The sequence below is a fragment of the Chionomys nivalis genome, chromosome 15 (assembly GCF_950005125.1).
Source record: "Chionomys nivalis chromosome 15, mChiNiv1.1, whole genome shotgun sequence".
Lineage (NCBI taxonomy): Eukaryota > Metazoa > Chordata > Mammalia > Rodentia > Cricetidae > Chionomys > Chionomys nivalis.
In genome coordinates, this window is record NC_080100.1 from 10,954,627 (window position 1) to 11,098,805 (window position 144,179).

General features: G+C 40.8%; 1 protein-coding gene and 1 pseudogene across 1 annotated transcript; both read right to left on the reverse strand.

Moving 5' to 3' along the window:
• Positions 1-8,732: 8,732 nt before the first annotated feature.
• Marchf11 (membrane associated ring-CH-type finger 11) lies at positions 8,733-102,220 on the reverse strand. Its single transcript, XM_057790003.1, has 4 exons — positions 101,598-102,220; positions 100,338-100,493; positions 27,865-28,057; positions 8,733-9,139 (listed from the first exon to the last, which is right to left on the reverse strand). Exons 1-4 carry the CDS (start codon positions 102,126-102,128, stop codon positions 8,817-8,819), a joined length of 1,203 nt encoding a protein of 400 aa, XP_057645986.1. The 5' UTR covers positions 102,129-102,220; the 3' UTR covers positions 8,733-8,816.
• A 10,995-nt stretch (positions 102,221-113,215) lies between these two features.
• LOC130887381 (dnaJ homolog subfamily B member 6-like) lies at positions 113,216-114,290 on the reverse strand (annotated as a pseudogene).
• Positions 114,291-144,179: the final 29,889 nt, after the last annotated feature.

A 144,179-nucleotide genomic window follows, 5' to 3' on the forward strand; every position in this document is an offset into this window, starting at 1 on the left:
CCCTATTTTAAACCCCTTTTACATCCAAGATACTCTCAAATTGATACCCTCTTTTTATTTGATAATTAATGTTACATACATGTATATAGGTGTATATGTGCATCTGTTGTATATGTTATGTAATATACACATATATGTGTTCATAGTACATAACAGCACACACAAACACATTAAAAGTACTTGGCCCCATAAGCTCATAGGCAGTGACTTTGTTGCAATGTTGCAATATGTATAACCGTGTTGGAGGAAGTGTGTCACTGTGTGGGTGAGATTTGAGGTCTTATATATGAGCTACATACAGTGTCCCAGACAACTTCCTATTGCCTTTGAGTCAAGATGTAAGACTTTGGCTCCTGTTCCAGCACCATGTATACCTGTACACCACAATGTCACACCATTATATTAATGGACTAAACTTCTGAAAATATAAGCCACCCCAATTAAATGTTTTGCTTTATAAGAGTTGCTGTGGTCACGGTGTCTCCTCACAGCAATAGAAACCCTAACTAAGATCTATTCTGCTGAGTTCATTTTTGGTGATGGTTTTAAGAATGAATACTCTTAATTGGAGAGCCAATAAGGGGACTCACCCCTGGGAGACAAGAAGCTAATTTTTTCCCAGAAATTATTAGTTGCCTATACTTCTTTGTCTAGGAGTGGGGCCACTTAAAGTTCCCTGATTCATGTTAACATGGCCATTGATAAGCCATTGTTCCAGTCTTGCTTATGCAGCCATTTCTAGGAGAGTCTAGCATATATGTGGAGAAAAGGGAAAATTTATTTGTTGTTTCTGGGATTGTAAATTGGTATGGACACTATGGAAATCAGTGTAAAGTTTCCTCAAAAAGCCAAAAATACGCCTACCATATAATCCAGATGTTTCACTCTTGGACATATACCTGAAGGACTCTAAATCTTACTACAGAGATTCCTGTTTATTAATTCCACTACCGATCTAATTAACAATAGCAAGGAAATTAAAACAGCCTAGATATCCAACTGATGAACAGGTAGTAAATTGTGGTGTATTAGTGAAATAGTAATCAGCTGTTAAGAAAAATGAAATTAACAGTTAAATAGATAGAGCTAGGAATAAGGGGATTCTGAATAAGGGGATCTAGATTGGGGAAGACAAATATCACATGTTTTCTCTCATTTGAGGGTACTAGCTTTGAATCTGCAGATACACAGTTCATTGAAGAGAATCATAGATGTCCAAGAAATTGCTAACGGATCTTGGGGTTGCCTTTAAAGGATGGTAAGGTTAAAAAAAAAAACCACAGGAATGAAAGGGGATTAATAGGACAGGTGGGGTAAAACTTGGGAGCAGAGAGGAAGGTATGCAGGGAGAAATAGATTACTCTTAAAGCCCTTCAAAAAGTCATATGGAAAGTTACCTTCTACTGCAGCAACTTCCAAAAACATGTGTGTATCAATAAGCAATCTCAACAATATGGCTGCCCAAATAAGACCCGAACAATGACAATTCCACTTGATATGCCAGTATGAATGAGAAACATATCACAGGATCCCACTCCAAGATAAAGGAATACAGGTAATTAGTGACTACTGAGAGAGGAATGGAGACTCTTCCTCTTGGGTGAAATTCCTGATTTGTTATCCAATACCAAATGGTAAGCCCTGAAACTATATGAGCAGCACTGAACTAGCTTAGTAGCCTTTGTGTGTAATATATTTATGCACACATGTATTGTATGTATAAATGTATACATATGAATGTATATCAATGTGTGTGAGTATATGTATATATGTGCAACAATAATTAAGAAAAAATCAAATTTATATGAGTTGGGGGGCATGAGATGGGTTGGAAGGAAGAGAGACACAGGAAAATTATGTAATTGCATTTACAATTAAAATAAAATCAATTTTGAAAAAGAAAAACAAAGTGCTGCTATTTGTGGCTACTGATAGCACTGGACGATATTGTGTTTAAGAATAATGAGCCACAGAATGAAAAACAACACTTTTCCTCTTCATTTTTATGAGAATGTTAGGTTAGATTTCATAGAAGTATAGAGTAGAAGATTGGTCATAGTCCTCATAGGGTAGAAGAGTAGAGGAATAGAGAGGGGAATTGGGTAAAGAGGCTCAAAGTACAGTTAGATGGAAAGAGTAAGTCTAGTGTTCTACAACATAAGAGGCTGACAATGTCTGTTAATTATTTATTATGCCATCCATAAAATACTGGAAGAGACAAGTTTCCCCACATCTATGACCAATATTTAAGGAACCATAAGTACTCAAATTCATCAGTACACACTGCAAGCATTCATCAAACTGTCACCCTACTTTTTACAAACATGTTCAATTATTATGTCAATTATCAAATTCATAAAGATAGTTGTAAAGTTTTCTATTTTCATTCTTGAGTGCTGATGGATTTTAAGGCTGTCAATTGACTTCATAAAGCTGGGATAGAAGCCAGACTTTCTGCACACCTCTGAACACAGCTAGAATTGAGTTAAGTGGCTCTAAACAGTAAACAGGGTGGAAGAGAATTAGATTTGACTCAATGACTTGAGGGCACAAAGACACCAGACATTGGAAGATGAACCACTGAGCATCATCCCAATCTTCTACTCTCATGGTGGCATTTCCATGGGCGGTGACAAAGAGCTACCGTCTTTCCTTTTTCCCCACCCCACGTCCCTAACTAAGTGCCTATTTTCTTCTGGCAGAGAGCGTGTGAAAAAGAGAACATGGCTGGAGCAGATGACTGCATTTCTGTCCTGTGGAATGTTGTAATCTCACACTTAGGATGTTTATTCTAGAAGAGCTAGTCCTTGATTATATCTGAATAGAAGCCTCTGAGGACCCATAGAACCGTCAAGTACAGCCCCAGTGACATTCACTATTACTCATAGGTCTTCCAAGCTTGTATATGTTACAGAAACAAACCCATATACTGAATTTTAGTGCTATGTTATCAAGCACATACACATGTATGCCCAGAAAATTATTGCATACAAAATAAGTGCCTCTAGCTATAACTGGAAATGTTTTAATGCTATTTTTCCCAAGCATAAAAGACTTGTATCATAAGGTCCTATAGAAGATTTTAACCTTCTTTATTGAATTCAGTTCTGACCAAGACAGAAAGAGAGCTCTAAATGATATTCTGGAATGTTTCTGGTAAAATAATAGACTGGGAGAACATTTTCATCTTGCACTTTTGTCTGTAAATTTAATTTGCTTTTATTTGGAAGGACATTGATGCAAAGTGTTCATAAACATGATTACCTGGAACAGATGTTATTGAAGTATGATTCTCCTGGGTGCAAAACAAAACCTGCAGTTAAAATTCCATTTGCTTTAATTATCTCAAATCAAAGTAAACAAGAAAGTTTAAACCTGTGAACAATGGAGGCTGCATTTTCTCCCAGGTCACTGGGAGAGTCATGTGTGTGTGTGTGCATATGTGTATCTCTCTGTGTGTATTTATTTGTGTATATGGATATGTATATATATACATAGATAATTTTGTGTATATATATGTATATAGATATTTATACATACATAGATACAGATAATAGATAGATAAATAGATAATAGATAAATAGTAGATAGATAGATAGATAGATAGATAGATAGATAGATAGATAGATAGATAGATAGTAGATAGTGTGTGCATGCATGTGTGTGTCTGTGTGCACAATTTTCTACAGGATATTGTGACACAAGTCCTTTATCTTTGGGGAAAATAGTCTTAATTATTTCCAATTACAGCTAGATATTTTATTAATTCTTTGAGAATTTCATGTGTACACATAGTATATTTTGGTCATATTCACTGGGAGTTTGTGGACAGACTTACACTAATGTATTTCTAAGTACTATGATTTTATTTCAGGTCTGAATCCCTGGAGAGTGTTTGTAAGTCTTCTCCAAGGGGAGTCTTGAATGGTTTCTTCCATGAAAAGAGCAAAACTTTTTAGCTTCTGGTAAACTTTATTTCTTGCTTCTGAAAGGATGGTTGTCATCGAGAGTTTTGTTGAGGTCATGAAGGAATGGTGATTTGTGGTGCTGATAATGGTGGTGCTAGGGGAAAAGTGGAAGGGGAGTGACAAAGAAGATGAAGATAGCCAACAAGCTCTTACAGCTGAAAGGAGTGTGCAGTAAAGATCTCTCGGTCTGGCCAGCAGATGCCTGCCCTTCAAGTCTCCCAATCAAGACATTGTGGTGATTTTACTTGGATTTAAAATCAGCACATTATTATTTCAAAGCTGTGTGTTTAAAGTCATAACCAGGTTTATCAGGGATACTTCGTTACACAGTTTAACCTACTTTGTGCAAAAGTTTATGTTTAATCAAATGTGTAGAAATACACACTTTGATGCCCTGAGGAATTCTTAGTTTGGGATATCACCTCTCACCTTGATGTTCTAGGCAATACTTTTAGTTCAATAACATCCTTTTATTTTTTTCTGCACTTCCTTTTCTTCATCAATTTATTTTTAAACTTCCAATAATCTCCTCTGAACCCTACATGCCATGTTTTATTTTTCTTGCAGATTCATTTATTAATTGCCCTCACAATGTAATCAGAACCCAGTCTGTACCTTTCCTTCTTCTAAGTGTTTTGGGAGCAACAGCAAATGAAATACAGCCCAGAGCTCATGGATGTTGTGCACTAACAATAGAACATAGTAAGGAATGGATAGACAGAGCTTGTACTCCGTGACTAATGTTCTCCAAGAAAAACAGAAAGCAGAGAGTAAGAGAATAGTGCCAGTTTTACAGAAATCTGAAAGGACCTTAGGACACAAAGCAGCAACATGGTTCCACGAGGACATATGGGAAAGAGTGCACTGGGCTTCATCTACCCAGTAATTTATAACAGGGATGTTCTTGACAGTTGAGATTCAGAACAAGCCAGAATGAGCAAGTAGAGAGCTGACAGGCTAAGGGAGAAGGTATCATCAGGAGCAGGTCCTTGAGGGACTTTGCAAGGAACAGTGAAATGGGCCCTCAGCAGAGAACATTTGAGTAGAGAGTAGTGTGCTTGGTTTACATTCTGACATGATAGGTCTGCCGCTCAGTGTACTAAGAGACTGGAAGGAAGAAGCATGCGTTGCCTCTTCCTGGTATGGGCTGTCAAGGATGCAGCTACTCTTTGGTTTGGAGGAGCATCATTCTAGTTGCTGTCTCCATAATTACACAGCAGCCTTCTGCATGCTTCCATGTGACTGACAAAGACACCGGGTGCCACTGCAGGCTGTCTTCAACTTCACTAATAAGCTGTATTGAGCCTATTTCCCACTCCAGTCGCTCTCTGATCTCCTAAAGGGTCATTGTTGGAGGAAGCAAGTCAACTTAGAATAATTGGCCTTTTTGAGCTCTTGTAACAGGTTTATTAGAGAAGATGGAGGCTTAGACCAGCAAAGGAGGTGATCTTCTGTGATTAGATCTGAGAAAAATGCTGGAAGAATGAGCTGACTGGGGGCTGGAGAGATGGCTCAGTAGTTAGGAGCATTGCCTGCTCTTTCAAAGGTCCTGAGTTCAATTCCCAGCAACCACATGGTGGCTTACAACTATCTGTAATGAGGTCTGGTGCCCTCTTCTAGACTGCAGGCATACATGCAGACAGACTATTGTATACATAATAAAAAATAAATATTTTTTTTAAAAAAAAGAGTTTTAAAAGAAGAATGAGCTGACTGAATGTAGATACAAAGAAGTGGAGTAAGGAGATCAAATTTTGGGGGTCTGAAAAACAGCAGGAGGGGTGGGAGGGAGAACTGTGATTCGAATGCAAAATGAAATTAAAAACTAAATAAATAAATTTAAAATAACATAATTCCTATTACAGAGGCAGCAGGGGCTCAGGATTTTAAAGAGAGTTTTGGTTTGGCTAGAGGGAGTATAAGGTGCCTTGTCTCTTACTGCATGTAAGAAATTTGTGCAAAGTTAAGCCAATCAAAATCCAGTATGGATGGCACAAGAAGTCATGAAGTCACACCCTAGCTGAGGAGTCACTGGTGATTGACAGCTGCTGGGAGAGGGAGTCGTTCTCTTCAGGAATGCAGCCCCTAGAGGCTGCCCATGCTCCAGTAGATGGCTCTGACATATGCACATGCAGGCAGCACTAAGTTGACTCAGTGGAATTTTTAAAAAGAACATTTGAAGGTGGGAGGTAATAGTGGTATGGGGGATGGGAAGGGACTAAAAGGGAGGGAACGGGTGAATTTGATCAAAATATTATATGCATGTATAAAATTCTCAACACTATTTAGTAACAGACTAAGAAAAGAAAAGAAAAACAGGAGATGTCACGCAGAGGATACCTAATTGACTTTCACAAAGCTCCATTATGTAGTGGTCTCTAGCTTTCCCTCCTATTGGAATTGAGGCTTTGGTGTGCACAGAAAGACCCTTGCTCTGAGCTCTCTGTCGGAAGCCTGTATAAAGAGCATCTCCCTGAAATTCTGCAGTCTTGGTTTGTCAGTCACACCATAGGCAGTCCAACTCTTTACTACTTACCCAAGAACACGGAGATCACGTCTGGAGAGAAGAGAAGCAAAAGGGACTAGGACGGGAGAAGACCGGGAGCAGAAGGAAGCTCTGCTTGGAAAGAACAGCTGCCTTCTGCTCTGCACTGTGTTTTCTGATTAGTCCACGGACTTTTCCTTTACCTGAAATTTCACTGGAATCTTTCTGTCCAAAGAACCAAAGCTTTGTTTACTCCTAACCTTTTGGGACACTTTCTTGGCCTTGATTTTACTTTTCAGCCACATCTGGTACCTCTTGAGGTCTTCTATTTAGAAGCAGTCCTCTTGGCCTTGGCATTTGTATTTTTTAGTATTTCTGCTGAGTTTGTGAAATTCTCATTCATATTCTTCCCCCATCTCTCCTCCCCCCTCCTCTCTCTCACACACACAAAGAGACAGAGAGAGACAGAGATCATCTCAGGGCACAACTTTCTGTTTTCTCTTGTGGTGTCAGAAAGGGAAAGTCACTTTGCAAACAGAAAACGTTTGCAAATAAGAGAAGTTGAAAACATGCAGAGACTGCTGGCTTGTTTTGAAAAGTGTATATAAAATGTTTTAGATTAAGGTTTACACTTTTAGAAAAGTCATATTATGAAGACTTGAGAGGGAATTACTTATTACTCTCAATCTCCCACTTGCTCCAAGTGATCCGTAGTTTTTAGGACAGTGTTGTTTAAAACAACCTTGTTAGCCTTGACTAATTAACAAGATCAATAGCAACTGTGTAGGTGTGGATTTAATGTCCAAACACCCCTGGGATCAGAACTCTCAGGGCTACTGCAAACTACAGCACTTGCTTACATGATGGTGTCTTTTTTCTTGAACTGATAAGAATTAAGCTGTGTAAAGTATCATGGTAAGATCCTAGAACTTGGCCTACTGTGACATGTCATGTGGGGGATGTGAAATAAACCAAGATCTTCTGAAAGAGCAGCAAGTGTTCTTTATTTCTGAGTCATTTTTCCATCCCCTAATGTGTGTTTTATAAATGACACATTAATTGCTACAGCACAAATAATTGTTACATTTTGGGCCAAAATCAAATTTGTTTTGTTTAACTCCTCAGGAGAGGGAAGAATATTTAGGCATCATAACAACAACAAAATGGTGTCACTAATTCTGAGATATGATGGCAGGGATTGGAAAGAACAATTGGGCTCTAATGGAGCAAAAGCAAGGGGTTGGAGAACACAGGTGGTAATGCAAAAGCAGGCACTTGATTTACTATGGTGATTCTCTCTCTCTCTCTCTCTCTCTCTCTCTCTCTCTCTCTCTCTCTCTCTCTGTGTGTGTGTGTGTGTGTGTGTTAGGACCAGTGTGAGATGAAAACTCTACCAGTGAGTTAAAAATCTAACTATTCTGCCATATATTTAGTTAGTGCAACATATAAAAATTAAATTTTATATTAAAGAAATATCAGATGACAAGCTGTAATTACTCTGAAGTGTTTGAGGAGCTTTTGTTAATGAAAAAGTCGTCTTCTATTTCATGAGACTGTGATCATCTTTCCTTTCTGGAATCATGGTTTTGATGTCTCCTGAGAAGAGGGAAAGGATACCTGGCTGTCTGGGGGATGCTCTGGTGTCTCTGTTGTTGTACATTACCTGCTCCAGTGGAAGCAGAAGACACACTCATGCCCCAGACTTGGGCTTGCAAGTCTTAGTGCTTGCTCATGCATCTTTGTGGCTTTCAGTCCCATACTCTGATGTCACCCTTGTGAGGAGCGAACCTGTCTTGCCCTGCACGCCCCATTCCCCTACACACAGTGCCCTCCCTTCTGCAACATGTCCCCTTCTTCCTAAAGTGTTCTCTGCACCTCCTCTTCTGATTTTCAAGTGACTGCTCAGGCTTGAGGAGTCAGGTTGCATGGTATACCAGGGACAACCTCTCCTGATGTCCCAAGGACAACTCTTCCACATCCCCACCCCTGCAGACTGCTGCATCTCTTAGCTCACCTAGAACTGCCATGTGTGGTGCAGGACTATAGTTGCTCATATTTTACCTCCAGGGCCTCAGTCCATCCTGCTAACAGTGTGTAGGTACTACACCAGTACCTACAAACGGGTCTTAAGAAAGCCATACATTCAAAATTGAGAGCTAACTTTAAAAAGATGTGTTAAGTCGCAAAGCAAACAGGGAGCCTCTTTTTTTCAGAAAAATGTATTTGCAATTCAAATGTTCATATAAAAAGCATAGATTTTAAAAAGTCCATGGATGTACGATTAGAAGTGCTATGGTTTTGCCATTCATTGCAATTACATTCCGAAATGTGCAGGTTCCTCTCTCTGCTGCTGCGTGTATCTGTCACACCGATGTCACTCTCATTACCACCTCCCCGGAGCCATTGTCTTCTGACCCATCTTCATGGGCCCGCATCCGATTGAATAGATGTAATAGCACATAGCCACACTGAAACCGTGGTGAGGTTAGCTGCGTTGGGTGGACCAAGTTCCTGTTCCTCAGAGCTGACAATGGTAACCACAAAGTCCTACTTGTGGAAGAGTCTCCTCGGCTGCTCTCTTCAATGTCTGTGGCTTTGTCATAATTTAATACATCCCAGTGCAAGTTGACAGCTCGCCATCGCTTGAATACTCTGTAAACTGCAGCTCCTTCATGGACAATGAGGCCTAAAATTCAAAGAAAGAAAATAACTATTGACAAAATGTTGGAAGCATTATCTTGTGTAAAGGAATTAAAAAAATAGACATATCTGTTCCCCATCATATCAGAGAACACAGCATTCTTAGGAATGGGGTAGCTACAAGCAAACTACTCCATGATAGGTAGAGGTGCTCATTATTTAGAGATAACTCAGTAACATGTGGTGAGTTTAACTGTCATTAATATAAATGTTTTTCAACATCCTAGCTCAGAGTACACAGAGAAGGATCACATTGCTTTTGATCATTGGGTTCATTTTTTAAACTTGACATTGTGCCAACCATGTATCATGCAGCACGTTATTAACTGGGATTGAATGGACCATCTAAGAGGTAGATATTAGGGTAACTACCATTTCCCTGCTCTTAAAGATGACACAACCATGGATGTCTTGAAACCATAATAAAAATGTCAAAATCACAGTGGGAGGAAATGGACGCTTCTTCCAGCAGGATTGAAGTGAAGAGCACTGAACTTTTTTCTTAGTACATATATGTGATCAACGTATAAAAATATGAAAAAGTGAGGCTGGAAGGGACAAATGAGACCAGGGGAGCTTATAAAAGTCCTTTGAATTATACTTCAAATAAAGAAATAAGGACATAGATAATCAACTGTCATTCTGAGTACTTTTGCACCTGAGTAGTTCAAATTTCCCAGATAATAGATAATTTATAAGTATTCGAACATTTATTGAAACCGTTAGGGAAACAAAGATTTGCTACCTTAACCTTGAAGAACAGAGAAGTCAAAGTCATAAATAGACTACAGAAGGCAAAGGAAGAAAAGGAGTCTTCACAGAAGGAAATGGTTGGAGTTGAAGTGACAGAAAGGGCACAAATCAGCCCAGGGACTTTAAGTTTGAAAGAATGAGGGATTGAAAGAGCTCTGATTTACCAGACACTCAGCAAGTGGGGGTTGAGAGTATGCTTGTCTCGAGAAAATTGCCGGCCCCTTTCTCTCTTTCCCCCTCTCCCTTCCTTCCTTCTTTTCTTCCTTTTGACCTTCTCTTTTCTCTTCCTTCCTCTCTCCCTCCCTTCCATACATTTATCAGTGAAAACAATGCCAAGCAGATGATAAACATATCTAGACCTTGAAAAAAGAAGTCAGACTTTTATTTGTTCACACTGTCCCCTTAGCAGAAGAAAAGTTTCTTGTATATGTGACAGCTCGCCGGGACATTTACAGGCCCACTAAAAATGTGTGTGACCTGGTACATATGCATGTCTTCAAGGCCAAGTACTTCATGTCTCAAATAGCAGGGAAAACATTCTCTGTCCATCATGAGGATAAAAGAAAATCAATGATGAAGCTCCTTTTCCTAAAGGAACGACAGAAGTTGACCCAACCAACCAGTTATTTACACGGAACAGCTGGAATTACAAGTCAAGATGACTATGTTTTAATTGGTGCTTCTATTATTAGCTTCCAGAATTAAGCACAGCCAGTGAGTTAGCCTGTCTGACTTTCTCTTTCTTCCTTAAAATGCAATTGAAATGCCAAAGTTTTACATTGAGCCAGAGAGTTTGCAGATAAATTGCAATTCCTCAATACTGAAGAACTTGGGTTTCCTCTCAGACGGTAAGTATATAAATGTAAGATATTACTATCAATTACAAAATCAATAATGAGTCTATGGATGTGAGACCTTGTTCACATTAATCAAAAAGCAATTATAGTCTAAGGTATAACACATTCAGAGTGTGTGCAGTGGTGATGAGGGTTGCAGGATGGCTTTATCACAGAAAAACACTTGTTTTTCTGACATTTTATTCCTTTTTCCACTAGCTCTCTTTGAAGGGTCAGAAGTTGGATCATTTACAAGAACATAGAGTCACTTTCTAGGAATATATTCTAGAATCCCTTCCTTGAATATAAAAACCACCCCAAAGTGCAGGAATAAGTTTTCCTGTCCCCTGGAGTACCTTCTGAGTGATGTTTAAAGAGAACCCCTTCAAAGTTCTCAGAAGACACAGTCCTTATTTCTGTCCACCTCCATAGGTTACTTATCAATTACATCAGTCATGAATCATATGTCTAGATCTTGTTTTAGTCCTCATAAGCATTCGGAGTTGCCCTTTGCCTTCTGAAACTTAAATTCCCCCAAACAGAATGAACCCCATGCTGCCTACAAGGAACCTCCCGTCTCCTCTTCAAAGTCTCTGAAGCTGTGGCAAGTGCTATTTGAGCTGGTGTCTGTGGGAAGACGTGACTACGAGGATCTTAAACTAAGGGTTAGGATTCATGCAAATCTAGCTCATTGTGCTGAAAAATCAACATTGAAGAACTCTATCAATGGTACTTTCCCACTGGTCAAAGGAATTTTTGTTCTGAACATTTCAGGCTACATAATAAAAGGCTTGAATTTATATTTCACTTTAGTCCTTAACCTTGCAGAGAAAAACAATGATAATTCCTATAAAATATAAATATTGACTATTTTAGGATATGTTTTCTATTTCATATCATAGATGCCAACAGAGTATGAGAGTTGAAGAGTGTGGTGAGTATGTAGTCTTTTTTCTTGCCAATACATTTAATTGAAAATATTATTGATATTCAAGGGGAACTTTTGTTAAGCTTAGATAGGTTTTGGTTTCATTGACATAAAAACTTTAAGTAAAATCAATCCCAAATTTCAAAGTAGTGTGTTAGCCTCAATTGTCAAGGATACAGAGCCTTAAAGGTGAAGGAGATAATCAAGGACTATGTATTCACAAGGCCACATGTCTGCCCATGTGCACACATGTTCTCTCTCACACACACACGTCATGTTTGTCTCTATCTACCTTCACACCTGAAGTATTGTAACTAACAGTGAATTGGACTAGGGGTGTGCATCAGTGGTAGAGCACTTGCCTGGGTATGCTGCACTGCCCTGGCTTCAGTGACCAACACCACACCACAGAAAGAGGAAAGGATTGTCGGGGGAGAGACTTCCAAGCTTTCTAATAAAATATAAATTATATCGGACATTAACTACAAACCCTCTGGCAAGCAAGGCAATGTGAAGTTATAACAAGGAGATGTCAGTCCTAATGGCTCTATGAGGTATAAAGTATGCCAGCAGCCTGAATTATCTGACTTCCAGAACCACAACAAATAAATGTTTGCTGTTTCAACCATCCAGTCCCTAATATTTCATTATATCATATGATCTGACTTCAATATTATAGAAAATCTATCGTCGTCTTCATTTAAAACTGAAGTAAATCAAATACTGGAGGTTGCAATTTGAGAGAAGTTACATAACTTGTTGCTATCATCAGCACCCCTGTGCTTTAGTGACATTTAATATTGCTGGGATGCTTTCTATCCTAAGACAAAATCCCTGCGGGAAATGATTTCATTGAGAGGATGGTTATCTGGTTCTCAGTTTCAGGAGTTTCTTCACTTTTAAGTCCAAATAAGTGGAGCTATGCACACATGGTGGTCCAGGGAGGGGCTTGGACTAACACCAGGTAGCGTGGTGCTACTTCTTGGTTTCTCCCACCTTCCACTAGGATCATCGAGTCATGGATTAATAGCAGATTAATTAATTAAGTAGGTAGGAGTCCACAAATCCAATCACATCCTCGGAACGTCACCTCTGAAGAGAGCACTAGGGATTAAAACTTCAGTAGAACCAGGTGGCGGTGGTGCACGCCTTAATCCCAGCACTCAGGAGGCAGAGGCAGGCGGATCTCTGACTTCGAGGCCAGCCTGGTCTGGTCTACAATAGCTAGTTCCAGGACAGGCTTTAAAAAAGCTACAGTGAAACCCTATCTCGAAACAACAACAACAACAAAAGCCTTCAGCAGAACACATGTCTTCATGGGATATTCCATAGCCCTGACAACAGACTTCAAACAGCTATGGCCCTGTCCAACCCCCTCTACTTCATGGGGGAAAAGGTCGTAGAGTCTTTTTGAAAGACAGTGTCACAAACTGTGGAGACTTTGTCTAGTTATTGGGTAAATTATTCTCATCTCAGTTTTCTCAGGATGCGCAGCCCTCTGTAGGTCTTGCTCTCCTCAATCCAAATGCCCTTGGCAAGGCTGATAAGTGTGGCAGAGATCTGGCCAAAGGAGAATTTTTGTTAAGATCCGCTAAAATTTCTAGTTTAAATTTTCCTTCGTCCCTTGCCAAGACGTCACTACCCCAGTACATGCAGGTGTACACATGTACATTTGCATGCAAGTGTATGTGGTCAAATGCTTTATGTGACAAGATCAGGCCCTGCAGAAGTCTGCAACTGTTCTCTGCAGGCACACTGTGACTGTAAGCTTGATGTTTTTGTGGAATTTTTAACTGTGGGCATGGGTGTGTCTTTGCCTGCTCTTGCAACTCACTTCTTTCTGTCCAGCTTCAGTGTGAGGGCTTTTGCCTTGTCTTGTATTTTGGTTTGTTGTGATTGGTTGTTAGAGTTCTTCGAAACATTAAAGTAGTATTTTAAAACACTGGCAGATGAATTCAAACATGTGATTCAAAACTGGATTTGTAAAAAAGCCTAAGGGGTCATTGCCCTATTTTATGACAACAGCTTTGCCTTCAGGGAAAAACAAGGATGAAGAGAAAGATCATTAGTGGCAAAAAATACAGGGAGTTGTATTTAGCCCAGGAAACTGTGTCCTTCTTCTCCACTCTCTTGTCAGCCTGTTCACCAAATACTTGGCTGAATCAAACAATTATGAACCCAGATGCTTACAAAATGACTGGGCCAGGACTAAAGTTTAAGGAACAGTATGGATTCCTCACTGTTGCTACTGAGAAAAAAGAAAGATAATGGAAAGCAAGCCATCTCTTCATCTCAAACTTTCTGCATGTCAATTCATTAATCGGTCATATTTTTATTGTTCTGATTACTTAGTAGTGAGAGACTTCCTTGATCATTCAGTCACTAACCTTGGAGCACAAACCTATCACTGGTATAGTCATAGAACGTTTCTCCAGAGCTATAATAAAATGCTGCAGGTTATAAATCCAGGGCATGGCAAACAAGAGGACATTAAGGTAATCCCTCAGCAGAATAATATTTATGTCTTCTACAATTTTAGCCAGTAATCGTTGGAAAGGATCTGTGGCTAAGGCTGTCCTCAGTGAAGTAAAGAGTCAGGCCTAATGTGTTTGTAGATAACAAAAGTAGCCATGATGTATAATTAGGAGCACAGATCAGAATTAGTTTAACCAGCTGAAAGAAATATCAGTGTTATTTATCAATGATAATGAAATATCTGGTAACAAAGCAGAAATACCCTGTAGCGTGGTTGCTAAGGACTGAAGACAGCCTGGTTGGCACAGTGGTCACTTTACGTCAGAGTGACACAGCACTGTTGTTTTATTTGTTGGGGAGGAGAAAAGGGTTCTGAGATCTAAAGATGGGATGTGACGTGGGTCATTCAAGAGCCTGGAGGTTAAATGTGAGCCTAGACACCTGGGTTAGGATGCTTGTAATGTAGAGCTTCAGACCTCAGAGCCAAAGACCTCAGAAGTCAAAGCCGGGCACTCCTGACCACCGAGTGGTCTGGCAAAAAGGGAGATTATACTACTCAAGATGTAGATGAAATAACACCCAAGGCTGAGATGAGGCCTTTTCCTAGTGAAAGTTCAACAAACACACCGGGTTCCCATTTCTTACCCAACTAACAAACTCCTACTGAAAACTCACAAAACACAATTAAAAAACCTTCAAAACTGGGATGATATATGTACTGCTTGGTTGGTTTTGAGGGGTGAGAATAATATGTTAAAACACCTAAACTGAAGATATAACTGAGTAGTTAAAAGTGTATTTATCTTTATGAATCATAATAGGCTTCTTTGTTTCTGTTGACTTTTTTTTGGTATTTCCCATAAAACATAAAAGAAATGGGAAAAATTTCCAAACATATGGGACCAGCTAAACATTACAATAATGTTTGACTCCTCTTTTATTCTATGAAACAAGCAACATACTTTATTTGAATATAATGAAATTTTTAGTTATAAATAAAAATTCTCAAACTTTGATTTCCGTAATATCCGTTCTGTTACCTAGTTAAATGGGGAACTTCAATCTGAGGGAAGGGTGAGTGTGTGTGTGTGTGTGTGTATGTTTGTGTGTGAGAGACTGGTGTGTGTATATTGATGGCATGGCATATGTATAGAGATCAGATGGCAACTTTATAGAGTTTGTTCTTTCTTTCCATCTTTTATGAGTTCCAGATATGAAACTCAACCCAGCAGGCTGACATTGCAAACAACTTTACCCACTGAGCCTCCTCTGCAAGCCAGATGAGATTCTTCATATGGATAATTTTTATTAAGAAAAACAATGGAAACAAAGGAAGGGTTTATGAGACAGGTTATCATGTTTTATACTCCCTTTACTAATACTTCTATACTTTTTATGTGATTAATTATAAATAAGTGAATAAATAAAGATATATATATATATATATGATTTTAGGAAAAATACTTTCTTATCTAAAATCAGCCCCTCCAATCTTAAAACTTACTCTTTATGCCATATTTTTATATTCTTCCATTATTATATAGACATAGCTCCCATTATTATATAGATGATAAGCTTTATAAATTATTCCAGTTTAGCACTGAAGGAGGGTTTTTTAATCAAATAGGCAATTTAATTCACAGTCACATAACTATTTTTAGACTTTCCACATAATCACTGGAGCAAGAGAATGCCAATCTTAGATCTTGTTTCTGGTCTGTGCAGCCATGGTCATGGGTTATCTGCTGTCTATATTCAGATTTCTCAACCCTAAGATGAAAATGACAACAAGGGCAGCCTCACAGTCTTCTGTGCAGGTCAAACATGAACACTGAGGTGAAGGGCTTGGGCTGGTGCATGGATCCTAGTAACTCTGACTTCAGAAATCTCCTAGGATACATTACAAAGATCTTGTCTATTTACTTGAAAGTAGCTGTAAAAACACACAAAGCTTCCACTTCTGGGCCACTCCCCTTAGCTCCTGATGACTCAAAGCAATGTTTCTCTCCTTTCAGCCTCCAGGGTCCCAGTCATCTTTGGAGGAATGGTCATGGTCCCTTGAGTGAGAAATGTATCTCAAATTAGTTCAAAGCCAGGAAGGTCTAGGCATCTGATGGGAAGGACAGTCGCGGGGTTTGGGGGGTTAGAGAGTCGACTTTTCTGTGTCCTTCTGAATGGGTCTTCTTGCAAGTTTGGCCTCATTGTCATGTGATCTAATTTCTTCTTTCTCTTTCTAAGCTGATTTATCCTTCATGACCTCATCATCTCACAGGGCCATGGAACACACTCGAGTTTCTCTAAGATCGGAACTGCTGCTTCTGAGTCTCACTTGTTTCCCAGGCACACAAAACCTAGTCTAGAAAGTACCCAGGTCACAGAATGCCTCTTTACCCTCACATAGAGCGTATAATTACAAGAGATGTGTGCTTAGATCCACTCCAAAAATGTCTACAATCACAGAACGTCTGCTTCCTATGCCTGCAGGATCTGTGGAAATGCGGGTTCTCTAGACTCAGATGCAAAATCCCCTTTCTGGGCATAGCCTGCCTCCTGAAAGCAACGTCGTCTCCACACTCCGACCTCACTGCCCAGTTCTCTACCCTACCTGCTCTCTTCACCTTGATGACCAATTTTCAGAGGCTTTGCCAATTTCATTGCTTGTTTGCAACATTTTTCTTCCTTATAAGCCAGTAAAGAGCTCAGTCCATCCTGAGGTTATTGTCTCACCTCCTAAGGTCAGATGCATGGCTAGTCTGTCCTAGAAACTCTATCACCCAAATCCCACCTTATCCCAGATACAGCACTTTATCCCTCTGAAGTGCTGCTTCCTGGGTTAAAATGTACTGTCTGGCTGTATCTTGCAGGGCTGGTAATCTCTGGCCTTGGGAGAATGTGGGATCACTCCCAGCGGTTCTTCCTATTCCTGGGATCAGCTAATCCCCCATCACACTCAACAGCCAGCCATCACATTTATTTCTCTCCCGAGATTCTTCTTCCCATATTGTGCCATCTCTGAGAAGATGTCCACTCCACGCATCTTACGGAGGGTAGAGGCTGACTCCATCAGTGGCATTCTCTCCAGCTGTGCTCACTCTCCCGTTTCATTCAGGGGAATGGTCCAGCTGTTACTGGGCATGGCACCCTTACCCCCTGGAAGCTGCTCTCGGGTCTCTGCACTCTTGAGGATTTCAGGCTGTTCCTTCCCATCTCTGGAGCTTCATTCTCTCTTCTGACTTTGAACAAACATCTCTCCTTACCAATTGTCTATAGCTAGCCCTACCATTAAAATGTGTAATCCAGTAAGCAACATCTTTCTCAAGCCCACGTCCCTTTAGGTTTGACCCATTTTTAACTGTGTCCTCTGCCGGGCAAAACTCACGAACTCAATGTTTGGAGCCCTCTTGCACCCAGCTTCATGCTGCTGCCAGCTACTCGTCTCCATGCTCCCCCATACTGCCAAACCGGCTCTGCCCTCCCTACCTGGAATGATTTCTGATTGGGCCACCTTTCCAACTCTGGCCATGCTCCTCTGCCCTTTCTATCTTCCCATATTCCTCAAGCTTCTTCTCATCCTGCCCAGATCATTTACTGTGTAGACACTGGTCTCAGAGACCACATATAAATCTCTAGCTTCAACTTCTATCTTGAGCTGCAGACGCTTAATTCCAGCCGCTTACTGGCTGCATTCCCTAGGATTCCCCAGAAATTCTGACAAAAATAAATGTTCAAGAGGAATCCATTATTTTTCTCTCCTTCAACCCTCTTTCGATGTCCTGGCCTTCAGGAACTGACAGTAGCTTCTGTGGGTCCCAGCAGAGGGGGCTCTCCCTATATCCCCAGCTGCAACGCCTCCCAGTTGGTACCACACCGATCACTGCCATCTGATTTATCTCTCTTCATTCTGGTAGTTCCCTACCAGGGCTAAGAAATCCAGAATCACCCTTTCATGACTGTCTGCCTCTACACCTATGATTACCATCGATATTTCTTCAGTATCAGGATGTTCAACCACACTGCAAAGGATTTCTTAAGGTCTTTTGAACTGCGGTCCAGAAGTCAGCCTGATTTATATATCATGCTTCAGTCCAGCTAGGGCTGTGTAGTGAAACCCAATCCTTAAGAAAAAGAAAAGGAAAGAAGGAAGGAAGGAAGGAAGGAAGGAAGGAAGGAAGGAAGGAAGGAAGGAAGGAAAGGAGCTATGAACTACTTACTATATGTATGTTTTTAGTTATGTTAGTCCCAGTAATTGCCCCATCTCTGGCCCTTTCCAACTTTCTGCTCTTCTGCGAAATTTAACTCAAGACTTTTTCTCCACATGGGTTTTACTGACCCTTTATTAACTATCTCTCCTCTTGCCAGTTCTCAGAAATTTCTCTCCCGGCACTTTCCAGGTTACAGCCAATCTTTTCTTCCTTTGAATGTCTCCCGGTAGCAAGTAGACAAAGTGGTGGGCATGTTAACATCCCTGCTTAGCAAATGCAAAGGGGCCAGATAAGGAATTTTTATTTATTTATTTAATGTACATTGTTGGTTTTGCCTGCATGCATGTCTGTGGAAGGGTGCCAGGTCCCCTGGAAGTGGAATTACAGACAGTTGTGAGCTGTCATGTGGATGCTGAGAATTGAACCCAGGTCCTCTTGAAAGAGCAATTAGTACTCTTAACCATTGATTCAACTCTCCAGCCCCAGATAGTGAATGTTTCAGACTGTGCAAACCCTCTGGTCCCTGTTGCAACTTACTATTGATAGCACACATATACATGGATGAGGCTTTGTCTCAATATAATGTTATGAGCATTAAAAGTTTCAGTTCAATATAATTTTTATGTATTGTAAAATGCAAAAAAATGTCTAATTATTCTCAAAGTCAAAAAACAGGCAATGTGTGCTGACGACTTTCTGATTCTTTGCCCTGCACTTCAGGAGAAGCACACTATAAATACATGATGCAAGCGTCATGCGTCTCAACAGGCAGCTGACGCCCCTTTGGCTCGACAGTGGAGAGACACAGCTAAGAGTGTCTTGATTTCCCATGTATGAGATGGAAGTCAATAAATAATAGCACACTTGGTCTGCTATTTGGTTAATTTGGTTAATATTTCTTCAGAAGAACTAGGTCTTTACAAGGTCATTACAATAACGGCTTTCTTGGGTTTTTCTGTTTTCTTCCTCAGGGGAGACCTATAGGGTTAATTAGTAACGAGACCATTCCAACACAGCCCGGAAAGCGTGGGTCAAAGATGAGTTCCTTTCTGTTTTAATCCCCGAGGTTCAAAACGCAACAGTATCACTAACAGCCAACTCAGATAATAATCCTTTTAGAAATTGGTAAACATCACTATGATTAAGACATAGAAAACCCTATAATTTATACCTCCAGGGAAAGAGATAATGACCTACTTCTCAAACCTTATGAAGTGTAAAAGTCTGTTTTTCTTTAACCATTTCAAACATCCCAGGGCCACTCTGCCTCTTCCCCTATCATGCACTCAAATTGCGGTTGCATTCTGCAGTATTGAAGGCTGGGGCTGGTGATTAGGGTAGACTTGGTTGCCTGATGTATCAGAGACTTTCTGAATGAAACAGTAGAAGCAGATGGGTGAGGTCTCTTAAGTAGCCAATTTGTAGTACTGAAAGAGGTGGGTACCTGATCAAATACGGTTCTAGAAAAATAAAGGAATTTTCTAGAGTCTAAAATTGCAGTGATATAAACATTCAAGAAAGGAAATACAAGCTAATCAACTGCTGTGGTTATTGTGCCTGATGGTGTTTAAGCTCCTCCATCACGTGTCTTTTGAATCATGTGACGAAGGAAGCCCAGCACCACCATCACCCGGTTGATAATTGATTTTTTAACACTTCTGTCTCCTCTGTAGATCCATTTTCCCCACAAAACACTTTAAAATGCTGTCATTTCAAAAGGCACCAGAAAATAAGAATTAAGTCTTTTCTTACTTTTTTTTTACTTTTATTTTTCTTTCTTTTTGTTTCCACATCAGGAGATCTGTTTCTACATTATGTTTTCTTATGCCAATTGCTTCATATTTAGTGAAAGCAGTGGAGATGACCCACAGCCTCATTTTGAGTGGAAAATTTTGGTCATTATGAGGGCACCACTGAGGAGGGAACATATTTATGGTCATATTGAAATTTCTTCTTGCCAGAATTATTCATCTTTATTCACATAATACCAAGAGTTAGAAAAATGTACTTTTAAAATTTCCTATTAATATATTAGACCAAATGATTATTTAGTGCTCTGCCTTCCTTCCTCCCTCCCTCTGTGTGTGTGTACAATGTATGTGAACACATACTTATGTGCCACCACAATGGTGTAAAGTCAGAGGATAATTTTCAGTCCTAGCCTTTACACATTTTTTTACAGATTTACTTTCTATGGGTATGAATGTCTTTGCCTGCATGAAATTCTGTACAGCACACACATGAATGTCTTTGCCTGCATGCCCTTCTGTGTAGCACACACATGAATGTCTTTGCCTGCATGCACGTATGTGTAGCACACACATGAATGTCTTTGCCTGCATGCCCTTCTGTGCAGCACACACATGAATGTCTTTGCCTGCATGCACTATGCGCAGCACACACATGCTGGCAGAGAAGGACTTCAGACTCCTTGGAACTGGTGCTGCAAATGGCAGTGATCTGCTCTGTAGGCGCTAGGAACCAAACCTAGGTTCTCTGCAAGAGTAGGAAGTGTTTGTAGCCACTGAGCCATCTCCACTGTCCCTGTCCACAATGGTTTTGAGGCAGGCAAGCGATGATGAGCTACATACATGGCTGCTTTCCTGTCTTCACTCCCATTGCCCACAGGAACAGTGGCTTTACTGGAACCTACTGCCACAGTACAGTATCTGGCATCTTACTGGCAGTCAGAGTAATCAGGTCATCAGGCTTGCGTCACAAGCACATTTACACACTGAACCGTCTCGCTCTCTCTACTTTTAGCTTTCTACCTGGAAAAAATTCACGAAGTGAAATAAAACCACCTGTACAATGAATGGCAATCTAAATTTAAAAGCCAAATAAAAGTATTATATTGACTCGTTAAAACAACTCTTTTATAATATATAAATTATATCTCTAATCCACCCAACCAAACACTGACTTTCATTTATCATTCTTAAACTCTACAGTGAAATGTGAATGCATTGGTGACTGTGACTCAGAGAAACTTCAGTCAGATAGTCAAGTATAAAAAGTGCATTTCAATAGGGCTACCACCACAATTATAGGAATTGTTAGAATTTAAATAACTGTTTTGATTGAAAATCTAGGTGAATAAAAGTTTATTTGGAGTAAAATGAGCCTCCTGCCTAAGAAGCATATGTTTCAGTGTTGATTGCACTTGGTACAGCAAGAAGAAAATATTTTGATCTGGTTGCCATTCTAGCACATCCCAGTTTACTTTTTAGAATTCATAGACTTGGAAGCATCCAAAAGCAGCACTGATATGACAGTGTGAATAGTCATATCAAACTCATGTCATTATTTTATATGAGATCAGTTGCATTTAGGGTGTAGACAAAGTCATTGTTGCAAAAGAGACCTGAGAGAGTATGTTGGTTCCTGGTGGGTACATCCAAGTGTGTGTTCAAAGGTGCCTGAGTATGTCAATAGCCCTCCATTCTGCGATCCTGTGCTTTAAATTCAGAAATTAATGGGGAAATAAAAGTAACAGATGAGTATTTTAGCCGGTAAACCAAGTGAGAGAGCAAGGCTGTTTTCTCCAGCTATTTTCAGGCAATGGATTGCACACAGAAACGACAGTCGATGCAGCAGAAGCAGCTGCCCCTGGAGCATCTAAGCGTATTGGGGAAATCACAGCATGAGAGAGTCGGTCGGTGCCACTCTCCATCACCCATGCTCAGCTTCACCTTGGAGAGGAAACGTGGAAATGACACACAGAAAACTTTCTCTGCCTTGTGCATTGCTGTAGGAAAAACGAGCTGCCCACTGGTGTGACCCACGGTGGCCTTGCTTATTTTCTTAGATAAAATGGTCATGATGATTTAATTATAGAAGTGATTTAGAGAAATTGAGTCTAATGTTGTTCTGAATAGCTGAAGCCACCAGTGGCAAAGTCAGAGAATGGTGCTATCCATGGCTGTCAAGGCATGGGAACACAAGAACTTTTTCTTGGTGGGTTCGAAATGGTAAAAGCCATATAGTGCGTTATTTAATGGTATCTTCTAAAATCTAATACACAGGCCTACTGCTCTATTCACACTCTACTCTCAGGATTTTGTCTGAAGAAATGGTTAAAAAACAAATGTCTGCTACCACAGTATCCCTCATGGCAAGAGTGACACTCAACAGAGACGCCACCGTCAGCAGATGGAAGGTGAAGCAAATCGTGGACTAACCAGCAGAGAAGGGTCTTGAGGTCACATTGCTGGTGAAAAGGATTATCTGCTGTTTGTATCTGCAGACCATAAAAATGAACTTCCTCGGAATCTGTGTGTGCATAAGAACAAAATGATCTGGACTGACATTTCCACCAAGGGAACATCACACCCAGAAGAGGGGGTGAGCGAGGTGGCCTTGTGATAACTGAAGGTGCCTCTAGTCTTATTATGTGCATAGCTGGAAACAGTTTAAAGGAACAATGTCAATCCATTTTTAAAAGAAGGGAACAATAATCAGTGCTTTCCATAGTATCCCAGGAAAAAAACAAAACCTATCTTTCAGTCATGGATTTGCCATCAAATTATGGGGTTTATTAGAATTTTTAGAAGTAGGCTTTCTAACTCTGAGATATTACATAAGCAAAGATGCAGTAAGTTTAGCAAGAAGATAGTTCAGGATTATTTGCTGTGGCTACCACAAATAAGTTCTCTCATCGGGGATGCTTATGCAATGACACAGGGCTTCCTTTTCACAGGAAGCTGTGGGAATACCCCTAATAGAGCAAGGCTTTAGTCTGTTGCTTCTACCGTGTGCACATTCTCACTCCTCCTGAAACTGGGATGATTGGGAAATACCTTCATTTCAGATGCCAGTTAATAGACTGACTCCATGTTCTGTCATCTCCTAGAATGCCCAAATTAGTTATTGATAAATTCCTTCCTCTCGCAACGCAGCCTCTGAATCACACAATCAATGGGTGTGTGACCTTTCATTCCCCCTCAAGGTACAATGTGAATGAATCCTCTGGCCAGTGTCCTACCCCTTTCCCCACACTGGCTCTTCCATTCCGGGGTTTCTAACTTCTCCTGGTTCAGGGTGCAAATCTTTCTTGGAAAAACCAGCAAAAGTCTATGTTAGTTTATACTTCTTCCCATGTTATGATCTCTGACTATTCATCTCAGAGACTCAGGCTGTCCTGTGAATGATGATGACCTGAATGGCACCCACTAAATGTTTGCAGGAGATCTCCAAATACCTTTTCATATTTCACTTGTTGGAAACAAACGTGGGCTGTACATAAAAGGTAGGCTGAAATTGCAGTTCATGTATAAACTTCAAAATCTCTCTTCAAGGTTCAGAAAAGGGTACCAGAAAAAGGACAGCTGTCAAGCGTGTCTTATGGTTCCTGGTCTCTCTTTTGGCATCGACCCTCTCTCTCTTTCATACTCTTATCTTAGTTTTTCTGAATCCATTGTCACCTTACTCCTCTCTCAGAACTAAGTCCCTTTATTGTTAAGAACTTCAACCCATGTATTTGAGCAGGGTGAAACTTGTTTGCACTACACTTACAAAATTTCAACTTACACAGTGGCCATTTTGTCACCTAATGGTATTCATTAGCCATATTCGTCAACTTCAATTAATTTAAACAAATCTTAACATAGAATCTAATCTTCTCACATTTTACATGTTAAACAGTCAATCATAACTATATTTATAGTACTCAACAGCACAGATATGGGCCACTTTTATATCTATGGAAAATTTCTACCTTGCAGACATGATCTGAACATTTCAACTTTGACCCTTGGGATAATTTAAAACACTAATAAAAGAAAGATGCTAATCTTAAGAGAGAAGAAAAGTGAATGATTAATAATAAAAATGTATGACAAACCAATTCAATGTATCAAGAAATAAGTAATCAAATGCCCTCAATTAAGGATGTCTTCTGGGGTTTGGGAATTTATCACTTTTGTAGAGGACTTCCCTACCAAGCACAATGCTCTGAATTTATTCCTAGACCCAGAAAACAGGCTCGGAAAAAAATCTTTAAATTTGTGTTTAATGATTCAATTTCTTACACATTTCATAAATCTTTAAATTTGTGTTTAATGATTCACTTTAATTTTTTATTCTATAATAATCACCTGTGTATTTTTCTGGGTTATCTTTTTTCTCTTTTTTTCTTTGTTTTACCCTTTACCTCCCCTCGTCTTGATCCCCCCATCTTTCCCCCACCACACCCCCATCCACTCCCCCAGAGAGGGTAAGGCTTCCCGTGGGGAGTCAACAAAGTCTGATATATCACTCTGAGGCAGGGCCAAGGCCCTCCCCACTGTACCTAGGCTGAGCAAGGCATCCCCTGAATTATTCTCTAAAAGAACATTCAAACTGTTTTTCTTGTTTAAAAATGAGCAAAGTTTGAAAACCTCATAGAAGTCCTTCCAGTGGTTGGAAGGGGGGATTTCTGCTTTGACCAGGCATCAACATTAGCTTGCTTATCTATCACTTCCCCTCCATGCAGTCCCAAAGGAGAGATCACTCCCTGTACCACTGAATGACCATTCACCTGCCTATGGTATCACATTCCATTTTTTTTTTTCAATTACATGTTTACACAGCTATGCTCTCTGTCAAACTAAGTAACAAACCAGGAAAGAAAGTCTCCAAAGAATTAGGCTTTGTAACAGTAATGGGAATATTGATACAGCTTAGGTATGTGTTCTGAGAAATGGAGGCTGGCAAAACTTTTTAAAGAAAAATGAAGGGAAGTAGATAAAATAATTTGAAATAGCAGTCTTTGACCACAGGGATTAAAATCAACTATGCTCAAGGATAGTTACCAAGGGAGGCACCAGTTCAAGGTCAAACAGGGAGCCTGTTTGGCTACAATGTCCTACAGAGGTATTGTCTGTGTGAGTTTGTGCTGGCCTCTGTTCAAAGCTGTGGTTCCATCGTCTTTGGAAACAGTTCTTACCAGGCATAGCATGGACTTGTCTTCTAGGAATTAGTTTTAAGGTGTAATCTATGTGATTGTTGTTAGTGTGTACCTTTAATGAAAAAACATTCAAATTAATTTGTAATATTGGTTGGGGCTAATACTGGACATAATCCAGCTGGCTAATGCATCCTTTACTATCTTACTTCCTCAGTTTCTTAGGGCAAAAAAATAACATTTTCATAGTTCTAAAATAAACTAATTAATGAGGTTGCCAAATGAAATAATATTCCATCTGAATTATTTAAAGTTTTCCAATGCTGCAAATAGATCAGCGAATGATGAGAGCTGGGGTCTGATGAGCCAAAAGACAACAGAATGTGTTTTCAATATTTATAACACAGATAAAATTCACTTTCTAAAATGTCCCTAGAAAATATGGCAACTATTTTTGTTTCTCAGGAATTTGACTTTTATAAGACGAAAGAATATTCAATTTTTAAAAGAGGAGCCCAAACATAGCACTTATTTCCCAAAGATCACTAGTTCACATGCCTATGTTCTTGAAGGCAATTCTAATAGTCTTAATTAAAATGTCGACAGTAATACGTAAAAACTTAGCAATGACTGCACACCGTGAAACTCATAGAAATGATTTCCTACTTCAGAGGCAACTGGTCCTTCTTAGTTTATCAAGGAGTTAGGAAAGGCAGCTAGACTGCCCCTACAGGCTAACTTCTGAGCTTAATGATCAAAGTGTGTGTTTGTTGTGATTAACTTTCTTTCTTAAATTTGTTCTAGTTGGTTCACAAAAAAACCAAAACTGAAGCTATTGATGGACAAACAATGTTCATATTAAGGAGTAAATAAATCTGTCCTCTCCTGAATTTATCCATTATTTATGGTGAAAACTTCCAAAATCCCTTCCTTCAGGCTAAGGAAGTGCTTCCCCTGCAATATCAAAAGCATGTCACATTTTATAACAGACATTGAAGGAATTAACACATTCTCTGAGCTGCTGGAGGGATTTGGTGCTGAAGGGTTTCATTACTCCTCTTTATTTAGAACAATGCCCTAGAGATTAAATTCGATGAGATTTGGAATTTTCAAGCACTTGCATGGGCATTAGCACATTCACTGTAGAGTGCACTCCTGTGTGTGATCAGACTAATTAACCAGGAAGCTGTGCTTAGATTAGCGTCCTCACAACATTTGCCTCCTTCATTTCTTCTTTGAGACTTAACTTTCATCATTTCCTTTCTCGTTAGTCTTGTATTAGTGACAAGGGAAGAAAGGAAGGAAGGAAAGTGGGAATGGTTACATTTTAAGTGTGTATAAGCTTCCTTTTATAAAACAACAGAGGGTATAAAAATTCCTTGTTAACTTTAGACTCTCATAAGTACAGACATTAATTCAAGTGGCAGAGAGTAACTTTGGTGTTTCTGACTAGTGTTTTCATATCCCATCTGCCATTGCCTACTAACCATGGGTTCTTCACAGTCACTGCTGCCTTCATTTAAATTTACATGGTGGAAATCGTTGTTCCATTTTGTGGGTAGAAAGACAGAGCCTCGAGTAAAGGCCGGGATTGGAAACCAAGTCATCTGATCACCCAGGCATCATTTACCGAGGACCTTTGACTCCCCAGGATCCTCACCACTGCAGAAAATGTGGACAACTCAGAGGCTAGCTCCACCTGTCCGGTTTCTGGTTCAGTAGGTCTGGGATGGGCCTGGTGATCAGCATTTCCAATCAGTGACAGGATGCTACTCTTGCCAGTGGTCTGGGGACCACATTTGGAGCAAACTGTTGCTTTCAATCATGGCCACCTTTCCATTTGGTTCTTTTCATGACCCAGGAGGCTGTGAACCAACTCAAAGCTGGCAAATTCTCCTGAATGTCCTTCTCCAGACAGCCTCATGGCATCCCCACCAGCTGTCACCATCACAGTGCCTGCAAGGACACCTCGCACACACACACACCACACAATGTTGCCTAAATCAATTTCTGGTGAGTGGTCCGGTGAACCATAGCCTAACCTTCCAGTGAAGTCTGACTGAGCTACACTTAAGGAAAGGAGGAAGCTTTCCCTCTTCTCACACACTGAATTCATTAAGCACAATGAGAAAAAAAAGATAACAAGGAAAATTTCCCCATGCCCTCAACTTTCCGAGGGGCCATTTATGTTCGCAAAGGAATCTGAGCACCAGTTATGAAGCAGGATTTTTAGGGCACAGTCATCTCTACAAACCCACAATATTGCCGTTGGCAATGGCCATTCTTCCTAAGCTTTGGAAAGGGCACCGGTTTGTTCTTGCTTCTTGGAAACAAGTGGCAATCCTAACATTACTCTCTGTCCCCCACCTATTAATTTCCTCAGCCACTCCATCTTCTTTTTAGTTGCAAAATATGCCACATTCAGTGAACACTAACCTGCTTTCTTTTCTTTTCAAACTACCCTGGAAGCAGCCAAGTTGTGGCAACCTCCTCTTCCTGCCCCAAACATTTAACCGGAAGTCAAGATAATTTATATGGCAACATTCTGAATATATTGGACGCGCTGGCAAAAGTGCAGGTGCTGAAAGAGAGGCGTTACGGACAGGTTGTGAACATTGAACACCGTGGTCTTACCTATGCACACTAGATCCATAAAACCATACATTCCATAGCAGATTTGAAAAAGGATGTCCTTCCTCTGCCACACTGCATAGGGGCTGAAGGCTGACCAGAGGAGCCAAGTCACACTCGCTATTAAGAACAGGGATCCTAGGATTACAGCAATCATCTGAACTTTCTCAACCAGTGTTATAGAAATGCTTTGCCACTAGAAGAGAAACAGAGGCATGTGAGAAAGAGGCCGTGCAGACTCAGACAGTTTACAAAATCACATTCTTAGTGTTGCTCAACATAACGCCAGACCCCTTCTAATTTGATCATCCCCCAAATGGATTTCTCCATCATATCCAGGATAGAAAAACAGAAGAGCAGAAATGATTAATGAATTGTCTTTGACTCCATTCTTGTCATTAATTTGCCATTCTCAAAGTTTAATGTGGTTTTAGTCCAGATAATAATACCGAGTGTGAATGGTTTAAGAATACTTGGTACCTGGAAATCATATACCCACATGAAAAATAAATACCTTCTGACAATACACAATGAGGATTCCTCTGTCTCATGCTGTTTGCTCCTTCACAGATTTGGTTTTAAAGAAAGGAAAAAATTCTTTCTTGTTGTTGTAGAAGAATGTAAAAATAGCAAATAAAATATATGTGATCAAATTGAAATTAAGAAAAAGTAATCATACAGGAGTCACAAATCTGCTCTTATCTGTTGATGGGGTAACTCATGTTCTCAGACATAATTGCTCTTACTAGCAGTGGGTAAGCCATGGAGCATTCTTATCAAGATTTAGAATTTGTAAACCAATGGCAGATCTTAGAAACACTTGGAAGCAAAGCAGCTCACAGTATTCAATGAAGAGTGACTTAGTAGAGCCTAGGTATCAGTATTTGAAAGGAATTACAGGGGCTGACAATATCCTTCAGTGATTCTATTAGGTTGAGAAGATCAATTAATCATGTTCTCGCTTTTATATGCTTGAGGAACATACAAGACAAAAAATGGTTGACCCAGAAGCAATAAAACGCATAAGAATCTACTCAGTCTGTGGAGGAAAGGCCTGGCTCTTGTCACTTTGGGCTCATTAAAAAACCTTTCCCAAAGGAGCTCAACCTAATATGTCCATTAAATAAATCTGAGTTTTCATAAAACTCATACTTACCTTAAGTCTGCATATACATGTCTCTAACTGCAAATCGACCTCACTTGTAATTTCCCTCTGCATTCTCTTTTCCTCCTCCCCTTTTCACAGATACCTCATCAGCAGATAACCAAATAATCCACTTGTAATATTTTAAATTGGAACTTAACCTCCAGTATTTACACATATATTATTGAATTCTCTGTTATTATGGGTTAAATATCAACATACATTTAAAATAGTACTCTATAGTCATTTACGTAACAGAAAACAGAATGAACTGACAGTAAACAATTGTTCACTGTGCTAAACATATTCTTCATTTTAGTGTGGGTTTTTCTTTTATAACTAACACATATGAAAATAATAATAAACTATTGTGTATTATTTCCTTTTTATAAGTTAACGGAGTTGCATTTCAAGTGCATTTTTGCTTTTTCCCTTAGCTTCCTGATGTAATTAGAAACACATTAATCCCACCTGCTAGGGATTTAATGGCAAAGCATCTCAAGCTTGTTGTCACGTGGAAAGCGGCACTGTAACTGGTTCTTATTTACCGTGGGTTTATGTTAAAATTTGCCTTAAGTACAGCAACACAGGAAGCAGCACAGAAAGCCACCATGCATCCTAAATGGAGGCAGCCACATCTACATGCAGGATCTTCCCCTGAACCCATCCCTTCGGGTAAACACAAACACAACATAAAACAAAGCATACATTTGGGGGGTTTGCTTGTCAGACAAGTCCTCTATCATAGCACTGAATTCACAGTTCTCTTGCTGCACAGACTCTTGACCACTGTGGAATACACCCACCACAACTGGCTCTAAAGTAACTCATACTTTTAAGTTCACAGAGCAATGGTGGTGGTGGTGGTGGTGGTGGTGGTGGTGGTAGTGGTGGTGGTAGTGGTCATGGGGTGTATGTGTGTCTGGTGATGGTGGTGGTGGGGTGTGTCTGGTGGTGGTGGTGGTGGTGTGTGTGTGTGTGTGTGTCTGGTGGTGGTGATGTGTCTGTTTGTGTGTATGTATGTGTGTCTGTGTATCTGTGTGTGTACTTAATTTTCATCTGGAGGTTCATATACCAAGGAGAAAGGACTGACTCACAGGACTCTTGGATAACCAAAAGTAGGATTCAGCGAGTATGTTCTTTTACACTGGTATATATTGTTCTTTTTCCAATAATCTGTGTAACAAAAGAGTGGAATTTTTAGGTTGAAGAGTTCAGTGTCAGTTAAGTCATCATACTCAGCTTTGGTTAGACCTTGTCTGAAGGACAACCTTCTAACCTAGGAGATATGCCCCTCACTGGCAGAGAAACAAAATGGGTAAAGGGACACTTTCAGGATCAAGAAATACAGATGCTTCATGCTTGTCTGATTGAGGCCAAATTTAAGGTGGCTTATTGTGTGAATGCCTGTAGTTTGAAGGAATGTGTATAGGCTCATGAGAGCAACCACGGGGAAGCAAATTGATCACGCTGCCCTGGGAGGGTCATCTATGTGCTGTTATAACAGAAATTTACTATTCCCTGAGATTTTTCAAATTTAAAGAAGGATAAACCATATATAGTCTATAAGGAATCCTCTGTAAGTTTCTGGTATCACTCTGTGAGTAACTCAACTTTCTCCATTAACAACACAAACTTTCCAGTATGTTCCTCATGTGCTGATGAGCACTAAATGTCACATTGCTTTACTGAACAGCTAGTGAGGACAAACACTGTCAAAGGCAGAGTTCTGGAATGTGGTCATGCGTACAGGGGCTTCTTTTGACATAGGAACATCATCTTGGTAGTTTCTTTGCTCTCCCTTGACAACTCCCTCATATTTCTAGAGTTAACTACAAAAGGAGAGAGAGTTGCCTCATTTCTCCCATAGAAATAATAGATCTAGCTTCTATGGTAGGGAATACAGCCAGCATCATTGCTCTCAGAAGTAGGAGAGTATCCATAGTTTCTGCTCAGAGACCACGAGACAAAAATAAAAAAGTAGATGATGATGACCATCTTGGGACCTGTCTTTCCACCTCATGGTATCTAAACTGACTAAACTTCAGTTTGTGAAACATCTGAAACTTGAGCTAGTTTTCAATGGTGAAACATAATTGTCTCCTCTGGATATACCATCGTAGTGCATGCCTGAAAGCCCAGAATTCAGAGAAGGAAGGAAACTGCCATAAAACTGAGCCAACCTGGTATGCTAAGTAACTTCTGGAATAACTAGAACTCCATAATGAGACCTTGTCTCAAAAGGATGTTTTCCTCATATACTCCCTTTGTCCCTCTCTCCTCTCTCTCTCTTCCTCCCATCCTCTCTCTCTCTCTCTCTCTCTCTCTCTCTCTCTCTTTCTCTCTCTCTCTCTCTCTCTCTCTCTCTCCCATGTTTTTTACTGACTTCATGCCATTAATGTGTAGAAAGATGATGCACCAGTCCCTAAATCAGTTTCCCATACTTAATGTTATTTGATTTTTAGTCCATGAGACTTGATTCACAGTCTTAAAAACTATTTGTATCTATACAACAAACTACTATTTCTTTAAGAATTGGAAGCAAGAAGGTCCTCTGTTGGATGTTTAACCTCACTTAATGTCCTGGAGATAACTTAGTAATAATAACTTCCATTCATTTAGGACAACATGTGGCTGTCATCTTGCATTAACTCACTGAATTACCATAGCAACTCTGTGAGAGCAGCAATCATCACTTTAAAGAGAAGTGAATGTGAGCAGAAATGACAAGATACTTAATATTGATTACTAACTTGACAGGATTGATAATCACTTAGGAGACGCCTCTGGGCCTGACTGTGAAGGATTATATTGATTAGGTTAGTCTTTGGTCATGTCTGTGAGGGATTACATTGATTAGGTTAACTATGGTGGGAGAGTCACCATTCCCTGCTCTTGGTCTTTGACCGCATAGAAAGGGAAAAACTAGCTGAGTACAGTAATTTGTCATTCTCTGATTCCTAACTGCAGAAGCAATGTGATCAGCTACCACACGTGTCTGCATGGTGTGTGTCAGAATAAACCTTTTCACCCTTAAGTTGCTTTTGACAGAATATTTTATTACAGGAGCAGGGAAAATAATTAAGACATAAAATTGATGCCAGCAGTGGCATCGTTATTGTGATAAACCTCACTGAGCATGAGGTCTCTAGGCCTCTACAACTATTCTGTGAATGAAATGTGGATGAGCTTGGAGTTTGTGCTTCAGACCCCCTGCATGCTTCCACCTGAGCATGGTTGGTTATTCCGGTGGGGGCTTGGAAGACAAGGATACTAAAACAAATGTACATAGCAGAGGCCCCCCAGTTCATGAGTTTTGGGGAGGGAACAGGAACTGAACTAGGAGGCTATGTGTGATATTTTGACCAAGAACCTGTCTTCATTCTGCCAGTGTTCTGAGAAGATGATTATAGTTGAATTTAAAGATGATGAACTAATCTGTTTGCTGGAGGACATTTCAAATCAGCAGAACATTTCAAGTTTGAACATAGCTGATGAGGTTTTATGGTTCTTATCCATTCTGTAGTAAAAAAAGAATAAATATTGAACAGATAGATATTAAAAATGTTCAGATTATTGAGGAAGAGAATGACTTAAAGAAGTTAAAGAGGGTTGCAGTTCTTAAAGAAAAACACCCCAATCTTCACAGGAACAGTAGGACACGTGTCTCAAGAGCATCCTTCCTCCCACCAAATGCAGCTCAAGAGGGTCCCTGACTCATGAAAGGGATTTCCTGAGCCAGTGTTTCCCCATGATCAGCACAGAGACATTTACATATCTGTGTCCCAGATAGGCCTGGCTACATCTCAAACTGATGGAATTGGCAGCAGCACCAAGGTGATACCATCTTCAAGGATGTGACATTTGCAAGACTGGAGTATCATAGCAAGCAAGTAAGGCAATGTGATGTGGGAATGTCATCTCTCTATCTGTTGCTTTCATTGATTAATTAATAAAGAAACTGCTTGGCCTTTGATAGGCCAGCCCTTAGGTGGGTGGAGTAGACAGAAACAGAGTGCTGGGAGAAAGAAGCCGAGTCAGGCAGTTGCCATAGCTCTCCTCTCTGAGATGGATGCAGGTTAAGAATATTCCTGGTAAGACACCACCTCATGGTGCTACACTCAATAGAAATGGGTTAATCAAGATGTGAGCGTTAGCCAGTAAGAGGCTAGAGCTAACGGGCCAAGCAGTGTTTAAAAGAATACAATTTGTGTGTTATTATTTCCAGAGCTAAGCTAGCCATGAGGGAGCTGAGCGGGAACACAGCACTGCGCTCCACACAACAGCAATGTGTGAAGGAATGTGTCAGAATCCAAGCGAGGAGCATTTGGAGGACATTATGCAGCATTGTGAAGATGAAGTCTAAATTGCAATGGAGACCCCAGAGAGATGAAGACGACAGAACAAAGAGGTGTCTACGTAGGAAAGTTGCATGCACGGAAGGGAATAAAGTCAAAGGAGAGGCTATGTGTACTGCGGGTGATAGAGCTGTGATAGTGGGCTACCTAAGCTTTGGCTGCTCCGATGGTTCTATCACAGGCTCAGGACGCTAGAACTGGAGCTACAGGACTTAGTGCTTCTCCTACTGGATTTCAATCCTGCTTTTGTCCCATTATTACTTGGTTTACCTCCATACTTCCCTTTCAGAAATGGGCATGTTCATTCATTGCTGTTGTAGGTAGGAAGTATGTACTGACTTATTTTGAATTTCATAATTAAAAGATTGCCTTGAATATCAGATGAGACTTGAACCTTGGATTTGTAAACTGTTAGAATGATTAAAGACAGTAAAGATGTTTAAAGCTAAAGTCAATGTGCTTCTACATTATATGGCATGCCATGAGCCACATAGGTATAAAATTTTGGCTTAAAGGTGTTGTTTGGATGTCAAGTGGGCAAAGTGTAGAGCTGTGTTAATGTTGACTATTGACATGATTTAGAATCACCTAGGAGGCAAGCCTCTGGGCAGGAAGGCAAGTAATTATCTTAACTAGGTTAACTGAGGTCTGAAGTTGCAGCCTAAAAGTAGGCAGTGTCATTCACTTGGCTCAAGTCCTGGGCTGTACAAAGTGGAAACACATGGCTGTTCTTGAACATTCATTGTTCTCTCCCCCTTGATGGTGGAATCTATAACCAGCTTCTCCAAACGACTGCCACCAGGGCTGCACCCTTGAACTGCAAATAAGATAAACCAGGGCTGTACCCTTGAACTGCAAAGAAGATAAGCCTTTTATCCATTAGTTGACCTTCGTCACAGTATTTTTTTTATCAAATAAGGAAGGAAGGAAAAGAATATACACATATATTTACATGTCATATATATGAATATATATGTATGTATACATATATGTGTATATATATATGACAGGAAGCTACAATTTTCCTAAGCTTATCCCATTTAGGACTAGAAAAGAGGCAAAAGCTCAGGCAGTCTGACTCTGGCAATTTTACTGTTAACATGTTACATTTTATAATTCTAGTGAATTTTAAAACAATTTCATATATCCTCTATATACTCTTCTATGCAGCGCTGTGACATGCCTGTGCTAATACTCCAGTGCTGTTGCCTGTGGTTTGCTGGAAGAACAATCCAGCTGGGTTTGTGACTGAACACTGTTCCCTGTTCTTCCAGGCAACCCTAGATCCACATTCCTAAGGGAAGGGGGGCTGAGCCTGTAAATCCCATCAAAGAGACCTCTTCAGGTGAACATGAATTCTCCCTGCTTGGCGCACAGTTGCTACAGAATGTAAGGAGAGGTGATTGGAGAAGAGCAAGAGAGGGAGAATGGGGGATAGGAGGAAGTTCATTTTCCTCCGTTCTCTCAGATGTTATTCATCACTTTAGGGATCGAACATGTTTCTTCTCCTTCTCATTCTCCTTCATTTTTGACTCTGTTTCTCGCCAATTCCCACTGAGCTCTAAAGCCATCTCCACTACCAAAGCCAAATAATGACTCTTCTTTTATGACCCTCACATCCACTATTTATCCATCTGTTTAATGCCCGTTATTTCTTACTTCAATCACAGACAGCACTATGGTCTCTATATCTTGCACAGACCACAGGTTTCGTGATGGTCGAAGCTGAAACTTACACCCTCATGTTCACCACACTGTTGAACCCACCCACCAGTGCCTGGAAATATGGGCTACTGAAAGGGGTTTCTGCCATCCGTGTGACCCGCAAGGGATCATTCTTTTCAAGCCCATCATCCTCAAGTCCTAGATCTTGCCAAACCACCAGTGAATGCAGATTTGTCCCTAAAAACACAAGTTATTTCCAAATTTCCCTTTCTGCTTCCCATGTCTCCTCTCATCCTTTCTCTACTTGTTTGAGCCTGTACCTTAAAAGAAGAAAAACACAGACACAATCACAACAATCACAGTAAAGGCTGAGAGAAGGTAAACCATGGCCAGCAAAGGCAGCTTAGCACAGGGCCAGCTCAGACTGACGCAAACTCTCTCAGGAGCATCCCCAGTGCTTTCCAAGTCTGAGATATTCCCACATAAGAAAGAGAATCTCAGGGAGTCAAACCTCTTTAATTTGAACTAATTTTGAAAAATTGGAAAAAATAAACTCACATTAGAAATTATGTCTCCTCTGAACAGGACCTCTTTAGAGGTGCTTTTATTTGTTCCAAAAAGATACTGACCACACATACAGCCAGAATTAGTAGCACTGTGTGAGGGTCCATATAGGTCACTCTTCTTAGAAAATAATGTTAATGTCTCTAAAACTATAATAACAATGATCTTACACTCAGCTCTATTACTGAGAAGACAAGATACAAAGAAAATTCTAGGAATTTTCTATAAAACATGACAGGAAACCAACTCAAAACAAGGTCTAAAGTTTCCTTCTGTAGAAATGACTTCCAACCAGTAAAACATGTTTGTTGTCTAGGAAACCACTTAAGAGATGTGTCTCCATCCTGTTATCTAAAAGAGTTAAGGCATTTTCTAACTTAAGAGGCCAGTTTGCTCCTGGGAAAAAAAACAAAAACAAAAACAAAAAAAAAAAAACATGTGCTCAGAGAAAAGCAGCCTGGACTTGGAGAGCACAGTCCCGTTCGGTGAGCATTAAATCACTGAATCCCAAGTACTGTGTCATCTTTGTTTCTACAAGGAAGGCCAGATATAAATCATAAGCTCATGAGCCTGTAGTCAATGACAGGTGGGGTTATTCGCAGGGCTGCTAGAGAGAGCATCTGTTCCTAAGGGGTTTAGATGGTATCTATTTTCAATCACCTTGGCATGGTGTTTAGACTGCAGTCCTAGAGTTAGGATTGAAAACACGGGCAGAGAACTTGCTACTGTGGAATCAGAGTGACAGGAAGATGCAATGTCGCCTTGATTACAGGTCCTATTCGTCATAGAGTTTTTTATAGGCTGCAAGATAGAAGTGGCTTCATGGATTGAACCAGGTCTTCTCTGCTAGAAAAGTATCTTCATTAACTTTTCAAAGCTGAAATAAAATCAGACAAAAGAAAGCTGAAACCTGAGAAACTTCTAGAAGATGATCAGAAAACATAACTATACTTTTGGAAAAGTTAACAGCAACTTGCAATCATTGACTTCTTGTCAATCAATTCCATACTATATATGAAATAGACAGGTGCAATGGGGGGGGGGGACAATCACTTTCTCAAAACTGGCAGATGGAGAAGAGGAATGCATGGATAGCTTGATAGGTTATGTAGTCCACGCTACCCCTTGAACCTTTTACGCGTCTCAGACTTGTTTTTCTCCCTAAATCCCCTTGTCTTAGTGTCTTGGGCACTAGTGCACCACATTCAGCTCTGAACCAAAGTGTTTAAACATGACTGCCATGCTATTCCTCAAAGAAATTAAAGACTCAAGTGAATTACAGTTAAAGATTGAGATGTACTGTTTTTAGGTAGTTATTCTTTCCAATTTTAAATTCTAAATAAAAGGGATTTGAAATGTTATCATGAAGACAGTTTCTTTGCTATTTATCATATATTTACTCATTTAAAATGATCATCTGTCAAGAAGTACCAATCATTCCAATTTTTATTCTCTTGAATAACAAGAGAAAATCAAAGCTCCAAATCTCTGATTGGGTTGAAATTTCTCTAAGAACCAGACAGGTGGAAAAATCTCTGAGCCTACTTTCCTATGTGAAAACTGTCTTCATTCTAATCTCTTGGCTACTAGAAAGTCATGCAATTGACAGACACTGTAAACTGTCACTTTATTTAACTAAAATGCCTAGACCCAAGTCATATGATCAGAAAAATAAAGCAAGAGGGGAACAGGTTACTCAAGTGTTCCAGATATGAGAATCTTATCTCATATCTGGATATGAGATAGATATCTCATATCTAATAGAGTGGAATATTATCCACTCTATTAGATAATATTCAGAAAGTCAAAGAGACGTTGTCTTCCAGATACCTGGAAATCTCAGAGCAGAATAGATGAGGACAGGAAGGAATTTGGCTCAAATCATTTGCAGAGGGGATGCACAATATGGGTGAGGACAAAGGAAATCTATAAGCCTGAAAAGTTCCAAATTCAAGCCTAGAAGAAGGCAGAATCAGTGTGAGATGGAGGTTGGGTTATGAAATGAGTCAAGGCAAGCAGAGGATGGGGACTTGGATCAGAGAGGGTGCTACCCAGGGAGCATCTGTGAAGAACCAGAGACCAGAACAACTATTGCAGGAATCAAATGAGCCCATCAGGGTGGTGTCTACCCACAGTTACCCCCAAGGAAATTTGACCTTAATTTACAGGCCAATTATTTGAGAATAGTTGAAGGGTCCTTTAGCCACAATTTGGAAGCTTGTTAAGAAAAAGCATATGTATTCCTCCATTATTTTCTCCTAATTCCCAAAGAACTATCCATAGCTCATATTTCTCACTTGATTGTCCAGATAATTTTTAGATTTTCATACACTGGTCAAGGTCCTATGTATCTAATATATGTATGTATGTATATAGATATAGATATAGATATATTCAGTTCTTGAAATATTGTGCTACATTTTCCCTCCCTGCCTAATTTTTTATATCATGTTACATCTGTCTAACATCAGTAGCCTTGATCTCGCCACACATGATTTAAAGGTGTGTGCCGGTTCATGGTGCATGCTTGTCCTATTACTCCTCTAAATAGTCAATTATGTTTACCTGTTGGGCACCCAGGAGCCCTAAATAACATGTAAGACTATAGATGGGCTGAGTTCTTCTCCCCACAAAGATGCAAGAACTGTCTCTGCTAAAGGAGACTATTACAATTTTCAGTGTTTCCAAATTTGCTTTTCCACAGAATTTCCACTGCTGGCAGCTGCCTTATCATCACAGTTCATGCAGAACGTGCACTGAGTATTCTGTTAGTGGGCAGAGCGGTGCCCTTGGTAATGAGGAGTGACAGCAGAAGGCAGACAGCCACTTCTGTGGGATTTTTACGATGCTTTCGTCTCTTGCCCATGGAAAGGCAACATAATGTGGTAGGATAAAGATTAGAGGCTAAGGAAGTGGCCCCAAAACCAAGTACTTCACCTCGTTGAGACCTCAGTGGCATTCTATGTGAATGACACTTGATAATTGCTATTGTCACAGTTTGGATATGGTTTTCATATGCTGGAAATTTTATAAGAGAAAGACTGTGCAGTGTGTATTAATATACTTAGAAATATGTATGTATATACACATACATGTAGTATATAACAACAATTTAAAAAGAGGCCACAGATTTGAAAGAAAGCAAGGAGAAATGTATGGAAGGGTTCGGAGGGAGGGAGTGGAAGAGAGAAAGCAAGGAGGAATGTATGGAAGGGTTCGGAGGGAGGGAGTGGAAGGGAGAAATGATGTGATTGCATTGTAATGTCAAAAATACATATTAAAGCCTTTTTTTTTTTAAAGGAAGCTATATTCCCAGAGGAGTAATGCATGTCTTACCCAGCCAGTTCTCCTGAGTGAGAGCAGTTATAAGAAGAGGAAGCCTGGCCCTGCAATCTCCTCTGTAAATGCTCCTGATAATATGATGCTATTTACCTGGAGAAACTCTCAAGAGGACGAAAAGATAGGGCCACCTGATCCAGAGCGTCAACCTCCAAAACTGTGAGTTCAATATTTTCTTAATAAAGCACTCAGCCTTAGGCATTTTGTTATATCAAATCAATAAATAAAAGGGAACTAAGAACTAAGACAGTTATCTCAGAAAAGCTCTACGCTTATGTCATCATAATGAGCTCTGCTTCCCTAAACAGAGGGCTGGGGACTGGATCAATGGGAGAAGACCACAGAGAGACTGAGCCCTAAGGAAAGACACAGTCTGTAAGGTGGGGGGTGATTCTGTAGCATCTACTGCATGCAACTGGACTTTGCTTTAGTTCCAGGTTTGAGAAGTCACACTATGGCTTCACACCACCAATGTAAAAGTACACATAGAATTTTCATACACACACACACACAAACACACACCCCCCTCGTACACCTTTTTAAGACCAAAACATAAACATCCATTCAAAGTGCATTTGTCAATTGCCTGGCATATGTAGTTTGTATAGAAATTACTAACTTTGTGAAAACTTCCTATTCTCAGGAGATTATAAGCCTGGGTATGTATACTCATGGAGAAGATAAGTATGATACTTAGTAATGGGACATATTTCCTTTTATGTGGCCATCAGGGAGGGGAAGCTTCCAGAAAAAGTAACCTGAATCACCTTAGGAGGATGAGTAAGAGAGTTTGGTGAAGAAGTCCCTGTAGTCTTGTGGGGAGGGTGACATATTTGGAAGGACACTGGTGGGAAAACAATAAGGTTTCTTGCTAGAAAGCAGGAAGTAAGGAGTAAAGTGCTGGAGGGTTTCCACCATCGATCACAGCTTGGGTCTTTACCACAAAGCACGGAGCATCACAAAAGCACAACAGTGCCATGGCTCTGGATGTGACAGGGTGACACAGAGATGCCTCCTGCCTAGATCAACCTTGCTCCTTCTCTTTCTTCCAAGGAAAAATGGTGCATCCCACCCCAAGTGCTCTTCTGTCTCAGGGCTCTTGCAACCACGGAGTGCCAATCATTTCTCTATCCCTGTCAGTAAGGGAACACGTTTTGATCAACAGTACATGACAAGAATGAGCCTGTGTCTACCCCAAAAAAGACTGTCCCTGTGTAGCCAACCTGAATTTCCTAGGTTTTAGAAACCGCAGCAGTTAACAAATCTGACTTCCTTCAAACTGGCTCAGGTTATGTGGGTGGCCCTGGGCCAGTGGAAGAGACACTGTGAGGAAAAGAGCTTCAAGTTATTAGTCAGGTGATAGAGGCACCACCTGGAAACAGTCTCTAGCTCCAAAGTACAAAAGCTGGCCACAGTTACATAGCCCAGTCAAAACTCTTGAGACCTCAGAATTGAATGCAAGATAAAGACAGTCTCTTAGTTAGCTGGCATGGGTCAGTTTCTTCTTCCAATTGTGGTGAGAACATGTTGAGATTGATAGTGAGAACATTCTGAGACTCATGGTGAGAACATACTGAGACTTATGAAACTGACTCATGGTGAGAACTTGCTGGGATTTATGGTAAGAACTTGCAGAGATTTATGGTAAGAACATGCTAAGACTCATGATGAGAACATGTCGAGATTCATAGAGAGAACATACTGAGACTTATGATGAGAACATGCTGAGATTCATGGTGAGAACATGCTGAGACTCATGATGAGAACATGTTGAAATTCATGGTAAGAACATGCTGAGACTTATGGTAAGAACATGCTGAGATTCCAGCATGAGAACATGCCTAGACATGGTGAGGACATGCTGAGATATGGTGAAAACATATTAAGACTCATTGTGAGAATGTGTTGAGATTCATAGTGAGAACATGTTGAAGCTCATAGTTGAGAACTTGCAGAGACTCATGGTGAGAACATGCTGAGATTAATGGTGAGAACATGTTGAGACTCATGGTGAGAACATGCCTAGACTCATGGTGAGGACACGGTAAGATTCCATGGTGAGAACATACTGAGTTTCCATGATGAGAACATTCTAAGACTCAGGGTAAGAACATGCTGAGATTCCATGGTGAGAACATGCTGAGATTCCATGGTGAGAACATGCTGAGACTCATGGTAAGAACATGCTGAGACTCATGGTGAGAACATGCTGAAATTCCATGGTGAGAACATACTGAGTTTCCATGATGAGAACATTCTAAGACTCAGGGTAAGAACATGCTGAGATTCCATGGTGAGAACATGCTGAGATTCCATGGTGAGAACATGCTGAGACTCATGGTAAGAACATGCTAAGATTCCATGGTGAGAACATACTGAGTTTCCATGATGAGAACATGCTGAGTTTCCGTGGTGAGAACATGCTGAGACTCAGAGCAGTAAGTTCCTAGCATTTCACCAACTGATTTGAGTTGTTTCACGACCCCTCTCTTTGCTGTCTTTGCATAGGATTCCAGTCCATGACTCTTTTGCTTCACCACAAGGAATTTACTAATTTATGACTTAATCTGACCTTTCTTCCTCATCTCTTTTTACCTACACTTTAAGAATTTTGTAACAATTAAAACAAACCAACCAAACAAACAAAATACTTAAAAACTCTAGAGATGCTTCGTGGGTGACAGAAGTTTAAACCCTAAAGACCCCTGTAGTATACACTCAAAATAAATGAATTACATGGTATGTAAGTCATAGCTGATAAAACTAAAATTTAGAGTTCTGAAATAAATTTAGAGCCTTAAAACAGAAAAAGAAGGACCTTATCTTACTCATGCTTAAAGTGGAATAACAGTACAGGCTGGTGTGGCTCAGTGTTAGAGTTCTTATCTAACATACATAACATCTAGAGTTCAATCCCAATGCCCCCCCCCAAAAAAATATAAAACAAAAGAGCAGCACTTGTTTAATATGGTTGCGGTAAAGGTTAAGTAAAATCATACACACTGATCATACACACACACACACACACACATACACATATGCACGCAGAAGGGAGAGGCTACATTTAGCTAATTTTTTTTCAAAGAACAAACAGCCCTCACAGACATCTTCCTTGAGAAAAGAAAATTCCCAAAACTTCTTGTTTTCAAGAGACATCTGGTAGAAAATGCTGCTGCTCTGCCTGTGTATGGCTGCACCATCCAGTTCCCTGGCTCACTGTTCTCATCACCATATGACGTCATATATCACGTTAGCTGAAGTCCAAAGGAATCTCTTTCACCGACACAAGTACTGTAACCTCCAATGTGCAAAATGGTGACTCATTGCACCCTTGTAAGGAGTGCAAGAAGAAGGAAGGCTGATGCCCTAGATTATCCTTTACTTGGGAAACATGCTAGTAAGGTAGATGAACACCTCTCTGGAATCCTTTGACCTTTTCATTGCCCCTCCAGCAAAGTAAAACAGACAGAAGCTATTCCTCAAGGGCATCTTCCCCTCACTTCAATGTTACACCACTCACTCACACGAGAATTGCGAACCCACGAATCTGATGGTCTTGCAAGAGGGCAGGCTGCTGCTGCAGTGAGATGCTCAGCTCCCAGACAGAGCCCTGACCATGCAGTGAGAGTGAAGGCCCCATGGCCAATGACTGCTAGGAGACCCGGTTTTCCCAAGACACAGGGATACAGGGAAGTAAGTGTGATATAGAGGTTTAAAACATTAGAAGGGAGAGATGAGGAAGAAAGAACAATGTCCCTCCGAGGTACAAACACTTCTCGGCTTTTTTTCAAATTCGACCTTCGCTTGCCTTTGTTGAGACCTGTGAGTTCTCTCGCCTGCTTCACTCTGCAAGTCTATAGAAATATTCAAATAGCAACTCCTTTAGTGCAAAAATCTAGTATAACATTTGATTTCTACCATCAGATGTTGTACAGTGCACGTGAGCAACATTCCTACTGGATGAGAAATGGAACTGAGCCATATATCGTGTTTTAGCGTCACGAACTATGAAAAAAGACTGTGTCCTTTCCAGTGGGCATTGAGTAGATGACAATTCCAGCTATGACAAGCCAGAACCGCTTCCTGGTGGAAGTAAGTCTTTCTGTAAATGGCAGGGAGAATCTGAATATACAAGTCTCAGCTGAAACCATCAGCCTAAACAGGCACCACAAAGGATATATGCATGGGTTTCCCATTTTAAACAAGCCTGTGCCTATAGGACTCCAAAGGACCCATCTCAACGGTAAAAAGGTACATTCAGAAATATGACTGTAGAAATTGATCTCCATGGCATCAACACAGGATGAAGTATGTCCCTGTAATTCCCACTGACCCATGATCGTCCATCTATATGTGTGCTCCCCCGACATCATCATGAGCTCTCACAGCAGGGACTATAACTTATCGATGTTGAGACCTTGGAACTGAGTAACCCGACACAAAGTGACATCAGAACTCAGACACACTGGGTCATGGAGCAAAGCTTGGTTTTATCTTAACTGGACAGACAGAATGAAAGTATCTCCAAAGTCACTGTAGCTCCTAGCCCACTCTTTCTTAGATGCACATGATATTTTGCCTCAGCTCCACCCTAAAGCCCAAGTTTATTCAATAATTGGTTGGCATTTTTACAAATGGTTCCACTGCCATCTGTGAATACTGCTAAACACTGTGTGACATACAAAGGCAGATTCCTCAGCAAAACAAACCATCAATAGTAGCAAGTTCAAGAAACCCAACCCTGTCTATTACTACACAATTACTGTGTCTAGACCTTGGATGTGCTGGGGGAGCTTAAAGTGCATTTGTTCTAATTCAGCCATAGTTATTTCTCGTCAACCCAGGGAGCTGGCATCGAAGCGACGGAAACCACCTGTGTCATCAATGCCAAAGGAGACATTGCAGGAGGGCCCTTAAGCTGTGGCTTTGGCTGCAAGTGAGGGAGTAGTGTATTATTTCCTATGAAAGCTTTGATTATCTTGACAAGCTCTCCAAAGAAATGAATTTTACAGAACAAAATAAATCTGAACCCTTTTGCCTGGTAACTCACCTATTACCAGTCTATTAAGCAGGCCATTTATTCATCAACAGATGTGGGGGGCACACTCCCTGGAAGGTCCCTCCGCTTAGATCCTCAGAGGAAAGAGCCCAGAACGAACTAGAGAGAGAGGCTTGAAAAAAGCACTGTTGATCTTTTTCTGAAAATCAAATAACCCTATTATTGGTTTCCAGTAAGTTGTGTCCCCATTAAAGGATAATTTTGTCTCCAACAAACTTCTCTGGGGAAAAGAAAAAATACCTTTGCTTGGAAGAATTGGGGTTACACTGACAATAGTAAAATAAGAGCACTGAAAGCTTAGAAACAATAAACACATTGTTGAATGGAGGCAACGATGCTAAATGTGACCGCCCTTTTCCACACCCTCCGTGGGAAGCAAAAAGCTTCAGAATGTTTTAGAGACAAGAAAGTGGGAAGGGAAGACAGCGCTGGTTTATAGTAGTGAGTGAGCGATCTTGGAAGACTGTGCTGTAGCTTCTGTCTTAAGAGAAAGGGAGCTGAGTGACTGGGACAGAAGTGCTGCCGAGGTAGGGACAGAAGTCAGGTAAAGAGTAGGCTGAGGGGACAGAAGGAATCTTAGCTGTGCTCATCCAAGTAGCTCTGTGTCAAGGCAGGGAGGGGGCAGGAGATGCTACAAAGCAAGATTCACAGAGCTTGAAGGCAACAGCCCATAACGTTCTCTGGAAAGTGCCTTCTCCTCCCATTACAATGCCACAAAATACAACACAAGGTCAGTATTTTTCCAGGGAGCCGAGGCACCTGAAAAAGTTGCACAGTATTTTTCCCTTGCAGCTCTGGAAGCCGAGCTGTGTTTGGAGCACATCATAAAGACAGTATTTGTGAAATGTGTGCAGATGTCTTTGGGCACACACACGTGTGTGACGGGTCCTGTATTCTCCATCTGCTGTTGAAAAGGGGTCAGGCCTTGATGACAGTTCTAATTATTTAGTTATTTAACCTTTTCTATTTAACCTCAGGAATATGCTTGACCTTCAAAACCTTGGTATCCTCAGCTGAAGGACAAAAAGAGATAATAATTCCAACCTCACTGCTCTGCAATGAGCACCTGTGACATAACCAGGAATGTAGGTGCCTCATCTCTGTCCCCATTTCCTGGCATATGTCTCTTAAAGCCATCAGGCTCTCTCAGAGTCACAAGCATCTTTCTGTATATTAATAAGAAGACTGGGATCTGTGGGGATCCTTGGATAGCATCAAGATGATACTGCTTCCACAAGAACCAACTACATAGTTAGAGGACATAAAACTGCATCCCTCCCTTTGATCTTCAGTGAGGAAGAGGAGTTGAAGGCTGACCTGACCACTAAGGACCAATTAAGATAATCACCTCCACACAATGAGGCCTCTATTGAAACCTAGGAGGAAAGAGCTCAGAGAACTCTGGAGTGCCCCTCAGAGGCACCTTTTTTGGTCTTTTACATTGGCTATCCCTACATCATATCTTATAGCCCACCAATTCAAACGCAATTAAGGTATTTCCTGAGTTTATGAGTCATTATTGTAAATTCCTGAGGTGCAATCTCAGAAAAGGGCTTGGAAATCTCTGATCAACAGCTGTCAGATACATGAGAGGGAATTCAACTTGGACTCGCGATTGGCAACTGACAGCCAAGTTTGGGACAGTCTCCTAGGTCTAAACCTTAACCTGAACCGATGTCGACTCACGTAGGTCCACTCGGGTAGTGTCAGAATTGAATTGAGCCAGGAGGCACCAGTCACTGTGTCTGCAGAGAACTGGAAAAGTGCTTGATGTGGGAAAACACCCACACATACGGTGCAGAAGTAAAGCATGTGGATACAGAGAAGAAACAGTGGATTTTTAACAATCTAATATCTGTATTAGTCATCTAAATCATAATATCAAAATACTTGAGGCAATTAACTTACAAAGGAAAAGACTTTTTTGGGGGGGTGAGGGGGGCTGAAGATGCCTGAGCCTATGACTGGAGGGATTTGCTGCTTTTAGGTCTCTGACAAAGGTGCAGGATGACAAGGTGGAACAGGAAGTGAGGCAAGGAATGATGCAGTACACTTTCTGGCCAGAAAGCAGAACAACAAACAATCTCATAACGAGGGTGGGATCGAGGTCCTGCAGTCCCCTACAGCGCATGCTCTCCTGCAGTCCCCTACAGCGCATGCTCTCCAATGGACTGAAGCCCTCCCTCGAGGCTCCACATCTGACCTGGCAGTACTACCCTGGAATCAAACCTTGAAACGAATTTAACATTGAATGATAGTTATTCAACACCAAAACTCAGCATCCTGTCCCTATTCCCCCAAAGCTGCATGCCCATTTCACAGTTTGAAATGCACCAAGCCCATCTTTAAGACTTGCTAAGGTTTTATTTGTTCCAGCCTTGCTCAGCAACCCAAAGTCGCTTTGGGGATTCAAAGCAAACTCAGCTGTGAGCAACTGCAGAAAATATAAAAGAAATATCCGTGCTTATAAGATACAATGGTGGAATACAACATCCCAAGGTGCACTTGGGTGAGGTCTGCTGAGGGCTTGGGTATCCCTACCTTGTCACTCTGCAGGCTGCTGTGCATGTGGCCTCTCTGTCAAGTTCATTTTGCACAATGCCTGTATCTTCTCTCAGCACGTGATCCTTGTTCCTGGAAGCCTAACTTCCAAAGTCTCTACTGAAGCTTTGACGTCACCTTCACACACGATGGTTGATGATAGAACTCTGGTTTATGTACTGCAGAGCTTTTAGGCTGTCTTTTGAAATTTCAGTACCAGATACCAAGATCTGTATACCATGTTGTCAAAACTAGTCTTGCATATACATCATCGAGGTCTATTGTTCATGTATGCCATACAGGGTTCTGCTTCAAAAATAACTGCAATGCCCCCTCAGGGACTTTAAGACTGAACACAAAGAAACAAATCCTGTGGTTTGGAGCCCAGAGGGCACACCATGACTCTTCTCTAAAAAGATTCTTCCTTGGAAGGTCTTTGAAAGAATTCTGCTTTCTAAACATCTGAGCTTGTGAGAACTGCAATCTTGCCAATTTCTGAAATGCCTTTGAAACATTTTCCCTGGGCACAAGCACTGAGGTGGCCCCTCTTTTCTGGTGTTAGCCACACTCTCCTTGGGCATACCTCACATAGGGTTTTTCCCTAGCCGAGGTTGCATTTCCCTTTTCCATTCTCCCCACCGAGCTCCACGACTTCTATTCCAGGGTTGCACTGTGGAATCACAAAAGCTATCTTCTGTGAGGCTCTGGAAGTTTGGATGCGGTATGCCTCCCCTCCCCCAGCACACACAGGAGGCCATGCCATAAAGGACTGGTCTTCCAGGTGGCACTATTTGGAAATTATAGCTCCTTTTTGAGACCCTCATTTGCCAGGAATGATCCTGAAGGGATGGTGCACCCTGTCCTTTCCTCTCTTTTGTTCCCCAGCCACGAAGTGAGCCACTTACTCTGACATGTTCTCTTTGCCATAGCCACCAAGCATGCCCCACTGGAACCCTCTCCTACTGAGAGGATGTGGAGGGGCCTTTGAACTTGCTTTACGGGAAGAGTTCAGTCTCATGGAGGAGCAGACTAGAGAGAGCTCTGTCTTGAAAAAGAAGCACGAAGGAAGAGCGACCAGTAACCAGTTGCTGAGATGACTGAGTTACCAGGAATCCCCCAACTGAGTTCTAATAGCTAGCCCAGCAACAGGGAACCACCGTGCCCATCATGGATTGCCACATGATGCTCCATTTGAGAAATGGAGTTAGCTCTCCAAAACTAGTTTAGTTCTCCAGAACTGACTTATTCATTGTTTTCAGTTAATCCTAAGATGAATCATGCCTACAGTTTTAAAGCGCCATCCCTTAAAAGCGAAAGCGACAGTGCAGAGAAAAGTGACAGCGTAGAGTCCCTTGGTAAGACATGAAGTAAGCTCGCAGAGTTTGCTCCTGCATTCACAACCTGCTCTTCACAAATGAGTGATTGTTCTGTGTCACTGGATGAGAGGAGAGCTGATGGGACACAGACAACTGTCCAGCAGACCTGCCTAGGTAGGTGTCCACCACGGGCTCACAGGTGTCGAGTTGGGGAAGGACTAGCACATCACACAGGAAAGAGCAATAATGCTGCAGTGCAAACATGAGGTGTAAGAGGATGTGTATCTGCGCTGCGGAGGATCAAGTACTAGGATCAGTGCTCAGAATCCTCTAGTCCAAAGTACTGCCAACAAGGTGACTACCAACAAGGTCACAGCTAGTGAGTGCACAGCAGAATAAAAGCTACAGGCACGCTCACTATAGAAAGTGGCCATTGACTTGGGAAGTCTTCCCAGCCTATGACATAATGATTTCTGCATTCCCTGAGGTCTGACAAGAAGATGGGGAGGACCTGAACAGAAGCTACCTGAAGAAAAATGATGTAAATAGAAAACACAATATGCACGCTAACCACACAGCCCAGCACACTAGGAAACAAAAGGGAAATATGTGATATATTTGAAATAAAATCAGCTTCAGCATATATACAGTTTCCTCAAAATCACTAGAGCTTAAGGTGATTGACCAAAGTCCCTTTGGTGAGCTCTCCATGACATCTTCTGACAAACTATCCCAGAAGGAGGCCAACAAGACATAAGGTACAGGTCACTATGGCCCTGAGTCAGTCATCCCCAGCTGACCAGGGGAAGACCTGCCTACACTACAGAATAGCACCGAAAGAACTGCGTCTTATTGCTGGTTGACTTTACAAAGGATGGGGTTTCAACAAGAGAATCTTTTCAGATGGATGCGACCTTCCTGCATTACACAAAATGTATTGATTCCTACATGGAATGGGGGTCCAGAAGGGCTCCATGGAAGAACACCAATTAGAATTTCAGCACCAGGCTGTCTTTGAAGAATCATTAATAATAGAATCTATTTTTCTAATTCTGAAATTTTTAACCAAGAGGGTATTTTTATTTTCAAAGGAACACTATTATTTCACTGCTTTTTTTTTCCTTTTTGGTTTTTTGAGACAGGGTTTCTCTGGGTAGCTTTGTAGCCCATCCTGGAATTCACTCTGTAGACCAGGCTGGCCTCAATCTCAAAAAAGATCTGCCTGCCTCTGCTTCCCAGGTGCTGGTATTAAAGTCATGTGGCACCACCACCTGGCTCATTTTAGTTTTTAACAGAGACAGTTTGTAATGCCAGAATTAAAAGTAGCAGAAATCTTTTTACAAGGATAACTAAAGGCAAAACAGATAATTTGGGAAATCCTGCAACTTCTCTGCTTTCATCCTCATGGGGGCTATGTTTAAGGTCAATCTCCAGCATGCTCGATTTTTCACATCTATCTTTGCTTATCTTCCAGAAATTACCATTATTCTGTGTGGTAGTAATCTCTACTTTTCTCCCAGTAAACCTGAATCCCACTATGTTCCCCAAACTTAGTACCAGGGTCCGTGTCCTTGTAAGGTTTATTTTGCCATTAGGATGAAACGACTTTCATACTTATTAATATAAAAATTGACTACAACATGGTTGTTCATTTTTATGGGTCACATTTTCTTTTGACAAGCTGGATTATTGTTTTGAGGATTAAAATCATAGTCTGAAAAATTTAAAAAAGAAATCATCCAAGAATTTCTGCTTGTAGCATTTAATTGTCCTCTGTGCCTCAGGCTGTTGTGATTGCTTTGTCCATTTGCAGAGAAAACAACAGGGAGGTTCATAAAGGAGACTGTGACTCCTGGCTCTGCAGTGATATTTTTAACAGAAGCTGAGATGGGAATTTGTAAATGGCATTTTGAAGGAAGAATAACTTAAGATGAAATATTTAGCCCATCTCCTTATTAAGACAAAATTTGTGAGTCTAATTTCAGCCATTATTTTGTAATGAGTGCCCTCTAGTTCCTTAATTCGTCAATTTCCTCCATGGCACTTGCATTAGCCGTGCACTTAGCTCCCTTCCTGTGCTGTCTCAGGCTCTGCTCATGTTCTGTGCTGCCAGCTTCCTCCCAGCCAAGGACCACTGTCAAGTGGCTCTTGATTTCACAGCCTCATCCACTTAGGGGAAGAGAATGAGCTCATCAATAAATCTGAGCCCAGAGCCCCACCCCCACTGCAGAAGCCTGAGAGAAGTTGAGCAACTTGCCACAGGGAGGAGAGTCACATTGCATATTCAGAAAGCCCACGTGGTAACAGGCAGGAAGCAAGAATAACATGATTCCCATGAAATCGACATGCCAGTTAAATGGGAACTTGGAGATGTTTACTTTCTTCCATAGTTACCTTTGTCAGTGGAAATGACTCTTGCTTACACTATTTTCAGATGTGCCTTTGGAAGAGCTACATCTTACAGCAATAGAGACATGGCTCCGTGGGAAAGCACTGGCGGGCGTAGGATGTGTAACAGAAGACACACTTCAAATGGTAAAGAAAATGATCTCTTTTGTGTTTATCAACTCAGCTTCAAAGGAAAGAAAGCGCTCCTGTAACTAGTGCCTTCAAATGAGCGACGCAAGGCTTTCTCTGGTTTCTGAGGGACACTGCCACCAAGCTGGATCCACATGGATAAAAGCAAACCGACCATACACTTCCATGCCCGGGACCTGCGGGATCAATTCTCAGCACAGTCCACCACACTAGCCCCTGCTTGCATGCGCATCTCAGCAGGCATGGAGCTGCCCTTGCCTGTGCTTAGAGCTTGACCAAAGTAGATTTCTCGTGGGGCTAAGTACAGTCACTCTACCCACTGAATCACGGACGACCGCTACTGGAAAACTTTCAGCACTTCCTAACTGCAAAACAAACAAACAAACAAATGATACTATTTGCCTATTCTTCATGATGACGTCACATCTTGTAATACCTGGAGTCAAAAGGTATAGCTTCATACTCTATGTAGCAGCTGTGAGAAAATGCTTACACCTAAAGACAAATGCTTAGGAAGTCTGACATGGGCAAATAGAAACTCCTTTCCCCCTGTTCCCAGAGGGTCAGACAAGAGCTCTAAGGTGTTTTACTTCCCGGGCAGGACACTTGAGGAGGACAGAGAGGCAGAGTTAGACTCAATATGAATAGCAATGTCACTCCAGCAACTCGGACTTCAGGGCAATTCCTTAAGTCACAGGATGGAAATACACAGAGAAGGACAGATGTGCTAACACTACTGCGGTGACTGCAGGGATTTTATAAGCTTGATCAGGAAAGCAAAAGACGGAGCAGTGCTGAGCGGTCTCCTCCAGAACACTCACTCCACACATGCTGGACCAAGAAGCTGAGTATGGGACCAACCACTCTGGAAACTCACAGTTGGATTTTCTCCAATACAGAGATAAATAAAATATGACTCCACCGGCTTTCCTATAGCATGATTCATTAGGGATGCTGTGAATTATTTATTCCTGACTATCTGTGCTGCCTATTTACTCAGTAAGCTTTAAAGCTATATGGTAAAATGGTGGAAACTTTCCTTAAACTGATTCATACTGATTCATTTAGGTAGACATTTGAAACGACTATATGATAGTATATATATATATATATATATATATATATATATATATATATATATATATTCAATGCTTTCTGGCCTTCAGGAAGGTGGGAAGTACAAGAAATTGTGGCTGTTTAATTTAAATTCATGTATCTTGCAAAATAAAATTCTTCTTGCATCAGCTTAGTGGTCCCTCTGCCCATATATTAGTGCAGAGACAGGAGATCAGAGGAGGCCCTTTCATGTAGCATGTAGCCTAATAGATACTATATTTAAAAAAATTAAATAAAAAGGTCAGGATGTAAGCCCATGCCAATAAATTTGGAGGAAGAGAAAGGGGGAAACTGAAGTAGATTTGGGATTCCAGGAAACCTCTTTTATAAAAAAAAAAAAAAAAAAAAAAAACCCACACACACACACAAGAAAAGAAAAGAAGTAGGAAAAAAAAGAAGGGTATTTATATCAGTCACATTTTAGTGACTATGACAAAAAAAAACTTCAGGTAACATGGTTAGTTTTAATCGTCTCAAGTAGGAAGAGAATGTCAGTAAGGGCTGTGTCCATTAGGGAGGCCTGTAAGAGTGTGTGTAGCTGACTGTCTTGACTAACTGCAATGGGAGATCTGCTCACTGTGGGTGGCGCCACTCTCTCGGAAGAGGCCTCAAGCTACAGGAGAGTGGAGGCGGTGAGCTGAGCAGGAACACACAAGCATGATTCATTGCTCTCCACCCTTGGCTGTGGGTATCATGTGACCAGCAGCCTCAGGGTCCTGTTACTTTAATATCCTTGAAATAGTGACTTGTGAGCCAGAAAGACTTCTCTCCTCTATGTTGTGCTTGCCATGGGATTTTACCATGGCAACAGGAGTGTGATTAGACAGAGAACTTAAAGGACCAGAGATGGACTTTAGCCCACCCTTTCATTCCCTTTGGTTCTGGGTTACTTAGTGCTGTTTGTATGGGGACTCCGGCAATACAGAGAGACATCAATCACTTGACCAAATGGACAAAAAAAAAATATTTTAACCTCATGATGGTTTGGAGCAGCGAGAGAGAAAAAGGAGGTGAATTCCAATATACCCTTCAAGATCATGCACCCAGGGACCAAACTTCCTTCACTAGACCCCACTGCCTAAAGGTTCTGCCACTCACAAGAATGTCACAAGCTACCCACCATACCACACCATTAGCATGGAAGCAATTTAAAATCCAAACTATAACAGTTTATCCAAAATGCTAGAAACGTATCCATAAGAATCATCCATCAAGAACAGGGACACATGGGCTTAACAGAGGGCAGAGCCCTAGTGGACAGGCAGCATTCTGAGGCCTGTAGAGAATACAGGTAGCAGGAGACAGACCAGAAACAAGGAATGAATTCAAAAGAGCAGGCAGGACCAGCGTCAAAAGTGGCCTTAGTTCTTTTAAGGGAATTGAGATTTCTCCCAAGCTGGCTAGCCAACCAACCACTAAAGAGGCCAACAACTGGCGCTTCCTTGTTTCTCTATGCAACATGAACCTGGGTGGAGAAGCAGCAGAAACGCCATTTAGAAGATGATGCGATTGGTCTGGACCAGGGGAGCTGTGTTTGACATAAGTAAGAAGAAAAATAAAACACTGAAATGTGGAGTTCAGAAAGCAAGGGCATTTCAGGAGGAAACCATGAGTTCTGTTACAGGCCCATTTAAATTCCGTTTCTCATTAGATGTGCAAAAGAAGTTGTCAATAGACAGGCACTTATTTATTCACACAAAAGAGCTTCGATATTCAGGGTTTTCAAAAGCCAAAGCAAAACACAGAACCAAAATAAACCGGAGCATTCTAAGACACAAAGAGAACTCCAGAGGAAAAACAGCAAGAAATGAGTCGCACCGTGAGAGGTCCAGAGCCCCTTCCCGGCCAGGAGGCCAGGGCTGGCTTCAAGAACGCTTCCATAAAAGCAATGAGGGGGCACATCAGCACTGAGTAGAGAGAAAAGCGATTAGAAAGTGAGGAGACGCCGTGTTTAAAGCACCTGGGACAGGGAATTACAGCGGCGACAAGGTAGATGGAAGACTATGGGAGTCTGTGTAACTTGGACCTTGGGAAATAATCCACTGGAAAGGGACACGTGATACTGGGGAAAGCCAGATGCAGAGGAGAGGACAAAAGCCTTGAGGCAGCATCTGGACTGAGCTTAAAGAGTGGAAAGGTAGATCCTGAATAACTTAATGGTCCCTCAGATGGAAAAACGTCACTCAGGGGCCACAACTCAAACACCTGATAAAATTTGAGGGAGGATTCACTCATACTTCCAAGCCTTAGAGTTATAATAATTAGAAGATGTACAGTTGCCAAATGTTAAAAAAAGAGGCTAATAAATACTGTGTTTGAAGCTACTGAAGTCCCAGGAGATACACACACACACACACACACACACACACACACGCACACGCACACGCACAAGTTACATTGCTTGACTTTCTGACAATACCATTTATGGCTCCTCAAGTCCTTGAGTTTATTCCACCAATTATTCCTTTAGAGCAAAAAGCACAAAGTTCTGTTTTATTACTTCTATTTATAGTAATAAAAACTCAATCCACAGATTCAGGGAAAGAACACAGAATGCAATGGAGTAAAATGAAGTAGCTTAAAACACCGCACTAAATAACCCTCCACAAAGGATCTCTGCCTCCCTTGGCTTCGTGTCCACCCATTTTCTGCTAAGTGCTTTAACAGGGGCACTCCTACCCCAGCAGTCAGTCTAAGGACACCAAGCACAGACGTGCAACTGCACAGCACTCAAAGCCAATGGAGAACTCTGACGGAAATTCTGAGAAGGGGATCCTATCCGGTTTCTCAAGTTCACCTTGGCATTTTAAATTCCCTTGATTTTGAACTCGTTTGTTTTCAAGTGTTTTTAATTGAAATACAGTCACGTCATTGTCCTTCCTCCGCCCCTCCCAGTTACCTTCCTTTGAATCCCTCTCAGGCCCTTCAACTCCCAAGCAGATAGTATCTTTACACTCTCTCATTTAACCTATATGTACTGAAAACTCACAGTGTTCCGGGTACACACTGAAAACATTGAGGGAAAGTGAGACAGTTCTTGCCTATATGCCAAATCTCACTCAGTAAAGACAGTAGACTCCTTCCTGGGCATTCGGCATCTGCTCCTGGGTTTCTGTTTGACAGAGTAACCTGGAAATGCTTCTCAATGGTTACAGCATCTCAGGCTTGAGCTCAGCTCCAGACCCTCAGGAAGCTTTACAGCTCATATATGCAAGGGGACAACTAGAGTTAGGAACAAATCTAAAATGAGTCTCGTCCTCTCCTTCTCTTCCAGACCTGCTGCAAGGTCTCCTCTGACCAAGAAGAGACATATTGGGGACAAGCATGGGATAGCTTTTAGGATAATAGACCAACATGGGCCACAGGTAAGCACCCCACAAAAGCACCACAAGATTGACCAGAATCCAGCCTCCTGAGTCTGCTACTGAGCCTTGCAGATGAACTGCCTCGCTGAACCCAGCCAAATTGCTGATAAATAGGTTACTAAGCTAAACAAATAGTGGTTGTTTGAAACCATCAACTTTGTGGTAGTCTACCCAGGTAGACACAGGTATCACTTCCTTCAAATTTCTGCATAGCTGCAATCCATCAGTGAAGTGAAGCCCTCTGCAAAAGTCCAGATAGTTTTAAGCCTAAATGCCACATCCCGGATGAGAACTTCTGGGGTTTGTGCATAGGATTTACCACCATCTGACATAGTGCTTCATCACATATTTACTTATTTGTTTTTAACCCACCTTACTCACGATGGCAAGGAATTTCTTTTATTTCATGCTTTCCTGTTTGCCTTAGCATATACACTGACTGTGACATAGTAACAACATAATACATGTCAGTGACATAAACAAAGTAATGAATGAATGACACAAAGCAGGAAATAAAAAACTGACAATAGCCGTCAGACAGAAACTTAAAATATGGTAAGAAGTGGGGTTAGTGGGTCTAGTGGTAAAATTAGGAGCCACAAATTAAAGTAGCAATTGAGTGGATCCTTAAGTTCAAGAATTTCTCAATGATGAAGGTCCAAGTTGCACTAGCAATGCTGCTGTTGCCAACGCCACTTAACTATGTATGGTGCAATACCTCAGTGAACAACCTCCATTGCTAAATCTAAAGAGCAGGACTGAGGCTTTTATTCCCAATGAAGTAAACTTACCTATCTTGGAGCAACTACCTTTATCCCAACTGCCCCATCAGTGTCCTGCCACCAGTATCACTACAGCTACAGATCTCAGGTGTCTAATAAGAACAATACTAACTTTTTTGAGGACTTGTACTTTCCTGGGCACTGCTGTTGCAGAATCTCTGGGCTTTGAATCGCAGCTACTAAGTTATCTTTACTCTAGTACTCAGTGGTCCTGATAACAATAGAAACTCTGAGACAGAGAGTTGAGGTACTCTGTCTGATGGAATATAACTATGAAGCCATGTCTAAAATAGGAGAATGTAGCTCCCATGCTTCCACCTTCTCTCATCCACATATGACCCCTCACATCGATCCCAATGCCTTATCTAGAATCACAACCAACAGAAACTTTTGGTTCCAGATGTCTCAGCATTATGCCTCCCCAGGAAGCTGTTAAACCAATTGCTTCGTCCTCTTCCCCACTCAGCAGCACCGTCAAAGCAAGGGGAAGGAGACTCCTTCCAGGAGAGAGCTGGACTGAGCTTCTCCACATTTGCAGTGGAAGACTGTCTGGCCCAGCCACCTGCTATCTGACTGTCTCTATTACTGGATATTTTCTTGGTCAGTAATCTGACACGTTAGCTCACAGCATCCATGTAGACATGCTTAATACCTTCCCAATGCCTGGCAGAAATGAGCAACATTTAAGGGAAGCATTTTTCAAACAAGGAGAAGAATGACACAAATAATAATAGTCCAGACATGGGTATTCCGGTTCTGCCCGGTGGTTTTACTGCCCAGTCTGACCCTCATCCCTGCATCCCCGTAGTCTTTTCCTCCTCCTTCAAGCCATCACATAGCCTCATAGCCCTGACTTCCCTCTGCATCAGCCACTACTACATACATTGCATCCTCACCAGATTATACCTCCTTGGCAGCAAGGCCAGGGGCCAGGCGCAGCAGGGGTATATTCCCCCTCCTTCAGAAGAGAAGACTCCATCAAAGGAGAATGGTGCAGAAATGTTTAGAAGAGTTGATCATGTACACATATTCACACCACCTGAAGAGACTGTTCCACAGAAGACACGCTTCATTAATCCCAAAACGTTGGCCTGTGCCATCTTAATGTTACATTTATTTTTTAAAATGAGTGGTCCTTTTACAGTTGATGCTAAGAGACTGTGTAGGCAATGATTTCCTCATGAACTTGACTCATCCCTTCTGACTGAAACATGCCTGACTGCCTCAAACTGTGGTTGACAGCGTGGAATGGGGCACAATAAGAACAGCTGAGTGGGTTGCCTTTGAAACTGAGTGGACTTGTTGAAAGAAGAGTGAATAAGGTTGCAGGCACACAGGGGCAGCCTTGTGAAGAGAAGAAAAGATGGCTCCTGCAGCCAAGGAAGAAAGCTGGAACAGACCCTTCTCTTGCAGCTCCCACAGATCTTGCCAGCACCCTGATCTAGGATGCCTAGTCTCTTCTTGAAACAATAACTCCCTGTTGTCTAAACAAGTAGCTCAAGTGAACCAATACACCACACCCAGCCTTGGGATATATGCCTTGTACTGCCTTGTCTCTGGACTCCTGGGGTCTTATTTTTGATTGGGCTTCATGGTGAAGCCATGGTGTCCTGTATTATTATTTAAGCCCTATGTGGACTCATTTCTACACCAAGGTCAAAAGTCAGAAATTATGTATTCTTATTTAATTGCACAGACATTTGTAGTAACATTACCAATGTCATCAGAATCATCATTTGGAAGAATCTACACACATGAAGATGGATATGTAGAAGACAAGCATATGTAGTATTGCCATATTAATAAATAAGTCACGGGCCTCATTTAGAATATAGGTACAAAAATATGCCTTTTACAAGTCGCCATATGGCATGAAAATGTTCAGATATCCATGAGTCAACAGAATAAAATGCTGAAGCCGGGACTGCTTGGGGAAAACTCAGACCTTTCCTCTTAAGTAAATAGAGTTGTGATATGTTGGTTTTTACAACGCTGTCTGGTGTAAATCAGGCTAGCATCTGAATGCAGGAGATGAGGAGAACACAGTGTGCACCTCGTGGGCTTGTTGCAATTTCTGAGCATGAAATTAACCTTGAATGAGAGCAGGGATGGGCTGAGGACAGAAAAAGCAATTAGTGTGAAGTTGTAAAGAAAAGATGAGGAACTGCTACTAGGCAATGGGAGCTCAGACTGCTGAGGAAGAGTTATGTGGAGTGACTCACAGGAGAGGGGGCAAGAGTGACTGAGGGGGGGAGCTTCGAGAGCCAGCGGGCTAAAACTGCACTGCCTGCCTTCCTAACAGCATTTTCTATGAAATTCACCATGTCCACAGACCTCCAGGAGGTCTTTGTGTTCACTACATGGACTCTCAGTATTCAAGCTCCGGGAATTTATAGGATCATTAATTTATATCTTGAAAAACAAACACATATAGGGACACGATACTACAATGAACTACAGCTGATACGAGTCTATATTTTTCATCTCAATTGATTTAGGAAGGATCCACTATAGGAATGCAAACCAAGAGGGTGGGGTGGAGGATAGCTTGGCTTCTGGGATAGGTACTAGGTGGCACAGCTATAGCTGTCTGCATGCCGAAGAGAATCAAGTTTCCAAGACAGGGAGTGGGGTGCTTTAGCAGTCCCTGGTCTCAGTCCCATCATTGCTGAAAGCACACTAGGCGGTCTCTGTATTGGTGCTATGATGAAAAGAGGGTAGAAACTGAAGTCTGACATCAGAGGTAGCAGCTGCTGTAAACCCACTCAGAACAGAAAGATTTGCAGAGCCCCATGCAGCCTCCCTCACATTTCCCTTCTTTGTCCAATCACTTCGCCCATTTGAGGGTCCCATCCTGAGCATCTGTCAATGCACTTGAGTTGACAGCACAGACCAGCAATCACACCGTCACACCAACCATGTCTAGGTTTCAGCTGATGTCTATCATATCTGATTAGACTGCTGGGGGTGGGGCTTGTGTGTGTGTAGTTTTTTTGTTTTGTTTTGTTTTGCTTTTCGAGAAACGTGGCAGTATTCATTCAAAGCATGCCAGGTTTGTTACGTTCTTACTGTTTTAAGTTTATTATAATTCTCTTCCATCAGCGATTTCTTTGGAGGAGTGTTATTCAGCCTCCTTTTGTCAGCTGTGTGAGGTGACATGGTGTTTGAACCACACAGTGTACTAGACAGTATCAACCACCAGGGCTCCCATGACTCTGACGGACCACATTGTGCAGAGATAACACATGGGTGAAGACAGCGCCGATGACAGCAGATTCATGACCATCCGACTTGAATGTACACCAGGCCCCTGAGCTGACCTCCATACTAAACATGGGTAAAGCTGCTGCTGTATGCATGGGGTCTAGATCCGGAGGAGACATGTTAAATATTAAACCAATCATGTTTGTAGCCTAATCCTAGAATCCTCAGGGACAGAGACAGTCCCCAAATGGCCCCGTGCCGTGTGGCCTTCAAAGCATGGGATTAACTTCTGAGCAAAGCTGGTGCCGCCATGAGGAACATAATCTCCAGGCTTGCTCCAGGAATGGATTTAATGCCTGGAAAAGCTGCCAACACTGTGAGGCTGGCTCCGCTACCAAGGTCACCCAGTCCGTTAACCCCAGCTGTGATAGCTTCATGGCATCCACTGTTTTGATAGAATACCGAAAGGAAACATTTCAGGACACCTAGAGTGCCCAAGCTAGGAGAAAATCCTACTGCACCTGCACCATGAGGTGGGGAAAACGTTAAGTCGATGTTGTGAGAATTTTGTCATTCTGATTTATAAACATAACTTCTTGCTTGAAAGTCTCTAGAATGCAACTGAATTTAGATTAATCACTTGCTACAGTTGCTGGCTTGGATTTCTTAAATACTATCCCTTTAGTCGGGAATCATTGTGCACAATAAGTATCATAAACTACTACAGTAAGAGAGATTAATGGAGGGATAAAGGACTCATGATTGCAGCTCATTGATGAGATTTGAAGCTGAGGTGGTAAATGAAAGGGGCAGGCGTCCTATGGTTTGTATATTGTTTGAGTGTTTTACCCAAAACTTCCCTTTCAGAAGGTCTGATGCCAATGTGGTTATATAGGAGTTGATGAAGGATCCTTAGGGATTAGGTCAAGGTAAATGAAGTTGTTGAGGGACTTCTCCCCTCAGGGAGATCACGGCCACTCTCCTGAGGGGACACTGTTATGTCAACTGAGGGTTGAGCGATGGCTCAGTAGGTTATGTGTGAGCATGAAGAGCTGGGCTTGGATTACCAACAACCAAATGAAAAGCTGGGAGACATGACACATGACTGCAAAGTCAACTCTGGGTGACTGAGACAAGTAGATTCCTGGGGCTTGCAGGCAACCTAATCTAGGCAAAATGATGGATTCTAGGTTCAGTGAGAATCCCTGTCTGAAAAAATACTATGGATAAGTAACAGAAGAGGATGTTAACATGCAGCTTTCCTATAGGCAAGAACACGTCTGTACCACACAGATTAACCTCCCCAGCTCCACACAACACATATAGTAAGACTCGAGTGTCTTTGGTCTCTGGCTTCCTGTTTCATCATGGGATTTTCCCTAACATGCACTCGCTCTCTGATGCCTTTGACCATGTTGTGATGCAGCCAAGGAAGCTCTCACAAGCCCTGGTTCCACATCCCTGAACCTTCAAAGTGGTGAACTAAATAAACATTTTTAGAGCGTTTATCTTTCCACTAGCACATTTCCATTTTATAAAATGATTGACTCTGTTGTGCTTTCAACCTCAGGCACTCCACTCATATTCACCACCAGTACACTGCACTTCCCTGTCCTCAAGTCCCACTTCCCGCTAGTCCCCATCTACCCTTCTGCTCTTATGCAACATCTAGCTTCCATATACAAGCATCATTTGCAATTTTTGGTTTTCTGAGTCTCACTTATTCTACTCAATATGAGGATCTTCAGTGCCATGCATTTTCTTGTAAATGGCATTATTTCATTTTTTTCTGATTGAATAGAATTCCTTCGGGCACACACACAGACATACACAGAGAGAGACACACATAGACACAGACACACACATCACATCACATCACATCACATCTTCTTTATTCATCCATATAAATATAACGGTTATATAATGTGGCTTTATGAATAGGGTTTTAATAAACATGGGTGCATAGGAATTCCGTAGCATATGACACGGAGTCCTAAAGTGGAATAATCAAATCATGTGGCAGTTCCCTTTTTGGGTTTCTGAAAATCCTTCATATTGACTTCTTCCAGCATGGCTACACTGGCTTCTGTCCCACTACCCGGGAAGACAGGCTCATTTCCTTCTCTCAGTCTCACCTTGATGATGCCCTCCTGTCTGGGATGAAATGTGATCTCAATGTAATTTTACTTTTTGTTTCCCTGATGACAATGATTGTTGGGTATTTTCCCATATGCTTATTAGTCATTTGTACTTCTTTGGGGATGTCTATCTTCAATTAATTTTTTTATTATTGATTGGATTGTTAGTTGTTTTGGTAGAGCAACACAAAATTGGTTAATACAGCATATAAAGGAAAGGGAATCAATAATTAAACAGTTTCTGATTTACATAAAGCTCACTGATTCCAAGAAGTCTTATGCCAAGAATGTACTATATAAATGCCACTAATTAGCAATACAGTCATGTATTATGTTGGCAGTTAAATTAATTTATAACACATGCATTATTATGTTCCTTACTCCTAGTTTTAATACTTTGCATATTAAATTAAGCTTAGGTTCTTTTCTTAACTACAAAGTCCCTGTTTGTCATTAGCATTATAATAGATACATTTTTATGCCCTGCATATACATTTTTAAAATAAAAATCAATTGTTTGTAATAATAGAAAATTCAGTACCATATAGTGGTCCTAAATTTCTTAGCGCAAGAAAAGGTAAATGATACTATATTATTTCCTGGGCTTCAATCCTGTGTCATGGATTTTAAATTTCTCATACGATGATGTTTACATAGTTAAGATTGTAATGAGTATGGCATTAAATAAATTCATCCTATACGTTTTTCATTACTAATACAATTTATGTTTTTGGCCTTAAGAAATGGTACCTCCTTTGGTTTGCATCTACTCTTCATAGTACTTCATAGAACTCTACAGAGTCAAGTTAGTAACTTGATTAAAGTATTAAAACTTGAGGGGCATAGCTAAAGAATCCTAAGCCTTTACTAACAACACGTGTCTGCCTACTTGTAATGGCACAGTTCAATCAGGAGAAAAAGCTTTTCTCCATGATTTGTTCAAACAACACATGATGAAGTTAGAGCAATATATGTCGAGTAACTTTAAATATTCAAGTTTTACTGTGTATAATGCAAATTTCTGGGACAGCAGGACTTAATGAATATTATAATATGTGGAATGAATATTCAATTGGCTCCAGCTCACTCCAGTCATGTTTAGAGCTGAGATTCATATATGCTTAGCCCAGACTATCAATCATCTTTAAACCTCCCTTTCTCTGCAGTCAGTTGAGGCAATAAAACCATGTGGTCGATTAGATCTGAGTACCCAGGTGTCCCCACGCAGGGATGGCAAAGATTAAAGATTGTCTTATGTGCTCATCATGTGCTCTCCTTTCTGGTGATTCCTAAGGCTCCAAATTCCAAAAGGTACCTCCACAACACAGAGGGTATTGGACAGGGACATGAGTGTCTAACTCGTGTCCCTTAACTGTCAACTTGACACAGTTTAGAATCACTTGAAAGGTGATTATCTTTACAAGGTTTGTTTGTGGACATGTCTGTGAAGGATTCTCTTCATTGGTAATGGATGCAAGGTGGCCTGGTGGATGGCGGATGGCACTATTCCTACCCAGGTGATTCTGGATGTATGTGAAAATTAACTAAGCACAAATCTGTGAGCCAGCCAGACAGCATGCCAGCATGAAGTGTTAGGCCATAGTTCCTGACTCAGGGTTCCTCCCTTGAGTTCCTGGCCTGACCTCCCTCAATGGTGAACTGTGACCTAACCTATGAGTGTAGGATGAAATAAACGCTTCTTTCTCAAGCTGGTTTTGATCAGAGCATTTTATCACAGCAGCAGAATAAAACAAAAAGAGCAAGCAAGCCACTCTGTTGAGAAAGCCACTGAAACATGATTGGCCACATCAAGCTAATGAATGCATGGCAGAGAAGGTCTGTAACCCACCTGAGTCAGCACAGTAGACATGCATTTGCATGTGTAGCTGGCTTTCTGGACAAGGTCTTGATATTACAGTTACAATCTGGTATTGCTCTACAGAGATCAGAGGCTGTCCAATGTGTAGGGTCACATCTACTTTGCAGGATTTTACTCTGACCCAATTCTTGGGCACTACGTTTGCTATGCTGGGAGATCTACAGGAGAGGCTATGTGCTAAATACTCTTGATTGGAACTTGTCTCGATCCTTCTTACTCTCCTGTCAATCCTATGAGGTCACCTGCCCCCTGGATTCTCAGTAAATAGGATCAACTGAGGGGAGTTTAGGAGGTCAGAGGGTGAAAATAATAACATTGTGGTATTGCTTACACATGGTAGTGAGCTTCAACAAACCTGCCTGCCTGCCCAAGAATGTGGCAGTGGCTATGTTCCCCTATATGCCACTGATCTCCTTTGCCTAGCCACAGCCCCTGATCCTTACACAAGTGGTTTTCATCCTAGGGGTCATGACCTTTTCACGGGGTTCACCTAAGACCATTGAAAACACAGATACTTACATTATAATTTACAATAGCAGTTATTAAGTAACAACAAAATAATGGTTGGGGGTCACCAGAATATGAGGAACTGTATTAAAGGGTCACAGCATTAGGAAGCTTGGAAACCACTGCTTTATACCCTGCTATTGCAGCCCCTTGGTGCCTGTCAACTCTGACTGGTTTTCATAGCCCTACCTACTACATTGACAAAATCTACCAGTCCATACATGACCTACAGGGGGTTGGTGAGCGCTACATGGAGCTCAAAGGGCTAAAACTATTTGTGTGGAATTTTCTAAAGGACACTACAAGTAGAGGTCGCACTGCAGAAGAAGCAAGTGTACTCAGTGAGATGTCCTAACATGGTTCAGTGGGCTTCTTAAGGCCACCAGAAACACACAGTTGTACCATGACTACAGTGGGTGTGGTTAATTAGCATCTCTACCTGTGGGGTTAAAGGACAATGCTTGTCTATAGGCAGTTCACATGTGGATGGAGGCCGTGGCTGAAGACTTTTGCTCAGTTCTACGGAGTTATGAATAGCTATTAGCTTCCAAGCCATGATGCAACCTGCTAGGGGGAAATGAATTTGAAATTGATTGGATCACATTATAATGAAGGAGAAAGAGTAGCCAGAGAAATAATACCAAATATTCTTTATATTACCAGTTGTGGAGGTTAGTGTTGTTAAGATGTAGAATCTAGAAATCACTGGGGAGGTGGGCCTGTTGGCATGCTTGTGGATTATTATCTTGATTATTATCTTGATTACATTGATTGAGGTGGTAATGCCTGACTGCCATGAGTAGTGCAACCCTTGGGAGGATCTAAAGCAGCTGCATTCACTCGTTGCTCTCTGTTTCTCAATTGAGAATGTGATATAAACAGTCACTCCAAGATCCTCATGTGTTGATATCCTACCACAATGGACTACACCTTTGCACTGAGCCACAATCAACCCCTCCTTTTTTAAGTTACTTTTGTCTAAGTACGTTACCACAGAAACATAAAAGTAACTAAGGCACGAACGACGTGATTCCAAACTGGCATTGTCTGGGAAAGACTCCTAGGAGAGGGTAGTGTGGAAAAAGGCACGTAGAATACACCCCACAAAGAGAAGTAACGCTAATGTCATTGGTCATGGATCAAACTGTATGCATGCACATCTCTGCAAGTGCATCTTTCTGTGACCATCAAAATGCATTCAGAGTTCAGAACAGTTCATAAAAACATATGTGAGCCGGGCGGTGGTGGCGCATGCCTTTAATCCCAGCACTTGGGAGGCAGAGGCGAGTGGATCTCTATGAGTTCAAGGCCAGCCTGGTCTAGAAGAGCTAGTTCCAGGACAAGAACCAAAAGCTACAGAAAAACCCTGTCTAGAAAATAAAAAAAAAAAAAAATGTGACCACGCGTTGGCATCTGTTCATGCCAGGAAATTAGAAACCATCTGCGTATCAGATTGGCACTTAAACTTTAGAGACTAAACTTACCCTGGAATATTATGCCTGGTTCCTGTCATTGACAAAACAGACTCTTTCCTTCAGCAAGTATGGCCCTACCATTCTACCACTGACATTTTGATGAAGGGCCATCATCCCTGACAAGCCCAGGTTGAAGGGAAGATGGCTTTGTTTTGGAAGGGACCCTTGGGTTTCGCACCATAGCTCAGCATTGGGTGTGAAAACCAAAATTCCTCAGGTATTCACACAGGCCGTGTGACTGGCAAGAGACTGGCAGAGGCTGGCACTCTGCAGTGTATAAGGGTATTATGTATATAAAGTGTATAAATAAGGGCACAATGCTTTCTTCATCTGAAGTTACCAGTACCTTAAAGTTTAATGTTGGAGCATTCCAAAGGCCTTTTATGGATATTTAAGATCAAAAAGGGCTAAGGATAGTGCCCATCACTTCCTCTCTATTAGTAGTATTCCCTTGGTGATATTTTCCTGACACCTATCAGGCAGACTTCTAGCAGAGAAGTTATGCCTTTGGGTTTTTGGGCTTTTGGATTTTTTTTCCTGTAAAGTAAAATATTTAACAACTTATCAAGTAATAGTTTATAATGAGAAAAATACTTGTTTTTGAATGCTTAATTGAAGTAGCTTTCGTAAATTTAATGATAAGATACTCAAATAAAATATTTATTTTAGAGTTATATTATAGTCCCATTATGCCTTAATTAAGAAAATTAACAACTTGCCGGCTCAGCAATACTTTCTATGCTGAGTTTCAGCGACTCTAGGAAAAGCTGTGTAAATATAACTGTAGAGGGGTAGGATGACCCTAATGTCTTTCTAGAGCTTGCTTTGGGTTTCAATAAATAGTGACCTCCAGTTGGCATTCATTCCAAAGAGTTATATAATTTTTTTGGATTGATACTGTTTTACTATGCCTGTTCTAACTTACTTTAACTTTACATGTACTAAGAAAATCAAGTATCCAAAAAGAAATCAATAAATGTACAGAAAGTAGGCAGTTAAATTTATGATATAAAACCCAAAATAGATATTTCCTTCTCTTCCCCTTTTTCATGTTTTAAGCTCTAATTCCTTTTAAAAATCAACAAAAACACCATATTTCATGAGTTACAGAGAAAAAGAGAGAGCAGAATTTATTGCCCACTAATTGACAAATATAGGTGGAATCTAATTTTAACAAATCTTAATATTATAACCAGATTCAGCTAGAAAATTAGATCAATCTCTCAGATAACAACTCACATTGATTGTTCTACATACTCACATATACATATATTGAGTAACTGTCGATCTCTGCCACAAATCAGTTAAAACTACCAGAGTTTCATCACGACTGGGTGTACACAGATCTGGAATTCTAACAATTGTAGTATGCAAAATATGCTCACAAATTGGGATACTGAGGTGCTGGGTTCCTGACATTTGTGCATTTTGAATATAGTTGTATTATCACGCAGATTCTGCAGGGATTCTCCCCAGGTGGTCATAGAATATAACCAAGGTAGTGCTAATAACCAAAAATGACAAACTGTTCTTTGAAAAAGAAAAGAATCATGTTTGTGATTTAGAAAAAAAAATCAGTTGTTCTGCTGGTGGAACACCTGAAGAAACCAGGTTTAAAGACAACTACTCAATTCTTTTATGAAAATAATTCAAAAGGCATATCTGAAAGCAGTACAAGAATGTTCAGGATATGCTTCAAACTTGAGATGTAAATAAGGTAGAATAGAAGCCTCATTACCACAAATCAACCTCCCTCTACATTATACATGGACTTTGAGACCCCAATTATTCCTACAACAATATTATCAGGTGTGGTGTCTACCCTCACTGAAGCTAGGTCACTAAGTCTTTTACGTTTGATGTAATCATTTCAACACAGGTGTCTGTAAGTTTGGATGGATTTATTAGAAAGATGAAATTGGATAGATCTTTCATTTCAAGTGGACGTATGCCCGTAAATGGCACGTGTAAATCCAGCAACCCTGTGTGTTTTCCATTTATCAAAGGTTAGTCTCATGCAATAAAAAGTGCAGGGAGGAGAAACTGACACTTTGCCCTATGTAAAACCAAAGCAAGTCAACAGTTAAGGCAACCCCTAAATGTTAAAGGTTCTAATCATAGTGGTGACAATACTTCAATCACAGGAAAAGAGTGCACAGTCATCAGGAGGCATAGCAAAAGTTGCTTTTGTTCAGTAAGTGACCTTATTATTCAACCAGAATTGTCTTCTACGGATACATGAAAGTGGACAACAATAAACCGCAGCTTAGGATGACGCAAGAGTTTCTCCACAACAAGATATAGATTCCGGAAATGTTTGTAATCCAGTTTAGAACAGATAAAACACAATGTGGAAGAGCACTGGAACAAAAGCGCAAACATAGACTGTGGAAGTAGCTGGAGGGGCTCTAAAACAAAATTTATCTTTATCAACAAGGAGCTGGATGTGGCGGGAGAGAGCAGGACACAGGAGAGATTCGGGAGGCTCCAGCATACCTGCTGTGGTCAGGAATGAGGCAGTCACACAGTCCAGGCTGTTTTCTCTCGGAAGCCTTTTCAGTTCTAATAGTCTGGACAGCTGAAGCAGGAAGAACACGCCCCACCTGCACCAACTACACACTCGCTCTAGTTTTTTGCTGGTTTGAGGCTTCAGAAACTGAATTCTGGTGAATGCAGGCACAATTTAAACAGCCCAAGTCATTAAGTCATTGAAAAAGGAAAGTTCACCAAGGTAGAAATATAAGAAGTCGGAGAAGAAGCTCCCTATTTGACCCATGAGTGTCATTTGGAGACTGGCTGCAGAGAATTCATTTTAGCATGAGCTTAGCTGCAGAAACAGTCCAGGGGGTGCAGGAGATTGCATCCTGAGTATGAAACACTTAGGGAAGGCTTACCACAGCGTTGAGAACCAAAAACAAAATCAGCTCTGTCTGAGGTGTCTAAATAGCCTAAGAGCAAAAGTGTGGTGAAGAAACTATAGTGGCAAGTTGGGTACCTTCCCTTTGGCGTGGCCTCATGGACCTTTGGCCTAAAATTCGTGATGTGTGTCTGTCAATTAGAAGTTCAATAACTTTGATCTTAATAAGATGCATTGGACTCAGGTAAGAAAAAGCTACTTGGAAATTGAAGAATGAAAACTACAGAAAGTCTAACACTCGCAAGCATGACGTCAATATTTCCGTAGTAAACCGTGATAAACTGCAGCAGTGTGAGAAACACTGAAGAGTTTGGAGGGATCCTGGATCCTTCTGGAAGTTTACAACTTTCAGGGGAATAAGATATAAGAATAAAGCTACAAATAGATAGACACATAAATGGAAGAGCATATCAGAAAAACAAAGATGGGGTTTCTTTACAAATGTCTACGGAATGCCTTTACTATTCACTAGTTTTTTTTTAAGTCCCTTTAAGCTATAAAAATAGAAAGGAACAATACTGTTTGTTCACAGTGCAGTGAAACGGAAAATTTATAAAAGCAGAGGGAGAGAAAGCCTATCTACCATCTGTACAAAGTTGAAATTCTCAAAACTTAGTTGTCAAAAAAGGAATTCGAAAGGAAAAATACACAATATTTGCATAATACTGTAAAACAAAAGAATGATCTCTTGAAATCTCCAGAGTCCTAATATATTCATAGGAAAACCCATTGGTCACACTGCATACACTACTTATGTAAGTAAGTATGGAATAATAAGACTTTTTAAAAAGAATTTTTCTAAGACAAGAAATATGATAGACCCTTAAATAGCTAAAATGGATGCAAAGAAAGGTCAGAAAATGAAACATGTGTGTCCTGACAATTATTTGGATTAAATGGGTTTTTTTTTTGAATTTTTAAATTATATGACTATGTGGAGGGGCGCATGAGGTCAGGTGCTCAAGGGGGCAAGAAGAGATTGTAAAATCCCGCAGAGCTTGAGTTACACGTGATTGTGAGCCACCAGGTGTGGATGCTGGAATTGAACGTGGGTCCCCTCAAAACAGCAAGTGTTCTTAACCTTTGAACCATCCCTTTATGCCCCTTAGAAAATAACTTGATGATACATAAAAACTTCAATGAATGGGTCTTGTAGACCTACAGCCAATTATTAGGAAGGAAGATGCCATGATTTCTCACGGCACAGCCTTCCCCTGAATGCACCAGATGGCATCTACTTCACACAAGTGGACCTGACAAATCCTTCAAGGACGGATGACGCCCATGTCTACTGTGCACACGGAAAAGGTGTGAGTCTCTGAGTCTTCTCACACAATCAGCACAATCTCTAAACCAACACCCAAGCATGCACACAGTCATGTTCTCTCACACGTGTGCACAAACAACCCTATGGCCTCATTGTAAAAAATCTTAAACCTACACCATCTAAATGGCATAGAACTGTTCAGCAGCTTAAACATGTATGTCAATAGAACTTCTTGTGTATTTTCAAAACAGCAGACACCAGGCGGAAACCACAGATCTCCTCTCTATTACAAACATGACAGCCACTGGGGTTTTCTGAGAGGAGCTGAGACCAGGTAGAGGACTTGGGGATGGAGCAGTCACTAAAGAAACTGTCCCAGTGAGAGCTATGCTTCTTCTTCCTATAGACACCATAGAATCTTAGAAGAAGGCTGAAGATGAGTCCACGATGGGAGATGGGAAGCTTGGGATGGAACTTGAACGATAATCCTTCTGGGACCCCTGGCCTGCAACTCCAAGGCAGCTGTGTGGGCACCTGGGCCTTGTTCTCAGCATCGAGGAACCTAGAAGTGTTTAGAGTTAGACACAGGTGCCTGGGAGCAGAGATCTTCATATTAGTATGTCGGAGAGGAGAAACAATATTTTTCCATTCAGACTGAGAAGGAATTTGACAAATTTAACAAAATTTACATGTATATATTTAATTTTTTAATTTTTTTCAATTTTTAAAAACTTTTAGAATTAGAGAGGTGGGAAGAACACTAACACCTTAGGAATAGGAATGATTAAGATTTGTGTGGTGCTTATATTTCTGGCATCTTAATAGATGTGTACAAATGTCATGATTATTATTTTTATTTTTTTTTCTGAAGTCATGGTGAAGTGTGCCACACCACTGGAAAGGAAGGGACTAGGGCAAAGTTCTGAAGCTGAGAGAATCCCTGCACTCTCAACGGAAGATGACTATCTAGTCTCCACCAAAAGAGGAGGAAACCCAAGCGCTCCACCATGCAGGTGTTTCCACACCCTCCACAGTCCACCCCGAGACTTTATGTACAGGCTGAAGAATTACACAGCAGTGAGCAGACATTCATAACTTAGAGTCATTACTATTATCACTGCGGAGGCCAGTATCCTGTGCAGGGAGGTATTCTTTTAATCTTCTTCCCACTTGAATCTTCTCTGGGTTACTGGGATTATGTGATACGATTTAACAGTGGTGGCATTTTCCCATTGATACAACAGCAATGAAACTGTCTCCACTCCACTCAAGGAACAGAGTTAAAAATTTTTCCTCCTGAGACCATGGTGTTTCCAAATAGATGGCTCTGAGGACAACCAGATGACAAAACAGGTCACAAGGAACTCTGACAAAGCCTGCCTATACTCTCAAGGCCACACTCATGTGTTCCGGTTGCCAGCATTTCAAAGGAACACAGTGTGCAATTTAACTCAATGAACCAGGTCAAGTTCCCAGTTACGGCTCGCGTTGTTCTTGTCCCTCTCCTTGGTGGTCTACTTATAGCAAAGCTGTTTACACTCTTTGCATATCATGTTTTAATGGATAAGGATGACTACGTCAGACTGAAAATGGAGCAGAATATTCTATGCCTATGCTGTTTCTCATTCCCTTTCTCTTTTTCCTTACTGGTCCTTGGCATTTCACACTGACTGAAGCACTTCTGATCTTTTGCTCTGTATCTGCTCTTCATTTCTGATACAGCACAGATTCATGAGAAATCAGAAACCACCATCCATGAACATGTAGGCAAGGAGCCATGGAGGAAGGATGGGGTAGGGAAGACTTGACTCCCATTCCCCAGTCCTTTTCTATGTTTGTAACAGTGAGACAAGGCAAACTGGCTGTCCTTGGTCCACTCTGCTTGGTTTCTTCTTCCTCAGTAGCTTGTAAGTGACAGCTAAGCAGGCCACTGAATATCAGTATTCTTTCTCTCCAGGAAGGACTTTCCATACCCTATGTCTGAGGTTCTCTAAGCTGTGTATCGGGAACCAGCATGTAGCCTTGAAAGAAAACTTTCCTAAACAAAGCTAAGCCCTAGCCAACACTATAAATGGAGGTGCTTCTGCCACTCAAACTCAGTCTTTTTGTTTATTCTAGAGACACTAACTGTAAAACGGAGAAAGATTAAAGACCGGAAGGCAAGTAACTCTGAAATTTTTGTTTGGGTCCAAGTGGGAGGGAGGCATTTGTGATAGGGTATGCAGCCAGAATAACAATAAAGAGGTTTGTGTGAGTGCCCCAGGAACAGAATTACCTGGGACAGCCTGCTAGTAAAACCTTCTCAGAATGTGGGTAGGACTTCAGAAGTATTGCCTAAGTATTCCTGGATGAGATGCTGAGAACCATGGGATTTCAGATTTGCAATCTTCTTTTCACAATTTTGATCTTCACATACGCATAAAAGGATCTCTTGGAGATGAGTGCCAAGCCTAAATATGAAATTCATTTGTGTCTTATGTACAGTCCACACCCACAAGCTGGAGGCAAACACTGACAATGCTTTAACAGTTTTGTGCATGAGGCAAAGTTTCAGTTCTTTGAATAGTCACACTTGTCTCATCACATTGGAACTCAAAATGTCTCCGATGCTGGGATGGGTCAGGTGCCGAGATTTTGGGTCAAACATATTCAACTTGAATTTTGAATGGAGTACGGCCTGCTACAATATGGATGGTCCAATCTAGAAACTCCTGAATGTCTTTGTGGGTTAGCTAACCCTGTGTCTTTACTACACAGCACTGGGGGAAGCCGAGTTTATAACAAGAGAATATTTATTTAGCTCACACTAGAGATATAGACCAGATCCGGTGGCCACACAGGCTTGGATTTTGGAGAGAGCAGTCCCTCATGAGAGCTGCGTGTGTAAGAGAAAATGGATTAGCTTGAAGCAGTCTTTAGAGAGCACACCTACAGTTACCTAAGGTCCTCCTCGAGACCACTCTCTTAAAAGTCCATAGCATCTCTCAATAGTGCTGCCCTGTGACCAAGCTGTGGTTTTAATATACCAATGACCAGGGAATGTAGTTAAATAGTCAAACCATACCAGAACCACAGCACCCAGTTGAGTCCAGCATTCTCTAGATGCGGTCATGTCCATTCTTTCTTGTTAACAAAAAGTAACTGAATTTAAGTGAAACCAAGTTCATTTCCTGGTTCAGTGTCATTTGTCAAGTTACCAAGAGTAATTTTATTTTTACTTCCCTAAGGCCAAATGGACCCATCTATAAAATGAAACTAATGATTAAATCAATAGTTTGCATTTTCATAAGGCATTTCATAATGCTAATACATATGAGAACATTTTATACACAAAATACAATTAAGTATTAATGGCTATTGCTCAGAAAATTCAGTCTACTGCTGTGAAATGAGTTCAAGAAACATAAAGGACTAAGATACATATAAATATTTTCAAACATTAAGTTGACCATTTTTTGGTCATTCCCCCTCCCCCCGCCCTGCTCAGTGCTGTTTTGTAAAGACACAAAGTTAACTATCCCACCAAGGTTTTCAGAAGTTCCTGGCTTGTTACATGTCACACTATAACATTCCATAGTCGATTTGAATTTCAAGTTGAGTATGTTTAAACCAAAATTAAGATCATTAATTAAGTTGCTGTCTTAAGGTAAAATTTATCAAATTGATCCATGATACCCAGATCATGTGTGCTTTCCCAGTGTGGAGCCCATCCCAACGCACAGCCTCCCTCCATCTTCCTCCTTCCCAGCACCGACCTCTCCAGCAGCATCCTTAACAGGCTTGTGTTCTCCAGCACTAAACCATTAAACGTCTGTTCGTTGCTATTCTCTCTTTCTCATCCTTTAATCCTCCCTCTTGTTTCCCATCAGCCTGCTTGATTGATTTGAAGGTTTAGCGTTTAGTTAAGCCATGCATTTTGATTCTTTATCAAAGCAACACATTGCAATCTGTGTACTGAGCACACAGAGGAATACACAGGGTGAGTCACGTGGCTCTGAATTCAGAAAATTATGTCAAAATCTAGGAGCCACGTGGGGATCTTCTGGTGCCAAATAAAGTCTATAAATTTGTAATACAAACGCTGTGAATGTTACTAGAATGTAGCGTTCAGTCTCTTACCTAAGTATTCAGTCTGCTAGGCAAACATCCAAATTGAGTAGAAAGCTGGGGGTAGCCAGTGAAGTTTAAGAGTTGATTTGGATTTCAAATGTCATGTGCACAACATGCGAAACCAGCACAGTAAAAGTGAGCACTGATAGTATGGGAAGAGGCCGCCTGTGAAATCCATGGGGAAAGCCTTCCCTTCTGGGTTAGGATAAAGGTTCAAACAGAAATTTGTGGTGTAGGTTAGTTGAAGAAAGCTGAACACATTTTAAACAAAGATCTTCTACTTTGAGCATAGATTGCACATGCTGGCTTGTTTTCAAGGGATCACTCATGGAAACAGGTGAGGGACCTCACAGTGGGGTAATGTGACAAACACTGTGGCAGCTACTCATTTGGGTTCAAAGACTCCTCGATCATTAAAGTTGCAGAAACTTAATCCCCAGTAAAACTAATTGAAAGAAGGTGGCCATGTAAGGCCAAGATGTATCTTGTTACAGTCCTATCAAGGAGTTTAAAGAAATGGGTTTCACTGACAACTGGAAAATGTCACACACGTGAATTACTTACACAACAAGCAGTCTGTAGAGTTAACTGTAGGATAAGTTAAGTTGATGTGGTTTCTGAGTCCTCAAATCATACTAAGTCAGGCCTCTCTTCCATTTGATACTTTGGTGTCAAGTATCCTCTGCAGCCATCAGGGTCCCACAGCCGGTCTCCCAGGTGGGTCTGGGGTGGTCTTCTTGGTTTCACCCCCCACCTCCATCTCATCTTCTTTGCAGGTTCGTCAATTCTATAATTTTGTATGTGTGGGCTTGTGCATCTGTGTGCGGGTGTGTGTGTGTGTGTATTTGTGTGTGTGTGTGTGTGTCTCTGTCTGTCTGTCCATCTGTTTGTCTCTTTGTTGATCTATGTTTGTCTGTGTTTGAGTGCTGGTGTCTTAGTTAGGGTTTTTATTTCCAGGAAGAGATACCATGACCATGGTAACTCCTATAAAGAAGACATTTAATTGGGGTGACTTGCTTATAGTTTCAGAGAGTATGGCAGCATGCAGGCAGACATCGTGCTGGAGCTGAAAGTGTTACATCTTGCAGGAACAGGAAGTCAACTGACTGTCACACTAAGGGCAGCTTGAGCAAAGAGACCTCAAAGCCCACCCCCACAGGAAACACTTCCTTCAACAAGGCCACACCACCTAACAGGACCACTCCTTTTGGGGGGCTGTTTTCTTCCAAACCCCACAGTTGTTGTATATGCACATGTGTGTATAGAGACTTCAGACATTGTTCCTTAGGAGCTGGCCACCTTGCTTTGAGTGAGCTCCCTCACTTGACCTATCAATTATTAAATAAATCAAGCTGGCTGTGTAGTGAGCTCATGGAAGTGCCTGTTCCTCCCTCCCAGCACTGGAATTACAGGAGCATGTAACCAAGCCCAACTTTTCTTATTTTACTACCGAGTATCAAACTCAAGTCTGTGCTTCTGCAAGGCAAACAGTTTACTGATTCTCCCTCTTTTAATTTTTGTTAAGGAGTCAATTTATTCATTACAGCTAACATATAGATAGCTACAGAAATCTTCAGGTAATAGGTGGGCCATTTGGACTAATGTTTAGAGACAAAAATTAAATTCTAGGGGGACAGGAGTAGAGAGGTGGAAGGCTGAGACATAGTGCAATAAGCTTTATATTCAAACAAACATTTCTAGATAATTCATTAGTAACTACACCCAAAGCCCAGTTAGTTCCCATACTACTTCTTTGCCACATCTCACTTTTCAGACTGTTCTAACTTTTTAATATCCTGACAGAATAAAGTTATCACCCTTTTATTTATTTATTTATTTATTTTTATTCTTTTTATTCTTTTTAAATTAAAATTTCCACCTGCTCCCCGTTTCCCATTTCCCTCCCCTCCTCCCAAATATTGCCCCCTCCCCCCAGCCCCCTCCCCCTATCCCCACTTCTCTTCTCCTCCCCCCAGTTATTACCCTTTTGTCTTATATCTTTCATTCAGAAGCATATTGTATCTGTGTGCATACGTGCAATTGTTCACTTATGCACACACATCTGGAGATATTAAAAATGTAATTAAATTCATTTTTTCCTTCCAGATTTCCATTGATAACCACAAGTAAACTGGTTATACATTTTATCCTACCCTGATATTGTTAGTAAACCTATAAAAAGAAAAAGAAACTATTAACCAAGGAAGGGGACAGAAATAAAATAAGTTGCTTTTTCATTTTGTTTTGTTGGAATTTAAGAATGAAGAAAAGGATAACATTCCCATTGACATGAGCATAGTTTTGTGTGTGTGTGTGTGTGTGTGTGTGTGTGTGTGGTCCTTTCCTAATTATCTAGCTCTTCCAGGATAATTTGAAGTAACCTTGGAGAGAGCACTAGTGTTTTGATACCAGCACGGGACTGCTCTTTTTCCAGTATCCCATTCATGAAGTCTGAGGTTTATAGTCGAGCTTTATATTTTTAATTTCTGCTTCCCTGTCCTACTATGAAAAAATATTTTTGCCAAGTACATTCTTTGCATTTATCCATAAGAATGTGCCCTCAGGAGAACACTTCCTACGTATAACCCCAGCAGCACAAACACTAAGGACATCATTGAATAAATGGGACCTCCTGAGACTGAGAAGCTTCTGTAAAGCAAAGGACACTGTCACTAAGACAGAAAGGCAACCCACTGACTGAGAGAAGATCTTCACCAACCCCGCAACTGACAAAGGTCTGATATCCAAAATACACAAAGAACTCAAGAAATTAGACCGTAAAAGGTTAATCAATCCAATTATAAAATGGGGCACTGAGCTGAACAGAGACTTTTCAACAGAAGAAGTTCAAATGGCCAAAAGACACTTAAGATCGTGCTCAACTTCCTTAGCAATCAGGGAAATGCAAATCAAGACAACATTAAGATACCATCTTACACCAGTCAGAATGGCTAAAATCAAAAACACCAATGATAGCCTCTGCTGGAGAGGTTGTGGAGAAAGGGGCACACTCATCCATTGCTGGTGGGAATGCAAACTTGTGCAACCACTTTGGAAAGCAGTGTGGTGGTTTCTCAGGAAAGTCGGGTTCAACCTACCTCTCGACCCAGCAATACCACTATTGGGAATATACCCAAGAGATGCCCAAACATACAACAAAAGTATATGCTCAACTATGTTCATAGCAGCATTGTTCGTAATAGCCAGAACCTGGAAACAACCTAGATGTCCTTCAATGGAAGAATGGATGAAGAAAGTATGGAATATATACATATTAGAGTACTACTCAGCAGTAAAAAACAATGACTTCTTGAATTTTGCATACAAATGGACGGAAATTGAAAAACTATCCTGAGTGAGGTAAGCCAGACCCAAAAAGAGGAACATGGGATGTACTCACTCATATTTGGTTTCTAGCCATAAATAAAGGACATTGAGACTATAATTCGTGATTCTAGAGAAGCTAAATAAGAAGGTGAACCCAAAGAAAAACATATAAGCATCCCCCTGAATATTAACCTTCATCAGGCGATGAAAGAAGACAGAGACAGAGACCAACATTGGAGCACTGGACTGAAGTCTCACGATCCAAAGGAGGAGCAGAAGGAGAGTGAGCACGAGCAAGGAACTCAGGACTGCGAGGGGTGCACCCACACACTGAGGCAATGGGGATGTTCTATCGGGAACTCACCAAGGCCAGCTGGCCGGGGACTGAAAAAGCATGGGACAAAACCGGTCTCGCTGAACATAATGGACAATGAGGACTACTGAGAACTGAAGATCAATGGCAATGGGTTCTTGATTCTATTGCACGTAATGGCTTTGTGGGAGCCCAGGTAGTTTGGATGCTCACCTTAATAGACCTGGATGGAGGTGGGTGGTCCTTGGACCTCCCACAGGGCAGAGAAACCTGCTTGCTCTTTGGGCTGAGGAGGAAGGAAGACTTGATTGGGGGAGGGGGAGGGAATGGGAGGTGGTGGCGGGGAAGAGGCAGAAATCTTTAATAATTAAATAAATTAATTAATAAAAATAAATAAATAAATAAATTCTACCCTAAAAAAAAAAGAATGTGCCCTAACTAGTCTACATACAGTGGTGATGGTACAGACCAGACAGCTCCTGCCTGACCAGCCATATAGCAAATGTCTATTCTTATCAAATAATGAGACTTAAGCCAGGTTTCTAGGCCAAGGAACATAATACTAAACGTGATTTTAGTATTTCTTTGGAATAAGAATAATTTTGTGTCACGTAGCCCATATCACAAATCATTGCAAACTCTGATAATACATCTTTTAAAATACAACCAGCACCAGCCTACCTTTCCTCAGGATTCATTTGGGTTTTACCAGAATCCAGTTTTGTCTTATAAGGATTTGATCACCAATGAGACAAGAACAGCTGTGGATGGCCCCATCAATCACCTCCTAACATCATCTGAGCAGAATCAGACCCTCAACTCCTACTCCAAACAGAGACACAGATGTAGCCAAGATGTCTCACTACCCCTCCCAGAGTCTATGAGAAAACTGCCCTGAACAAATTGCAGAAGCTGGCATCAGTCCTGAATTCTGCTTCCTCTACTTGGCCAAGAAGGAATCAACGAGATATATAGATGTGCTGGGGTTGGACTCTAGTGCTCCCTGCCACTAGCTGCTGGCCGTGCTATCTCTAAACTGAACGTATCTGTCCAGTCACTTCTATGATTAACCACCAATAATGTTATTTGGACCACACAAAGTGTAAATTTCTTGAGTGTATGATTGTTTGGATTGTATAAAATAACTGTTTGGCACTAAGTGCATACATGTACGTACACTAAATCATCTGTCAGCTCTGGTTATCAGTGTGCTGTCCAGTGTTCTGCTCTGCATATAGACCAGAAGAGAAAAACACAAATGCTGTCCTCAGGTGTCTCACAGAGTAGCAAATACACACACAAGCTTACATCCAAATTCCTGAAGCAAAGACAGATACAGTTCAATTCTTAGGGTCAAAAAAATAGTTCAATGGTTAAGAGCATGTGCTACTCTTGCAGAAGGCCTAGGTTTAGTTCCCAGCACCCACTGTGATGGCTCAGAGCTCCAGGGAATCTAGTAGCTTCTGTACTTCCAGGGCATCTGCATTTATGTGTACATATACACAGCCCATGACATGTATAATTTAAAAATGAAAATAGAATATTTTTAAGATAGTGCTTAGGGGTTTCTAAGGAGGAGGTGAGGGAAACAATGGCCCAGAGACTGATGGTGACAAACAGCTTGGAAGACGGTGACTTTGAATATGCCTCAGAAATCTAGAAGGGATTGCTCCATGTGGAGAATAGAGTGAGAAAGAAGCCTCCTCAGGGAAGGGACAGAAGCAGGAATCTGTCTGTGCTGGGAAAGCAGGAATGACTATGGCCCCATAATCAGTCCTAGGAAGTAGGAAAGGAGTGAGCACAGGCCTGGCAGCTCAGCTAGCTTCCTGAAGGCCTTACTGCCATACCAGGAAACATGGCTGCCCCTCTGCATTCAAGTGGGTGTGACTGAGAGGCTCTTAAACAATAGTAAACAGGAGGCGTGGTGTTGTGTGTTAAGATGTAGAAAAGCTGAAAGATAAGCATTGCTGTGAAGTTCACATCCAAAGCTAAGTGCAGTATTCACACCACAAGAGATTGGAATAGATTCAACTATTAATTAATGGACACGCGTATCGATAGCACTGGCTATAGTGGAGAGTGATAATTGCCCAGTATCTACTCACCCAGTTCTTCATAAAGAACTAATGAAGTTTACTTCAGTAGATCTCATGTTAACTGGAACAAATACAGCACATTTGGGCTTATCTTCTTTCTAGACATGATCGTATGAATAAATTGTGGTTCATGAGGTATCATCTTAAGTACTGAAAGCAATTTCTGAGAACTACTCCCTGGATATTGCTAGATGTGTCTGGAGGAAGTGTCTTTCTCCTCTTCATGCCCCACCAAGGAATGCGGATGTGGTATCTAACACTGAAGTGGCCATGGTAGACAAGAAGACAAACTTGAGGATGAACTGCTCTCAGTGATACAAGAGTGGAATCCTCATCCATACAGAATAGTAGTTCAGACAGTAGGAGGGAGGCAGAGAGGCAGCTGTTGTCTCTAGCTGATGGGCCCACCATGCCCCAACAGATAGCTCATGTTCACCAGGACAGACCCTGTTAAAGTCAGTGTTACACAAAACATAACAAAAGGGACTTGTGCAGAGGGGGTGGGATCAGAAGGGTGACACCATGTATGTGTATAAAACTGACAATGAAGAAATTTAACAAAAGATTGTCTTTAAAGAATGGGATTTATACAAATGACACAAAAGGAAGGCATACTAATGGTCAGCAAATCCAGGAAGTAGCATTCAGCCTGTCTGATCAGAGAAATGAGAATTAAAATAGCAGAGTATCACTTTTATGTAGCATTAATAATTTAGTAATAATTAACTATTTATGATTTCCTTGACCGTGAGGATATGAGAGACAAGCACTGTCCCAAATGCTGATGGAAAACGCAGGCTCCTACGGTGCTGATGGTGGGCAAAATCCGACCCTTCCCCATCTGATGTGGTCCCACAGCAAGGATCCCTGTGTGCATACAGAACTCATGATTTTACCTTTATAAGAGTAAAGATTAGGAGCTGCACAGGAAAGCAATGCAACTGCCAAGTTCATTCTAAATAATACAGTACATTCGTTGAACAAAGCAGGAACATACGTACTGAGAAGGCAGCCCGCATGTACGGGTTTCCCATGAGGAGGGACAAACAGCACAAGTAAACACACACAGAGATATACATGCACTCTGAGAACACACAGCACATGAGAGCTCCCTAAGCGGCAGCTGTCAACACTGCCAGCATCTCAGGAGCTAAGGTTTGTTTCGGATTGTGAAGTTTGTAATATAGGAGTTCCTCATCCGGGATCACCAACTTTCACCTAGTTGGCTTGAAAAGTGTTTATGTTTTGGGATATAGAAACATACTCTAGCCCTTCACTACGAATGATTTTAACCATATCTTTAAAATGTTTTCATTCCTAAAAGTAACATACCTCTCTGAAAACAATAAACACCTGCCTAAATTCCATCAGCTTCCATTGCCACTTACTGTGCAAAGAACTAAGCCTTAACTCACGAGTATCCACATGAATGAGCAGTTTCTTGTATGAGTCCTAGATACATTTGCCACAAAAGATATCGACTATAATCTAATCACAGCAGCAGCGTTTTGGGGACTTTGCTTGGTTTTCATCAAACATTGAGAAGGAATTCCATTACCAGGCTCTCTGATAAGATATGAGAAATGAACTCTCTCACTTCTAAAGTACCGGGCAGATTCTGACTCAAAACTGATGAGAAGTTATATACCAATTTTCTATCATAAAACTGCCGCCTGTACACAGTCAGTACCTTATTTGAGGGGCTTTGCGTTTGAACTCTAAATTGAAACTGCCTTTACCAATGCGGAACATCTTCTTGGCTCCTCATGAGGAGACTGTTCTTCAGTCAGTGAGGTTCTGCCCAGAGATGGATAGGTGAGTATAGTGCACAGCACAGAAAGCACCACACACACACACATTAATTTAAGTATTCCTTTCTTTACTCAATGAAACTTTATGCTATGCCATTGAACGTTTTCAGTTTGGAACAGACCTTTTATTAAAACGTGAATTATTTTTAGTATTATAATATTGTCATACAAAATAGTATACTGTGCATGGACATAAAGGCTTAACCATTGAGAACATTTTATTGACCATACAAACCAGCTTTCAATTTACCGTGTGTTTATTTCATTTACTGCCTTCACTTGCTACAGAGAGAAAGAGAATATTTTCATAATAAGTGTCATGTTATTTTTTTATTGAAGTAGGGTAGAAAATATTATTCAAGTTGTCTGAACTAAAACATATGCCCTTGGAAGATATGACTAACAATTAACTGTATCCATTTGTGTTAATGTTATGTTTAACTTTCTAAATAGTCTGTACAAATTAAACAGATCTATAAATATATTCCAATTTTCAGTAGAGCAAAAGCATTATTTGTACATCTTTATATATAATACATTTGATAGTTATTCACTAATCTCTTTTGCAGGTTACATCTACTTTAAATGGGTTTAAATAGACTTTAATGCACAAACTATATAAAAAAAGGAGCTCATTATATATTATGAAGAAGATCAGTTCATCAAGACGTTTTAACAATTGGAAGATATATACGTCATACCAGAGCAAATGCACGCTCACAAGAAGTATTAATAAGTCTGAAGGGAGAGCGAGATTAATGCAACAATCATTTAGGACTTTAGTAACTCACTTTCAGCAAAGCTCAGAACACTGAGACAAAAGTCAATAAGTAAACATCAGACTTCAAATACACTTCAGACAAAATAAGCCCAACCAACAAGTAGAGTTATTTCCATAGAGTGTCTCCACAGCACACATCCAGCATTCTCCAGAATGCACTGCATTTTAGGCTCAGAGCAAGCTTCACAAATGAAAATAGCACCAAGTATGTTTTTCGACCACAATTACAAGAAACCAGAAATCATTAATGGTAGAATTTAAGAAAACTCCAAAATACATGGGCATTGAATAACAAACACATTAAAGGAGAAATCAAAAATGAAACGCAAAAATGTCATAAGACCAAGGACAGTATATGAATCTATATAGGATACAGCAAAAAGAGATCTAAAATGTTTATAGTGATGAATTTCTCTATCAAGAAAAGGCCTCAATAACACCACATTTCAAGGATCTAGAAATATATCAAACTAAGTCCAAATAATACAAATGAATATAGAGTATACTCATAATAGAGATCATATAACTCCAAATTAAATAAGTCCACATAAGACAATGAAATAGAAAACCAATAAAGTAAGAGTTCTTTTGTGAAAAGGTAAACTAAATAAAAAATAATAGATAAACTGGGATAAAAAGAAAATCAGAAACAAAGGTGTTTCAAATGATGCTGCTAAAAGACAAACAGGCTAAAGGGTGACTTTGGGCAATTGTGTGCCAACGGATGGATAACCCAAGAAACAGGGAAGTTCCTGGATTCATATTCCACCAAGAGTGAATTACAAGAAAATAGAAAATATGAATCTAACAATAACTAGTAAAGAGATCGCATCAGTAGCCAAATAAATAATTGAATAAGCCCAAGACTTGATGGCTTGACTGTTGGATCTATCAAATATTTAGCTGTTGCCAATCCTTTTAAACTCTACGACAACGTCTGATGTTGGCAACTCACTGCTCACGGTGCTGAGATTTTAAGGTAATACAAAGACACTATGAGGAAAGAAAGTTACCAATATCCCTGATGAGAATCACCAACAAAATACCAGCAAATGAAATGCAACAGAATATCAAAAGATAAAGTGAGGTTTATTCTCAGAATGTGAGAAAAGTTCAGCTTATGTAGAGCATAAATATGACACACCACATTGATATAATTAATAATAAAAATATTATCTTAGTACATGCGAAAGTACTTGATGAGATGCACTAAAACACTAGATGCTAAGCATAGAGAGAACTACCTTAGTACCACGGAGGATAAGTATGCCTGTCTCACAGGTACTATCAAACTCAGCAGTCAGAAGGGGTTTTTCATTCTTTGACAATTTCAAACTTGCGTATAAAGAATTTCAGTCATTTTCACCCCATCACATTCTCTCATCTCACCCTCCCCCAGTTGATGTGGGACTCCCCTCTGTATGCTGTGAATACCATTGGCTAATAAAGAAACTGCTTTGAGCCTATAGCAGGGCAGAACAGAGCTAGGCAGGGAAAATTAAACTGAATGCTGGGAGAAAGAAGGCCAAGTCAGGAGAAACCTGGCCCACAGAGTTTATGAGTTGCTTACATAAATGTTGGTTTGTTTAGATTAGACACTAAAATCACAGACATCAAAAATGAAATAATAAATAATAATGAAACTTAAATTTAAAAGATTCTATGTAGCAAAAGAAACTATCCATTGGGATAAAGAGACAATCTACACAATGAAAGAAAATATTTGTAATCCATGCATTCATGCAGGTAATAGTAAGAAAATAAAACCTGCATTTAAAAGACCCAAGTCAATATTTCTGAAAATGCCAAAAGCACGTGAAAAAAGTTCAACATTTCTAGTCATCAAGTAAATGTAAGGAAACCACAGTGAGTCATCATTTCATACCTGTTAGAATGACTATTATTGAAAAGATTATAGTGGGAAAGAATATAGAGACAAGGCATCTCCACGCAGTGTTTAAGGATGATAATCTGTGTAAAGGCATGAAGACTGTTCCAGAAGTAGAAAACAGAATTACACATAGCCCAAGAATCTTAACACTGGGTATGCTCCAAAAGAAAGGAACTTGCTTGGTACCTACAAGGGCTACTTGCACCAACACAGTCCATTACAGAATTATTCCTGGCAACCAAATAGGGAATCCACCTGTGAACATCTATTGCACATGAATAGAGAAAATGTGACATCTACACATGACTAGAATGTCATGTTAGAATCCAGCCTCTGTGCACAGTTCATCTCACAGACACTCTCAGGTATCATATTGGACACTACTTGTCAATCCTGAACTTCTAGACTTGCCTCTGTTACGATCACCTGGAAACTCAGTCTACATCAAAGAAAGGATACATTTGTTCCCTTCTGCCTGGGACTTAGAGACTCTAGCTTCAAACCTCGTCCCTCAAAAGGTGTAAAAAGATGTTCCCTCATCTGCCACATGGGCTTGAATATATTTAGAGACCTTGCCATGATGTCTCTCTCTGGTGTTAGGGCCTAAACTATCGTACCATGTTTTTGTCCCTCTGACTATCCATAGCATTAGTAACAGTCTCCACTGTTCCATCCCAGTTTCTACTTGAGTCAATCACCTATTTCCAAAATCTAACAATGTATACAATCAGCTTTGCATAAACAAAGAGAAAGAAAATTCTCTTTATTATGACATAAATGAATCAAGAGATACTACATTAAGTGAAATAAGCCACACACAAGCATAAATGCATACACACACACAAACACACACACACAGCAAATATCATATGATCTCTCCTTTATGTGAAATCTCATGATACAGAACTAAGAAGGAGAAAATAGATCATACTCACCATGTGCCAGGAGTGTTGGCCAAAGGATTTAATTTTCAATTAGGAAGAATCCAGTTCAAGAGCTCTATGGAAACTATAGTCAGTACTATAGTGATGTATTCTTAAAATAACTAAAGGGTAAATTCTAAGGATTCTTGCAACAAATGTTGAGTGTGTGTGTGTCTAGCTTGATTTAGCCTCCTCACTATATATATATATATATATATATATATATATATATATATATATAATGTAAATATATATTACTGTTTTACAAGATAAGCATGTGTAATCTTTATCTGCCCATAAAGTAATTAATTTTAAATGAATTAACAAAAATAAATCAACAAATGTTCTCAGTAGTTGAAATCCAGTGGTCCATCTTGAAAAGGTTATGTAAATGAGTAAAATAGGTTCAATAAATGTTATGAAACACTATCATCAAATAGACATTTGCATGCCTAAACTCAGCCCCACTTCCTTGGCTTCCCCAATACAAGACTGAAATCAGAGTTGAAACGGATTTCCCTGACAGAGACAGCAATGTTCCCACTGTTTGCCACACTTCCATACACTTCTTGGCACATTAGTGAGTCAGTGAGAAAGGTGGGGACAGATGAACAGGTTTTTTAGAACAATGCCCTTAAATGATTGTGGTTTTGGTGTCTCAAACCAAGAGAAATTTTGGCTTCACTAATCTGAAAAGATAAAATTTAGATGTGTTTGCAGACAAATAATTTTTGCCTAAAACAAACTGTTCAAGTTGTTAAAATGCATTGTAACTCTAACGTTAGATTTTATGTCCCACCTAGAAAAGTAAAATGATTCACATCTCTCCTCCTTCTTCCTTCGATATCTTTGTTATCTCCAGGAGACACAACTAGGGACTCACAACTACACAGAAATATCCGTCACACATGTGCTCACCATGAAAGTACCTCAGAGATGCTCGGTGCCTCAGAAGTTACAGTTTAATTAATGTTCGGCTGGTTCTTAACTAAGAATTAAAGCCGCTTGGAAAACAGTCCTCCCTCAAGCATGATGGCTTGCCATTAGTAAAACAATCAGTAGTGATGAAAAAATCTCATTTTCAAATATCATTCATAAGCTTTACATCATTAAAATGGCGTTTCATCTAATTCTCTTTAGACGTGTGGCCCCAAGCAATATAAATTTTTTCTCTGAAAATGAAAAAGCAGAAGCTAAGAAGTGATCAGTTTCTCTTTTAAATAATAAAGTCTTTCCAATTATTGATCAGTAGTCACTTTTATACATGTGAGACAAGATAATTATGTTGTTAAAGAATTTATGCCTTGTTCATCAGTTTGATTTTCAGTATATCACAGATATTCTGATACTATTGGGTGTTAATAATTACCTTATCTTTAAACATACCCCATCCATAAATACAATGAACAATAATAATTAAATGCCCTCCCTAAAATAAATGCAAGTGAATTTACACTCTGCCTAAGTTCACAGGCTTTCTTTTCTTAAATTGCCTTAAAAATTATTCCAAAAATGCCTGAAGAGTTTGACCCCACCAACAAGAAGACTAGTAGATAGATAGATAAAGAGATAGATAGATAGATAGATAGATAGATAGATAGATAGATAGATAGATAGATAGATAGATGATAGATATAAAATGTTTTGATTAAAAACAAATAGAAAATTTTTATTCACATTTATTAGGTAAGCAATGATAGATGATACATCTTTTTAACATTGATTTAAAAAAATATTTTAAATAAATTCTAATTTTAAAATGAAAACTTTCAATGGGGCTGATGAGAGAGGGGGAGTTGATTGGGGGAGGGATATGGGAGGCGGTGGTGGGGAAGAGACAGAAATCTTTAATAAATAAATAAATTAATTAAAAATAAATAAATAAATAAAGTACATGAATAAATAAAAGAGAAAAAAGAAAACCTTCAATAATTTAATCTTGGTTTATTCATTTCCAAGGAACATGAGAAAAATAGAGACCCTAACTCAGAACTCCAGCAGAACCCAAGAACACTATGACCATGGCTCCTCTGAGACACTAGAGGGCAGAGTTGCACAGGGAAGTCTATCTGCCACCAACCTAGAAAGAGATGCAACATGGGGTTTTCTTGCTCTATATAGACTGATTTACTCTATAATTCACCGATTTATTTGGAAATAATTTTAACCTTTTAAAAGGTGGCTTAAACTTTCCCAATATGAAACCAACAAAACACAAGAAACCCGGAGACAGGCTCATGAAGAATAATTTCCTATGAATGACCACTCCTCCTTCTTGCCTGTATCCATAACGAACATCTCATTCCTTAAGACATGACTGTTGCTTTTCTTCTGAATAAAAGGCTTAATAGCCAAGGTACACTTGTACACTCTAAAATCTGAAGATATTTAGTTAAAAATGCTTTGAATCATCAAATTTGGGGAAGCAACTATTCCATCTGTGTTAATCAAATACCATAAGATCAAACACAAAATGTCTCCATGCTATTGAAAATTTTCTGAAGATGGAGGAATTCTCCCACTCCAGAATCTTTTATAACTACATTTTTTTATCAGTGGCAGAAATGTTAAAACAGCATGGGCTGTCCAGAATCCCACTACACTGATAAACGAAATCCATTTATTTTCCAATGGATTCTGGAGGCCCAAATATCAATTTGCACAGCTCCAGGAGCAACAGAAAAAGTCACTTCCCACTCCTTAAGTCAATGCATGTCTTTCATGGTGGCCAAGTCATTCAAGACACTTTAGTATATCTCAATTATATTATGCTGAACATCAGAGCACAGTCTTTCTCCAAATAGTCAAGTTTCTACTATACATTCAAAGAGACAACTGAACTCTCCAAACCCATTCATCCTAGGAACTATGTGCTTCAGTGAGAAAAATTTACAGTTGTCAAAAAAAAAAGAAATCATATATTTTACCTGTTTTCTTATCACTACCTTATAAGACCAGCATTAAAAGTAATTTCAAGGGCTGGAGAGATGGCTCAGAGGTTAAGAGCACTGGCTGCTCTTCAGAAGGTCCTGAGTTCAATTCCCAGCAACCACATGGTGGCTCACAACCATCTGTAATGAGATCTGGTGCCCTCTTCTGGCCTGCAGTCATACATGGAGTCTGAACACTGTGTACATAATAAATAAATCTTAAAAAAAAAAAGTAATTTCAAGGTATAACATAATTAGCCATCTATGAATACTTAATTTGATTTAGTCATTCCAGTAGCATTAAAGAGTTGATAGACACGGTATTTCTGCTCCGCACACAGCTTGGCAAGTGGCTGAGATGACACTGGTCTGCATATCCAAAGTCTATGCTCTTTCAATGATATTACAATAATCCTCATATTATCTCAACCCTTGTAAACGATATGTGACAATTTTTAAGGGGAATGGCATAAATGACAATGGCTAGTTGTGCCAACTTGGCATCCTCCTCTGGAGAGTCTAGATTACAGAGGGTATTAGCTACATTAAAACAGTAGTAATTGTTGTGTTTCTATTTATTTGTAAAAGTTAATCTCTAAATTCTTCATTTCTCATGAAAAATTTCTCTTCCTGGGTGATGGGAAGAGAACAAACTAAAAGGAAAAGACCCAGACAGCTCCCTCACAAACTGTTGAGAGGACAACTACAAGAATGTATAAGTTAACACATGTTCACAGAAAGTTCACTAGAAATTAAAGAAAACATTAAAACATTTAAAGAAAATTAAAGAAAAATTAAACAGCACATAGGAACTCCTGAGTGTAAATCTTGGGCTCTCTAAATTGATAACTTTATAATCAGGGTATAACAAGTATTTGTTGATTTTTAAAAATAGTTATCTCTGTTCCTTTTATTAATGATCTCAGCTCTAGAATCAGAGACCCTACTGGCTTTAACAAACCTGGCAACTCTAGGGCTTACGACAGTGCCTTATAATTGATACATAAATGAAAAACTAGTCAATCACAAAGTATTGATTATATAGCACATAGTACAAAATAACCATGATGGAATATTCTGTGGTTACCTCTGGGACGTGAGTAAAATCACCTTCCAGGCCAAAAATAAACATATGTGTATTAATTGCTTGTCTTGCTATTATGACAAAATAAAATCAATGAAGAAAAAAATGAAAGGTTATCTTAGCTCATAATTTAGGGGTTCAATCCCTTAAGAAGGCCAAGGCAGCCGGAGCTCAAACAACCTGGACATATCATATCCACAATTGAAAAGCAGAGAATAAGTAATAAATGCATTTCCTCTTTCTTAGCTTGCCTTTTTCTCCACTTTATAAAATCCAGAATCCCATGACCAGAGAGTAGTCTTGTCCATGCTTAGGACAGGTCTTCATGTATCAGCTAACTTCAGACTCTCCCCACAGGCATGCCCAGAAGTCTATCTCCCAGGCAAGTCTAGACTTCTTCAAGTTGGCAATTCATACTAACCATAATAGTTGCCTATCCTGGTAGGCAACTCAAGGTGGCAGGAGCCTAACGCAACTGGTCACACAGCATCATGCATCAGGAAGCAGGGAAAGATGAAGTTTACCACTCAGCTCATTTTCTCCATTCTATGCAGTCTAGGACTGCAGCTCACATGTAAGGTGGATCCTTACAGCTTGGTTAACCTAACAGGCATGGCCAGAAACTATCTTAATCACAGTAATTCCTCACAGGCATGGCCAGATGCTTGTCTCTTCTGTACTCTAAATCCTGTTAAATGAACAATTATTAGCTATCACAACTCCACCCTATATCAGCTTGATACTCAAGCACATCGCTTTTAAGCCTATAACTTTCTACCCCTGTCTCCATAGGCTTACAGCACTCTCACAATGCATTTGTACAACATTAGAAGTCTTCAAAGACTTTAAGACTTCCAACACTGTGTAAGAGATAGAAGAGCGATTCTCACATATGAGATTCAAACAATATCTTAGAGATTCAAACAATATCTTAACTATGAGTTCCTACACAGGCAAAAGCAAATTGTATACTTCAAATTACGATGGCACAGAATTAACACCTACATAGGTAAAAAGGAAGTAAAACAAGGATCAGACCAGATCCCAGCAGGGAAAACATCAGATGCTACAGCTGTGAGTCTAGGGCTCTGGATGAAATCACCTGGGTTTGAAGGGAGTTGAGCATCCCCATACCTCCAGGTATTACCTGCATCACATACCCCCAGCTGCTGCCTGTAGCACACCCACGCCTCCAGCTGTTGCCTGCAGCACACCCACATCTCTAGTTATTGCCTGTAGCACACCAACACCTCCAGCTGCTGCCTGTAGCACACACAGCCTCTTTCCCAAGCATCTTTTACTCTGATCCTGTTACTTTCTTTAGAGGAGGTCCCATGGTCCTGACATCGACAAAATCTCCCACCTCAACTTTGCATTTTTACACAGACATTCCCAGAGTGTAACTTAATCTAGATAATACCTCACAGGCATGCCCACAGGAGTCTCTCTTAGTTGAGTCTCAATTTTGTGAAACTGACACTATTAATCGTCACACATCCATTCCCAAGCTATCAGCGTGCTCACGTTAGATATCTGCATCACTTATCGCTCATGGTGACTTGATGGGGAATTTCCTTATAGGCAACGCGAGAAATAGATGGTACTTTTCTTCTTGCAACTTACAAGAATGGAACTTAATCATATTCCAAATGAGGAAGCATGATTCTTTTTTAAGTCTTTTTCTGTAATGGAGATTAGCCTCATCAGTAGAAGGTCAGAGGAGGAGACTTACAGAAGAAAGGGGCAGTCGTCACTCACCTTTAAATCACTCAGAAATGTTTCAGTATCTGTGTCTTCTGTACTCCATAGCCTGAGAACCACAGAGCCCAAAGCTACCCAATGAATTTCAGACAAGTTCCGTAGAATCTCGTTAGCCAGCCTAGCATTTTATATGTTTTTGTTTTCACTTCTTTAACTGCTCAAGTTGTCTCGATCTAGAATGAAACCCACAGAAGCTACTGCACAATTCCTGAACTGGGCTATGAAAGAAAGATGTTACAGCAGGAAGCTTGAAGAAGCTGTGCTATCAAAATTCAATTCAACCTCTAGGTCTGAAGCTGGGCATTCTTGGTCCTGGGGAATGTTACACAGGCAAAGGCCGCTCCCTCTCCTTCTCTCCAAGGGATTAGAAGATTAATTGGAAATTTCTCTTCTCTGCATATAAAAATGATGGAAAGATGATGTTTGGAAATATAAGGAAGAGATGGGCCAATGATAAAACAAATAATGAATAAAAGAGACCCTGTCCTCTTTTCTATTTAATTAACAAGTTTTTCACACACTTTATTAAAAGGAAACTAATAGGCCATTTAAATGCATATTCATCTGAAAATCTGCAACTGTAACACAGAGAAGTTAAGTACAGTAACTTTTGAAACATTCTTCACAAAAACATAAAGTCCTCTGAGATTTGTGAAAGATGCTATCCTTCCTAAGAACCTCTTAAACAAACCGAGCCTGTGTAAGTACCTTGAAATAGTTCTCTACTTATCTGAAGCTCAGTATCATAATGGTAATTGAGGAGGAAGATGCCATTTGGCACAACTGCAAGACCATATATAGCAAAGTTGTACCCAGAGACCTCCTGGAATAAGAGCTATACACTTGAGGAGGTCATCCACTCCCAACCCAAATTAAGCACTCAGCCACTTGTATGTAATCAACAGGCTAAAAAGAGAATCAAGACAAAAGGCACATTAAGGAAAGAACCTCCATTATTTTGATTGAAATACATTGCCCATATGTCACCAATTAAAACAAACTAATGAGATAAAAATATAAATAGAAACAGAGTAGGCTATTAGATGCAAGTTTGCACAGCATGTCAAACCTAAGGGATGATGGAGCAAGAAATGTCCTTTTCCTAAGTCCCTGTATTGTGTTTGCCTGTATTCATTTCTTCTAGGTTTCCTCCTATCCACCCACACAACAGTTTGCAGTCCACCTTTGCTGATACCAAGCTTCATTTGCATAAATCACATGGAACAGATGTTGAATTATGAGTTACGCTCACAGGGGACACGCTGTCAGATATCCAAGGATACAGAAAGTACAAGCCACAATACAGTGGTTCTCAGCAGAGTCCTCTGAATTGGCCATGCATTTACTTGTAATTGTAGTGATTATCTGCTCATCAGGCCACTCTCTGCCACTCTGAATGGTCCGGTGCAGTCCCAGTTTGTCTTCTGCGTCATCCTCTCTATTCTCAGAAGGCCCAAGAATAGAGGGAGCTGAGTTTCCTTTGTTCTGGTCCCTTTAGTCACAGCACAGCGAAGTCATCGTCAAGGTAAAGCAGGAAACAGGCAGGGAGGAAAGAGCCCGCCCATTGCTTTCTTTCCCCCTGCTGCTGTAGTGTGCGCCGCAGTCAGAGATCATCTTTGAACTTAGGTTACAGTGGTACAAACCACGCATCAAAAAATGTAGCCTTGTTTTTAGTCAGGTGGCAGATTTCATAGCAAAAAGTTATATCCAGTAAACTTTCTCGGCAGCTCATCCACAGCTATGAGCACACAGTGAAATTTCCAACAAATTATTCAAATTCTCCCAGCAAATGTTATGTGAAACCCTTCAACCAGTGACAGTCTCAAGAAAGCAAGTGTGTCACACATAGCAATTCCATTTTCACTGAGTCTCTTTTCATGACATTTTAAGTTTTTAAAAGAGTGGATATATCTCTCTGGAAGTTTTTTTTTTTCTTCTAAAACTAGGTTCTAAAAATGGATCTTTTTATTGCTTTTGAGGCTTTTTGTTGTGGTCTAAAAGACTGAAAACATTTGTCCAGACTTCTGAGTCTCACTGCTAGTAGATCTAAGAACACAAATGGAAAACGAACAGCCAGAAAACAGAAAACCAACCAGTACTCGGGGAATAAAAGCAATTTTAATTCCTCAAGACAAAGTCCCCCTGCAGACGTAACACAACTGCCATGCTTCTGGAGCCTTGCTAAAATGGTCACTCATGTAATCACACACTCACTCACGTATTCACACACTCACCTCACTCATGTATTCACACACTCACACACTCACTCATGTAATCACACACTCACTCATGTAATCACACACTCACTCACGTATTCACACACTCACTCATGTAATCACACACTCACTCATGTAATCACACACTCACTCATATAATCACACACTCACTCATGTATTCACACACTCACTCATGTAATCACACACTCACTCATGTATTCACACACTCACTCATGTAATCACACACTCACTCACGTATTCACACACTCATTCATGTATTCACACACTCACTCATGTAATCACACACTCACTCATATAATCACACATTCGCTCATGTATTCACACACTCACTCATGTAATCACACACTCACTCATGTATTCACACACTCACTCATGCATTCACACACTCACTCATCAGTTCCTATCACCAGTACTCACTGAATGCTCACAAAGTGACCAAAAAGATATTTAATTTCCAGCACTGTTGTGTTCTGTTCTAAAACTTGTTCTACTCAAGACTACGCATGCCCCATTAGAAATCCAGGTCTAAGAATCCTAAGCAAACTGGAGGAATTCAGTCTTGGGGCATTCAGAAGGATCTATAGACACCGGGAGTGGCAGACGCTGGAGGGTCGTGTCAGGATGGGTTCACTAGCAGCACTCTGAGCATGTGTGTCTGGACGCACTGAGATGAGAGGATGCCTTCCTCCAAGGCTACTGAGGGCTTGCATGGCTCCGTCTTCCATTTCTGCTGATACGAAAACTACCCCTGTGGTCTGAGACACTAGGAAACTTCTTGGAAGGGACAAGGGGTTGAATATTTAGAGATAGTCAATATGCAGTACTTTTATGAAGCTGAAATGTCCCCATCTTCTAAATAATGTGAGTTCATTAGGATTTTACTTAAAGTTGCAAACACTAAAACTGAAAACACTTTGTCCTTGGGATTCTCTAAGAGACACCCAAGTTCGCCTTCCATTGTTTGAATTACTGCTGACCACCACAGTGAAGACCCAGCTCTGTAACTGTTTTTTGTATATACTGCAATTTTTTACATTTTAAAATGAAAGGAGGGGAAAAGTCAAAGGAATACCATTTCTTGAAACACTATGATTAAGTGGAATAAAAACTCCGGTGTTGCTAAGTGGAACTTCCCTGGAATACCATCACATCCATTCATCTATATGGGGTCTCCAGCTCTTTCCAAGCTAAGGCAGCGGCCATGATGTCCCTCAGAGATTAATTAACTTTCTATTCTGGTCCTCTGATTTAAATAACCAGGCATCAAGTGAAGTTATGTCAGAGACATATTTTAGTCCTCTACTCAAATATTCTCTGATAGGTTCACACATCTGTATTATAGATCTTTTCTCAGAGAGGCAGGTAAGTGAACAGCACAGACAGTGAAGAAGAGAAAAACTATCCAAACAAAGGAAAGATAAACTTTAAAATATGGAAAAGCAGATGCATGTAAAGGAGAAATTTCTGGAAGGTATTATCTATCTGATCTACATTGTCTCTCAGCCTCTCTCTCTGCAGGTTTTTTAAAGCACCAGAACACATGAAGCCCCAAATGCTCCCTCCCTCCTTCCCTCCCATTCCTCCTGTGTCAGAGCCATCTGGCTTTGGGACAAACTGGAGGATCAACAGTGCACAGTGCTGTACAGTAAATATGACAGCTATAGTAGTGTACAAAGCTCATCTACATATTTCATTCAGCAGAGAATCATCTATCTTGTCTAGTGAGTGAAATGAAGATTCACATGTCTTGAGAATTAGCAAATAAATGAAACCAAAGCAATTTCTAAAGAAAAGAAATTGTCCTGTGGTGTGGTCCCTGTTTATCTTGGCATTTTTAGTTGCCTACAAGTTATGCCAGCATATACATCTGAAATACAGGTCTGCACATCGTCTTTATGTTATTTGGCATGATCATGAAAAGTGTTGTCTCTGCCTCTCATCTGCTGTTGAACCCATGAAAATGTCAACAAAAGCAACAACTAGATAAAAAGTCATAGTGAGCCAAGGTTGCACACACATGGACACACTGACATCATGAGCAAGCGCTGGGGGTGTTTCCTAGTGAGAGCATGCCAGGCTGATGGTTCCATGCTCTCACATTTTCTTAATCAATTTCCACAATCTCAGTTAATTATAATGATAATCCATAGACTTCCCTTGGTGCACAAACCCTGCTAATTTGTGCCTATTGTGGTGGACTGCAGTATTTTGGTAATACATTTAAAACTGAAAAATAATCCCATGCCCTTGACCTTTTTGTGGGCAATGTTCAGGTTATTCTTATCACTCTGAGAACTGTGGCCCAGAGTGCAGTCTGAGTGTTTAAAGGAAGCACCAGGGAAGATGAGTAAAATTGGCTAGAGTGCTATTTCTTTGAAAGGTAACTGGCCAGCATGCAAGTCTCTGCCCTTCCCCAGGGAGACAAGCCAGGTAGACAGTACACATCTTTTCCCCTATTCTGGTAATGGCACAGGGGGAAGGGGAGTTTGAGGGAGGAGCATCTATTTCCCTGTTGAGCTGATTCATTGTGGTTCTCTGGCTGGTCACCCTGTGTCATTGCCCTCCAACAACCTGGAAGGCTCCCTAACTTCCCATTGAAGTTGCAATCCAGCCAATGGGGCCAATACACACTACAGATTTACAGTGGCTCTCTGACTTTGAATACAGCTGTTCTGTGAAATAACTACATTTAAAATTCTCCAGGTCTCAGATCTCCAAATACATGAAGACTCAAGATGGTTATAAATCAGACTCATGAGGAGGGACATCTGGGCTATTACTGTGCTTACAACACTGAGGTCAGCATATCTCAGTGCTTCCAAAACGACTTACATAATAATAGTTTACAGGGATGGGTTCCGTTAGAAACTGGGGTATGTTTTACTTTTCAAAGGCAAGAAGTAAAAATGTAGATGAAGTATAGTGTTGAAAAATGGGAAAAAATGAAACAGAAAAGGGAACTTGCAATCACCTGGTTACAGAGATCTGTATACCTACATATTGTGATATCTATATACAAAAAAAAAAAAACCACTATTTAGTCTCAAATAGTAAAAGTAAACAAAAAGAATCTCTATCACTTGTCACATATGGGTGAAGCTTAAGGGTTCCATGTTAAGTGGAATAAGCCTGGAATTGGATGATAAATACCATATGACTTCACTTATACGGGGAATCCACAAAATATTGATGTTTTTGCCAGTAGAATGGCAATTATCAGAAGATGAGGTGGGGTTGGAGTATGGGAAAGAGGAGACGGTGGTCACTGGGTATGAAATTGTAGTTAGATGCAGAGAGTAAATTCTGGCTCTCCATATTGTCAGCAACAATGTTCTCTTGTATTTCAAAAGAGCTAAGATATCATGTTTTAGATAATCTGACCACAAAATTTGTTAAATATTTGGTGTGGTGAATACATCAACTAGCCATATTTAATCATTCCACAATGAAACACCTTTTTGTACTCTGTAAGTTTATACAGTTAGTATCCACTAGTTAGAAATAAAACTTAAAGGGTTAAATGGAAAGATAGCATCAACAGTTTAGTGACAATAGACAGGCAACAAGAAGCACCTCTTGTCAAAGGAGACCAAAACCCCCATCTCTTAGTGGGTTGGACAATCAATAATAATGACAGACAAGGAGAAAGCCCAGCTATTCTTAGCATGTCTCTTTTATTTATGAAACTAATGTACAAAATAACATACGGAATAGGTGTCATCATGTGCTTCCTTTGGAAGATAAGTCATTACTGGAGAAATGGCTCAGAGGGTAAAGGCACCTGCTACCAAGCCCGATGACCCAAGTTTGATCTTCAAAACTCACATAAGAAGAGAACCAACTGCCACAAGGGATCTGTCCTCTAACTGCCACAAGAAGAGCATGGCATACTTGCACACACATGTGCGCGCACACATATACACACACATACACAAATACACATGCACACACAAATGTACACAAACACTAAGCAAATAAAGGTAAAGACTATTAAATATAAGTTAACTCATATGTGCAATAATATTGTTAGGACTTCTCGTGTATGTATGCTCTTCTATTTTTTATGGAGGCACGTCAGTCTGAGTTTTACCCATGGTTACCTCTTAAATGTTATCCCCTCAAAGATTCATATCACTGACAACATTCATAAGCTACAACATGACTTCATCAGTTTGTAATGTCACCAATGTCTGGAAGTAAAGGTGATCTTATATACTCATGCATCTCAATTTTCAGACATAATTATATGATTCAAAACAGAATTAGCCTTTACTTTTAAAATACCATTAATGTATCATCTTGGGTGTATTAATAACTAGATTCTGTAAGTAAGGAGGAGGGTAAAATGCATTTTAATCACCTCAAATGTCTTAATTAACTCCTATTGCTAATGATGCAACAATTAAGGTGTAAATGTGTTTGCTCGATTTCTCCTAGGTTCTACCACTGAGCGTAACTGAAACATAAAGCAAGTGAGTGGGAGAATTTGTATCCTGATGAGAAAAAATAATTAAATAAAACTCAAGTGTCAGGCACTCTGTGGCATGTTTTGCTCACACATGCCTGTTTCCTGGCAATCACTGTCCTTGTCTCTCCGTGAACATCTAGGACATGATGACATGATGGTAACAAACACTCCCGGAAAGGGCTTAACGAAGTCAAAACACCAAGGGCGAATCAAACTTCCATGCACTGATAGCCTCCTTCAGCTCAGAGCTCCCAATGGGGAAGTTTGAACAATACCTGCTGGTCCACATGGACCTGATGAAGATCAAATAGAGAAATCAGGGTGGGAAGGCTGGTCACACTGCACATTTTTTCCTGCGGAGATGGTCTCTCTTTTAAAAATGTCTGACTCCAAGAAGTGGAGTCTGTTTGCCCTTCTCTTGAATCAGAGTCAGACTAGATTGGCTTTAGACCAGAGAATGCAGCAGATGTGAAATCATGTCACTTCCAAGGTTGAGCCTTATAGGTCAGTAATGCTCATGTGCTTCCTCCTCAAAACCAGATGCGACAGTGCTGGAAGCACAAGATGGGGGAGGAGAACTGGGGTGTCAGTGAGTATCTCCAGACTGAACCCCAATCAACACCAAGAACAAGTCAAATGGCAAAGTTATCCAGGATGTTCTTACAAGGCCAAACCTTTGGATTACAATTTTAGGTAATTCTTTGTGTGCAAAAACACTCACTAGCTGACCTCAGTCAATACACAGACTCCTGTGAGATAATAGGTTATAGCTACTGTTTAAATCACTAAGAATTTAGAAAGCAAAAGATTTTCTAATCCTTCCTAGAGATCTATGTTAAAACCAGCTCCTGCTTCAAAAGACTGTGAAAATCAAGACTTGCTAGCAGAAGACTGAGAGAAACTTTCCAACACAGTGGTAAAGACCATGGAACCTGAAGCCAGATTGAGTTAGAATCCTGATATACCCTGAGGAGAAACTAGCTGTGTTTCAGTTTCACATTGAGTAATGTAAAGATAACAGCATTGCTCAAATTACTAATATGTTACGAAGACTAAATATCAGTGCCTCTGTGTGTGTAAGGCATTTAGAAGAGTGGCTGGCACAGACGAACGGCTCAGTAAATGTTCCCACTCACTATTATTGTTTATTCTCTACTCTGTTCTCATCCTGTGAGCTGCCTGCTCAGAGCCATGAGGTGACCCTACTCTTAGGAGACAGAGATGGACAGGCGAGGGAGAGCCTTGCAATGCTTCCTGTTGGATTCTGCCCTGGAGGAGGTGGCTTTCTATCAGGCCACAGGAACATGGGAGTGATGCCTGACAACTCCCAGGATCCTCACATTAGGAGTCAGAATGAAGGCTCAGGTTGTGGGGCATCCACAATAAAAGTAACTGAGAACCAAACTCTACCTCTTCATCTGGGCATTGAAGTCCATTCTTTGAGGCCTTATGACCAATAACTGTTAGGTAAGGGTAGCAAGCTTAGATTTGGAGTACAGCTCAGTGTTTTAGAATATTTGTCTCATATGTGTGAGGGTCAGAGTTCAATCCTTAGCACCTTAAAAAATGAGCACCAAGCTTTTTATGTATGGAGTATAGTCATGTAAAGTTCTTTCATGCAACAACATGCTAGCATATCATTCATATGAACCTCTTTCTAACCACTACTTTCCATCTCAGTGTAATAATCAGGTAATGACACAAACCATATCTATAAGTGTATATATGTGTATATGTATATACAAGCATATATGTATATGTATCACAACAAAACTAATCTTAAATACATTAGTAATGTTGGTTAACTTGGGGGATTTTGATTTTTTAAAAAGAAAGTGGGAAATGGCTTTTGTTAAAATAAATACTTTTTTTTTTGGTCTTTCGAGACAGGGTTTTGTTATAGTTTTAGCACCTGTCCTAGAACGAGCTCTTGTAGACCAGGCTGGCCTCAAACTCACAGAGCTCTGCCTGCCTCTGCCTCCTGAGTGCTGGGACTAAAGACACGCGCCACCACCGCCCGGCAGAATACTGTATTTTTAATGAAGCATAAGGCATGAATTCCTTTCCCTCTCAGATTATAATGACTATAAGAGCATTATTTGCCCTAGACTTTTAACTCTGCTCAGTGGTCATAAAGAGCCTATTTCTATGTACTGCAAAATTAATGCTCAAAGAAATGAATATATAGTATCTCTCAATTAAAGTTTTTGAAATACAGTGTTCCACTGAAGCTCCACACATCGTCTCACTGGGCTCACTACTGAAGATAAGACTCCTATGTCATACCTCTCATGGATTCTACTCATCACAGACACAACAATGTCAACCATGCCATGACTTTTGGGCACAGTTCCAACTGTTTTCCATGGCAGCATAAGTAGGTTCTGAAAGAGGTGCCAGGTCTTTGACTGACTGCAGTGTGGCCATACCTCTCATTAAAATAGCTCCCCTTTTTCAAGTAACTTGTAAGCCTGAAGTGGAGAAATCCCCCTTTTCATTTTGTGATTGCTAATCATGCCTTAAATGCAACTCTCGGAGATGCAAAGTCACTGCATAATAAATAAGGTACCAACTAAATACTAAGAAATCTAAATTAGTAGTGTAGTAACAATTCACATTCTGGGTTCCTTCAGAAATGCTACAGTGCCATGCATATTATTTAGCTCAATGTAAGATGGATTTGGTAAATTAGATACAAACAAGGGGCGCTAGGTTCCATCATGTTCCTTTCTCCATTCACCCACTGCCTCTTTCATGACTGTTGAATCCCTCACTGTTGAATTTACCTGACAGATCTCTGCTACACCTTTCCCCACTATGTTCTAGGATATCATTCTTAATATTCTGCATTTTAGACTTTATCAGCCTAGTCAAAGAACTTGAGTCATTTCTGCCAAGAAAAATAAGGGAGCAGGAGAAAGAAGCCTAATGGTGGCATTTGTATGCCTTTGATATTGTGTCACTGTATGATTTTAAACAAAAGTTTGAAACTATGTACAATTTCAGCAGCGTTATTGAGCTAGCTGCAGGAAACATGTCTGCATTCACTATGTAACTGAAGTCACTAAGAATTAATATGGAAAAATTAACTCATACGAAACAGAAGCTTAAGTATGAAGAATACAAGAGTTGAGCTGACAGGTTCACCTGTAAGTTTCTGCCCTAGTAAGTAGCTACTTTATTCGCATCTGTTTTCCATAAACTGAGCTTGGCAATAAATGTAAAAATGTCTGCTTAATAAGCTGTATAACATCTCTAATTACTAAAACAAACTCAAGTAGATTCTGTGACATTTTACCAACATACTCTTTAAGAAATGGAACTAGCTATAACTTGATTAGTAAATAACAAATTATGAAGAAAATCATTTGGTTAAAATGCCCTCTACATTTCTCAGACAGAATGTCACGGCTTTCTCTAAGCGTGTCCTACAAATTCTAAATCTTGGGCTTACTTCAGTTTGCATTAAATAATCTTAAGTAGCATTAAGGGGATTGCTTAAGCAAAAATAAAAGTCAAGTGCACCCACGTTAACAAGAGCACGCCTGGAAAAGCAAGCACCGTGTCTACCTGGCAAGGTTGCTTCATCTTAATGGCTGTGACGTGGTACCTATAGCAGCACAGCTCACAGGTCCAGGAGCCCCTTTCACTGATCCACTTCAGAAGACAAAGCTGGTGTGTGTACCGCACAGACCCATCACATCGGCAGGGGTTTAGCAACTCACCCTGGAAAAAAAACAGCTCACTGTGAATATTCCTGTTCCTGCCTCCACTTAAAAACCCTAAGCTCTCTTTCTTTCCCTTCTAAATGGTTTGCCCAGATGGATATGAGCATCAAGCTCTATCCCAGAAAACCAAATTAAATTTTTATATGTCTGATGGGAATGATACTAAAGTCTTAAAAAAAACTATTTCCGAGATAGTGCTTAGAGTCATGACATAAATGTTCCACTGACATACAAAATGTCTGCAAGACGTAGCCCCCAATACCCTTGGGGGAAAGCTCTACAATTAAATCTCTTTAATAACTTTTAAGTGGATGGTCAGATGCATTTCCTCTGCAGTTATTCTTAATCATCATTGGAGAAGAAATGCATGGCAGAAAGCAGCTCACAGTAGTATCATGCTTTTACTTTTTCTAAATGCAGCATCATAAATATTGACTCGGGACATTATATTTCTGAAAGCCTGCATATTCTTATGCAACTTCCGTACTTTTAAAGACATCAAACCCGTATTTTCACACACTTTGGAAGGGCAATACATTATCTTTTTCCCTGTTTGATGATTCTCATGAAAGTTCGCGTGTGCCTCTCATGGTGTTTATAATTTTCGAGATGTGTTTCTAGCAATGCATCAAGTACATCAACTGGCTTTTCTTTTAAAGTGCTTCTTTCTGCAGAACTGTAGCGCCTTTAGTATTAATAATTTGCAGTATTTTTTGCAATAATTAATAATTTGGTATTGTAGCATGACTTATTCCCCCCACCCTCCCCTCGTTTGTAATCTGAGACTATGCCCTCTGGATACATTAATAAAAAAAATTAAAAAAATTTTGCGTCCTATAGATTTGATTCTACTTGCAAACTAAAATACTTTGAGTAATTCACAGGAAACGCTTAGTGATGTTACCATTATAGCACCTGAAGCGTAACCGACTGCAAAATAAGGTAGAGGGAAAAAGTGTAGGTTAAATTTGCTTCTCTATTGGCCACCAGGACACTATCTGGTGGAGGAATGGAGTATAAGAAGCTGCTTAGAAGAAGCGTGCGCTGTCCGCGGTGCTGAAAAGTCTGACAGCCGGCAGACCTGGGGTCACTCTGGCTTTACCTGCTCTGTGCCTTGGAAGCAGATCTTGCAAATGGGCTGATGGTGCTGGTGATGATGCCCCGAGCGTTGGTCGCCACCGCCACCGCTGCTGCTGCTGCGGGTGCTGCACATGGAGCGTGTTTCGGGCTGGTCTCCCGTGCCGCGCCGCTCGCCCTCCCCACACGCGCCGGCCTCGGGCTCCCCCGGGCCGCCTTTCTCCGCCGTTTTCTCGGGGACCGCCACCTCAGGAAGGCGCCTCCGACCTTCACAAGAGTCACCGGCCGCTGACACCTCCTGCTCGCGGGGCAACAGAGACGGCGGCGGCAGCGGCTCATCCGCACCCTTGCGCCGCGGGGCCAACTCTAGCGGCGGCTCGCCCGACCCCGCGGTGCGCTCTGGAGGAGCGGGCAGAGGCGGCCGGTAGCGTGGGGAGGTGGGGACCAGGGCCGGCTCTCCCGGTGGCGGGGGCGGAGGCGGCAGAGGCAGAGGCAGGGGCGGCTGGGCTTCCCGATGGTCCACCCGGCTACACCGATTGCTGCCCTCGTCGCTCATGGTGGAGCCGCCTCCGCCCTCCTGCCCGCCCTGTGGCGGGCCGGACAAGGACTGCAGCCAGAGAGCAAGAGCTAGGGGAGACCGGAGAGGGAGGAGGAAGGAAAGCAGGAAGGGGGACCAGGGGACCGGGACTGGGAGGGAGGAACCGGGAGGGAACACGGAGGACCAGCGCGGCGGCGGCGGCAGAAGCGGCTGTTCGGCTGAGCCGCCGGCTCGGCTCTGATGGAGGCGGCGTAGAGTTCGGCTGCGCGTGCCAGGCGCGCGAAGGGTGTGTGGGGGGAGGGAGGGAGCGCGGAGATGCGCAGGGAGGCTGGGAGGGAACAGGCGCGGGACTGGGGAGGAGAATGCGAGTCGTGCGTGAGAGGGAAGTGTGGGGTTCAGAGAGGACCCGGCTGGAACTGGGGGATCCCCGGACTGCTTCCACCAACCCCGCCCCTGGTCTTTCACGTCGATTCCGGGGCGGATTGCCCCTCTTAGAAGCGCGAGGCACTGCGGCTCCCATGAGCTAGTAAAAGGGGGAGGGGTCGGAAGCTGCTGATCCAAAACCGTTGTTGGGTGGGTCTGGGGGGGATTTCCGTGACACTGGCCGGGTGGGGGCGCGATGAGTCAAGCGGAGACGCGCGTGGGAGTGGGGGTGAGGGAGAGGCAGGTAACCCTGTAGTGCAAGGACCCACTGAACAGAGGCACATGGGAAAAGACTCCTGGGGGCTAATCCACTGTTATTTGGGGGATCACAATCCTTTCCCCTTCAGAGGACTCTGCATCCCAAGATTCTTCAAGCAGAAGCCTCTGGAACCTTTATCATCCCACTGTTTCATTTTTCCCCTTAAATCCTTCAGTGCCCATGTCCCCTGCAGTATGCACCCTGGATTTGTAAATTTTCCAGATGTCTCAGAAGTTGGAGGGTCACATCCTGTAGCAATGCCCCATTGGGTCTCCTTCATACTTTAAGTAATGATGCTGCCTCCTTCCCAGGAGAAGGGGCTACAACCTTGAACCTCTATTTGACTCTGTGTGAGTCCAGTTTCTCTAACTCCTCAGGCCTGGTTCCTTTCTGAACACCCCCCCCCCAAACCCCCGCTCCCGCCTTCCGGTAGAGTACTAAACAGAAATCTGTGCTCCTGTACTCTGGCAGAGAGTGTTTCAAATCTGGCAGTCGGAATTCTTAACTCATTGGATTTATACCCCGAAAGGTGTCTGTTTATGCAAATCAATTGTGACTTTTCATGGATGTGGCACCTTAATGACTTTGACACAAGCAACTGGCCCCGGAGACATTCACTTTGGCTAACTTCATAGCTGAAGACCCAGGGTCAGATAGGCAAACCACCACATAGCTCAAGGTCACCAGCCTGTGAAAGGAATTTTGAGATTAACTTCAGCTTTGGGGGGGGTGCAGGAAGTGGGGTGGTGCCTGAATTCACTCCCAATCCTCTCTTCATTCTCTTAAAAATAGTTCTGTAGTATGTGGTTTGTTGGGTGTCTCTAACTCCAGTTAACAGATTTCGAAATGGTTGAGACAAAACACAAGTTTTTCAGTTCCACATTTGGCAGTATGAAGTATATTTGCCTTTTACAAAAGAGAAAGAGAGAAAAGACCAGAGTCTTTTGACATATATCAGTGTGATGTGGATAAAGTTGCAAAAACAGAAAAAAAAAATCAAGAATGCTTTGTCACAAATGGCCTTGGATGAAACAGCTTCCAGGAATGTCCTCTCACCCTTAATTCCCTCAGACCGGTTTATTTTTGGTAGCAGAGTGGCCAGCAACAAACACGGTTTTAAAATAATCCTTGCAGGCCCTGGGAACTTACCACGCTGAGGAAATGTGATTGTAGATCAGTGTTGTTTGAATCTTCACCTGTCAAAATTGCACTGCACACATCTATATATTATCCCACTCTTAGAGTTTTCATAAGAATTAATATAATCAGAAGCCTAGATCATAAATTCTTAAAGGGACACAAAATTTATATACAATGCCAAGTGATGCAATGTATTGCTAATAAATCTCTATGAGATATGGCAAAATATGTTTTTAAAGGACAAAATGAAGCAGAGCTTGTGTGGATAGGGATGCAGTAAAACAGCACCTAGGAGCATCCTTTCGGTTGCTGGTTTCTGTGAAAAAAAATCTAATAACTGAATAACAGAAAAGTCCGTTTCCTTAATATGATGGCTAACCACGTAAAATCTGAAGGAAGCATTGTTTCCCATCTTCATTAAAATCACAGGTAAATTTCCCTCCTCCACCCCTAAAAAGCTTGTTCAGGGTCTCCGCTTCACCTACAGAGTCTTCAAGGGGCAGTAGAAACTGTAAATTCCGACCTCTGCTGTAAAAGTGTGGAGTAATGAGAGACATGGAAAGACGAACCGCCAACACCCAAATGGAATAGAGGAAAGAGACACACAAAGAATGGCTGAGGAAGGACACCACAGCTCCAATGGTCACCAGAAGCTGACGTGCATCAACCTAGTTTTTGTTTAAAAAAAAAAATGTTTTATCCAATGCAAGTGAATGTTGAAAAGTATATGAAACCATTCTTAGCTTGTAGAAATAAGGGTAAGGCTATACATAACATAGCAGATTAAACAAATCCATTATATTGCTCCCCACATTCATCCTTCAACACGTGGGCTGTTTCTCTATATAGTACAAACCCTTCACATACCACTAGCCGAATCTAAGAATGGTGGAGGAAAGGAGAAAAAGCCAGGCAAGTGTCAGGTACTCTTTTGTGGCATTCCTGTGTGTCCCTAAGAGTTTCTTCTGCAGCTTCCCTAGTGTGCACACCCTGGAATTCGATGCTGGGAAAAAAATAACAATAACAGAAAATTCCTTCAAGAATTCCAACAGAAAAATCACTTCAAGAGACGATGGTTAGACAGCAGTTAATGCCGGCCATGGCAGGTGGGAGTGATTTATTCTGAATCTGGGCTAGGCATGATGGCCTTGGTATGCCCTTCAAACAAAGATAGCTGGGAGAGCTTTTTAAAATTGCTCCTTTAACTCTTTTAAGTGTAGCTCTTAGAGACATTGCAAGGCTGTTCCTTTGGCACTTTTAGGATACGCTGATGCCTCCAAGGAGACAGAACATAATACATAGTATTCTCAGTTGTCTCCACATACCCAAGAAAAAGAACTAAGAATCCAGCCTGTACTTCATCCCAGAGAAATCATCTCCCTAGCCTTCTGCTGTACTTGAGGGTGGGGCTCTACGCTCATCCCACCCAGCACTCACCTGTACAGAGTTTAGCTTTGTAAGGCACCAGAAACTAAGCAGTGTCCGTAGCCTCAGGGCAGCATGGTTCCATATAGAGAGAGGCCCACAATTTACAGCTTCCCTCCTCTTCACTTAACCCTAGTGTCACATACTGGCTTTCTCATCCAAAGACACATCTCACGAAGCAGGTCCTGTCCAAAAGTAGACAACACCCCAAACCATTTTTCATCTTCATTATGCCAGAAGCTAGTTTGCTCACTCATTCTGCCATTCAAGCCAGAAAATTTGATGTCATTCTTGCATTTTATTTTCATATTAGTGTATGAAATTAAAAAGTCCTTCAAAGGTACTTTCAAAATATATACCAAATTCTACTACTACTTTTCACTGCTGTGCCCACCGCCCCAGTTCCGACTACCATCCTGGTGCACCTGCACTGTCAGCATGGTTCCTTATTGCTGTTCAGCAGATGTCAGTTCTCCCATAGTTTGAGAACACTCTTTCTTTCCATCACTCTAGTCTTGGTTACCACGTCTCCCCACAGTTTTCTATTCCTGATAATGTTTCCATGCTTCTAAAGGCTTCCAAATCTATGATAACCAGGTCCTCTCTTCTTTTGTTACTCTCACTGGCCCTCCCCAACTTAATAACTCTGGCCACAGTCCTCCAAGTCTCTGGTCTCACCTCAAAAAGCTCTAGGATACTCAAACTCTGCAAACAAACATTGTCAAGACTTCCTGATTGTGACCAAAGCCATCCCTTTTCAGCCCCTTCCTCAAATGTTCTGAGACCTTGAAGAGAAGAAACTGGTCTCTTAAAGAGGGTGCATGATTTGTAAAAGATCACATTGCAATAAAATGTAAGGAATCCTTGTGCTTTCCTCTGTCTTGAACCTTGGAAACACAAAAGAGTTCTTCCCTTCAGAGATGTAAATACCCTAAGTACCTAATTAAAACGCTGTGGACGTCTGCATGCACAGGGCATCAAAAACCAACCTGCCATCTGGAAAACAGTGAAATCGATGTCACTTGACAGGTCAGCCAAGCTCTAATAAAGCCATCTTTGATTCTGCCCAGCTGAAAATTATCTTGTTTGCTACCAAACTCATACATTAAATGTGATTTTATGCTATATATCAAACACTATGCCTTGTGTTATGGCACTAAATATGTTTCTATTTGTGCCTTTCCCGTTGTTCTACATTTTAACCCATTTGAATCGAGTCTATCTATGCATATACAACCTTTTTCTTAAGGGCTATAATTACTATGATGCTCAGTAAGCATGAATTAAACATTAAATTAACATAAATTTTAATTCAAAATCTTATTTTCAATCTATTAATACACTTTTAAACAAGTAACAACTTAAAAAGACGTATGTTCCTGCCATGCTTGAGTAGAGGGCAGAGGAGTCAGCTACAAGACTTGGTAATGCAGACAACCACTTCATAACTAGCTTGATAAAGACTCAGGGTCCCTAGGAACCATTTGAGAGCTACAGCACATACAGGGGAATTGCCAAGTTTCCTTACTCTTTCACCTGTCCTTACCCACTTTTCTCCAAATTGCTGACCGCGCTACCAAGACATCAGACCTTGCTGAGAAGAGTGGAAATCTGAAACAGGAAGCAACAGGAGTTTGCAGGCTTTCATATGGATGTCAGTCTGTCTGCCGCAGTGCCTACCATAGAGGCTCTCTTCAACAAAGAAGGGAACCAGTTCCAGGTTTACACCAGACCACTAACCCCAGCGGCCTCCCACTGCGCCATTTCCCAACCTGACACATCCCAAAGGAGGGTTGTGATGTCCCCACGGTACATCACGCCCTGAGGATGACCCAGTAAAGATCCCACCAAATAAAAATGCAGAATCGCTATGAGTCAATACCAATTCCTCAAAGGGAGGGAAGTTTTCTTCCCAGAGGGACGACTGCTTGGCTAATAAAAATCCTCTTTATGCCTACGTCTTGGATGTAATCTGTAGCTTGTAGCAACTATTCTATTAACCAGCTTCTGCTATCCGCCTGCATTCCCACACCCACACAGCGAGCCCTCTCCTCAGCTAAGGCTATAGCATGGAACTGTGCATCCAGATATATTTGTTATTGTGATACAAAAGCAAGCATTATAGAAAACTTTAGTTATACAATGGGTGCCTACATGATAAATGTAAAAAGGTTTGAGTAAAAAAGCATAAATTAATCATTTATAAACATTTTAGGGGTCAACAAGATATCTCAGAGGGTAAAGGTGTCTTCTGCTAGGCCCAGTGACCAGAATATGATACCCAGATCAACAGAGAGTAAGGGGATCAATACAAATTGTACTCTAACCTACACACACACACACACACACACACACACAAATAAAATAAAATGTAAAATGTAAAACTATTAAATACTCCAGATTGATTGTAAGAAAATGTTCAGTCATCAATTAGCAAGTAAAATCTGCTGGACAGTGCCCTTTGACTGATCTCTTAATACCTGTAGAAAAACTGAGAAGATGGGAACATAGAATTAAACTCATTGCATAGACTAAGAGCTGTAGGATTGAAAGTGTTATGAAAGTCCAGAGATGCAAATAATTTCTGTATGGAAAAGGGCACTCATTGCAATAAAGCTTCTCTGAATCCATTATGCGAGCTGGGTTTATGTGACGGACAAGAATATGTTAGAAGTAATTCAGCTGAAACAAATCAAGGGGCTGGAGAAGCTGCTGGTCATGTATAGTAAGTTTAGAATGAAGGCTAAAACACAAGGCCTGGAGCAGCTGTGATGTAAGCAGGGAAAAGTGAGACAAGGGAGAAGAACAAGGACTTTCTGCTCCAAACCATCCCTGCAAGTTCCAGCATTTACCTACTAAGGAGTCAACTACAACCCAGAGCTGAGAATCGGGAAATGAACAAGTGGCCCTCTGACAGATCACCTCAGCCCATTCCCTGAACACTCTCACAGATTTATATGTTAATATTTTCACTTCTTCGGGTGACATGATATGATCTTCTTGTTTTAACCTTAAATAGAACCCTACTAAATATGCTCCACCAATTTCCCTGCCCGCAGAAGACTGCTAACAACACATTTGGAAATGTAAGCAATACCCCTGGCATTTCAAAATAACTGCTAATGTTAATCCCCTCAAAAAATTAAAGCCAATCTCTTAAAAATATTTCAGCAGCAGGAGTTCATTTCTGAGCAAAAAGCTTTGTGCATGCTTGAGTTAGCTCCTGGAAATATGGCCTGGTAACCTCCACACTCACTGGCATCCATAATGAAGAGTGTGAGTATCCAAGAAAGTATATAGCTTTTTCATATTGCTCTGGAGAGCACAATTACTTAGCAGACACCTTCCTTCGTTCAATCATCAGGACCTTAACATTAAAAAATGAGTGCATTACCCACGCCACGTTTGTTGGGCACTGAAGAGGCTTCTCATGGTGTCTGTTAGCCATTTGGCCAAAAAACTGTTCTTGCCTGGACTTTTTCATGAACTGGACATGCAGGACCAGCAGAAAAATGACTGGTGAACTTGCCTAAAGTTGAGATGATCCTTCAGGTTCCTGCTTCATGAAAGAGTTGACCAATCTACAGGATACAGAAGAAAGTGACTGACAAACTGCCAATACAGGTAGAACTGTCTTTAAAATTTCCTGTTTTAGCCGGGCGGTGGTGGCGCACGCCTTTAATCCCAGCACTTGGGAGGCAGAGGCAGGCGGATCTCTGTGAGTTCGAGACCAGCCTGGTCTACAAGAGCTAGTTCCAGGACAGGCTCCAAAACCACAGAGAAACCCTGTCTCGAAAAACCAAAAAAAAAAAAAAAATTTCCTGTTTCATGGAAAAGTATGCTAGATACTATGGGCCTGTAGGCTGAAGACAGATGCCCCAATGGTGCAGAAGAACTTTGGGTGACTGCCCAGGCAGTGAGATGTCTCTGTCAATTCTAGAGTTTTGGAAGTTGCTTATAATGCACTTCCTGTTTACTTAGGTAATATATCTTTCTGTAGTCTTTGATGGAGTTGAAGAATTGATAGTTTATTTTCCCTAGTTGTGATAAAAGGTAAAGTAGATACATATATTGTAACTGCAATTATTGCTTAGTACCTGTATTGTTATATGTAATTTTACTATGTTAAATAAATGTTTTATTTAAAAAGAAAGGGGGAGGTAGTGTGGAATTCCCTTCTGTGTGCTGTGAATAACATTGGTTAATAAAGGAACTGCTTTGAGCCTATAGCAGAGCTTTAGGGGAACAGACCTCGGAGGGGCAAAACTAAACTGAATGGTGAGAGAAAGGAAGCAGAGATAGGGAGAAGCCACGGAGCTGCCACAGGAGATAGACACTAAAACTTTTAGCTCATAAGCCACAGCCATGTGGCGATACACAGATTACAAGAAATGGGTTAAATTAAGATATGTGTTAGCCAATAAAAAGCTAGAGCTAATGAGCCAAACAGTGATTTAAATAATATAGTTTCTGTGCAGGTCTTTTTGAGGCTGAGCAACCGGGAACCAACAAGCGGCCTCCTTCCAACACATGACTTCTCACTGACTCCGCCTACTTTCTCCCAGCATTCAGCTTAGTTTTCCTGCCTAGCTCTATTTTGCCCTATGACAGGCCAAAGCAGCTTCTTTATTCATTAACAAATAAAAGCAACATGTTTACAGAAGGACTTCCTACAACAGGTTCACATTATGCCTGTCACTGCCTTGACTAGCACTACTTTCCACTTCAAGTTCCCCCTCCTTCTCCACCAACAGATCACACATCATTTGAGGGCAGGTCATTTATATTCATGCAACTTTGATAGTTTTTCCCCAGTGCCTGGTGCAAATGTCTAACCCATAATGGGTTTTCAGGAAAAAGTTACAAAGGGAACATGCAGAATGAAGTAATTGTAACATTTTCAAAAATTCATCTTAGAAATGAATGAGCTTTCAACTATATGAGCAATTCTTTTACACTTATTGATGATAACTGAAATTAATAGCTCATTTACTAGGTCAGGCACTGTTCCAAGTGCTTCATATGTGCTAATTTACTTAATCTTTGTTTCAGGGCCAGCATCCAGGTGCCATTATCTTCATTATAGTGAAGAAAAGAGGGGATCCCAGAGAAAGGGAGCTGCCCACTCAGTACGCTGGTGACAGAAGCTTATGTTTCCACTCTGGCAAATCTGCTCTCAGCCTATTCTATCACCAAACTTTATGTGCTTCTTGTACTAATAAGTCCATAGTAGACCAACTCAAGAGAGCTGTGCACCTCATAGTTGCAAGACTATGGCTGAGAACATCAACCAGGTTTACCAGTTTGAACGGCAACACAATTTCCTAGGGTAGCATAATCTTCTGAAGGCATTTGTGATGGTTAAGCTTGATTGTATGGTTCAATTAAGAAGCAAATGATATTAAGAAAAGCAAATACTGGATGTGTCCAATAGGGTATTTTCAGAGAGGAGGAGCCAAAGTGGAAAATTCTGCTCTTTACCACTATAATTTGTTTAAAGCTTGGAAACTATTTTCATTTCTATAATAGAAAACTATATAGTTTTGTCCAATATAGTTTTGTCCCAGCTTTCTATAAAAGGGACTTGTCTTGAAGCACCCTCAGGATGTAGGTTCTTTGAGCCTTATAAGACTTCCTTGTATTTGCCTTCCATTAGCCTTATTTTTAAGCATCTTTTCGTGTTTCATGCATTTTTTCAATGATAAAATAGGTTTGATCATGCCGTAGTTTCCACGTACATATATAATAACCCATATTCTGAGACATACAGAAAGCTGATTTACTATATTAGTAATATCCAGAATTTAAGAAGGATGTCATTTATATTACATACCAGAACTCAGGAAATCTTTCCCACACCAGAAGTAATATAAGATGAAAAAGTAAGTTTATGTATACATAACTGTTAGTAGAATTTCATCCAACATGAGGTAGGGATTTAGTTCAGGGCTGTGTTCATCCTCAGCTCTGGGAACAGTGAGTATTTAGACACGGTAGATGCTCAATAAATATTTGTAGAGAGAATCATGAATGCGTCTGCTCTACCTAGTGCTTGGGAAGAAGCTGATTTCTTCTCACCCTAGCCTTTCAAGTGGACTTTTTGGATGGGCTCTAACACTCAGAAGACACAAAATGACTAGTGGGTGTTTGACTCATATTCAATGTAAAGAGGATGGTGAGCTTTGGATCCACTCCTGCTCTGGATAGGGAGTGAGCCAAAATAACGCCAGCTGCTCCCATGTTTGGAGCTATGGACAGGCTGTTGTCTTAAATCTACCTACACCAAGGGTTGTGTGTCAAGGAGTGTCTCAGTATGTAAATTCATCAAACTGTCACACATGAGAAAATGTGGTCTGCTGTCTAGCTCCATGACAAAGCCAGTAAGGTTCAGCAGTAAAAGCTGGAATGAACTTCTCAATAGTCACAGACTAAGAAATCCCTGAGTCATAATGAATAATTTCAATGAATTAGGCAGGTCAAGGGAGCTATTGAAAAGCTGAGAACCTCCAAAGAATTGGAAAATGCCAGACCGAGTTAGCATCCATGAGAGCCTGGAGTTAGAGAGCTCAAAGTGCACATCAGTCCCAGCCAGGACAAATGGATCTGACAAGAAAGGGCTACCACACATCCCTACTTCTCTCATCACCCTACTTTTACCCAGAATAGCTTTTAGCTATAGAAAAAGATGAGCCATGGGGGATATGTGAAAGATACAAGAATTAAGATCATCCCCATATGTCCCATGCAAACTCTCTTCACACTGGGGTTGAACACAGAAAGAATTTAGATCATCGTCAGACACTACACATTTGAATGACTGAACTAAGACATTACATAAAAGTGGGGCAATTGGTCAAGAATGGGCAAGAAGCTCTAAGGCCAGTAAACATTACCAAGGGTAGAAAACACTAGCTACCACTACTTCTCAGCACACTTCATCTACAGAATCCAGCATCATTTTTGCCCCCTATCTGAGTTGTATTCATTAAGAATGGATTTTAAAAAGACAGATATGTTATCTGGAGTTTTGTGGGAGGGAGGTTCATTTTTGTCCTTATTTACTCAAGGTTTAGTGGCTGAGATTTCTGTGAACCAAAATAAATAAGAAGAAAAAAGACACAGATTTGTGCAGTACAAATTGTGCAGGACACAGGAGGCTTTCTGAATAAAGACAATAACCACAGAAAATTATATTCTCTTCAATGTTTGCCTCTGATGGAAGAGTAAAGAGGCAGGACAAAATAACTATCTGGCAAAAGGGTAACCTGACATTACTAAATTGGAGGGGTTAATCAAGGTCTGTACATATTGTTCTCTGTGTTCCTGATTCTTAAGAGACAGAAATTTCCTCCCTCAAGGCAAAGGGATGGTATTGGTATCACAAAAGTCATGTGACCTGAGTTACAAGAAGGTGATAGTATTCTTTCACAATTTTTTTTCTCATGAAAGAATGCACCAAACACATTCGCATTTATTTTTTTAAGCAAATGACAAAGACCCAAATTACCAGTTTTTCTTAAACCTAAGCTTAACATTACATACTTAAACAATTTTCAGAACTGACAAATTTGCCAGCATCCATGCACAACTAGAAAACATCCTTAATTTACACTAAACCAGAAATGTATTACCATTGATGCAGTAATAGCGTTCATTACTAAATACTGAAAATAAAGTTGAAATATTTCTGCAGAAGGTTCATCTGGCAACGTTAGCTTCACAGCAGGCTGACACTACTCACTCACAGTTCAACACAATGGGAAGCAAATCCATGCTGGTGTCAGAGAACAATCTCGTCCTAGCACTACTCAAGGGCTCACCTCGGATTACGGTTTGTTTGTTTAAAGCAAAGTGCATACAGAGGTTACAACAATTTTAAAGACAAAAAAAAAATGGTCCTATTTTGTGGTCCCAACAACAAACTCAAAAGTCTATGACAAATAGGGGCTCCGATGAGCTGTTTTATAAATACTTTAGATTAGGTACAGTTATACAGAAAGTCGAGTTCGTTTGAAATCTTCAAAAAAAAAAAGTTCCTGTTATTCCTCAAATGGTGCTTGTTATGTTTAACATTTCTGTTAAATGCGTGCGTTGAGTTACTTGTTATCCAAGCGTAGCAGGTGCTCCTTACCATTTATCGTCAAGGACTTTAACTGCCCGTCGTCTTCAACTTCTACTCTTTCTTGACCATTCTCCACAATTCTCTTTGTAGTGATTTTTTTGCCATTAACTATTTTAGTAGAAGTTGATATTGATTTGAAGTTGCCCATTCCGCTGCCACCAAATGATGCTGAAGAGAATGAAGTGAGACCCCCGTGTCCTAGTGACCCGAACGAACTGAATCCTGTGTCAAAAGCAGGAAATCCACCTCCAAAAGAAGGAAATCCACTGAAGGCGGAGAAAAACGAGCCTGCACCTTGGCTTCTATTTCTTCGGGAAGCCCTTCGGCTTCCAAAAATGTCATCAAATGGGTCTTCAAAGAAGTCAAATGAAAATGGGTCCCTTCCACCAAAAAATTCCCTGAAGACATCATCTGGATTCCGGAATGTGAAACCAAACTCAAACGGACTGTCCAAATGACTTCCACCTCCTCCTCCACCATTTAATCCTTCTTTGCCGTATTTGTCATAGATGTCCCGCTTTTTTGCATCCGATAACACCTCATATGCCTCAGCTACTTGTTTGAATTTCCGCTCTGCTTCTTCTTTATTTTCAGGATTTTTGTCCGGATGCTATTTACGTGCCTGTTTCCGATACGCCTTTTTAATGACCTCAGGTGAGGCATGTCTCTGCACGCCCAGAACTTCATAGTAATCCACCATGCTTTAACAGATTGTTGGAACAAATCCGAGGACGCGGCGGCCGGCGAGGGGGGGGGGGGAGTCGGGCGGCCGGTCTCCTCGCGGCTCTGGCACAGCTGCGCTGGCGGCGGTGGCGGCCTCTTTCACAATTTTTATCAAGAAAAAGAAGACAAAAGACTGTGAGGAAGAGGGGCCAATCAGGCCTTTCTGCTTCTGCTCTTTGATCTAATGCCAAGATGTCATGTTGTAGATTAGGGTGAGCTCACGCCCATTAGTATCTATTGACACCTACACAGATTGTCTTATGCTCACTGAGGAGGGAAGAGAAGCTCCAAGACTTGGGAACAGAATACTATAAGTTAATAGCAGACTCCCAGGGTGGTGCCAGTACTGAAGTGAAGTGTACTGAAGACTTTGAACCAGAATTCCTAGAATATCAAACTCCCAAGTCCTAACAAAGAAGAACTGTTGACGAAAGTCTCTGTTCCGTCACAGGAAGTAAAGGTGGGGTGACAAGAACAGGAGGATTCTGGGATGAGGAAAGACTCAGTCTGCAGTCATCACCCAGACACAGAGGAAGCAAGGTGAGAATGCCCCGCTGACAAAGGTACACGCCACGTGGTTGACACAGACAAGAATAATGGACTAATTTAAGATGTAAGAAAGGATTAATTTATAAGAAGCCTTAGCTACTAGGTCAACCAGTTTATAATTAATGTAGACCTCTGTGTGTTTCATTGGGGCTGAATGGCTGAGGGATCAGGCCGGACAGAAACCTCAGTCAACAAAGAACATTCAACAGCTAGGACATACAGCCTATAAAGATGAAAGTATTTACTTTATAGTCCTTCACAGAGAAGAAGAAATCTCGCCCCCTACTTTCAGCAGCACAAGATCCTGAGAGGAATCTATGGTTCAAGGAGATGAACAAGCCTTAACAAACATTCGCTGACCAACATAGCATGAGAGGATGTGATGGGACCTAAGAAAATTGTATTTAAGAAGGACCAGACTGAAAGAGAGTGGGGGAAGGAATCTTTAGCAGAGCTCAAATTGGTGTGCATGTCTCTAAAAAATAATGGGTGAAGAAAGGATGGGTGGAGCAAGAAGGCTAGGCCTGACCTTCTGAGAGTGATGGCGTGAAGTAACATAGCCACACTTCTTCAAAATTACTTTTTGTTTCTGCTGACAGAAAGAAAATAACAGGAGTGGAGGGTCATTGAGTAAGTATGACATTTCTATCTGTGTTCTATCAGAAAAAGACAGCCCACACTAAAATGTCTGCCTAGTTTCCTGTTTGAAAAGCAATGAGTATACAAATGATAACAAAGGCCTGCACTCATTCTCATCCTGTGGTTCTTAATGTGAAGCATCTTGGCCAACATCTACCCAACTCCTACCAGCTAGGGATATTTAGCAGTTGTTTGTGAGCATTTTTAAAAATTTTTGTTGTTACTACATTTAGTAGGGTAGTTCTTCAGCTATCAGGATGTGGAGATACCAAAATGCCAATGAGCATTGCATGACAAACACTGCCCCCCCCACACATACATATATCATCATAGCAGAGATATCAACATTATCAGTGTAGAAAGACACTGTCTTAAACAATAGTGAATTTCTTTTAAAGATATTAATATAGCAGAAACAAACAAGTTTAAATGCTACTAAGTGACAGGGAAGATGGTTCGGTGTATTAAATGCTTGTTGTACAAGTGTGAGGGCCATCATTAGACTCCCCCTGGACCCATATAAAAGCTAGACAGGCATGGCAACTTCCAGTAATTCCATTGGTTGGGAAGGGATCCCCAGAGCAAGTTGGCTAGCTGGATAAATGGGAATTGTCAAGCTTCAGGCTCAGGGGAGACCCTGCTTAGTAAATGCAATTGGGGAGCAGAAAGGATGATATCAGCATGAACACATTTTCACATGACATTCCCATATGCATTGAATATCTATATATAATGGAATGCACACTGCACATTTATGCAAAGCATGCCACTGAAAACCAAAGCATCTACACAAAGGAGGATACTCTCCAAGTTTCAGAAGTTTAAACAAAGTGACAGTAAGAATTTAAGCACTGGAGGCTGTTGTTGGATTTTTATTTCTTGACTTGAAGGAAATAGAAGGTTTAGGACGAAGGGCAGTGTCTGAAACTAACTGGGTAGGCTATGCACAACACAGAGACTTATGCTTAAAGTAGAAGTTAATTTAAAACGGAGTAAATACAATGCATGTGGACCAAACGATATGGCTTAGCATGTAAAGCCACGTGCCACCTAACCTGTCCAATATCTATGGCACACACGGTGAAAGTTGCCCTTGGACTTCCACAGATGCACTATGGCATGTGTGCGTCCCCTGCAGCAATATATGTATGCATGCATGCATGTATGTATGTAAGTATGTATGTATGTATGTATGTGTGTGTGTGTGTGTGTGTGTGAGAGAGAGAGAGAGAGAGAGAGAGAGAGAGAGAGAGAGAGAGAGAATAAACACGTGTATTGAAAGCAATGTAATTCAGCGTGGTGCAATGGGAGAGGAAAGGCATCTCAGATGAATGGAGTCACGTCCTTTCGCTCATCTCTCATTTTCTCCAGTGCTCCGTGCAAAGGTTTCCCACTGACTTCAAAGGACAGTTTGGGTTTTTGCTGTGGAAGCTGAAAATTGGACTTTGAAAATTATAGCCCTCAGTGAATTAGATTTTAAATCTCCTAGAATATAAAAGGCATGCTTATTCAATTTGTGCCGAAACTCATGTACTAAACGGAAACAAACATTTTGATGATAGTTTGGGGAATGAAGTTTGTACTCCTCAGAGGTGATGCTGGAAACGAATTGACTAGCAAAGCGCAATGCAAATCAAGAACTAAAAAAAGTAAACAGAGAAAGGAGAAACAGTAGCTAATGCCATGTAGAGGACAACTGTTTGGTTTCTTTAATTTCAATAAACATTTTTAATATTTGTATTAATTACTTGAGAATTTCATACTTTGTATTCCATGATTACCCCACCTCTCCCCTTAACATCCCCAGTTAACACCCGCACCTCTCTCTACCCCTGCAACTTTGTTGTCATTGTTGTTACATCTCTTCCGACTAAGGCTTTATACCTGTAGCCTGTAGTGCTGTGGTACACAGACATTTCCTTCCCATGGTGATCCTTCTACTCCAGTTTAGGGAGTCTTAGTTTTGTGTTCAGCATGTGAGATGGTGTCCAAATGCCTGGCTTTGGTATCGCTGTCTCCATAGTAGATAATGCAGAGCCAGGCAGGTAGAAGTGTGGAATGGACAGGGACTAGGCAGTGGCCAAGCCGGGCATTGGCATCTGAGATATTCGTAACCATCCCAAGAGCCCCCGACTCAGCACGATCCTGCTGGAAGCCAGGACCAGAGCCGGCTCTTCTCCCAGGAGCAGGAGGGGCTGCAGTAGTTCTCTGCCAGCATTGGCCTTTTCAGTGTCTGGCAATCCCAGACCTGCTTTCTCCAGTACTGCTCAGTGTGAAATTTCTTGAGGAGAAGCTAAATTTGGGGGTTAATTTACACTATTACGAGGTTCTCAGCTATGAAAGCATTTCTAACAGTTTATGACCACTTCCCTCTTACGCTCCCAAACCGCAGGTTTTGTTATACAAGTGGCATGGGCCACCAGCTTTCTAATACCCATGGATTCACACAGGTGTCCCTATTTTATTATAATGGGGTTTGAGAAGGGAAAGTAACAGTTGTGTTTTTCATTTGCTAAACTGATTTGAAACTTCTTTATCTATTAAGATTAGCAAGGTTCAAAATAAGATTCCACTTACCCTACAATCTGGGTAAAGTACCATGTCTCTGTTCCCTCATTTAAAATATGCATATATGTATGCATATTGTCATGCATAAAACATGTATAGAATATTCTAGATACAATTATTCTAGATATAATTATTTTGTCATGTATATTGTAACATTTTATATCTTATAACAGAAACCTTTTATGTGTGGTCCAATATGTTTATGTGAATGTGAATATCTTTATGCCTTCCAGTAATAAAGCTAGCACAGATACATGGTATTAACCATATACCTTGGAAGCAATTCACATATATTAACCCATAGTTCAGAAGAAGAGAGAACATAGGAAATTGGAAAGTATTTTAAGCAGTGATGAAACACAACACAATAAACTTAGGGTGTGTTTTTTGCCATTAGGCTTCCTAATTAGCTATTGCTCATTTTTAAAAATGTTTTGTTTCTGGTCATTTATTTCGGATTTGGTTCATACAGAACAGTGCCTCAGGCAGAGGTCTTATGAGTTATTTCAGTATTATTACTCTAAGGAGTGGAAACAAGGCAAAGGGCAGGGAGGCAGAGAGGCGGTCTTCTGATGATGTGCTACTCTGAGGGACGCAGTCAAGTCACACACTCAACACTTGAGGTCTCTCTGAGGGGATATAAGCTTCACTTCAGGATGGCCTCAGTGGGGACAAGAAGGAAGAGGAAATTCTTCATTGTCTGTCTTCTTCCTTATCTCTGGGACATCAGACCCTTCATTTCTCTGCTTTGGCAGAGACCCAACTTAATCAGCTTGCTTCTCTCCAGGAAATTCCAATTGCTTCTGTGATTGCTCTAAAAGGCACTGGAGACTGCACTGAGGTCATAAAAGCTCATCTTTATGTTTTGTTTGATACATCAATTTTCATTGGTATTTATGAGATTTTATCATCATATCTATGTATATATACATGCACTTGTATGTATGTCAATATACATTTATGTGCAAATATATGTTTATTCCTGTTTTGTAGCTAATAACTCCTAAAACCACCAGGATCTCCAAAGTGGTAAGTGTTTTTCTATGCTAATAAGTTATCTGATCTATGCTAAATAGTTGTCTGATGGCTGGGGCCTAAAGATGTGAGTGACTGTCATTTCATAACAAAGATCCATTGAAGACCCATGGGCTTTATCAGACTAAAGAGTAACTGGATACATGGAGATTCCTGGAGAGTGGTCCCCTTCCCAAGTGCCTAGGCCTGTGTATCTCTTCCACGTAATTCTTTACCTGTATCTTTTGTACTATCATTGTAAGTGGTTAAATTGTAAATGACCATTACCCTAATTCCTGGGCGATGTGAATCATGAGAACGGCTGTGAACCCCAACTCATTGCTAGGTGGAAGTGCAAATAACAACTTATTATGTGTGAATGGTAACAGACGAGGCACTCAGTCCTGTGGAATCTGTCACCAGATTTGTCAGCTTAAGATTGAATTAGAAGACACCCCGCTTGTGTCTATTGTAGAATCTACTGCTGAAGACCTGGGTATGTATGAAGAGAGGTTGCTCAATACACACACATTTTGGTTCCCAGAGGTGATCCGCTTTGAGAATTATTGTAGGGACACTCACACTCTGATGTCTTCCTATACATTATACTCCTTTTTTGTAATCAATAGTTCTAATTTTGATTACATCTTCTCTAATAAATTTTGACTAAATCATCATCATTTAAGATGCTTGTTGGATTTTTAAGACAGCTTCTGTTGTGTAACAAAGCCTCTAGGATGTGGTAAGTTAGGACAGTCACATGCATCATCTCAGCCTTGCTGTGGATCAGAAGGCTGTGTAGACATCACCTAAGACCCCACTACCGTGAAGTCTCCCAAGACAGACACAATTTAAGTTCATCAAGGACTGTGTCTGTATCCCCACGCCCATTGAAAAGCCCCCAAGCTCACTGGGGCCATTGTTGGATGAACTCTTTTCCCTCAACATGTCTGGATGTTTGTGCCCTTCCTGTCTGTGGGCAAATGTTAAGTTCCTTACCGTGTGGGCATCTTAACATTGCAGTCAGCTTCAGGTAAGATGAACAACTGAGAGAAACTCCAGTAAAAAAAGTCAGTCTTTCCTAGTCTCAAGTTAGTAGCAGCAGGCTATTGCTTTTGATGTATTCAGTTTCCTCAGAAGTGATTTACTGGGCTGCAGGCATATGCAAGGTTTTAGCTATGTGTGGGAACAAACTCTCTAGGTGAGGAAGAACTTCACGCTTGTGGAGGAGAAGAGTCTAATGTCTTTTCACTGGCTTCCTAGCAGCTGGAAGACAAACGCCCAATCTGCACTTGTCCACTTGGATCTATCATGGCAAACTTTAAAAGAAAAGCTGCTTTGCTGCTGCAGTGTGACAGGGGTGTTCCCAGCCCGCTCTGCATCATTCTACAGCCCAAGCTGTACCATCAGTGCCTGAGTCTCTGTACATGTCCTGGAAACCTATATTCGAAGGCAGTTTCTAAGACTTTCTTGGTGATATTGAGACTTAACCAATGTCTGTAAGTGAATTTCTTTCCTTGTGAAGTCAACTAGTGGTTTGGTTTTCCTCTGAAGTTTGTCACTAAGGAATTGGAAAACATTAATGTTCTCATTATTGTGTTAATTCTTTCTTGTGTCCTGTCCAAGATCTGCAGTTCTCCATCAGAATTCTCCTTCTCCTCAGCCTGGTCATGTGTTTGTCTGTTCACTCTGCATCCTAAGACAGTCTCAATTCTCTTACCAAACACTGATTTGCTTTATAAATTAGACTTTCAATAGCGATTTGTTCTTTAAAAAAATAAATTGTTTTTTTTTTTATGTGTAAGTCTTTGCCTGTACTATACATGTGCACCATGTCTGGCCCTTAGAGGCCAGAAAAGGGTGGCAGATCTCTTGGAACTAAAGTTACATAAGGTTTTGAGCTACTATGTGGGCCCTGAGGACCAAGTCAGGATCCTCTACAAGAGCAGTGAGTACCCTTAACTGCTGAGCCATCTCTCCAGCCACTTGAACTTCATAATTTATTCTTCATATAGTTTTCACTTTAACTTGTACTGCTCTTTTTAATATAGTCCTATTCAGAATGACTAAAACTTTCATTTCATCGCTGTTCTTACTTTCTAGAATTCATCCATTCCTTTCTCGTTGTAATAGAGAAAGATGAAATCCTCCAAAAGAACTTCCATTTTTTAGAGTGAATATTTTGAAATATTATTTTTTCCTCTGTCTTACCTACCTGTCCCTCTGATGTAAGTTCCAAGACTCTTTCAAAGTCAACTGTTTCAAGGATGAAATTTACTTGAGTATACTTACTGTCTGCCTTCTTCAGAAATCTTCCAAGATTTAACCTTAAAAGTTTAATGGATTACATAGCTAATAGAAAATATTTTTTAAACCACAGCCTAAATCTAAGTGTTCAAAACAAACAAAATATATAAAAGTTGATTCTCACACAAGATTTGAAGGTAGGGGGGAGAGATGACTATGATTGAAGTGCATTGTACACAGATGAAGACATTAGGAGGAAATTCATCAGTGTGTGTAAGCAATATACACTAGTGGTTAAAATAGACAAATGCAGCTAGAACACACTTTAAAATTCCACAGCGGTATAGCAAAGACAACTGACAAAGACCAAACTACCAAAACGTTATGTGATATTCATAGAACTATCAATTTCTTCAACTATATTGATATATAATCCTTATGACAGGGTTAGTGTCCTAGCACTAGACTTTGGATAATTTAAGCTAAAGCAACTGAGTGATACTAAGCACAAGAAGGATTCTCCTGTATTTTTCTAAAACAGGACAAAGAGCTGCCAAGAGGTGCCTCAAGTCACATCTTGTTTTTCGTTTTGTTTGTTTTTGTCCTCTGGCTAGAATTATTTTATAACTTTACACACTTTATCTAGTTTATAAAAAAAAGGAAGAAGCAGGTTCTACCATTGTTTCCCATCTTCATTTTTATAAGTGTCTCATTTCTTGTAGACTTTTATCAAGAAAATTGGTTTGAGCTGGTTTTGGTGGTGTATTCCTTTAATCCCATCACACAGGAGGCAGAGACAGGCAACCCCTGTCTCAAAAAATCTCAATGGAAAAAGCAAAAAAGAAAGTAGGAAACAAACAAAGGAAGAAACAAAGGAAGAGGCAGAGAAACAAAGAAAATGAGTTTGGCTTTTATTTGTTTATTTGCTTATCTTATGTCAGCCTAGAATCAGTACAAGAAAAAGATACTTTGTTCTCCTAAATTTTTTATCAATGTTATTTATTTTAAATTATAAAAAGACAAAAAAATCCTAATCTTCTGTCTATGGGCAACAGTCATGAACATAATTCAAGAAAAGAAAATATAATTTTTATCTATAAGAAGATTTCTCAAAATTTGAAATTGGAAAATCAAACTATACAATAACACCATTTCTTACCTTTGATGTAGGAAATTTTTATGGCACAGTGGGTAGCAAGTGTGGAAAATAAGAATGTGATACACAGTTGCTGGTAGATGTGACTCTTACACAAGCTCTGTAAATTTTCTCTCCAGAACGATTTTTAAATTCTTGTACCAAGCACTTCTGCAATTACACTTGAGGACTTTATTCCACAGATAGCCTAAAAGGTATTTTTCCATAACAGCAAAAGGCAATACCAAAAACAGCCTAAATGTCTGTGAAATGAAGGTCAGCATCACCAATGACAAGATCTGGAATGACCCAGACAGGCCTCTAAACACATTTGTCATAGAGGTTAGGTCGCCTCTGTGTATTCCTTCAGCGTGAGGTTTACATTAGGTTTTTAAAAAAGACAGAAGAGTGCACCCACTGTAAGTGGTGGTGTCCCTTCTGGGGCTGGGATCCTAGGATCTGCCCAGTGTGACTGGCTTCATTTCCTGGACTGGGATCCTAGGCTGCATGAAAGGAAAAAGTAAGCCAAGAACTAACTAATGCTCATCACTCTCTGCTTGTGACCGGGAGATGACCAGCTACATTAAGCTCCTACAGTCTAGATTTCTCGTCCAGGATAGACTGTGTTCTTGATCCAGGAGCTGAAATAAACCCTTTCTCCCCTGAGTTGCTTGTATCAAGACATATTTCACAGGGAAAAAAAGAGGCATTATCTGTCAATAGAGGGATGGAGAAACAAATTTCATTCTACCATATAATAAAAATCTGTGCATTACTTTGATGTTTTTCTAACCAAAGGTGATTTCCAAGTCACATCGGAAATGGTGACAAATTAGTGGGCAAGGGAAACAAGATGCTGGTTGGTGTTCTTATTATTTCATCATCCGCCTGAGGAAAGAAGGAAGCAGCTGCCTGACTGCTCCTCTCACACTGAATATCTCCAAAGGGAAAAGAAAAAGATGCTGCTACATTCTTGACTCTTGGAAAAAGTTCTAGAGACAAATGCAGCTATAGATCTATTTTTATAGACTGTACCATTATGACCTTTGATATTTGACCAAACTTAATTTAAGTTTTGATGAGTTTGCACTGATACAGTCACCCATTTTTTATATATAGATAGCCCATATGTTTTGATTATATTTAACACTCATTCTGTTTCATCACGAGACAGGGCCTTGCTTTGTAGTTCAGGCTGGTCTCAAATGTGTGACCTCCACACTCAACTTCCCAAGAGTCAGGATTACACTGTATGTGTTTCCAAGTACAGCCTCCTTGCATGTATAATAGAATTCTCTCAAAGAATAGGACCATCAAGTAATTTTACAAACTAAGTAGAAGCTGTTTTTAAGAATGAAAGCAAACTTATCCACAAGAGTGTCTAAGGAGCAAATCACTAGACAGTGAAGCAGTTTTAGGAAGTTGAGGGCAAATGCTTAACCATCGGATCCTTTGAAATTAATCTTCATTTACAAGTTTTGCTGTTGCCTTGAAAAGGCCTGCTCGTTTAGAGAATGTAGCCCCCATGTCCACATGTGAGACCATCAGGGTTGAACATCTGGTACTTTCCTTGGCTCCCTTACAAAAATGTGGGCTTTTGATCTTTCTTCCAAACCAATTTCACCTGTGTTGATTATTTGGAATAAACATTATCTTGATCTTAATTATGTATTTCTTTCCTTTTATTTCTTCCTCTTTACCATTTAAATTTAATTTCATGGATTTTTTTTCATTCAAGTGGGAGTTTCTATTAAGACTGCCAGGGTGATTTCATAGTGTGCAGTTAATCTACAGCAGTCTTTAAGATAATTTGCCAAGATTTTGAAAGAACTGAAGGTTTATGAGTAAGTGGATGCTTTGTTTGCGATATTGTTTCTTTTTTTTCACATGAGAAAAATAACACTAACTTTATTGAATTAAACCTTTTTCTTTTTTTTTGTTGTCTCCAATCCTTTTTTTTCTTTTTTTACTTATTTATTTATTTATTAAAGATTTCTGTCTCCTCCCCGCCACCGCCTCCCATTTCCCTCCCCTCCCCCCATCAAGTCCCCCTCCCTCGTCAGCCCTAAGAGCAATCAGGGTTCCCTGCCCTGTGGAAAATCCAAGGACCACCCACCTCCATCCAGGTCTAGTAAGGTGAACATCCAAACTGCCTACAGGACCGCGAGGGGTGCACCCACACACTGAGACAATGGGGATGTTCTATCGGGAACTCACCAAGGCCAGCTGGACTGGGTCTGAAAAAGCCTGGGATAAAACCGGATTCACTGAACATAGCAGACAATGAGGACTGCTGAGAACTCAAGAACAATGGCAATGGGTTTTTGATCCTACTGCACATACTGGCTTTGTGTTTGCAATATTGTATTTAAGATAAAATTAAAAGGACTTTAAAAATCACAGTTCTTTCTCATAGACTAAGAATCAGTTGGATTTCAAGGTGGACCTGCATATAAGTATCTAATAAATGACAACATGAAGATTATCTATGAGGAACAATTTAAAGGCATGTTCTAGCTTCCTTTCCATTGCTGTGATAGAATACTGTGACCAAAATCGACTTACAGGCATAAAGGGTTCACTTGGATTACTCTTCCAGATCACAATCCATCACTGAGGAAAGTCAGTGAAGGATTTTAAGCAGAAATTGGAGAGAAACCATGGAGGAATGTTATTGGCTGGCCAGCTTACAACGTCCAGCTTGTACAGTACAGAATCAGCTTCCCAGATAATAGAGACACCCACAATGTCCAGGCCCCCTTACATCAACTAAGAATCAAGACAGTCTCACCAGATACAATCACGGGTCAATCTGATCTAGATAATTCGTCAGTTGAGACTATCCGTCTGATGACTCTGGGTTACGGCAAATTGACAAAGCTAACAAGGATGAGCAGGAAGAATTTATTTTGGATCCTGGTTTTGGTTTGCTTCCACAAGGCCACATTTCTATGGGCCTGTAGTGAAGCAGGACATCAGGTTGAGAAGGACAGCATGGAAAGAGCTGCTAGCATTCTGATAACTGGTGAGCAGAGAGACAGGAGAGTGCTGAGGACAAGGTACATCCTTCTGGGGAAAGCCCCATGCAACCCACTTCCTACAACCAGGCCAACACCACATCCCCGAAATATTAACAAATTGTGAACTCACCAACAGATAACCCTTTAACAAAATCAAAATCTTCCTAATCTGGTTTCCTAAGGTCTCAGTACCAACCTCTGCTACACTGAGGATCAAGCTTTCAACATATAAGCATTTGGGAGATACATCACCTTCAAACCCCAAGAGCACACCTGCTCAGATGTTTAGATTCCTTATTTCTCCCAAGGACAGATGAAACAACACTGGCAATAAATTATAACTACCAAAGGAGAACTTCAACTTCAGGATGAGTTTACCAAGTTCGTTTCTCCATGTTTGCTTTAGTTACTGTTCCATTGCTGGGAAGAGACACCATGACCCAGGCAACTCTTACAAAAGAAAGCACTTAAATGAGGACTCGCAGTTTCAGAGGTGAGTTCATTATCATACCAAGATGAATAGGAAAGCATGGCAGCAGGCAGACCTGGTCCTGGAGAACTAGTTGAGAGTTACATCTTGATCGGCAAGCAGACAGCAGAGAGAGAGAGAGACAGTGGGCCTGACATGGGCTTTTGAAACCTCAGATCTCACCCCCCAGTGACACACTTCTTCCAGAAAGACCATGCCTACTTGAAGAGGGTCACACATCCTAATCCTTCCAATCCTCAAACAGCTCTGCTCCCTGGTGACTGCACATTCAAACATACAATCCTATGGAGGCCATTTTCATTCAAACCACCACAATGTTGTTGCTCGAAATTTCCACTATTTAATAAATTATTGCATACATCTGAGGTATAGGCGATGCTTTGGTGCACATATATGCAGTACATAAGATAATTTCTATAGAAAACAATTCACATATCCGTTATCTCATAGTGTTTTTGCCTCTCTCTGTCTGTCTTCACTTATCTCACATCTCTCCAGCATATACACTGTATAAGGATGAGCCGTCATACGATGCCTCATCCCAGCAATGGGGGAGAGGATCAATGCCACCACGAAGGACACTTCATCCATTCAACAAATACTCCTACGGGCTGTAGCGGACCATGCCCACCCCTAGTCTTGAAAATCACAGGGCTGTAGTAAAGCACAGTTTTGAAAACCACTCCATCTTCGTGATCTAGTACTTTGTGACCTTGAGAGTCTTCCACAAGAAGTGGGATCTAGGTGATGGAGAGAACCACTCAGCAGCCAAGAACACAGGCTTTTCTTACGGAGAACCTAGGTTCTAAACCCAGCACACACACAGCAGTTCACAATCATCTGTAATTCCTGTTTTAGGGGAGCTGATGCTCTTCTGGCCTTCACAGGTGCCAGCATGCAAGTAGTAAACAGACGAACATACAGGCGAAACACACAGAAAATGATATTTTTTTAAAATATCTTAAAAATTAAAACAGTGAAGTAGTACCTAAGACCCTGTCCCTTGGGTCTAGCTCTCCTTTAAGCACTGTGATTTGGTGGATGAGTTCACAGACTTCAGAAGGACCTACAACTACTGCCTGTTTCTCTTGTGTGGCTTGGTTTTCTACAGTACTTTTATTTTTTGGTGAAGGGATTGAGTGAGGGGTTGTCCTAGCATTCTGAAGCACCCTGACCTCCACATATTAGGTGACAGCAGCGACTTTCTTAGATCATAAAAACCAACGCTGTTTACAGATGTTTTTAGTTGTTCTCCCAGCCCCCAGTAGACAGAGCACCCTCAGCTGGGGACTACTGTCCCCACGAAGCCAGCAAAAGAAGACTCATCAAAACTCCATAGTGTAGATCACAGAGAGGTTCCCATCCGCAGGGCCCTCCTACCAACATGCTGTATCCGTGAGAAGAGATCAACTCATCTGCCAGAACCCTCATTTGCAGAACCTCTGAGGTCTGATTTTTTTTCACATCTATTTTATTTTATTTATTTTGAGAACTGCATCGTTAATGTACCACATACTGGAACATTTTGTAGCATGACAATGAGAACCCCTGAACAGACAGAAAGTGAAATGATTTTTTTTTAAATAATGGAAATTAGTATGCCGTGTTTCTCCTTGAATGCTTTTTAAATTTTCATAAATTGCTGTACAGCAAACTATTTTGTAAATGCACTCATCCTCTCACGAGTTTAACAAATATTTATCAAAGGATCACTTTCGGTGGCATCATGTTGGATTTTAGAGACACATCAAAATTGATATATTGAAGCATAATTTGCAGACTGTTTCATTTTCTGTGTAATCTAACCAGTTGCTCGCCTTTGTGAGGTGATGACCCTGGCATGGCCGTCACTCTCATGTTGGCATCTGCTCGTGTCCTTTTCCAAGACTTTCTCTTCTCTCCCCAGTTCCCTAAGCTCTGCCCACATCAGGCACAAATGCAGCTCCACCTCCAGAGTAAAACCTGATCGTACTCCACATCCAGAAGCACGCTCATCCTGATAGCCCCCATTTGAGCTCTCAATATCACATGCTGCCATCCTTTCTCAGGGTGTGATCTTTCCTTTTGCTCTGTACTGAATGCGGAAGCCCTGACCACTTAGTATGTTAGAGCCTCCAACTCCACTCATGAGCACGTCCACACCTATGATGGGATCAACTGCACTCATAAGTAGAATTTTCATTGAGCAAGGCATTTCTTAAACTGACAGCCTAGATGTCCTTTGCCTTCCTCTTCCCAGTTGCCTCTGGAAGTCAAAATGTCTAATTCTCTCTCTCTCTCTCTCTCTCTCTCTCTCTCTCTCTCTCTCTCTCTCTCCTTCCCGCTCTCCTTCTATTTGTCTACTTTCCCTCCTAGTAGCTTTAGCGTCGTGTGAAAAACTTAAACCACTTTTGCTAATAAAAGGGAAGGACCTTTGCTTTGTCCTAACTTCGGCTGCACTAATTCTCCTCTCAGAGGCTCCTGTACACAAGTGTTATCTCCTTACTTACTCTTCAGTCTCCACAGCCTTTCCTACTTCCTCCTCCCATTATGCAGTCCTCATCCTCATCCTGTCTCTCTTGTGTTCTAGTAAAATGTCCTTGAAGAAGGTGAGGACTCGTGTTGCTAAAGAGCAGACAATTTTCAGTTTCTAGTTCAGCAGCCTCTGTTTTCACCAAGCCAGCTACCTACTTCCTCCTGCTTATATATAATCCCTTGGTTTTCCCAGTTTCCTCCCTCTTCACCTTGTAATTTCTTCCCTCTCTCTGTTTGGTCTTCTTCTCTGTAAACAAACGTAAAGGGTCTCTTCTTCCTAGTTCCTGCTCCTCAGATCTTCTAAGAAGGGCATTTCCACAGTAGTCATAGCATCATCATTCACCACGGATGCTTTGTTAATCTGCGGCTTCCCAGTTCTGCGCAGAGCTCAGAACGTATGGACTCAGCTGCTTCCTGGGTAATCCACCCATTTGTCCACCTGGGGCCTCGAGAACCACAGGTTCAAGACCAGACACGTCATCTGCCTATTTGAATATGTCATCTGAGGGATAACATCTCTTTCTCTGAGCTGCCCTGCTAGCCACCTCAGGACCAACCCTTCATGATTTGACTGGCATTCCACATCAGTTCTGCCTTGGCTCGGGACCTCAGCATTTCTACCTTGAATCCTTGCAGCAATCTGCTTGTCAACTGATGGTCATCTCCAGCTTCACCCTGTCTTCCTGCCTCTCCTCTGTGCTGCCAGATCTCTCTTCTTAAGAAAAGCATAGAGATCATGATGGTGACACAGAGTCAATCTTCCTTGAGAATGAAGCCCATGTTTTCTAAAATTGCAGAAAGGACTCAGCAGGGCTCTGCTCTCTTCCTGACTCCACTCCTCCTGTACCAGCTGCGTTCTGACCACACTGATTGTTTGTGGATCTCTGAATCCTTCTCACTCTCACAAGTCTATGCTCTTCTAAACTTGTTTGCTCTCTTATTGTTAGTGGAGGCTGTTTGTTCATTCCCAGCTGCCCAGACTACAAAATAAAAGAATTCTCAGGTTTTACGTGGATTTAATCAGTCCCATATTGGTGCGTCAGTCTGTTGGCAGAAGCTGCTTGTTTGCTCCCTGCTCTCTTTGATTCCACATACTCTCTCCTCTTCTATCTGCTTGGAATTCTGTTGTATTTCCTTCTTTATGGCACTATTTTTTTAACTCCTTTCTGCATTCACTAGCCGTACCCAGTTTTAAAACACTCAACCCATTTGCCAACTATCTGGGCAGCCCCTAAAGGAAGAGATGCAGGATGCCTGGTCCTCTTCTGGTGACTCAGCCCACCTGTTGCTCTGTTACAGGTCTTTACTCATTTTCCCCTGCAAAGCTATCACAAAGTCACAGAGCAGGGCTCTCCTCTGTGGTCCCTAGGTCCTGGTTTACTCTCTAGGTAGAGTCCTGTTAGATTAGGTGCTATCATTGCCTTACATCACCACATTTTGCCTGTGAGTGCACGGTATGCTGCTTCTGTCTCTTTTGCTGGTCAGCAAACTTCTGTGAGAATAAGAATTTCTCTTTTCAGATCTTTCTCCTACCACAGTCTCACATTCAGACACATAAGGCCATGTGGAAGTAAACTGCCATATTGTGCCATATGTTGTCTTAGTTAGGGTTGCTATTGTTGTGGTGAAATCATCACCAAAAATCAAGTTGGGAAGAAAGGGTTTATTTGGCTTACACTTTCACTTTACAGTTTATTATCAAAGGATGTCAGGACAGGAATTCAAACAGGGCAGGAACCTGGAAACAGGAACTGCTATGTGTCACGGATTTGTGCTGCATACTGGCTAACTCAGCCTGCTTTCTTATAGAACCCAGGACCATCAGCCCAGGGATGGTACCACCCATGATGGACTGGGTCCTCCCCCATCAATCACCAGTTAGAAAATGCCCTGCAGTCTTGCCTACAACCCAGTTACTGAGACATTTTCTCAGTGGTGACGCCTTCTTCTCCAATGAGTCTAGCTTATGTCAGGTTGACATAAAACTAGCCAATACATATATGCAGATGAACCTAAATCATATTAAACAAAAATATCAAGATGCTTTATTTTTTCAATGGTGACCAGCAACAGGATGTCACCAAATTAAAACAGGTAGTGAACTGGGAATTTCAAGTCCTATCATGATTGTCCTTTCCAGGAACAATGTGCTGCAGAACCTTTACCCATCTCGTCTACAGTAGATAGTTTGCATCACCTGTGTCTCTTCTCAACCAGGGCCAGTGTCCAGTCTACTAAGAGCTGAATTAAATAGCTACAGAACAATTCAACTCTCCTTGCTGTAATTGCCTGTTAACCAAGGCTATGCATTATTTATCCACTGGGCAATAGGATGTAAATAAATCCCCTACTCTGCCTCCGGGAAAGTGTTTAGTTGGCCTTGAAAAATTCTGAATCAGGCCCGTTTGTGAGATTTCACACTCTGAGAACATCACCTGTGATCCACTAAACTTGAATGCATCTACATAAATTTTGGCACAGCTATGACTTAATCACTTCAATATTGGATAAATGCCCTTGCATGTAGACAGATTTTGGAAGGAAAGAGGATTTTCATATGATTTTGAAGGCAGTTTGCTGAAACTATTAGCTAATCCCACTTAACTTTTATTTCATCTTTTCTAGTTTTTAAGAGTATTTCAGAGGTTTTTGTAATCGAAGTGTTGCACTGGTAAGGAGAATATAAATTTAAGCTCAGTAGGGTTTTACTTGTACTCAGGGTTGGTTCTGAAATCAACTGTTTTGGCAAAAGTCGTGTGTAAAACAATTACCCTTGGCAGTCCCCTAGCTAAACCAGACAACCCTTTTCTTCAAGTCCACTGCAGCAAGAGTCTCATGTCACCACACACTGCCAATTTGATATCTGATATCAATCCAATATCAGAACAGACAATCTACTCTTTTTTCTAAAAGAAAAGTAAGGATGCTTTTTAGCAGTATGAGATACCCATGCAATTAAAAGCCAAGAGGATTGCTGAGGCTGCAACAGATTTGTTTCCCATTTAGTTTGCACAGGAACGGATGATGTTTGATAACGCAGACATGGCAGACAGAATCACAGCGATGTTCTCATGCTCCTTTCAGTTGTGTAACTCACAGAAGCTAGATGTGTGCGCTTTGTCACTGTGATGTCACAAATTTGTGGACAGATGCAGCGGGCTTTCTATTCATTCCACCCTAGCACACTCTTGTGTGACACCACCAAGACACCGGGGTCCCAAAATACCCTTTTTGCAATCACGTGTGGAAAACTAGATTTTCCCCAACTCCCCCACGTTCTAAAACATACGGAATATTTCCCTGATAGCACTATCTGTTGCAGTGGCATTTCAATTGTATTTTAATAAATAAAGCCTGCCTGAAGATCTGAGAGTGAAACAGTCCCATCGGTCAGCCTTGCAGACCAGAAAGGTAATGATAACCACACCTTTCAGTAGCCACAATGACACACACCTTTAATCCCAGCAGCCACAGTAGTTACCATAGAAACCGGGCAGTGCATACTTTTAATCATGGTGATGCATGCCTTTAATCCTAGCCCTAGAGAGGATTATAAAACAGGAGGAAACACTCTCAGATTCAGTCTCATCCTGAGATTCCTGGAGGCAGGATCGCCATTTCAGACTGAGGAAGAGGTAAGAGTGAGTGGTTAACTGCTTTGCTTTTCGGGTCTTCAGGTTGAGACCCAATTACAGTCTCTGAGTTTTTATTAATTGTGCTTCATTCTGTGATTCTACTTTTAGGACCATGTTGATATTTTTTAATAACTAATGATTTCAACTTTCAGAAACATCTGAAGAAATAGAACCTGGCATGTGGAAAGTGTTCCATGAATATACAACTGGGGACTTCTCATATGATGGTTTTCCACCTTCTCCTGTCCTCTGAGATTCAAATACCACATGGACCCACTGAAGACTAAGGAAGATTTTATCTGGCATATAGTTATACCAACATCTCAGTGACGGATCTACTGCAAAACCGTCAGGAGGCAACTCCCCTTTTACTCATTATCTTTCTGGTCCTTGAAAAGTTGATATGAGTGTTACTCTATTTTATAAAGAAAGAAATGGCTATTGAAAGACATTCCATAGCATATTCAAGGCCATAGCCACTGTAGGTGGTACAGCAGAGACACAAACAACTTTCTCTGCCTCCGGGACTCCAATAGTTGTACTACATCATGCAATTAAAATTATCCTCTCAGCCTGTATCACAAAGATATTCTTGTTTATTTTTGAGACAGTTTTTATTAATCAAGCAAGAAATGTTCCAGAGATTTGCATCTAGTTTATTATATTTATAGCAAGAATTCTTGGACTGGTTATTTAAAAAGAGCTAGGTGTTACTGTCCACACAAAATGTATTCTGTTTCATTTAAAGCCCTTGGTTTCAGTTCCACGTCCCCAAACAGGAGTTCTCAGACCTAGATTTTCTCTGCTTCCCATTCTCCATAGAATAACCTCTTCTCTCCGGACAGAAGAGCATAAATCCAGGCTAAATCGGAACAAGGGAGCAGGTTTGGGGTCACCGGTTCACATAAATACTTGCTGGCTATCTTTCTGTGTCCACCCCACACAGATCCAATCTGCAGAGGCAGATAGAACTTTCGATCTCCCCAAACTCCCACTTCAGGGCTTTTGTAATGGACCTCACCTTGACGTTCCCTCCAGCTCACACTTCAATTTCCTCTGTGTTGCTAACTCTCTTATTTTCTAACTTCTGAAACTGCATTGTTCTTGTGTTTATACCTAAACTTTTTAACTTGTGGATTTCTGCCTGCAAAAGTCTCTACAAATGTTAACATTACGTTGGTTCAATTCCCCTCCCACTTGAGTGTAGATGTTTCATTTCCCCTTTCTCTTCCTCTCTGAGGGTTGTATACACCAAGGGTTATATACAGAAGTACTGGCGCTGGTTAGATCACACTTTAGCTACTGAATCCCAATAAGCCAGGTCCCAAGTGGGAAGGATGAACGGGCATCACGCTGAATAGAAAGAGTTTACGATTACTGAATAGCAACTAAATTACTGAATAACCCAGTGACTAAACAAATCAGATATCAAATACTTGATTTAAGGAAAGCTGCACAGTGGCCCTGTAATCCTTGCTTCTCTGGAAGCTGCATCCTACATGGGAGGATGAGACGCCAGTGGCAGAATCTATGTCATGAATGCCACCATCCTGGACAACAAACTCAACTGGACAATCAGATCATCTCCAGTTAGTTTCAGCTTTGAACTAAGCTGAGAGAATTGGGGGTTAGCATCAACTAAATCAGCACGTGACAGCATTCCAGAAGGGAGGTCTTCAAACTCCAGTAGAGGGGTCAGTGCCCCAAGTCAGACATCACAGAGCTCGGGAGTGGGTTATTCTTTGTGTCCTGCGAGGTACGGCTATATACATATATCTTTCCAAGGAACCCTTCCCTTTTAAAGGTGATCCTGTCAACCACAATACAGGTGGTTATTGTGATCCAATTGAAAGACAGAGTCACATGTAAAATCTTCTAATTTTATGTTTGGTGGCTTTACAAATTGAAGTCATCCACGATGGTGATACTTATTTTTAAAAAATGGACAAATGGTTCAAATTTTGGCTCTTCTCCCACCCTCCCCAGGACAAGCTGACTCTTAAACACTTGACAGCACACCACTGATTATTATCCTGGTTGCAGCTTCCTTTACCCCCCAGTTTGTCCATGATTAAGTGGGTACAAAACTTCTGTTTTCCTTTGTCATTAGACAACACGTTATTGAGACTTGAGCTAGGCAATAAAAGGAAGTAATATAACACTATTGCAGCCTCTGCTATGAATATTCAGTGAGTAAATTCTCCATGCATTTTCTATAGTAAAGGAACAAGAATCCTAGAGAATGAAAATCTAAGTAATATGTTGGTGCCCTCCTTTCTCTTTTACTACATAGCAAATTTAAATTGCTCTTCTCAGAATGATTAAAATAATCACCTTCCTAAAGATGAAAAACCTTGTCAGTTCAATACATTATTAGCTTGTATTTGACATAAATAGATTTTACAAAGCAAAGTCTATAAGCCTTATGATCTTCAACTCTGTTAACATCTATTTTTATTTCAGAATTCTAGTAAACTCTCACCTTGCTTTTTTCCCTTTACTCTCATATAAAATAGACATTTTTAGATAAAACACTGCTTGAAGTTCAGTTTCCGGTGAGGTGTAAGGATGAACAAATCCTATGTTAGATCCATATCTTGGGCTTTATGGACTCTGCTCTGAATGCTTGAATTAACATCAACTCTATGTACCTCGTTGGAAATGGTTGTTGAATCAGGACAGTGTGGCTATTTATCATTGTGGGGGAAATGTTATGGGGTAGGCCATTCAGATAACGTTAGACAGTTACAACACGCCAGGTGTTCTGACTATTTACAGGACGGTTCTGAGAGCGAAAAGAGAAGGAGTCGTGACAATTGTGTTTGGAGGACAAAAGTGGAGACAGTCACAGGGAGTGCATCAGAAGGCAGGCCTCACAGATGAGATATTACTGACCTGGAGTTTCATCCATCTTATTTCCCGGAGCCATCTGTCACACCTTCTACTAAGAGGAGGACTTTATTAGGGGACTGCATTCAAAGATATGGTGAAACACAATCTCAAAACAAATTTGTGAGGAAGGGAGAAAAACTAAAAGAAATGTGTTTTTCACATATAAAGCATAACCTGGGAAAATTTATAGGGAAAAAGAGAAAAGCAAGGCTTGAAGAATATAAAGAAGGGAATAAATATGGGCAAGAGAGAGGTGAAATTTGCCTAAGACAAAAACAAAACAAAACAAAACAAAGCCCTTTACAGCAGTGATGATGTATAACATAGCATTAGATCTTTATTTACCAACTGCTCAAAATTGTACAACCCTCTCAATCTAAGTTCTCCATCCCATGCCAGAATAAAACCTGCAAAGGAAGCAGTGAGCAGACCCATACATCTTTCCAGGTGCCCAATACATAGGTCCCCACCAAGAACCTCCCTAGGTCTTTTATCTTTGAATTCTATCTTTGATTTAGAATGAAAAGCCTGGTCAGGGTAAAGCAATTTCAGGCATCATTGAACAGGAAAGATTTGGCCCATGGAATCTATCACCTGCTACCACCTGTATATACCTATGTATTTTTAATTATTTTTTAGTTTTCACACAGGCAAAAATATAACTTCAAAGTGCTGGTAGCAACATTGAGATTGAGTAGGTAAACTTTTCAATCTGAAAATAAATTAAGCATTTGTCACAATTAGATATTGTAATGGCTTTGTCAAGGCTGAAAACCACTGAAGATCTTGTAAGCGAAAAGACTTAGCAGCTTCCATGATATATCACATCAGTAATCTCCTCCATCCTTTGCTGATTTCCACACTGAATGTGTATTTACTGAACAACTATTCTGTGTCAAGCCATGATCATAGCATTTGTTTTCTGCAGAAAGTTAACACAAACACACATGCCGAAAACAACACTGTCCCCCACGGACATTCCATTATAGGTGGCGGAGAAAACCAAGTGAACGATTACAGAAAAACAAGTCAACTAGTGACCAAGTGTTCTACAGAGACCTGGAGAGTCATGGCTATAAAGTCGTGTGGGCAGGGATCCCTCTGAGGAGGTCATGATTTACTAAAGTGAGTATTTATAAGAAGAAAAAAAAATGTGTTTTTATCCTGGAAAACTTTGTTTTCTCCATTTATAGTGAACGAAAGCTTGGCTGGGTATAGTAGTCTGGGCTTGCATCCATGGTCTCGTAGTTTCTGCAGTATATCTATCCAGGACCTTCTGGCTTTCATGGTTTCCATAGAGAAATAAGGTGTAAGTCTGATAGGTTTACCTCCACTTTGGAAATCAGTGTGGCGATTTCTCAGGAAATTTGGGATCAACCTACCCCAAGATCCAGTAATACCACTATTGGGAATATACCCAAGAGATGCCACATCAAATGACAAAAGTATCTGTTCAACTATGTTCATAGCAGCATTGTTTGTAATAGCCAAAACCTGGAAACAACCTAGATGCCCTTCAATGGAGGAATGGATGAAGAAAGTGTGGAATATATACATATTAGAGTACTACTCAGCAGTAAAAAACAATGACTTCTCGAATTTTGCGTGCAAATGGATGGAAATAGAAAACACTATCCTGAGTGAGGTATCCCAGACTCAAAAAGAGGAACATGGGATGTACTCACTCATAATCGGTTTCTAACCATAAAATAAAAGACATTAAGCATATAATGTGTGATCCTATAGAAGCTAAATAAGAAAGTGAACCCAAAGAAAATCATATAGTCATCCGCATGGAGAGGGGGAAGTAGACAAGATTCCAGGGCAAAAACTGGGAACTTGCAGGTGAGGTGGCATGGGGCAAAGGGGAAATGGGATGAGAAATATGAGAAGGGGAGGATGGGAGGAGCTCGGAGGATTGGGATGGTTGGGATATAGGAAGGATGGATACGGGAGCAGCGAAGTATATATCCTATCTAAGGGAGCCATCTTAGGGTTGGCAAGAGACTTGACTCTTGAGGGGTTCGCAGGTGTCCAGGAATATGTCCCCAGCTGGTACCTTGGGCAACTAAGGAGAGGGAACCTGAAATGACCCTATCCTATACTGATGAATATCTTGCATATCACCTTAGAACCTTCATCTGGCGATGGATCGAGGTAGAGACAGAGTCTCAATTTGGAGCAACGGTCTGAGCTCTTAAGGTCCAAATGAGGAGCAGAAGGAGGGAGAACATGAGCAAAAAATCAGGACCACGAGGGATGCACCCACCCACTGTGACAGTGGAACTGATTTATTGGGAGCCCACCAAGGCCAGCTGGTCTGGGACTGAATAAGCATGGGTTGATTCCGGACTCTCTGAGCATGGTGGTCAATGAAGACTGATGAGAAGCCAAGGACAATGGCACTAGGTTTCGATCCTAATACATGAACTGGCTTTGTGGGAGCTTAGCCTGTTTGGACGCTCACCTTTCTGGACGTAGATAGAAGGACCTTGGTCTTCCCGCAGGGCAGGGAATTTGGACTGCTCTTCAGTAACGAGAGGGAGGGGGAATGGAGTGGGGGGAGGAGAAGAGGAGTGGGGATAGGGGGAGGGAAGTGGGGGGAGGGCAATATTTGGGAGGAGGGGAGGGAAATGGGAAATGGGGAGCAGGTGGAAATTTTAATTAAAAAAGAATAAAAATAAATAAATAAGTAAAAAAAAATAAAAAAAAAATAAAAGAAGAAGAAAAAAAAATGAAGGGAAATGAAGGACACCATAAGAAGCAGAAACAGTGAGCCACCGTGGGCACCCAGTGTTAGATGAGGAGGAGGGCGAGGTGAATCCCAAGCAGACTGAGAAATCTCATCTCCACTTCAGGTCTAATTCCTGCGAGTCAAACGCCCCCTGAAAGACAGGAGGGGGTGGGGCAGATGGGAAAAGGACAGAGGAAAACTGTAGCTCATTAAACTTCTCTTTAATCTTCATAACTGACTTCCAGGCTTGAGCGCAAGAGTTTTTATTAAACAAATGTTTATTGTTTTCTTTGTGCACAAGCCACTTAGATGTATCTCTAAATTAATAAATTTGACTTTACTAAGAAAGGAGTGAGTCTGTTCTCTGTATACATCACCGTTATTATGCACTGAATGGAAACAATGTTATTTCTGGTCCCTTGATCCCATACCAGAAAGCAATGTCACTTCAGCTATTTCTACCACGCTTTCTTTTTTTGCAGGCTGGGGAACTTTGAGACAAGGTTTCTCTTTGTGGCTCTGGCTATCTTGGAACTCGCTCTGTAGACCAGGCTGGCCTCACCTGGAGATCTCCCTGCCTCTGTCTCTCAAGTGCTGAGATTAAAGGCTTGTGCTACCACACCTGGCTCAACTGTTTCTTAGTGTCGGACAACAGCATATCTTTCATAACTAGCAGCAAGCGCATTGAACAACCACTCATGTCGTACTTCCTCTCATGTCTAGCAACAAGATTAGAAATTATACCCTCTTTGCTATATCTTCTAGTTTTTCCTTTAATTTTATTCCTTTCCCCCACAAACCGTGTCCACCTGATTGCCACACAGGGAATTGTTGTGACCCTCGGTAATGAGTTTAGGAGCTGTTTGCAAACCTGTTCCACATTTGTATTCATGATAAGCTGTGCCTAGGTGGTCTCCCTGAAAGAGCTCTCACATAGAAGCCAGGGGTCACTTTAAAGGCTGGTTGGTTTTCACATCTTTATTAAGAGTGTGAAGGGATGTAAAAACGCTAGCCATGTAATCTGGTTTTAAGTTGGGAATTTCTGTGCTGACAGAGGAATAAATTGAGGAGAAAAACCACAGAATGGCTGAAATTCAACTTGGCAAGTTATAATGTAATATATCAGCAATCTGAAAAAGAACACAAAATGTCAATTTCCAGGGAATGAGTGAAGTCAGTCAAATATTAACGTCTTCAAGGCTCGAGGGTGATAGCAAAGTTAACGGTGCATGTTAGCAGAACCGTGACTGGCTGGGCAATAATCAATGCTATTTTGGGCCACATATGATGATTCACTATAGGAACAGAAAACATAAAGAATAAGGCAGATGACATCAGAATTGAGCATTGTGTTGAATCTGTCAATTGAATATATATCAAAGGCAGAAGCCAGGAAAAGAGGGGAAGGCAAGAACTGACCTTCCCGTAGACGAGTAGAGTGGGGAGTAGAGCAGTCAGTAAGATCTAGTTGCTGAAAAATGACTGAAGACCACAGAACAGAGAGTGACGCTCAGGAAGAACTTGAAAGCCAGATTTTGTTTTTAAAGCTCCCATTCTGACTTTTCTTTGTTGTTAAAGCTTGAGGGACAGAGTTGACTCATGGCCTCTTCACATCTTGGTCTGACAACCTCCAGCAACAGAAATGTTAAATCCTTATGATGTTTGAGAAGTGGGTGGGAAAGCATGAGCTAAGAAATTAGTGTAGTCCCCGACACAAATTCTCAGTAAACAATGAGTGCAACAGACAAAAGCAAGAAAAATCTTGGAAAGAATTTTTACAGTAAAAATTCATTTTACACAACATTTTGTCAGAAGTTTTGCTTCCCCTTGGACTTGGGCAGGGCAATTGTTCTAGATGTGCCATTCAAACTATACTTTCCACCCAGCTACTCAACAACTCACTGTTACCAGAGTGTTGACTGTAAGTAGTTCACTGTCTGCAACCCTTTCTCCACCATGCAACTCTACCATCTGTCTGCCTGTCACTTCTTAATCAGAATAGCCCTAATGGCTAGTCCTGGATCTAGTGCTTTTCTATTAAATAAAGAGAATATGGAAGGGGAGCCAGATGGTAAATTCAAGGATATTTAGGACAATCTCTATTTAGCTGCAAAAACAAACAAGCAAAATTGAACAGTGTCTCTTCTTCCTTGTGCATTGCTTTTCTGGTCCACACAGCTTCTTAACCCTTTTTTGAGATGACAAAAATGTTCCATCCACTCATCATGCAACACATATTATCTTTTTTTTTTTTTTTTTTTTTTTTGGTTTTTCGAGACGAGCTTTCTCTGTGGTTTTGGAGCCTGTCCTGGAACTAGCTCTTGTAGACCAGGCTGGTCTCGAACTCACAGAGATCCGCCTGCCTCTGACTCCCGAGTGCTGGGATTAAAGGCATGCGCCACCACCGCCTGGCAACACATATTATCGTAAGCCCCAGCATTTCAGAGTGTGCTCTAGCTGAGCAATTTTGAAAGGACTCAGTCATCGCATAATTAATTGTTCCCCATTGTCCATGCCAAATCTCTTTAGTGACTGTAGGCTGTATGATATCCTTTTTAAAAAAGAGAAATATTTGAGAGTAACTAAATTAGAAAGACAGGGTACAGGGATGGGCAAAGGCAGAACATCACTAAAAGGACCAGGATATAAGTGACCTGGCTCAACAGTCTCCTGCTTCCTGGAGGTCACTCGGTGATTCACACATTTCCCAGAGACACGAGCAGCTGAACCAAGTATGCTCCCTGCATGAAGTCAGACGCCAGCACTCGCTGCGGCTGTCTGGATCTGCTCTATTAATTAACAGACGCATTCCTTTTTCAATTGAACGCGTGTACTCCAATGGCTTGGTCAATCAGATAACACTGAAATGAAAGCGTTCCACTCCCAGTTATTTCTTTATGAAAAGGGAAACGAATGGTGTGATACTTACACATTGTCCAGACAGGGTCATTTCTTTGTCCAAATTGAACCTTTTTCAAAGAGTAGGCACAAAAACTATCAAGCAGATATTGTTTGAAGTAATAGAGCAATTTTCAAGTCTTGCTCTACCATTTTGACTTTAATGCTATTGAAATAAGCTATTGTGCTTGAGGCTATTCCCAATGAGGTTATCAAGCTATATCAAAAGACTAGTTAGAAAATTTAACTTTTAAAAATATGATATGCTTGATAAATAACTCATTTCCATCCTTAACACTGTAACTCAGCATAACAACAGAGAAGATATTTTAACTTTCATAATACATTTTAAAGAATATTGTTGAGATTATAATCTAATCATATCATTTCTCCTTCCCTTTTTTCCCTCCAAAATTTGCTGTACATTCTTCCTTTACTCTTTCAGATTCATAGTCTCTTTTTTTTCACTGATTTCTTTTACATATTTGTGTGTGTACATATATATATATATATATTCTTAAACACATAAATACAAACTGATTAGTCTATATAACATGACTTGTGTATATTTGTTTAATTTCAGTCCTGGCCATTTGGTATTGACTGCCTAAATGACACCTGGACAAGGAAGACACCAATTTGTTATGTGAGGCTGCTTATTCATCCTGGCCACCCAGAACCAAAATAACCACACAGAAACTATATTAATTAAATCACTGCTTGGCCCGTTAGCTCTAACTTCTTATTAACTAACTCTTACATCTTTATTTAACCCATTTCTAGCAATCTGTGTATCACCACGAGGCTGTGGCTTATCGGGTAAAGTTCTAGTGTCTGTCTCTGGCAGGCTTCATGGCTTTTTTCTCACTCTGCCTACTTTCTTCCAGCATTCAGTCAATTTTTCCCGGATATCATTATTCTACCCTGTCATAGGCTCAAGATAGTTTCTTTATTAACCAATGGTATTCACAGCATACAAAGAGGAATTCCACATCACCAATAGACATGCCAATGTGAACAGGGCAGGAAGACTTAAGAGATCTCAGCTCTACACAAAGAACTACAGGCAAAGAGGAAGGCTGAGATCAGGATAAAAAAATCTTCCCTGGGGAAGAGAACACCAAGTGGTTATCCAATGATGAATGGTCGCACTCCCATTTATCACACTTCTCATTTTGAGCCCCATGTGTATCAATTACTTTTCTGGTTACAATGATAAAACACCTGACCAAGGCACTGTAAAGAATGGAGAGTTCATTTTCACTCACTGTTGGAGTAGGAGCCTGAAATAACGATGGCAGCAGTAGTTTGAGGCAGCTGGTCGGGAGACAGCAATGAGGGTCACAGTTCAACTCTTTGTCTCCTCATCATTTAGCCCTGAACTTCAGCTCATGGAAGATTGATTCCCATATTTAATGTGGGTCTTCCATCCACATCAATTAACCAAAAAAAAAAAAAAAACCTCATAGCTGTTTACATTGGGTAGAGTCCATCAAGGAAGGAGTCAATGCTAACTCTCACGCAGGTCTCGGCTGACTTGGAACACCAGGGTTTGGTGTTTGTTTTGTTTTCTGTAAACCAGGCTGCCACTCTCAGGTACTGGGACTGTTGGTGAGGCGCCATGAGTGATCTGTTTTTCATTTTTGCACAAAGAAAGATTCTTTCTCAAAAAGGGGAACATTTTAACTTTATGGGTTTTTTGTTTGTTTTGTAAATATAAACATTACAAAGGTCTGCATGGGAAAATAATCAAATTAAATACAAGTTATCATTCTTGAGAGGTTGAGGGAGAAGATTGAGGCCAGCCATAGAACAAGAACCTTTACCCAAAACCAAACAAAACAAAATTTTTAAACTAAAAATACAGGAACAGCACATTATCTAGAGAAAACTTTCATGGGACAGTGTAGAACATTTACCACAATGGGGCAAGTTATTATGCCTTGTGACTGAATCACATTGCCGTCTCACTGCACCAAGCTTATCCAGGTATCTGCAGCAGATTCCACTCCTTTGCAGGTGTAAACAAGGTGCCCCACACAAGGACCAAGAGCACCTTACGGTGCTCTCTGCAGTTCTGACTCAAGTGCTTGATAGCAATGTCTGCTAACATTTATTACTATGACCGCGAAGTCTATTCTCCCCAAATGTCCTTGGTTATGGGAGGGAAGGGATGGAAATAACATCTCTGCTACTTGCTACAGAGAACGGCTCTTTTTCTTACATGGCTAAGTCATTTCTGTCTAAATGACTTCATTCGTAAAAAAAAAAAATTGCTGTTTTTTAAATTCTTCTAGCTTGTGAGTACTTATGTGTCTTGCAAACTTATATGTCTGTCATTCTGTTCATGGAAAAGAAATTTTAAAATAATAATGAAACAGGGAACTACTCAACATTTTTTATGGCTTCCCCAGACAGATAACCCTTCAAACTATTTTAAATGATAAAGATATTTCATTCTTCCAAAACTTGGTTGGAAAACAGGCACCAAAAACCAAAATATAAAATAAAATAAAAACTCAAAAACAAACCAAACGAAAACAACAAAGCAAAACAACCCAAGTGGTTAAGAAAAAGAAAGAAAATCTATAGTAAGTGTGACTCAGAGTGCAGAGTTAACTGAGAAACACAAACATCACAAGAAACTGCAGACTCACTCAGAGCAAGGATTCAGGATTTCTCAGCATTTCTGAACACAGACTGCAGATCCTCACACTGTCCAGAGTGCATCTGAGGACCGAAACAGGAAATCCCAGAATTGTCAAGCCCACCACTCTCCAGAGATTCTTAGGGACAATGAAATCTGTGAGCTGCTTGCATGTGCAATCTTGTGTATTAAAACTCACCCTACCCTGCCCCTAAAACTACATTGATGGCTTTAATGTGTCAAATAACAGCAAAAATTATCCCTCATGTATCGTACCTCATTATCAAAATGCATCCAAAAACAGTATCTCCTACCAACTTCAACCTCTCTCTCCAAAAAAACAAAATGAAAATCAAAACAAACAATAAAATAAGATAAGATAAAAAAATCAAAAGAAAATGAAACAAAAAGTTTACGAAACAAACAAACAAAAAAAAAACATGGAGTTAACACTCCCACTGTGGGCTGGGCTCTCCTGCATCCACTAGCAATCAAGAAAATAACCAAAAGGTGTGCCCAAAGGGCATCTGACAGAGGTGATCCCTCAAACAACACTTTGACTATCCAGACCTATCAAGTGGACAACTGAGGTAATCCACCACACTCACCCGCTCTCCAGGGTAAAGTGGGTTTCTTTCCCACTTTCTGTTCAGCCTGGTGTTCAGCAGGTGGAAGCAGTTCTGCCCACTTAATTATCATGCCTTCGTCTTTTCCTTCCAGCCTCAGAGGACAGAGTGTGCATGATGGTGCTGGTGGTGGAGGGGGAGATTAGAAAAAAATGATAGCACAACTCCATACACCTGAAGCTGCTGGAGGTGTCTCTTTCTGGCTTGGTCAAGGCCCAAGTGCAAGCTGCCTGGGCTCAGTCCAGCGGTTCTTCTCCACTGTGACTGTGATTAATCACTTGGTAGCTTTCAGCGAGCTGGGCTAGAAAGTTGATGAAGATACCCTCCTGTGTCTGGCTCCTCCATGTTGCTTGGTACAGCTCCTTCTCA

Bases quoted from the DNA above. Each gene is read 5' to 3' on its own strand.
- Marchf11 (XM_057790003.1), bottom strand. From the start codon at position 102,128: ATGAGCGACGAGGGCAGCAATCGGTGTAGCCGGGTGGACCATCGGGAA. The intron at 100,494-101,597 runs GTAAAGCCAGAG...TTTTTTTTCCAG, and splicing joins GCTTCCAAGGCACAGAGCAG to GGTGAGTTGCTAAACCCCTG. The intron at 9,140-27,864 runs GTAAGACCACGG...TTTGAATTTTAG, and splicing joins TATGGATCTAGTGTGCATAG to GCCTCATTGTCCATGAAGGA.